Genomic DNA, 128108 nt, shown 5'->3' with positions numbered 1-128108 from the left:
GAGCTGAGCCTACCCACCTCTGAAGGGTTTTGTGGTAGCTGTCTGGTTGTCTAGTGGGTAGGGCTTGGGCTCGGGCTCGGGCTCCTGAGTAGCTGAGGGGAGAACACATTCACCTGGAGAGCACAGGGTGCCATGGGTTCAAGGCCTGGGAGCCACAGGAAGCCAAATGAAATTTGAAAAAGCTGATGTTTTAAGTTTTTCAGCATTTGTATTATTTTTGTACTTTTTACACCTAAATATTTCATCACCCTCCCAGCTACAATTAAGTTGTTTAAACAAACGTGTTGCAACAGTTTAAAAAAAAAAGTGTGCGTGAAAACTAGGTACGGGGGCTACTTATACTTTTTTTTTAAAAGGGGTATTTTATAAAAAAAAAAGTTGAGAAACATTGGCCTAGGGTATTTGCCACATGCCCAAGCCTAGAACCTGCACCCCTACCCCAGCCTGATGAAAGTGAATGAGATTTGGGGAGGAAGGGCAACAAAGTGAGCAGGGTGAGGCCTCAGAAGAGGTGGAGCAGGGCCCCAGAGAAGTGGGGAAGGAATACAGGCAAGGGCAGTTGGGTTGGAGGTAGATCTTACATTGCACTTAAATTGAAAAAGTGATGGTGTGGTTAAAAAGGTTGGAGACCCCTGCCTTAGGGATATCAGGCCCAGACTGGTCCTTAGGCATTTCTGGGGTAACATCCGAGTCCCACGCTATCCCCAGTGCATCCAGCAGCTCCCCCATCTCCATGCCCCACCCCTGACCCAGGGCCTTCAGTCCTGGGGTTGAGGAGGCCAGCCAATGGGGGCCCCAACCTGCTTCGAGCTGGGCAGAGAACCAGCAAACTTGCTGCACAGGGAGGGATCTCCGAGGAAGCCCTTGGTCAGGAATTGCATTGGCCACCTCAAGCCAAAAGGCTCCATAACCCCCTTCCAGGGGGCCTGGGCCCCCACGGGTATTGCAGCCCTGCAGTACATGACCCCACGCCCAATGCAGCCCTGCTCCCAGGGAAGCACAACCCTTCTCCACCCCCCTCCCCCAATCTCATACCACCCATCCCCCCACAGCTGAGATTCCATGCCAGAAAATCCTGCCATTTCCCCGCCCACTCTCAGCAACCTGAGAGTCCCCCGGTGCGGAGCTGTGCATGCAGCCATGGCGCCAGGGCAGGATCCATCAAGCCCCCCCAGATCAATGACCCTGGCAGCTTGAATTTGCCGTCTCTCCCCAGCCTCCCATCTTCATGCCCTAGTTGACCTGTTTGGTACCAGCTTGTCCTGAGGGGCTGCAACTGCCTGGATCTCCTGCTAACTTCCTCCTGGCAGCTGCAGTCCCAGTACAGCAGTGGGGGGGGGGGGGGTGCTGGGCCAACACAGGCATCATCTAACATTGGGGCTCTGGCCCTCCAAGCCCCCACCTCTGCTCCAGCCCATCCATCCTCTCCCTGTTGTGGCAAGGATCCTTCTTCCCTTCCTAGCCTATGCTGATGTGCAGCATGGCTGTTAAAAGGGCTGCCACGCCCCACCCCAGCAGCGACCGCATCGCAGTGCTGGAGCTAGAGATGGTCTCTGTATGCAGGGCACCATGAGAGCCCAGGGAGCTGGGGCAGAGCCAGGGACACAGGGAGGGAATAGAACAAGTTCCTGGCTGCTCCTGCTCCACGACTGGCTGAGGGAGACGTTGGCTCTGTCCTCGCTCTGCCTGTGCCCCAGAGTTCCAGCCCACCCCTCTGCTGAGCCCCTAAACCCTGCTCCCTCCCTGTGAGCCTTGGGCCAGCCTCCTCTCAACAGGGCTCCTCTGTCCTTAGCCAGAGCATGGGGCTGGTCTGCAGCATCCCCCCCCCAGCCCAGGTGACCTGCAGAGGCCACGTTCAGCCCCCTGCTGCACCTCCACTCCCACAAAGAATACATCCAGGGCCCTTCTGCTGGAGAGAGAGAAAAGGCTGGGGGCTGCCCTGCACCCCACTGACCAGTGGTCTGTTACTGCCACCTGCTGGCCCACAGGCCCCATTGCTCCCTCAATTCCACCCCCCCCCCCCAGGATCTGCTCCAGGGGGCTCACAGGATGGAGCCAGCCCCTACATCCCTGGGAGCAGACAAGCTGGGTAATACTTCATGGGGGCCCACCCTCAGCTGCACCAGCAGGGCCCAGCCCAGCCCCACCACTGAGCCCTTTCCTCCCAGCTGCTGGGGATGTTCTACAGCAGTGGTTCCCAACATCATGCCCCCTTTTCGATTTGGAAAACCCTCACGCACACGCCTCCCCCCCCCCCCCCCCGATATAGCAGGAAAACTTGAGGAAAAAAGGGAACTGACCAGGGCCAAAAAACAAAAACAGCAGCAAAACTTTGGGGGGGGGATGGTGGAGGAGCTGGGTCACCTCACCCACCCCCAGTTTGGGAACCCATGTTCTACAGGAAAACCTGCGGGTCTGAGGGGCATTCAGAAATCCAGCCCAGGCCTCTGGGGCTGGCAGAGCACAGCAGGAAAGGCAGGTGGACACAATCTGGACTAAGCCAGCCCTCACCCCATCTGCTACTTGAACAGCCACCCCTCCCCGCACCTGCAGCTCCTCCAGTAGCCAACCCTCTTTGCCCTGGGAGGGCAGCAACTCCCTCCACCTGGAGCAGGGAAGAGGCAGAGTCCTGGCCAAGCTCAGTACCTGTGGGGTTGGCTCAGCTCAGAGCCTTGCTCAAGCCACTTGCCTAAAGCCCTCCCCGTGGCTGAGCCACAGGGACCACCAGCAGCATGGCAGGGCTAGCCTATGCTCTACCCCCCACCCCCAGCATGCTGCCCCACCAAGCAGGCAGAGTACAGGCTGGGGGGTCCCCGACAGCCAGTTTGAATTCTGGCCAGGAAGAACCTCTTTCCATGTGGCTTATACAGCTGGAGGGGATGAGGAGGATGCTCCAGCAGGAGCGGTTATGGCACAAGGATGGGGAAAAGGACCTGCCCTGGGCATGTAAGGGGACTGGGGTGGGAGGGGTCACAGCCCAGAGCTGTATTCTCTCATCTCAGCCCTGGTTCCTTCCCCCCCCCCCCCCGGCAAGGGGCATTTCTTCCCTTCTGTAACATGGGGGTGACCCCAAGAGCCCCTCAAGTGCTCAGGGGGAGGCATTAACACTGGGGGGCACCTGGGTTCTCCCATCCAGCTGCACAGCCCAGCCTGGCTCCTCTGAGCAGAGCAGGCAGCTGTAAGCTAGAGCCGGCACCACAGCAGGCAGCCTGCAGGATCGCTGCCCATCCCCTGGGTGGCAAGGAGGCAGGTGGCTCCAAGGCCAGGCATGTGTCCCACCCCCACCGCAATGTCTGGCTAGCCGCAGGCCTGTGTGGCAGGCTGGGCCAGCAGGGAGCACTTTGGACCAGACTGTGGTGTCCGAGTCTCACCCACAGCCTTATGAAGCAAGCACCCTCCCCCCACCCCACAGCACACCAGGCAGTCTCACTGCAAGTGGAGGCTGCACTCAAGAGCTACAGACTCAAGCCATAGCAGAGGGCAGCTGCCTTTGTGTCTCTGGGAGGAAGCCCAGTCCCCAACCCCTCACTCAGCACGGCTCCATCAACCAAGCAGCCTCAGAGGTGCTGATCTGCCACCCTCTGGTCACTGCACCTAGCAGTGCTGGGAGAAAGGCGGCTTTATTGCAGGCCAAGGACAAGAGGGCCTAGAGCCAGGGCATTCTGCTTGGGGAGGAGCAGAGAACAGCCCCGCCCTCATTGTTCAATAGCTGGCAGCCCCCCGGCACATCCCCAAGGACTCAGCCGGAGCCCACAGTACATGGGCTCGGTTTGATCTGAATAAACGAGATGCTCTGAGTTGGAAGAGCACTTTAATGACAGCTGGGTACAGTGGAGAGTTTCACAAGAACAGCAACAACAGAACAGACATGACAGCACAGAGACAAGTTAATATTCTTCCCCTTCATCCTCACCCTCAACGCTATCGGCCCCCACCTCTTCATAATCCTTCTCCAGGGCAGCCATATCCTCCCGCGCCTCCGAGAACTCCCCCTCCTCCATCCCCTCCCCCACATACCAGTGAACAAAGGCACGCTTGGCATACATCAGGTCAAACTTGTGGTCTAGACGAGCCCAGGCCTCAGCAACAGCTGTGGTATTGCTCAGCATGCACACAGCCCGCTGCACCTTGGCCAGGTCACCACCAGGAACCACTGTGGGAGGCTGGTAGTTAATACCAACCTTGAAGCCAGTTGGGCACCAGTCCACAAACTGGATGCTACGCTTGGTCTTGATGGTGGCAATAGCAGCATTGACATCTTTGGGAACCACGTCCCCACGGTACAACAGGCAACAGGCCATGTATTTCCCGTGGCGAGGGTCACATTTCACCATCTGGTTGGCCGGCTCAAAGCAAGCATTTGTGATCTCTGCTACAGTCAGCTGCTCATGGTAAGCTTTCTCAGCAGAGATTACAGGGGCATAGGTGGCCAGAGGGAAGTGGATACGGGGGTAGGGCACCAAGTTGGTCTGGAACTCTGTCAGATCTACATTCAGGGCACCATCGAATCGCAGGGAGGCGGTGATGGAGGACACAATCTGGCTAATCAGGCGGTTCAGGTTGGTGTAGGTTGGGCGCTCGATGTCCAGGTTCCTGCGGCAGATGTCGTAGATGGCCTCGTTGTCCACCATGAAGGCGCAGTCAGAGTGTTCCAGGGTGGTGTGGGTGGTCAGGATGGAGTTGTAGGGCTCCACCACAGCGGTGGAGACCTGAGGTGCTGGGTAGATGGAGAACTCCAGCTTGGATTTCTTGCCATAGTCAACAGACAGACGCTCCATCAGCAGGGAGGTGAACCCTGAACCAGTGCCACCCCCAAAGCTGTGGAAGACCAGGAAACCCTGGAGGCCTGTGCATTGGTCTGCCTGTTAGAAGAAAAAAGTTACAAGCTGCCTCTGGAACCACAGCGTCCCAGCACAAGTGCATCTGTTCCAACTCCACGGAGAGCCTGATCTAACAAGATCCCTGAGCCAGCCCTGCTCTGATGGATCAGGGACACTTAGGTTTGGAAGCCACCCACATTGGCATGGACTGAAGTCAGGAAAGGAGCATCTGCCACCAAGGAGCCTTTTGGCCACAAGATCAGCAGTTCATCTCCCCTCCGTTCAGAGCGGTCACATGCAACGGTCTGAGCCAGCTCCGAACCTTGCCTTGTTTCAGAGACACTGTTCAGTGCTCCAGGCAGAGCCTCCATCCATACCCATTACCCACAGTTATCTGCCTGGGGAAAGGAGCAGAAATGCAGGCAGCTTTTCGGCCAGCCTCACAGGGCACATAGCCCCAGCCCCCCGCAAGGAGTTGAAGCAAAGCAAGTCCAGTCATGCCTGCCTGTTAGTCTAGCTAGCATGAAAACCAATCACTCAGGAAGATGAGACATGAAGGCTGAAACCAAATGGAATACGCCTTTGTTCCATTCCTGCCCCGCCCCAGGGGGAATTCACTGTTCCTGCATTCCAAGCCAGACAGCCAATACTTGTGACATGGGTGCAAACACACCCTGCCCCCCAAAACTTTCCCATCAAGGAGCTCAGAGATTGGCTATTCACTGTACCAAAAGGGCTCATCTAAGCCAAAAATGTTCACACCCCTAACCTCAACCTGATTCATCCCCTCCCAGGGACACTGCAAAGCCTTGGAGCCAGGGTCCAGCCATGCTGGGAAAGACAAGTATCTCCCCAATGTGGATGGTGTCAAACACAGACCTGTCCATAGCCCACTCTGCCCATATGCCAGTTACAGCACACTGGCCTAGCTGTCTGGGGTTCCAAGGCCTCACTCCCTCCCAGCTGGGCAGGAAAGGGGCTTTGTTCCTGTCCAGAATAAGTCGTTTGCCCAGGAGCCAATTCTGGCAAAATGGGCCAACACAAATGCACATCAGCACCATTCTGCGCCAGGGTTGGCGCTGCAGACAGTACTGCTGGCTGGCATGCCCCGATCAGCCTCACCGGCGAGACTCACTCACCAACTTGCGGATCCTGTCGAGAACCAGGTCGATGATCTCCTTGCCAATGGTGTAGTGCCCACGGGCATAGTTGTTGGCAGCATCTTCCTTGCCGGTAATTAGCTGCTCAGGGTGGAAGAGCTGGCGGTAGGTTCCAGTGCGCACTTCATCTGGGGAGAGGAAAGGCAGAGAGTCGGTCTCTCCCCACCGTCCATGCACAGTAGCTGTCTGCACATGGGCTTACAAGGGGAGTCCAGAAAGCAGTTAGATGATGGCTTTGCGTACTCACCTATCACGGTTGGTTCCAAGTCCACAAAGACAGCCCTGGGCACGTGCTTGCCGGCGCCTGTCTCGCTGAAGAAGGTGTTGAAGGAGTCGTCTCCTCCACCAATGGTCTTGTCACTGGGCATCTGGCCATCCGGCTGGATCCCATGTTCCAGGCAGTAGAGCTCCCAGCAGGCATTGCCAATCTGGACACCGGCCTGGCCGACGTGGATAGAGATGCACTCACGCTGTGGGGAGAAAGGGGCATTGAAAAGGTGCGCAGCTTTGCACCCAGAGTCTCCAGGGGATGCTGAGACAGGGAGGTGCCGGATTAGATTTATGAATTGTCACACGACCTGCAATGCCCACACCTCTAGGAGACAAAGTCCCTGGCTTCTCTTTGGCCTAGGAGGAAGCTGCCAGTAGGAAGGATGCAGGCTAAAAATAAAGCAAGATTGTGGCCAGCCAGGTACCACTCTCAAGGAGTAGATAGAAAGTTGCTGTCTTTTAAGGAACCACTTCTTTAGCGAAGGAATCTACTAGCACACACACAAGGCTCCTGAACCAGGCCAGAAAAGATTTCCCAGACCACAAAGAAGCCACAGTGAAGGGTGGCTGAGCCTTCAAAGCAGCTCTGAATCACTTCAGACCTGTGATGAGACAGCAAGTTCAGCTGCAGCCTAGTAACCCAACTGTTGCTTCCCACTGGGTCCCACCAGTTTCTATAGCTGCAGGCTAGCCTTCAGCGCCAGGGAACATTCCTGACCGGCCCCATGGAAACATGCAAATTCCCCCTTTCAGTCCCTGGTCGGCGGTTCCCCAGCCATTGTGCAACAAACCCCCACTGAGCTAATGGGCCTCTGCTTCTATTGTATTCTTTCAGTAGCCCCCGGCCCCACCCCCCAAGCCAGATTAAACCAGCAAGCTCCGGCCCTCTGACAGTGAAAAAAACACACCACATAAGCTGCTACAAGAGCTGTAGCTTTCAGGGCTCTGGTCAGAATTTTAACCCTGTAGGGGAGGCCATACCTTGGCCAGTCTCTGGAGAGCACAGCCAGCAGCAACTTCTGGGAACCCCCTTAAAGGATTCTTCAAGGCCCCCCCCGGACTGCGAACTTATAGGAGCCGATGGAAACGTTCCACAAGCATCTTAGAAGCTTTTCAAAGGTCTCTACACGTGTTTCCTTTGCTGATTTGGCTTCAAGTCCCTGCTGAAACGCGCCCACCCACAGAGCAGGGCTTGGCCCGGCACGAACCCAACGCCCTCCCCGCCTGCAGTAGCAGTTTTCCTCCTGTTCCAGAGGGGAAACTGAGGCACCCGGCTGGCAAAGGCCACTCGGTTCACCTGAACTGGCCCGGTAGGGCAGCCAGCTTCCGAGAAGGCAGCCGCCTTAGTCCTGCTGACTAATGCGGGCAGGGACCCGGGCGTGACCCGTCTCTAGGGCAGCCCCACTGTGATCCCCGGCAGGCCGAGGATGACTCATCCCCTTCCGACTCCTCCGAGCCCTGGGAGCGACTCGCGTGCGCCGGGCGCTCAGGAGAAGTTACAGGGACCGGCGCGGAAGTCTGGGCCTCACCACGTGGGCAAGTGCCCCGGGCGCGCTTATTTGGAGGCGAAGCGACGCGAGGCGGCCCCTCCCGAGCCCGGGTCCCCCTCGCGTCACCCCGCACCAAGCCCGACCCGAGCCACAAGTGGCTGCAGGTCTCAGCTCCCTCGGATCCGCGGCCTTTGCCGAGCTGCGGGGCCCGGCAATGTAGCCTAGTGGTTAGAGGAAGCAGCGGGGAAGTCGGGCTTCCCGGCTGCGCCCATGACTCCTGGGTCCGGCTCGGAGGAGTCACCGCCGCGGCGGATGCCCGTGGCAGCCCCCCCTCCAGCCCCGTGGGCGTCTGGAAGCCGAGCAGCTCCTGTCCCACGCGAGTTTTCTACCGCCACCCCGAAGGCCAGAGTCGCGGGGGAGGGAAAAGGGAGGACAGGCGAGCTCAGCGTCACGGGCCAGCTGCGAGGCGAGCTCGGCCGCTTCCGTCCATCCCCCCCCCCCGGAGCGAGCTCCGCATCCGGCCATCGGCCCGCCCCGCGGTGACTCGGCCTCGCGTGGCGCAGCAAGGAGCTGAGGGCGCGGCCCAGGGATGCGCCGACCGGGGCAATGGAGGCTGCCCAAGGTCACGGGGAGCTGGAGCCGGCCCTCGGCTAGACACACTGCGAGCGCCCCAGGCAGCGCCGTCGGGGCCACGCGCGGCCGGGGTACGCAGCGTGGGGACCCACGCGTGCCAAGGGGTCGCGGCGGCCAGGCTGCCGCTTCCCCCCCAGCTCGCATGCCGAACTGTGGCTACCCCAGGGCACCCCCCGCACCCGCCCGGGTACAACGTGACCCGCCCGCTCTGCCTCCTCCCATGGTTTCCGCCCGGCCCCGTCCCGCCCTTCCCCCATACAGTGGCCCCAGGTCCATGCGGGCGACTCCCTCCCCGTCTAGGTCGCCTCCCCCCCAAAGTTCACAACGTCCCGCTATAAAGTTGCCCGGAATAGGAGCAGGGCAGGAGGGGGGACTCGAACCCGGGCCCCGAACTCACCATTTCGTCGTTGGGGCAGCGAGTCTCTCACTATCCGACCCTTTAGGGAGCCTCTAGTGAGAAGAACTTTGTGCTGCCCTCATGGGCGGGGCCTTATATAGCCACGGGGGCGGGGCTACGCAAGAAGGGGCGGGGTATTGTGGCCGAGACCCAGGAGGTAGGGGTGTGTCCCGCCCCTGACCCAGCCTCTCCCCTAATTCCCGCCTCCCGAGGTGTCCTCATTGGCAGGTTTGAAAGTTTGAACTCGCACGTAGAAGGTGACGGAGGCAGAGTGGAATGTGGAGGGAGGCGGGGTGGGTGGGGGATGGGTGGGGGAGAGGGTCTGGAGAGACGGGGATGGGCTGGGGAGGCAGCAGCTTTGGGCTCGAATGGAGGGGCCGGAGACTGGGCTGGGGGAGGTAGGGAACCGGAGAGGCAGGAGGATGGGATGGGATGGGCTGGGGGAGGTAGGGAACCGGAGAGGCAGGGGGATGGGATGGGATGGGATGGGCTGGGAGAGGTAGGGAACCGGAGAGGCAGGGGGATGGGATGGGCTGGGGGAGGTAGGGAACCGGAGAGGCAGGGGGATGGGATGGGCTGGGGGAGGTAGGGAACCGGAGAGGCAGGGGGATGGGATGGGCTGGGGGAGGTAGGGAACCGGAGAGGCAGGGGGATGGGATGGGCTGGGGGAGGTAGGGAACCGGAGAGGCAGGGGGATGGGATGGGCTGGGGGAGGTAGGGAACCGGAGAGGCAGGGGGATGGGATGGGCTGGGGGAGGTAGGGAACCGGAGAGGCAGGGGGATGGGATGGGATGGGGGAGGTAGGGAACCGGAGAGGCAGGGGGATGGGATGGGCTGGGGGAGGTAGGGAACCGGAGAGGCAGGAGGATGGGATGGGATGGGGGAGGAAGGGAACCGGAGAGGCAGGGGGGATGGGATGGGCTGGGGGAGGTAGGGAACCGGAGAGGCAGGGGGATGGGATGGGCTGGGGGAGGTAGGGAACCGGAGAGGCAGGGGGATGGGATGGGCTGGGGGAGGTAGGGAACCGGAGAGGCAGGGGGATGGGATGGGCTGGGGGAGGTAGGGAACCGGAGAGGCAGGGGGATGGGATGGGCTGGGGGAGGTAGGGAACCGGAGAGGCAGGGGGATGGGATGGGCTGGGGGAGGTAGGGAACCGGAGAGGCAGGGGGATGGGATGGGCTGGGGGAGGTAGGGAACCGGAGAGGCAGGGGGATGGGATGGGCTGGGGGAGGTAGGGAACCGGAGAGGCAGGGGGATGGGATGGGATGGGGGAGGTAGGGAACCGGAGAGGCAGGGGGATGGGATGGGCTGGGGGAGGTAGGGAACCGGAGAGGCAGGAGGATGGGATGGGATGGGGGAGGAAGGGAACCGGAGAGGCAGGGGGATGGGATGGGCTGGGGGAGGTAGGGAACCGGAGAGGCAGGGGGATGGGATGGGCTGGGGGAGGTAGGGAACCGGAGAGGCAGGGGGATGGGATGGGCTGGGGGAGGTAGGGAACCGGAGAGGCAGGGGGATGGGATGGGCTGGGGGAGGTAGGGAACCGGAGAGGCAGGGGGATGGGATGGGCTGGGGGAGGTAGGGAACCGGAGAGGCAGGGGGATGGGATGGGATGGGGGAGGTAGGGAACCGGAGAGGCAGGGGGATGGGATGGGCTGGGGGAGGTAGGGAACCGGAGAGGCAGGGGGATGGGATGGGATGGGGGAGGAAGGGAACCGGAGAGGCAGGGGGGATGGGATGGGCTGGGGGAGGTAGGGAACCGGAGAGGCAGGGGGATGGGATGGGCTGGGGGAGGTAGGGAACCGGAGAGGCAGGGGGATGGGATGGGCTGGGGGAGGTAGGGAACCGGAGAGGCAGGGGGGTGGGATGGGCTGGGGGAGGTAGGGAACCGGAGAGGCAGGGGGATGGGATGGGCTGGGGGAGGTAGGGAACCGGAGAGGCAGGGGGATGGGATGGGCTGGGGGAGGTAGGGAACCGGAGAGGCAGGGGGATGGGATGGGATGGGGGAGGTAGGGAACCGGAGAAGCAGAGGGATGGGATGGGATGGGGGAGGTAGGGAACCGGAGAGGCAGGGGGATGGGATGGGCTGGGGGAGGTAGGGAACCGGAGAGGCAGGGGGATGGATTGGGCTGGGGTAGGGACGGGGACGGAAGGTGGGTGCAGAAGGAAGTGAGCTTGGGGAGAGTAGAGGACAGTGCATGAGGACAGGCAGAGTGGGAGCTGGATGGCCAGGTGGCACCTCCCTGGGGAGGGGAACGAGGGGGCCAAGCAGATCACAGGCAGAGCGTGAGGAAGGGGCAAAGGGGGTAGGGCCACAGGTGGGTGACATGAGCGGCAAAACCCGGTGGGTGTCTCCCTGGAACAAGGGGCCTCCTGCCCCCATGGGGAACATGGAGGTCTGTGGGCACAGCGCCCCAGCCACATGCTCCGTAGCTGGGTTCTGCATGCAGGGGTGGGGTGCTAGCTGTGGGCAGGTCTGTAGCGTGTGCAAGGTCTGGGAGACAGTGTGTAGCGATGGGGAAAGTTGTCTCCAGGTGCCACACTAGGGGGGGTGCCAATTTAGTCCCCTTCCACTTCTCCTGTCATCCCTCTGCTTGCCTGCTCCTCCTCCGGAGCCTCTTCTCCACCCCCAGACCGACCCTCCTCCGTCTCCGCTGGCGGGTTAGTGTATGCGGAGGCCTGGCCCCAAACTGGAGGAGGTGGGAGAAGATGTGGTACAAGTCCGTCCCTCCTGCCTTCCTCCCAGGGTCAGGGCCCCGCCGGGGGAGCTGGCACAAATTTTTCCTTTGCCCTGGGCGCATAACACCCTCGCTACGCCTCTGCTGGGAGACCAGATTTCCAGGCCAGTGGTGACCACGTTCATGTGGGCAGCCATCTGATCTGGTGCAAGGGCTCCAGATCACCAGGTGCCCCGGAGCGAAATGCCAGGCCCAGACTTGGCTTTTGAGGCGTTTCCCCAACCCTCGCCCTGTCCACCAGGTGCTCTGTCTCACACAGTGGCACGCCCCTGTGCTGTGCTTTCCCCTCCCTCGAACTCTCAGATCTTCCCCCCTTCCAAGTAGGCAGCCCTGGGGCTACCCTATTTGGAGTCTCTAGCTCTGCTCCCTAGCAGGACATGCCGGGGAACCCCTGCTGAGCAGGTGACATGTTCTGCATGGGGCAGCAGGGGTGAAGGAGTTAATTGTCCGCACAGATCCATTGCCTTGGTGGAGAAGAACAGTGCGTGGTGCTAGTGGGCCCTCGTGACTCCCTGAGGAGGCAGATGTTATCCCTGCTAACCAGACAGCCAAGTGACTGCCAAAGGCTCCTCCTGGATTTGAACTCAGCGCCGTCTCCTTGTCGCCTGTGGGGAACATGTTATCTAGGTAACACACTGTGGGGAGAAGGAGAGACTTTTCACATGCATGATGCAGGTAGGCTTCTACTGGGAGCTTGTGTTTCTTTCTGCCTTTGTCACCAATAGAAGATATGACCTGCCACCTTGTTTTTCTACCAGCCTGGCACCCACAGAGCTATGACACTGGGAACATCTATAATGTGTAGTGTGACAACTGCACTTTCCAATAGTCACTGGTCTAGCTACGGGGCCAGTAACCAGCTTGCTTTGCAGCTTAGTCAGAACCACACAGCAGGTTCTGTACGTCTCTGGCGAAGGCAAGGGGCCGCTTGCCCTGAGCAAACCCCTCTCCCAGACTCTATCAATTACAGCTACAGAGGGATCTGGGGCTAATTAGTCATAAAAAAGATTGCGGAGACATTTTGACAATCACATGGCCGGGGAGGGAGAGGGGGGTTCCTTAGGGCAACACCACTCCCCAGGATGGGGGAGGGGTGGGACAAAGGCAAATCAAATCAGGAATTATTTCCACTAAAGTAATCCCCTCTGGGTGAGTAACAGCTCTAAAGCCCGTGATGGCATCATCCAGGCACTGGATGCCTGGGTCATTGGGAACCGCGTTCCTGCCCAGGCTGCAACTTCTTAGCTGGTGGAAGCTGTTTGGTGTCCCATATTAATTGAGCAGGGGTGTCTTAGCCCACCTTCCAATGGAACAGGAAATAACGGCTGCTAGTGACCCAGCTGTCTGCCACATCAGCAGAGAGGCCAAGCACTAGGTGGACCAGGAAGGCCGACACCCAATTCTCAGTTACTTCCTTTCCAAGCATGGGGCAAGGGCCCTACCCTGTGGGGCCCAGCAGATGCTGACCCCTCCAGGTCATTCCACTTCCTATTCTGCTCGCCATGCCCCCTGCCATCCTCCCGCCCTCCCCACCCCCTTTATGAATATTGGTTTAAGAATATGAATATGCCTAATTCAAAGATGCTTTATGCAAAATGCATCATGTAACATATACATTGCACAGTTACAATCTCCTGAAACTGTGTATTAGGAATGTCCAAATGTGTGTAAGTAAGTAGCTATGTAAGGGGAGGCATGCCGAGAGCCTGCATGTAACCATGAATGTTAACTGATAACATTTAGTTTGGAAAAAAGAAGATTAAGGGGGGACATGATAGCGGTTTTCAAATATCTAAAAGGGTGTCACAAGGAGGAAGGAGAAAATTTGTTCCTCTTGGTTTCTGAGGACAGGACAAGGAGTAATGGGCTTAAAGTGCAGCAGGGGAGGTTTAGATTGGACATTAGGAAAAAATTCCTAACTGTCAGGGTGGTCAAATATTGGAATAAATTGCCAAGGGAGGTGGTGGAATCTCCCTCTCTGGAGATATTTAAGAACAGGTTAGATAGACATCTGTCAGGGATGGTATAGATGGAGCTTGGTCCTGCCTTGAGGGCGGGGGGCTGGACTCGATGACCTCTTGAGGTCCCTTCCAGTCCTATTATTCTATGATTCTATGATTCTATAAGCCAAACCTTATTGGTTAACCATTTACATGGTTAAACTTTCACATCCCTACTGTATATCCTATTTTTGTTCATATATCATTCTTGTATGTCAAGTTAGAAATATGAAGTGTGAATCTGGTTTTAATGCTGAATGTGCTAATAACAGCCATTAGGGATACTTCAGGAATATAATGGCTCAGTACTTAACAAACCACCTGTGAAGAAAAGTTTCAGAGGGGTAGCCAAGTTAGTCTGTAACAGGAAAAACTTAAGAATTTGCATGTAACAAGTTTCTTAGTACTGTATATTACAATTACCTGGTGTGTTTTTTATTTTAACTAGTGACTTTCTTTTATCTGTTTACACTTGCAATCACTTCAATCCTACTTTTCATACTTAATAAAAAACACTTGTTGATTATCAAGCCCAGCGTAAGTCATTGTTACCTGGGGGAGCAAGCACTGTGTGTCTCTCTTGCATTGATATAGGAAGCGGACATCTTTGTGTAAAACTTTTGTTCCTGGATGCTGAGCCGAGCCCCACCCAGAACCACACATCCGAATTGCTCTGCAGAGGGGTGGTGACCCCTTGGCTGGGGGAGACCAGAGGTCCTGGCCCAGCAGGGCAGGGTAGTGGGGAGCCCCAGAGTGCAGCCAGGCAGCATACTGGAGGACAACTCCATGGGGACTTCTGAGAGCCAACCTACCATCTGAGTCATCTGCTGGGTGCAGAAAGTCCCATTGCAGCTCCTTCTGGGTGATGTGTGTATCCTCTGGCTGTATAACCCCTTGCAGTTGCTGATGCCTGCCCTGCTCCAGGTGAGCATTTCTTCAGGGTGTACATGGGGCGCTCACCCTGCTGCTATGTTTGGGGATGGAGGGCTCCTGTCCCAGGGCTGTTGCTGTGATCTGGAATTCACATGAGCACATCCCAGTGTGTTCACCTCCCTGGGCTGTTCTTGAAAAGGGCTCCCTCCATTCTTGTGAGCCCCTGTCAGAAAGAGGGAAGCTGGCCATTGTGGGGTTTCCTGACTTGGCACCTTGTGACTGTGGGTCATGCAAAGCACAGCTGGCTTTGCCCTGGCTCCGGTTTCTCTCCTCCAGGGGCTGAGAGGCAGGACTGGGGTCTCCCCAACCCTGCCCCAGGCCATGAGCACAGGGGCCCGGTCGCATGGCGTGAGAACCTGCCACTGACTGATGGCCTCCCAGTTGGTCCCTGGCTGTGTGCCCCCCTGCCTTCCTACCTTCAGGGCCCCCTTTGTCTGTCCTATGCCCGAGAGGTGCCAGGTCCATGTTGCTTGGGGTGGGGGCTTGAACCCTCAACCTCTGAGGGCAAGTACCTTAGCCACTGCCACTGGGGGAGCCCCCGACTGAACTACAGTCTGGACCCCGCCCTTATCCTTAGTTCCAAGGGTTCCAGGGGCATCCATTGCCAAGCTCATGTTGGGTGACCCAATGGTGGGCAGGTTCTACACACCCTGCTCAGCAACATAGCTGGTATTAGGCAGGGGCAGCAGGCATTTTGGTGATACCGCATCACTTCCCACAGCTGCCCAAAGCTCTGGGAGGGAGGTCGAGCTCTGGGTACAGGTTCTGCGCTGGGGCAGGGGACTGGAGTACAGGAGTGGTGGGGGCGGTGAGACGAAGGGAGGCAGTCTAGGGTGCCTAGCAGTAGCTCCTAGGCAGGTGTGCTGGAGGTCTCCACGCACTGCTGCCCACAAGCACCACCCCACAGCTTCCTATTGGCTACAGGGCACTCAGGGTGCTTAGGGTGGGGGCAGTGCACAGAGACACCCCCCACCACCACCACCCAGGGGCCGCAGGGACAAGCTGGCAGCTGCATGGAGCCAGTCGGCTGGAAGCTGCTCTAGCCCTGCTCCACTGCTGGTGCTGGTGGTGGGGGCCCCAGCCCATTTTAAGTCACCAGAGGATGCACCAAGGGGGTGTGTTCAGGGGCCACAGGTGGAGCCATGGGAGAGACCCGGCCCTGAATTTTGCTGGAGCCGAGCACCACAGATCCATAGAACCCACCGCCCGTGGTAAAGGGGGTAAGGAAAACCAGCATTAAAGCAAAACAGGAATGAAAAAGGACAAACACGGGCAGGAAAAGAGGAAATCACAGGGCGAGGGGTGGGAACGTTCCGGTGGGAACTGTCCTTCTCCCAGTGGGGAACTGGCAGGGGCTCGCAGGCATGCTGGGAACACCTAAAAATAGGGAAGTTGTATTAACAAAACCCTGCTTTGCGCTGAGAATGTTAATCCTTGTTTTGCTGGCATTTGCCAGTTGAATAAAGCCAACAGCTGACTGTCCAGAGTTGGTCCCATCCTGCCCACCCAGGGGGAAGCAAGGGGCACTCCCTTGTTTCCCCCTTGGTGGGCAGGATGGGATGTGGAGTAGTCCAGTGTTTCTCAATCAGTGGTACCCTTAGGGGTACTTGAGGGAAGCCTGCGGGGGTTATGTCAACACAACTGAAATTTGGAGAAAACTGAATTTTTGTTTTAAGTTTTACAGCGCTTTATTATTTTTGTCCTTTTTACACCCAAACATTTCTTCGCCCGCCCAGCTACAATTAAATTGTTTACCCAAATGTGTTGCAATAACACACACAAAATTGTGTGTCTGAAAACTGTAGGTACTGGGGGTACTTATAATTTTTTGAAAGGGGTACTTTATAAAAAATAGGTTGAGAAACACTAGAGAGAAACACTAGAGTAGTCCATAGGGGGACACGTTAACAACTTTGAAGTACCTAAAAGGTTGTTACAAGGAAGAGGAAGAAAATCTGTTCTCCTTGATCTCTGAGGACAGGACAAGAAGCAATGGGATTAATTGCAGCAAGGGAGGTTTAGGTTGGACTTTAAGATTCATTTTTGTCAGGGTGCTTAAACACTGGGATAAATTGCCTAGGGAGGGTGTAGAATCTCCACCATTGGAGATGTTTAAGAGCGGATTAGACAGACACCTGTCAGGGATGATCTAGATTCTAGATTCAGGGTTTCTTAAACGTTTTAAGACCAAGGAACACCAAACAATACATTTTTTTATGGGGAACACTAAGGACTTTTTGCTGAGCCAAAAAAAAAAGGTCAGGGGAAAAAGGGTCAGGGGGGAGGGGGAGTTATTGAGCAAAAAGAAAAAAAAAATCTAAGGGTGGCCATTTTGAATTCTGTTGTTCTCGGCGGCACACCGGTGTGCCACAGAACACAGTTTAAGAAACACTGTTCTAGACGGTGCTTGGTCCTGCTTTGAGGGCAGAGAACTGGACTTCATGACCTCTCGAGGGCCCTTCCAGTTCTGCTTGTCCAGTGGTCACCACCCAGTAGATCGGGATCTACTGGTAGATCTTGGAGCCTCTGACAGGAGATCCTGATTGGTTTGGCCAAAAGGCTATCAAGTACAGACACTTCAATTGCCCCTCTACCCACGTGAGGTAAGCGGTGCCCAATCAGACCCCACATCCCAAAACCCTACCCCAGTCATGAACCCCTTCCTACACCCCTGCCCTAGCCCCGAGCAGCCCTGCATCCAAACACCAACCCAGAGCCTGCACCTAGAACCCCCTCTGGTACTCCAACTGACTGCCCCAAGCTCAGCTCAGAGCCCCCCTCACACTCCAAATCGCTTAATCCAAGACCAGAGCCTGCACCCCAACCTGCTGCTCCAGCCTGGTGAAAGTGAGGGAGGATGGGAGACGAAGGGAGGGAGGATGGAGTGAGCAGGGAAGGGACACAAAGGAGGCGGGGCCAGGGTATTTGGGTTTGAAGTAGATCTTGGATTGCACTTAAATTCAAAAAGGGTTCTCATGCTTAAAAAGGTTGGAGACCCCTGTGCTAGTCTATGATTTTATGGGCAGCTGAGCCATAGGAGCTCAGCAAAGACAGGAGGCTGGAGAGAGATGGGCCCCATCTCTTCAGCCTCCGGCCCTTTCTGCCTTGATTGGGTTTGGCGGGGCACCAGAAGCTCAGGGGGAGAAATCTATTTTACCCCTAGCAAAAGACATTTTTCTTTACCTTAACTCAGTGGTCTCCAACTTTTTTAAGCACAAAACAACTTTTTGAATTTAAGTGTAATCCAGGATCTACCTCAGACCCAAACACCCTGGCCCCACTTCCTTCCCATCCCTTCTCCGAGGCCCCAACCCCTGCTCACTCCGTCCTCTTTCCCTCCCCCATCCTCATTCACTTTTATCAGGCAGCAGACAGAGGACTGGGGTGAGGGGAGGGGGTGTAGGCTCTGATCTTGGGCTAAAGGATTTGGAGTGTAGGAGGGACTCTGAGCTGAGCCTGGGGCAGAGAGTTGAGGTGCAGGAAGGGGGTTCAGGGTGCTTACCACAGGTGAATTCTGGATGGTGGTACAGTAGGGTAAGGGTAAGCTAAGATAGGCTCACCCCTACCCTAGCCCTGCACCATTCCCAAAAGCAATCAGCAAACTCTCTTCATCCCTGTCCCCATTCTGCTCTGTGGAGATGGGTGACGAGGGGGAGGGTGGAGAAGGGCACCCAGATATCAGCAGCACCCCCTCCTCTTCCCCTGCCCTGCACAGCAAGCAGGAGGCTCACAGAGGGTAGGAGGCAGCTCCAAGGCAAAGAGCAGGACCAGCACGTCAGTGCTGAGAGGAGCAGGTGAAGTGCCGGCCTCCTGGCCAAACCTGACAGGATCACCTGTCAAAGGCTCCAAGATCTACCAGTAGCTCCCAATCTACTGGTTGGTGACCACTGCCTTAAGTATTCCTAAGACGTATAACATAAAGAGCTTGATACAACGTTTCTATGGAAAAGACTGAATAATACAAGGGATTCTATAAGAAGGCTTAACATAAAGATGTATCTAAAAGATTGTATCTATAAAATCTCTTCATAGGAAGTTATAGGAGAATGATACATGGTTCTATGGAAATGTTACAGAGCTTTATCCACACGTCGGCTGCAGGGACAAACTGGCAGCTGCTTGGAGCGAGTGGGTGGTTAAGCCGCCGTGCGCCGCCCGCCGTGCTACCGCCTCCTGGCGAGGTGGGTTACCTTGGCTGGTGGGCAAACCCCTCCACCAGTGCAAGTTGTGTCTGCCCGGACAGGCTGCACTAGTGCCAGCCATTCAGTGTCACCAAGCCCTCGCTTCCCTCCTGGAAAGCCCCGTGGTTTTACCCTGAGGAGCGGGGTCTTTCACTGCTGAATGACTAAGAAGCTGCCAGTGGCAGGATGCCAGTCTCACCAGGGCGGGGTGAGCCGGGGGCTGGCTACAGCTTCCCACTGGGTGGCTTTTGCTGCAGGCCTGCGCCCTTCCTTTGTGCTGTTGGTGCACACTGCTTCCGGCAGGTGGCGCCGCTAGTAAATTTTCCCTTGGCCACAGGCCTGGGATTAACCGGGGAAGTGCCAGGCAGATTAGCTCAGTCTGGGAGCGCAGACCAGCCCTTTGCTTTACCCCGCATGGGGTCAGTGGATGCATCATCCAGGCAGGCTGGGCTGCCGGTGCTAACCAAACCGAATCAGGAGCAGTAGGTGTTTCTTTGGGAACCCTTCTGCGGTTCAAAGTGCATGGGAGGAACAGTGTCCCCATAAGCTGTGCGCTTGCGTGGCCCTCAGGAGAGATTCAAATGCTGCCCAGCTGATCAGCAGAGCAGCCACAGCTAGTATTTTTTTCTCTTGGCGGTGCACATTCGCACCTGCCTTGGTATGTATCCAAAATTATTCCGCACATGGACAGAAAAAATCTGCACGTGGATGTAAAAAATGAGGGGAACATTGGGGAGGGAGATTAGTGATTTTATTTTCTCCACTTGCCAGCTGTGGACACGAAAGACGGCGAGGAAGATTTTTGAAGGCGCTTAGCCCCCACTGAGACAAACAGGTGCAGCAAGGCCCCTGTGGGAGTAAAGCGAGACCCACCGAGGCCTGGGGACAATGCCGTATGCAAGTGTCCGACTCATCGTGTTGTCCTGACACCCTCCTTCCTTTCTTGCACTGCTGGGGTTAGCCAGAGATATTATTCGTCGTGTTCTGAGGTGGAATTTGAACATGTGTTGGAAGAACCTTTGGATATTGTCAGGAATGAGCTGGTGCATGTGTGTGTGTGTGTGTGTGTGTGTGTGTGTGTTGCGCTGCCTTGACTAGATGGAATCACAGTGGCTTGACTGTGGGACATAGGCCCTGCACTGCTGAGGAATCTCCTTTGGCGCACATGGGTGGGAGCTAAGTTTTAGAGCAGGCTGATCTCCGTTCCGGCTGCCACCCGGCCAAGTTTTCCCAGGATCATCCCTTTTGTAAGGCAGCTGGCCTGGGAAATCTGCCCCGGGCCTCAGTACGTGCTGCCCAGCTTGGTAGGCTCCTGACCATCCTGAATGTCCTAGTTTCTGTCACCTCCGAGGGGGCACTCCTACTCTGAATTCCAGTGACACCCTGGAGCTCCTGGGGGACAACAGAATTGTCTGTGCTTCCAGCTCCCAGGCCAGGGAAGGGGTTAAACTTTGCCTAAGCAGCCAGACCTTTGGGAAATCAGCCCCCTCCCAGCAGGGCTCACCCCCATTCCCTTCAGCCCCCCCACATCCCACAGTGTAGGGAGAGAGGCCCTTGGCCTGGGGGGCTGGTGTCAAGAAAAGATGAGTCTGAACTGGACCTGGATTTTGAGCACCCCAAACCATTGGGGGCAGGGAGATTGGTTCTGGGGATCGGGCCCGTCTCTATTCGTAATAAGCCCTGGCCACTTGCAATGCCTTGCACAGACATTAGATGGGAGGGAGGCGGTTTCAGGGACTGACTTGTGCTGTGTCTGGCACCACGGGGTCCCACTGCAATGCACACCCCAGCGCAGCCCCCAAAGGGTGAGCTAACACCCAGCGCTGCAGCGGCACAGCCCATCCCATTCCTGCAGGAGACGCCTGGCCCCCCACATCCTGCCCGGGCGGGGTCAGGCTGGAGCAGCCGCTCTCCGGGAGGGCTCAGCAGTTTGTGCCACTGGCCCTCCCCGCCTCTCCCTCGGCCAGAGCGCATGCGGCACAACGGGGCGGGGGGCACTGGCACTGCAGCTGCCTCCCCTCCCCACCGTCCCCTCCCCGGCTCCATCCCCGGCTTTGCCGCAATGCGGTCTCCGGCTCCTCCTCTCCCCTTCCCAGGAACCAGTGTCTGCAGCCAGGGTCCCCCTCCCCCACCCTGCTCCTCGGCCACTTCGCCCACAGGCCTGAGCCAGCTGCTGCGAGCCAAAGGCGCTTCCCATGCGCCCGGCTCTGGGGCCCTGCCTTAGGTGGGTCAGTGCTGGGTCGGGCCCGGGGCATCGGCCTGTCAGCTCCCCAGGACTATGCGGGGCTCCCCCACTCTGACCCTCCTCAGACAGGCTCCTCCTGGCTGCCCTCTGCCCCCGCTGCCACTCAATCCACCTTCCAGTGCCGGGGTGCTTGGTGCTGGGCTGCTCTGCCCAGGCCGCCTCAGTCCCCGGCATCCAGATCCCCAGGGGCGAAGGGTCTTTAACCCCTACAGCGGTACGCCCTGGGTGGGTGGGTCTGGCTCTGCAGTGCGGACAGCCGAAGGATAAGGGGTCTGTCGGGGCAGGGGAGTTACCTGAACTAGAAATCCAGTCACCCCCCCCCCCATGCCCAGACAGACAGGCCCCTACAACAGAGCAGGAGTCCTACGTCTTCCTTCCCAGCATCTCGGACACAGCCCCCAGCCAGCCGGACACGCTGCCCCTGCCGGGCCTTGGGGAAGGGAGGAGCAGGGCGGCAAGTGGGAAGGGAGCCGCTGCCAACGTGTCCTCCGGGCAGCTCCTAGGAGCAGCCAGCTGGTGTGTAGATCCCTCCAAGCGCCTCCCTCCCTGCCACAGGGCCTAGGCGGGGGGGGGGGGGGCGCGCAGACAAAGGGCAAGGGGGCTGCCGCGGAGGGAGCTGGGCCCCTTTGTCCTGCCGCAGCACAGCCCCCTTGTCCAGTGCTTGTCGGGACCTGAAACCAGAGCGGCGGGGGGGGGGGGGGATCCTCACTCCGGGGTCACCCCCAGACCTCAGCGGCTCCTACAGGAGATCAGAGCGGGGCTCCTTGCACTGTCTTGTCCCTGTCTTGGGTGGGGGTGTCAGGCAAGACCCTCCCCAACTGTCTGTCCTGCAGTGCGGGGGTAGGGCTCTCTGGAGCTGGAGGAGGGGATCTGAGACCTTTCCAAAGGGCCCTCCTGGGGGGCGGGCTCGGCCCTTGGTTTAATTGGGTCCCACCAGCCCAGGCTCTAGCTGCTGTCTACCTGGAGCCCTGGTCACTGCAGTGCTAGCCCCTTGGCCCTGTTCTATGCACCAGCCTCCCAGCGCCCCAGCCAGGCAGGGAAGGGTTAGCCTTGGTCACAGACCCGGGATGGGACAGAGGCTGAGTTGGAAGCTGCGCCCACTAGGCCGCCCTTCCTCAGACTTGGCAGCCTAGTGACCTGGTTTAGGGACGTGGCTGAACCGTGGTTAGTTCCTGTGGCCAGGCCCAGAGCTGAGTTTTAACCCAAACATCCCTGCAGCGTCCAAGGGGAAGTGAGAGTGTAGCCAGGCCTTTTGAGGCTGGCACATGAAGCCTGCCTCTCTCTTGGTGCTGGGCACTTCGAGTGTCATCCTACAGCTCTGCCCCCAGACCAGATCTCACTGAGCCTCCCTCTGCAATGCCAGCCCACCCTGAGAGCTCACAGCACATGGGCAGAGCTGGCTGTGCCCTGGAATCTGCCCCCCCCCCCACTCCGTCCCCTCCTAGTGCTCCTCTCCTGAGAGTGCAAAGCATTTTACAAAGTGGTGAGTTAAGTGCCACAATTCCCTTTCAAACCCCATGGAGAAACTGAGGCACAGGGCAAACCTAATTTGCCCAGTCAGTGGAAGACATGGGACTAGAGAGTCTAAGTTAATTGATGGCCCATCTTCTGCTCCAATCCCTACACACAACTTTGCTCACAAAAGAAGACTGGTCTGGCTCTGTGTTGCCATTGTAAATGGAGGTTTTCAAGGATTTTAACTCGGCACTGAAAGTTCCTTGGGGTTAGAGAGGCAGGGGGAAAGGCTGTCTTTACCAGAGCTCCAACTGTGCGAACAGCCATTTTGGTGAATACCGATTGTCAAGCACAGAAGTGCTTCCTCCCTGTGATGCTTGTTGCTGATATGGTTGTAGTGTGGTTTCACCGTTGGCAGTGGAGCAAGATACATGATTTAACAGCCATGCTGGCGAAAAACAGGTAACCCATACATAGCTCTGTCTGGGGATAGCTAGCTACATATATAAATAGACGGGTCTGTCAGGGGATAGCTAGCTAGCTTCACACATAGACAGGTCTGTCTAGGGATGGGGATAGCTAGCTAGCTACACACATAGACAGGTCTGTCTAGGGATGGGGATAGCTAGCTAGCTACACACATAGAAGGTGTGTCTGGGGATGGGGATAGCTAGCTAACGACACACATAGACAGGTCTGTCTAGGGATGGGGATAGCTAGCTAGCTACACACATAGACAGGTCTGTCTAGGGATGGGGATAGCTAGCTAGCTACACACATAGACAGGTCTGTCTAAGGATGGGGATAGCTAGCTAGCTACACACATAGAAGGTGTGTCTGGGGATGGGGATAGCTAGCTAACGACACACATAGACAGGTCTGTCTGGAGATGGGGATAGCTAGCTAGCTACACACAGGTTAAACCTCCTAAATCCAGGACTTTCTGGTTCAGCAACATCCATGGTTTGGAAGGATCACAGATGTGGCTGGACCAGAGAGCCCCGGTGCTGGGAGTGTGAACCATCTGGGAGTCCAGCAGTGGAGAGCCCCAACATTGGGGCCAGTGGCAGCTGGGAACCCTGTCCCCAGGGAGCCCTGTCAGGGAAGGGCGGCAGCAGGGCCACCAGCAGCCAGGGAGCCCTGTCCTGGGGTACCCTAGCTGGGTGGAGCAGCAGCAGGGCCACGACAGCTGGGGAACTCCGTCCCGGCAGAGCCCCAGCCAGCCTTCTGTGCCCGAGACCAGGCCAGGCAGCAGCGGAGCTGCAGCCCAGTGGCTGTGGGGCTGGAGTGGAGCCAGCTACCAAGAGAGGCAGAGAGCTGGGAGGCCGGTGGCAGGGGACCTCCCCTGATCTGGCAAATTCCCTCATTCAGGACCAGTCGGGTTCCGAGAGTGCCACCAGACCAGGGAGGTTCTCTCTGGAGATAGCTGGTTATCTGTATAGCTAGACAGGTCTGTGGGGATAGCTAGCTTAGCTATATAGCTAGATGGGTCTGTCAGGAGATAGCTAGCTACACACATAGACAGGTCTGTCTGGGGATAGCTAGCAAGCTAGACATGCACTGGAAGGTTTTCGGGTGGAATGGGAATCCAGGAACTGGATCAGGCCAGTGGAATAATGTACCAGCTAGACACTGATTTTAAACTAAGCATAAGAATCATTAAAACACACTGGTGCCAGGATATAACAGGCGTGTCCAGTGCCGCTGTACACTGCCTGAATAGAAACCACAACGTCTTGTGTGCTGCGCTGTTTCCAAAGCGTCCATCTCCATGGACACACTCACACACCGGTTCAACGTGCTTGGGCCCCGTGCAGCCTCACCTGCAAAGCAGAGCAACCATGCACGGGGACCCATCAGCCTCAGCTGTGACACGCACACTTAAAAGGATGCAAAGGGCTTGAGCTGCTAGCCCTGCCCCCAACCCGCCGTGGCACAAAGCAGCTTCCTTCCCCGAAGCCTGCCGTCTTGCAGACACGCATTTCCATCTCCTCACCATCCTGCCCTCGCTCCGCTCCCCGCATGCACACCGGTTAGCTTGGGGAGAATGGTTCCCTTCTGCACCATTAGGTTAGCTCAGAGGCCAGGACAGCAGCCAGCAGAACTAACCCGGCCAAGCGCAATTCACAGGATTCCTGGTCCCTCTTCTTTTCTGGTCCCATCAGTCCTGACCCACACTCCCCCTTTCCTTCACTAGCCTGTGGCTTTTCCTGCTGTGGGACCTGAAAGGCTACCCGTGAGCAGGGTGAGGAACACCTTTTATTGCCTTGTTAGCCAAGGTTCCTGAAGGATCCTAAAGCACTTCACCCTTCACCAGGAGGTTAACTCCCATTTCACAGAAGGCAAAACAGAGGAGTGGTGTTACCCAGCAAGCCAGGGCTAGGACAGGGACCCAGGAGCCCCTGGCTGAGCCTCATGCTCCAGCCAAGGCAAGGCCCCTCTGTATCAGGGGACTGAAGCCTGCCCTGTCTCTGATGGGCTAACTGGTCTTTGCCATCTCTGTCTGTGAGTAGGAAGGAAGTGGCCCGGTGGGATGAACACTGGCCTGGCCTGGGAGTCTAGTGGGCTTCTCACTTAGTCACAGACCCCCATCCCACCTTGGGCAAGTCACAAGTTCTGCCTCGTGCCTCAGTTCCTCAGCCATGCACTAAGGGGGATGGTGGTGCCCTGACTCAGGACAGAAATCCAGCATGGGCCACATGCGTGGACCAAGACAGCTCAGTCCTCAGGACCCAGCCCTACTGCAGAGATCACCAGACTGAAACCTGGGCTGGGGGGGAAGGGGGGCCTGTGTTCTTTCTGACGGTTCCAGTGTACGATTAGAACATGTTTAACTTCTTTTCCCGTAGCCGCACAAGCAGAGGGAGGGGAATCCAAACAACCCCCCAGGTTTAAGCATGGTGTGGTCTGGGAGCACAGCCGTCCTGTCCATAAGATGGTTCGGGGCGGCTGCCCTAGGCCACTTTGCGGTGCCCCCGTGACGGCACGTCGGGGAGCCCCAGACCCTGCACCCTCATCCACAGCCAGGTGTGACTCTCCGCAGCCAGTAGAATAGAAGGTTTTATTGCTTCTCAGATCTACAGCATAGCACAGGCTCCATGTTGCCATAGGAGCCAGGGCAGACAGCCTAGCCCTTGTGGGGGAAAGGGTTCACAGGCCCCTGAACCCCCCTGGACAGGACTTAGTCTGCTCTCTTCATGCTTCCCCCCGCCAAGACTGCCCCAGCCCCCAGCAACCATGCCCCTTGCTTTGTTCAGGTAGCCTCCACCTAGCCCAGGTGGCAAGTGGCTGGGTCAAGGGGGCCTCCCCTCAGGGACCATCCCCCCCACGGGGCACTGCGCACAGACACACACTGTGTCTCTGCAGACCAGCTAGGGCAGTAGGGGTCACACCCAGCACAACACAGCAACCGGAGTGGATCCAGGGCCATAAGAGTGAACAGCCCCCCCACTATGTCACACCCCCATAGCAACCACCTCCAAAATCCTATAGACGGGCGGCCCGGGGCATTATCTATGGGGAGGGGGCTGGTGTGGGGTGGCAGCCCCTCCTGCTCTCACCACAGTGGCAGGAGCCTGAGCAACCAGGAAGTCTGCCCTGCCCCACCGCTGTGCTTGGCTCCACCACCGTAGCAGGAAGCGGAGCACCCAGCGGAGAAGCGGAGCGCAGTGGGCTGGGAGAGGCAGCAGGGGGGAGCGGAGAAGGCTGCCAGGCCTCTCTGGCCCCCACCGCTGGGGTGAGTGTGAGGGAGAGTGACCCCTGCTGCCCATAATCTTGCTGTTCACGTTGTTCGGGGGAGGGGTGGGAAAAGGGGGAGGGGGGCTGGAGCAAGGGAGGGGGTGGGGCCTGGGCCCAGCACCTGGGAAGGGGTTGCCCCAGGCCTCCCCAGGGACAGCCCTGTTTGTGAGTCTGTGCTGGCATCCCCAGCAAGTGCTCTGCCCTCTTAGGCCAACACTGATCAGCTGCCCCCCATCCCCTACCCTGCTCCAGCCCCACTCCCCTGCCTGTGCTGCTGTCTGCAGCAAATGCTTTCTGGTCACGAAGTCACGGGGCTGGGGCTGTCTGCACTGGAGTGCAGCCACCATCAAGGGGGCGGCTTGCATCTGGCTGTAAATATGCGTGTGACCGTGGGAGACAGGAACCTTGGCCCCTCTGGATGGTCCTGGATCCAGCATCTGGAAAATCTGATTGCTCCTGAAGCTGCACATCTGGATATGGAGGGGGTGGGGAGGGAGGGAAGAGAAAGAGGAATTGCTGAGCTGGAGTTTGTGGAAGGCCCGGCACTCCGCCAGGCTCTCCCTACCCAGGGCCGCTGTGCAGGAGGGAGCCTGGAGAATCTCTGCTTTAAGACGTGGGTGACAGATGATCCCCCTGCAGGGAATCAGGACATCTCCCCGTCTATTGTGGGGCTGGGCATGTCCCTGGTTCCTGCGTCTCTATTTTACGTCCTGCACCCTTAAGTAGGAACCTGGCTCCATCCACCGCTCCCTTCATTTCCTTGCCAAACCCACCAGTTCTGGAGGCATTACCTTCCCCATCCTTCTGCACCAGGGCTGGGGACATCCTCCACTGCTCTCTGGGGGGATTCCCCCTTGGCTTCCATGGGGCGCCTGAGTGCTGCCCCACAGCTCCCCCTTGCCACACCAAGCAGCTGGTACTCGCCAGGTAGGGCTGGGATGTGGGGGGTGTTTGTGGAGGGAGAGCAGGGAATAGCAGTGGGAGGAGCTTCATGAAACAGGAGGAAGCTGGGGGGGCTGATGAGGTGCTGGGGGGCTCCCCCAACCCTGTTGTTTGTTTATTTGTTATTTATTTGAGATGTTTTCAGTCTGTCAAACAATTGTGGCCTTTGCAGCCCAAGGACACAGGTGGCTGGGACAAAGCAGGGCAAACAGCAGGGTCCAGCGCCCTGCAGCATGCGTGCAAGATGAGGCTCATGACTAGGGCCAAGTGCTCTGGGTCTCTGTGCGGAGAGACTAGGAAGTGCTGCAAGCACCAGCCCTTCTGTGAAAGCACTAAGGGAAACAGTGGAGGGGAGGAGCAGAGCTGGATCCCAAACCCAGGAGAAGCAGCATGCAAACAGATGGACCAATGTTCCCTGTAAACTGGGTGATTGGGCAGCTGCCCAGGAAAAATCATATGCCACTCAGCTGATTAGCTGAGCACCCACAGCCAGTAGCGTGTGTTTCTACTGGTGGTGCACATTCACACATGCCTTGGTGCACAGAACAAAATTTATTCCACACATGAATTGCAAAAAAACATAGATAGAACATTGTTGGGCACCCTCAGTGCCCTTGTGGAGCTTTACTGAGGACCTCCCCCCGCTTGGAGAGAAGGGAACTGATATTTTAGTCCATGGAGGCAGCTGGATCCTTCCATTAGAGTTAGGAGCATCTCTGAGGTCCAATTTAATTGTGCCTTTTAGTCTCTTAACAGGAACAAAGGATTTTATGAGGAGCCCAAACCTCTGCCCAGGTTCCAGACATGGAAGCATCAGGGTGGATCCTCCTCGTCAATGGAACAAACAAGAACCTTAGACCCAGATCTATGTTCCCTCAAATCTTTTCCATCTGTGTGCAGAATAATTCGCACTGAGACACGTGCGAATATGCACCCCCCCGCAGAAACATAAAACCTAACTGTGGGCACGCTGCTAATCAGCTGGGCAATATTGGAATCTCTCCTGAGCAGCTGCACCAGTGCACAGCTTACAGGGACCGCTGCTCCCGATCCAAATTTGCTAGCCCTCTGGGGTCCCAGTCAGTGGATACTGCTCTGGTTTCTGGCTCAGCAGAGCCCCCAGGAATATTGTAGAAGGGAAGGTGGAGGTTGGCTGGGTTGGAGCTGCCAGGTCTGGGGATCTCTGCTCCCAGTCTCACCCCATCAGGGAGGCCATGGGGAGGGGCATTGGTACCCACAGCTGTACAAACTATGCACAGAGCAAAAGGGGGGCAAAAAGGCACTTTGCCCTACACCCCAGTGTGGGAGAGCACCCGAACCCAGCGTCATCACAACCTGGTGTACTAGGTTGCAACCCTGCATGCTGCCATTCGCCCCCATGGCTTCTGCGTCAGGGTGGGAGGGGTGACTGGGCCAAACCTGAGGGCAGTGGGGGTAAGTTCACTTGCACGTACCCCATGGAAAAGTGCTGGCATGCAAGGACTTGGGGCACATGGGAACTGGGATGATCTTAATCCGGATCCTACATGCCCTCGATCTGTCTTTCCCCGTTAAATGGAGACCCTCAGAGAGGGGAAGATCCCCCACTGGCAAGTAACCAACACAGCCACTGCTCTCTGTCCCCCCAAAGCCAGGCTCTGACTGAGCCTCCTGGGAACCCCAGGGCACAGAGCTGGTTTTCCTAGCCACTTGCCTCCTCTCTGCCTTGCGGGACCTTGAGCTCACTCTTGAGTGATTGGTGAGGCTGGTACCCACTGGGAGCTGATGGAGACACGCCCTCCCTCCCTCGTGTAGGCCAGGGGCCACCCTACAGCTACTAGTTGTTGAAACTAGCAACCTAGGGTGAAAGGCTCTGTACCCAGCCCAGCCCTGAGCCAGCTGGACCCCACTTCTCCAGTTCCGGTTAGACCAGCGCTAACTGTCCAGAGCTGCTCCCTGCACGTTGCACCAGGTCTGTAAGCAGAACTCTGGAGGAATTGCTGAGGTTTGGGGCTACCCTCCTTGGCCAGGCTTTGGTGCTCCCCTCCCTGGCTGCGGTTTGGGGCTCCCCTCCACCTGCAGCAGCCTTTCCTTTCTGTGTAACTCCCATGCATTGTCTGTCTGTTTGCCACATGGCCGTTGGGGGGTAGCCGGTTCCTAACAGCCCTGGACGCGTTCCTCAAGTGAGGTTTATCTTTGCCTTACTGGTATTGACCCCGGCTGCCTACAAACACAGCCAGAGAGGCCAGGCAACGGTTGCTAGGGAGCTGCTGGTTGCTACCAACAAAATACAAAATGCAGCCAAAAAGGAAGCTTGTTCTTTCTAGTGGAGATGTTGGGCCCATGGTAATGTCCAGAGGGCACAGCAGAGTCAGGGGGACACCTAGGGACACAGTGGGACAAGGGCTGCGTGTGCTTCTGTTCTGCAAGGCCCAAGGTGAGGAAAGTGGAGAGCCCCGGGCTGAGGGGAACAAGAGATCCCCATGAGGCACAAGAGAAGTCACTTCTCCAGGACTCCAGCTACCCTCTGGAGAGGTGCTCCAAGCACCTGGCACAGGGGCAGGCCTGGAACCTGGGGAACCACATGGGCAGCTACAGCTGAACATAAGAACATAAGAACGACCGTGCTGGGTCAGACCAAAGATCCATCTAGCCCAGTAGCCTGTCTGCTGACAGTGGCCAGCACCAGCTGCCCCAGAGAGGGTGGACTGAAGACAATGATCAGCGATTTATCTCCTGCCATCTCTCTCCAGCCTCTGACAGAGACCAGGGACACTACTTCTATACCCTGGCTTATAGCCTTTTATGGACCTAACCTCCATGAAATTATCTAGCTTCTCTTTAAACTCTGTTATAGTCCTAGCCTTCACAGCCTCCTCTGGCAAGGAGTTCCACAGGTTGACTACACACTGTGTGAATAACTTTCTTTTATTAGTTCTAAACCTGCTACCCATTAATTTCATTTGGTGTCCTCTAGTTCTTCTATTAGTTCCTACCTCATAAAGAAAAGTTATTTATTAGTTCCCTAAATAGAAGAACTAGAGGACACCAAATGAAATTAATGGGTAGCAGGTTTAAAACTAATAAAAGAAAGTTCTTCTTCACACAGTGTGTAGTCAACCTGTGGAACTCCTTGCCAGAGGAGGCTGTGAAGGCTAGGACTATAATAGAGTTTAAAGAGAAGCTAGATAATTTCATGGAGGTTAAGTCCATAAAAGGCTATTAACCAGGGGATAAAATGGTGTCCTTGGCCTCTGTTTGTCAGAGGCTGGAGAGGGATGGCAGGAGACAAATCGCTTGATCATTGTCTTCGGTCCATCCTCTCTGGGGCACCTGGTGCTGGCCACTGTCGGCAGACAGGATACTGGGCTAGAAGGACCTTTGGTCTGACCCAGTACGGCCGTTCTTATGTTCTTATGTTCTTACCTCCTGGCTGCTTCAGTCAATGGTACAAGGCAGCCTGCCCCTGCCTTGTTCAACCTGCCTTTGGTGGCCCCCACCCCCACCTCCTGGCAAGGAAAGGGAGTTCACTCCCAGGCTAATGCACTGAAACTGCCTGCAAAGGGGCCAGTCCCTGCTAATTGAGATGTGGGCACTTAACGGGAGCTGGGCTGAGATCCACCAAACTCCTTGTACACGGGCCATGGCCTGTGAGTCACTGCTGCCCTGCCATGAGGACTGAGGGGGTACGCACACACATGGGTTGGAGAGCTGTGCGCAGAACGCCGCCTGTACGCTTCTGAGCGTGGCATTGTCTGGGTGTGACGATGAGCGTCTGTCTGTCTGTGCCTACCGTTGCCTCGCTAACGTCACCACGTTCCCAGCTGGGAACAGCGTTAGCCTGTGCTGTGATAACCCTTCGAGACTTGCTCCCGGGTCTGACTGGCATTCCAGTCACATCAGTCCCACCGAGCTCTCTTGGTAGGAACGTAGGTGCATGCGGCTCCGCTCTGGATGTGCCTCCTTCTTTCTATCCCCGGCCTCTTGGCTTTTGCGCTGGAGTCCCCAGACTGCAAGAGAAAAGCAGCCTCAGCAATCCGTGATGGGGGTGGGGCTGAGAAAGGGACCAGGCCCAAGAATGTGTCTGGAGAAATAATGTGACCCCCTCTTGCCAAGAAAAGAAACCCCCTGGATCTGGCCTGTCTTATTAACATCTGAATGTCAGCCAGCCGGGGGGGACAATTGCTTTCTCATGGGGCCCCCCTCCCTGTTTCCCCAGCTGTCTCTCTGTCTTCCAGGCTTTTTCTATCCTCATCTCTCCCCAGCCTCTCTCCTCCCTCTCCCCTTCCCAGGCCAGCTTCTCCTGGGGCTCAGTCATATGACTTGCAAGGTGATAAAGGAAGACCAAATGCCACCAGGGATTCCTGTTCTGTCTCCTAGCAACTGAACAACTCGTTGCCTAGCAGCGGGTGAGCAGGGCTCTGTCTTACAAACCTAATTAGAGAGCAAGCACCTCTGAGGCGCCTGTGTCCTTGAGATGGAGCCATTGATTTTATTCCACAGCGCCCAGGGGATAGTTCATTGATCCCTCTGCTGCATTGGCAGAGCCATTGCCTCTTGCTTTAATAACAACCCTCTGCCCTGCCCTAAGACCTTCCACCCAGGATCTAAAGACTCTTCACAGACTTTCGTGAATTGCCTCACAGCTCCCCTGGAAGAGGAATGAGCGGTACAACCCTCGGCTACGTCTAGACTGGCATGATTTTCCGCAAATGCTTTTAACGGAAAAGTTTTCCGTTAAAAGCATTTGCGGAAAGAGCATCTAGATTGGCACGGACACTTGTCCACAAAAGCACTTTTGCGCAAATGCATCCGTGGCCAATCTAGACGCTTTTTTGCGCAAAACAAATCTGAGCTGTCTACACTGGCCCTTTTGCGCAAAAGCTTTGCGCAAAAGGACTTTTGCCCAAACGGGAGCTGGCAAGTTTTTCCACAAAATCAGCTGCTTTTGCAGAAAAACTTGCCAGTCTAGACACAGCCCTCATGTTACAGGTGGGGAAACTGAGGCACACGGTGATTTGGTGACTCACACAAGGTCACAGAGCAGGGCAGAGGACAGAACCCAGGAGTCCCAGTTTTTTTTTCCTCCTAGAGCCTGGAAAGGAACCAAGGAGTCCTGATTGCCCAGATCTCTGCTCTAGCTCTCTCCTGAAGGCTGGCGTTATCAGCAGCAACACAGCGCCCCCTAAGCTGCCATGGGAATGAAGCCATGCCAGCTCCTTGCATGAGGCTGGCACAGGGATTGATCTTGTGGGGAAGGCCCTGAATGTGTGGAAAGAAGAACAGTGTCCTCTCCCATCAATATAGTGGGAGGTGTCCCCATGCACCCAAAGAGATGCTTCATGCTCCACACACCCCTCAGGAGACACACAGCACAGCTGGAAAAAGCAGCAGGGCACAGCCTGGCATGCCTGAGACGGGGTGGACAGCAAGGCTTTCTGTAAAAGGATCTAAGAGCCGGCTGTCTGCAACCTGCCCAGCCAGCATGGAGCCAGGATCAACACCCTTGTTAACCCCCGCCTGACCCTCCCCGGCTTCTATATCCAGTCGCTGTGCTCTACCCTGCCCTCATCTTAAGCAGGGCTAAGCAGTGTTGTGCTGCGCAAGCTCCTGTGAAACCAGATGGGCTGGGGTGGGGGAAAGAGGGGAGGAGGAGCTGCTGCTGTGAAGGCCAAGTCTGCTTCCTTGTGCATTTCAAGGCTAGCATTCACTTAGGCAAGTTCTGCCTCTGTGCTGGGCCTGAGGATGGTCAGGGACCACAGTACTGTGCCCATATCAAACTCCTTCCACTCCAGGCTCTTAAAGCATTTTGCAAACATTAAGGAATTAAACCTCACCAGCTTTCTATTATCCACCATTGTGCAGAAAGAGAAACTGAGGTACAGTAGGGCTCATGAACTTGCCCTGGAGATCCTAAGTCTCTTGATTCTCAGTTTTGTGCCTTAACCACTGAACAATACTCCCTCCCTAAATACATCCACTGGGCACCTCTCTGGCTCCCAAAGGTAGGTTACAGTAGGTGTAGCTGTCCCAGTGCAAAATCCTAGAGGAAGCTGCTATTTTCACGGATGGAACCAGGGCAAATTCTTGAAAGGTGTGAATTGGGACCAGCTGAGAGTCTGGCCCCTGGTGTAGGTAAGGCCATAGATTAGAGTGAAAAGAAGGAAGTCAGGGAGGAAAAAAAGGCCAGCAGCATTTCCTGTGCACCAGCCCATAAACATGTAACTGATTTTGGTGAGTGTTCAAATGGATGATTGAGTTTCAGCTCGGGATCTTCCGGTCACTAATGCACTGCAAAGCCCATTTACAAACTAGAGTAAAATGACCCTGAGAACTTGACAGGTCTCCACAGGAAATTGAATTTCCTGAGCTCTCCTCCTCCCCCTCTCCCCCTCCCTGGAAGAGGTATATATATCCAGTAAGCAGCATGTTGTACTCTAAGCTGCTGTACATGTAAAGGTAAATGTAGCATTTTGCTGTGTCCTGGAGTATAACTAGATGGCTCTCTATGTAGTGCACAGGCCAGAGTCCAGGGCAGGATCACAGGCTGTTGTTTCTATTTGTTTCGCTACAATGTGGTTGGAAATTTACAGGTCTCTGTGGGTAGACAGGAACTTGACGAAAAAAACTCAGGTCTGAACATGGCCAAATTGCAATGCTAGCTATCCACCTCTTCTTTGAGCAGCATCCTCCACTGGTGTAAATCAGTGAGGTACCACTGAAGTTCATTTTCACCAGCTGAGGATTTGACCATCTGTTCTTCAGAATGCCCCAGAAGTTCCTTTGTTCAGCTGTGCCTATGGAATCCTGGAGTCTCTTTGTACCTCATCAGTTCCCTGGGGAATGTAGGTCCTTTGTCCTTTTATGATTCAGGAGCAACTCCAGATACAGTCTGTATGTGCTGTCATGCCACAGGGGGCCAATATTCACAGGGATGTTAGTGCAAAAAAATAGCCAGGGGGCTGGGGCTACTTTTCCTGCCTGTTAGAGAGAAATGTGTCAAACTAGTAGAAGCATGGGAGCAGGAACCCAGAGCAGGCTGCAGAATATGGGAAATGTGTAGAAAATCGTGATTTCTTGTGAGGGGGATTGAAAATGTTGCTCACCAGTCTGCAACAAAGCAGCCAGTCTCACAGCTCCACCTGCAGCAGCTGCTGCCTGTCCCCTCCCCACCCCCTCGCCTCAGTTGCCAGCTCTGCAGAAATGGAGCTAGAAAGGCACCTCCGGCCCTGGAAAAGAGGATCTGAGCTCGCCCTGTGGAAAAGGGGGAAATTGGGGATGAGAGACACCTCCCTGTGCTAGCCTCCCCTTTGCAATCGGGTGTAGTGGAACAATTTGTACAGTGTGTGTGGGGCGGGAGGGGAGGAGGCTGGGAGCCATTGAACAGAACTGCAAACCTTGTATATGATGGACATTATTTGGAGCCCAGCAGCTGTGCTGGCCAAGCTCTGGCAGCACACTCCTGCATGCCCTGAAGGTGAGGTCGGGGCTCTAACTCTCAGCTCACGGTTGCTGTAAGTTGGACCAGCCATGACACTCACTACACACCAGCCTAGGGACAGACACTTCCCATCACAACCCTGTGGGGTGGGAACAGCCAGCTCCATGGGGTGGGCCGTGGGCGGTTCTCTGAAGATGGGGATGCATGACTGGAAGGGTGATCTGGTACTTGCAACCCTATGCCCCCACCCGACCCTCCCCTGTATAATTCTCCCATGGCCAAGATGCCAAGTGCTCCCTACAAGCACAGCTGCCAGACCAGCTGTAGCCCAGGTCAGGAACCTCCCCAGACCTAGAGGCTGCTAAGAACCCTTGAACCAAAGTGCAAACCCTGGAACTGATAGGAAGCACTGACTCAAGTCGGTGGGGTGGCAGCCCCCCCAGTCCCAGCCAGGCTCTTCCCTGCTGCTGGGGGGCGAGGTGAGTGCGGGATCCCGTGGGTATTTCGGGGGACGACGACACAGGGAGCAGGGGCTGGAAGTCACTTGCATGGGAGCACCCCACCTGGCAGAGAGCAGGACTGACCCTAGACTATCTCCTCGGGGGTGGGAGATCCCTGACAGCCCAATTCCATGTGGTACCAGTCAGGAGCCCCGAACCTGCCTCACCCGACCCTAAACTTAGCCCTCGGGGAGGAGGGGGCTGGATGACCATGTACTTGATCCCCACACGCTCTTGGCTCATCGGGGGCCCCAACTAAAGGCTCTTCCCTTCCGGTGTCGCCCCAGCTTTCCCCACACAATGCGGCGCGAACCTGGAGGCGGGGGAGGGGGTTCACGCACGCTCCGGATCGGGGCTGACTGCAGCATCTAGCTGCTGCAAAGCCGCCCGCCCCGCCCGCTCTTTGTCTGCAAGCTGGGGGGCGGGGCCATGACCTCATCCTGAGCGCTCCGCACCAATCGCCGGGCGGAAACGGTCGAGGCGGACCAATGGCTGGCAGCCCAGGCCCGTCGCCATGGTGACCGAAGGATATAAAGGAGGCGGGCCGGCACGCACACCCTAAGTTCTCTTACAGCGACCCCCTAAGAGTCGCGCGGTAAGAAAGCGGCCAGCGCCCCGCCCGCAGCCAGCATGGTAAGGGGCGCGTGCGGGGCTGCACGCCACGGGGGGCGCGGTAGAGCAGAGAGGAAATGGGGCGCTAAGGGAGTGCGGGGGGGGGCGCGGCTGTCCCCCCCGCTGGCTGCAGGGCTCCCGGGCTCCCGGGGGGGCGCGCGGCTGTCCCCCCCGCTGGCTGCAGGGCTCCCGGGGGGGCGCGCGGCTGTCCCCCCCGCTGGCTGCAGGGCTCCCGGGGGGCGCGGCTGTCCCCCCGCTGGCTGCAGGGCTCCCGGGGGGCGCGGCTGTCCCCCCGCTGGCTGCAGGGCTCCCGGGGGGCGCGGCTGTCCCCCCGCTGGCTGCAGGGCAGGGCAAATGCAGGCGCTTTTCAAAAGCTCCCAATCTCCCCGCCTCGCTGGCCGGATCGCAGCCGGCGGCTCTGCTCCGCCTTCCCCCGTTCCCCCTTTGGGCGGAGGCACCAGCTGGACTGCGGGAGGGGGACGTGCCAAACCGCCGGGTCCCGGCTGCAAAATCCTTCCCAGCAGAGCAGCCGTGGCCGCCCGGGCTAGCGGGGGATGGAGGGCCACGCCCTGGCGTCCCAGAGGAGGGCGGGCTGCCCGGCCCCCTGCCCACAGAGCAGCTGAGCCAGGGGCTGGTTTCCCACCGAGGTCCCATTTCAGCATCGGGCTGGGCTGCACTGACCACGCCTCTGCTCCCCACTCAACCCCCGCCACTAGCTAGCGCAGGGGAGGGGGCCCTGACCCAGCAGACAAAGGGGGAGGGGGCCTCAGGCGCTTGGGTCCACACTGATGGTTCTGGGGCGCAGGAGGCAGCTGCCTGGATGGGGCTTGGGAGGGAAACGTGCCGTGTAGGCGACCTGCATACCCTAGTCCTTGTATCGCTGGGCTCGGTGCACGAGGGCTGCATTTTAGCGCCTCGGCAGCATCCCCAGGGCGATGGTCGAGTTCGCAACTCCCCGCTCTCTGCGCACTAAAGGCGGAGCGTCGGGGCTGGGGAATGGCAGCCAGCCCCTTCCCGCAGATGCTGGCTTGCTTGGCATGTGAGTTAGCTTGGACTTTTGTTCTGGCTGATCCATTGATTGTCTCCGCTCCTAGGCGGGTCTGTTCCCAGATGAGGTCAGCGGAGGGGAATTGGCAAACCAGTCTAATGAGATCATGCTGGAAATAGACCAGCCAGTGCTAAGCCAGGGCTGTCCGCACAGACTCCGGCAGGCATGGGGCAGAGGATAGTTAATGGTCTCTCAGTTGCACCAAATGAGCCTGTTCCCAGGCTGGGTGTGGTAGCTCCATTCATTATTCCCTAGGCTAGCCTCCCTGGCTGGGGAAGAGCCATTGGCATGTGGGAGGGAGGGCCAGGTACTGGGGGCACAGAAAGCAAATCAGTAGTTTGGAGGGTGAACTTACCAACTGCTGAGCACCTGCTGGGAAAGGATTCAGCATCCACAATGGGGCCAATTTCTCCATGAGGCACCAGAGTTGTGGGGGGTGGAAGTCTGGCTTGCCTTGTTTTGTAGACTGGGATTCTTATTCATGAGAAGTCCCATCCCAATCCTCTATCCAAATCAGTTTTGCCAGTTCTCTGGGAGAAGAATCAGGCCCTACAGATAAAAAAAGGGCGTGGCAGGTGGGCACATTTCAAGAAGTGTGATGCTGCAAAAGGGTTTCCAGTTACCTCCTACCTGTCTGGGTTAACAAGTATTTTCTTCTCTCTGTACTCTTCCTTTGCCCCCCTATTTTGAGAGCATATGGTGGTTAGACCATGTGGTGTTAAACAAAGAGTTAGCATCTGTGTGACTGTGCTGCTGACTCTTCAGAGCATGCCCCTCTCTAAAGCTTAACCCCTGATACTGCTGCTACAGTTATAAGCACTGAAGAGCCAAAAAAGGCAAACATGGGAGTGTCAAAGGGATCTTCTAGAGATACCTCCATTGCTACTTATTAACATGCAATTGCAGACCAGGCCAATGTGTTCACATCTCTTCCCTGCCTCCCATTCTCTTCTCCACAGCGTGAGTGCATCTCTATCCACGTCGGCCAGGCCGGTGTCCAGATTGGCAATGCCTGCTGGGAGCTCTACTGCCTGGAACATGGGATCCAGCCGGATGGCCAGATGCCCAGTGACAAGACCATCGGTGGAGGAGATGACTCCTTCAACACCTTCTTCAGCGAGACAGGGGCCGGCAAGCACGTGCCCAGGGCTGTCTTTGTGGACTTGGAACCAACCGTGATAGGTGAGTACGCAAAGCCATCATCTAACTGCTTTCTGGACTCCCCTTGTAAGCCCATGTGCAGACAGCTACTGTGCATGGACAGTGGGGAGAGACCGACTCTCTGCCTTTCCTCTCCCCAGATGAAGTGCGCACTGGAACCTACCGCCAACTCTTCCACCCTGAGCAGCTCATTACTGGCAAGGAAGATGCTGCCAACAACTATGCCCGTGGGCACTACACCATTGGCAAGGAGATCATCGACCTGGTTCTCGACAGAATCCGCAAGCTGGTAGATACCATCTCCTTTTAGCATAATCTGGGCAGGTTGTGAATAGAAAGCTGATTGAAGAATATAAATTCACTGCTGATGGATTTCCCCCATTTCCAATTCCAGATAATCATATTGTTAATGTTTTTATTGCCACCATATTTGTAGGTGGTCCCAAGGTGAAGTTAAAACTCCTTTGGAATAGAGTAGTTACTCAGAGCAATCTTGGGATAAGAATACCAGACAGTGAATACAGACAAGAAATGTTTTAAGAGATAAATTATTACATTGCTTCCAATTGCACTGGATTTACACTGATGAAACTCCTCTAAGAATGATGGAGTGGGCCCAGATTAATAGAACAGAATTTGGATTCTAAGAGGGGGAAAATGTCTAGGATGGGAAGAAAGTAAGAACTCTTCTCTCTTCCCCCCCCCCCCCCCCCCCCCCCCCCCCCCCCCCCCCCCCCCCCCCCCCCCCCCCCCCCCCCCCCCCCCCCCCCCCCCCCCCCCCCCCAAGAAATAACTAATCCAGTTCAATGATCCAATCAGTTGACAAAACTAGCAGGCAGCAGGTTTAAAACAAAAGGAAATGCTTCACACAGCACAGAGTCAAGCTGTGGCACTCTTTTCCTGGGGGACTGTTGTGAATGCCAGAATGATCACAGGGCTCAAAAGAAATCTAGATCATTAAGAATAGATCCATTGGTGACCATTGGTGACAATTAGCTAAGGTGGTCCAGGATGCAACTGGATACTTGGTGTTGCAAAGCCTCTGACTGCCAGATGCTGGGACTGGATGACAGATGGATCACTCAGGAATTGCCCTTTTCATTTCCTCTGAAGTACTTGGGAGTGGCCACTGTTGGAAGAAAAGATACTAGGCTAGATAGACCATTAGTCAAACCCAGGATGTCTGTTCTTGTGTCTTAACAATAGCTTCCTTTGTGTTTCCACCTTCTCTCAGGCTGATCAGTGCACAGGTCTCCAGGGCTTCCTGGTCTTCCACAGCTTTGGGGGTGGCACTGGTTCAGGGTTCACCTCCCTGCTGATGGAGCGTCTGTCTGTTGACTATGGCAAGAAATCCAAGCTGGAGTTCTCCATTTACCCAGCACCTCAGGTCTCCACCGCTGTGGTGGAGCCCTACAACTCCATCCTGACCACCCACACCACCCTGGAACACTCTGACTGCGCCTTCATGGTGGACAACGAGGCCATCTACGACATCTGCCGCAGGAACCTGGACATCGAGCGCCCAACCTACACCAATCTGAACCGTTTGATAGGTCAGATTGTGTCCTCCATCACTGCCTCCCTGCGATTCGATGGTGCCCTGAATGTAGATCTGACAGAGTTCCAGACCAACTTGGTGCCCTACCCCCGTATCCACTTCCCTCTGGCCACCTATGCCCCTGTCATCTCTGCTGAGAAAGCTTACCATGAGCAGCTTTCTGTAGCAGAGATCACAAATGCTTGCTTTGAGCCGGCCAACCAGATGGTGAAATGTGACCCTCGCCACGGGAAATACATGGCCTGTTGCCTGTTGTACCGTGGGGACGTGGTTCCCAAAGATGTCAATGCTGCTATTGCCACCATCAAGACCAAGCGCACTATCCAGTTTGTGGACTGGTGCCCAACTGGCTTCAAGGTTGGTATCAACTACCAGCCTCCCACAGTGGTTCCTGGCGGTGACCTGGCCAAGGTGCAGCGGGCTGTGTGCATGCTGAGCAATACCACAGCCATAGCTGAGGCCTGGGCTCGTCTGGACCACAAGTTTGACCTGATGTATGCCAAGCGTGCCTTTGTTCACTGGTACGTAGGGGAGGGGATGGAGGAGGGGGAGTTCTCGGAGGCGCGGGAGGATATGGCTGCCCTGGAGAAGGATTATGAAGAGGTTGGTGTGGATTCTGTTGAAGGGGAGGGTGAAGAGGAAGGGGAGGAATACTAAAGTACAATGTCACAACGGTGCTGCTCTTACAGGGAGCTTAAACTATTCTAAACATTCAAAATGTTTGGTCCGATCAGTTAATTTGTATGTAGCAGTGTATGCCCAATTGTGTGTGTTTGCCGTATGGTAACTGATCTGTGCTTAAAATCATGGAAGTTTTTGTTACAGACCCAAACCATCCACTTCTTGTGGGTTTGAATAAAAAAGCATTCCCTGTGTTAGAGGATCTGTCTTGTGTATTTTACTCAACGTGCTCCTTAAACAAAACAAAACGAAAAAAAATCAAGTCTTAAACCTCCACAGCACTGACAGGAACATGTAGTTGAACACAGTAGACCCAAGATAGTGAAGTTGCCCTCTGTAAAATCTAAAACTGCACACATCTTATCAAATTCAACACACAAAGCTGAATTTGAAAACTTATTCTTGTAAGTTTTTTTTCAATGGCTGAAGGCCATGCCTGTAGGAGAGATCCAGCTGCAATGGTTGTAAACCATCACTGCTTCCTTGTGTTTGAACTGTTTGCATATTAGCATAGTCCTGAATCTGCACCAACTTGTCAGGAGTACAAGGAGCCACTGGGGCAGCTTTGCTGCAGGGAAGACCAGCTCTGCCCCTGTCACATTCTGTAAGCTTGAGTCAAAATATGAACTAGGCATGGAAACTGGCCTGTATTCACTGCAGAGCTGGCTTAATGAACTTTCAATTGTAGCCATTTGGGGATGAGAAGGGTTTCAGCCTAGCCTATCATTAACACAACATCTAAAGTAACCAAATCCAAATTGTAGCATCTTATTTCAAGATGACTAAGGGACACTCAGCCCCTCACCCTCAATGAGAAGCTTATAATGAAAATCATGACTTGTTACCAAAACTACAGTGCTAACCAGGTGACACTGACATAAAATCATAATACTAGAACTGGAAGGGGGACACCAAGAAAGTCCAGTCCCCTGTGCTCATGGCAGGACCAACCACCATCTAGATCAGGGGTTCTCAACCTGGGGTATGCATTATCAAGGGGGTACAGGGAATATTTGGTAAATAACTAGATTATCCTAACTGAAATATTCCAAAAGTAGTAGTGTTAGTGAAAAAAGCTGTGGATTCTAGAGTCTAGAATTTATTTCCTTTCATATTAAATAAGGGGCATGGGACCGAAAAAGGTTGGGAACCCCTGATCTAGATCATCCCTGATATCTAACCTGCTCTTAAATATCTCCAGTGATGGAGATTCCACAACATCCCTAGGCAATTCATTCCAGTGTTTCACCACCTTGACAGGAAGTTTTTCCTAATGTCCAGCCTAAACCTCCCTTGCTGCAATTTAAGCCCATTGCTTGTTCTATCATCAGAAGCCAAGGAGAACAATTTTTCACCCTCCTCCTTGTAACACGCTTTTAGATACTTGAAAACTGCTATCATGTCCCCTCTGTCTTCTCCTTTCTAAACTAAACAAGCCCAGTTCTTTCAGTCTTCCCACATAGCTCATGTTTTCTAGGCCTTTAATCATTTTTGTTGCTCTTCTCTCCATTTTTTCCACAGCTTTCTTGACATGTGGGGTCCAGAACTGGACACACTACTCCCCAAGTGAGGCCTACTCAGCGCAGAGTAGAGCAGGAAAATGACGTGTCTCTCACAACACTCCTGTTAATGCATCCTAGAATCATGTTTGTGGGGTTTTTGTTTGTATTTTGTGTGTGTGTGTGTGGGGGGGGGGGTTGTTTTGGTTTTTTTTGCAACAGTCACACTGACTCTCATTTAGCTTGTGGTCCACTATGACCCCTAGATTCCTTTCTGCAGTACTTTCCTAGACAACCACTTTCCATTCTGTATGTGTGAAACACACTGTTCCTTCCTAAGTGGAGTACTTTGCATTTGTTCTTATTAAACTTCATCCTATTAACCTCAGACTATTTCTCTACATGTAACCTAAGACACTCATTGAAAGCACCCTGGTCAAATTTGCCCCAAAATCTAAAACTCAATGGATATTTATAAGAGAAAGATGCCTGGAAGCATTTCCATTAAACTACTTTCTTTGACTAACAAATATTCCCCCTGTAGTATCTGCAACATTGTCCTTGTGCATGAGAACCCAAGAATGAAACTGAGTAGAAACAAATGGAAACAGTCTCCATTGGCAACCACCTCAATTTGACCAAAAGCAAATTAAATCTTTCAAATACTTTGCTTTAGCCATCTAAGCTGTGGTTTGTATCATCCAGGGCAGAGAATTTGCTAAATGCAGGTTTTAGCATGGCAGTGACACTTAACAAAGGGCAGATGCTTGCAGTCATGAAATAAAAGCACCTTCTCAGCTGATTTTCTGGTAATTGTATGTTGCTGTTTGCTCTTACATTTAAGAGACTCTTTCCATTTTCATTTGCATTAACTGAACCCTGAGGGAGAAGAAATTAAGAAGGATTTAAAGTTCATGAATAAAGGATAATGCAGGTGATCTTTAAAAAGGGTTGGCTAATATCTTGAATGTTTTTTCTATAAATGGGAGTTCTCTGAACCATTTACCCTTGCACATAGCCTCTAGCTGCCACTAAAAGCCACCTCATGTCATGCACTAGGGGCAGAGGGAGAAACAGACTGAAGACAGGGTGAAATCCTGGCCCTACTAATAAAACTTCAAGGGGACCAGAGTATCCCCCAGAGGTGGGTTTGGTCATTATCAACAAATACTAAAAGTGGGCCCTGGACCTGTGCCCATTGAAGTCACTTTCCCTCTTGGTTTCATAGAGATCCCAGAGCCTTCCCTTATTCTGGGCGTACCTCTGCCTGCAGAATTAGGCACTGTGTACTATGCCCCTGCCTTAGACATTTGCCTCATGAAACATTTACTTGCCATCTATATTTCAGACTAATTACATACAGGCTAATGCCAGTGCTGCAGTGAGGGTTTTGGTAGCAAAGTAGGAGTGAAGCAGTGACTAGGGATTCTAAGTTTAATTTCTTTGTTTTGTTTCTATGTTTCACTTCCATAACACAGAAGAGTAGAATTTTTTAAAAAAATCCCTTATTGTTTTTGCAAAACCTGCCTGGTCTTTACAGCCCTTTACACTCAAGGGGAAGACAATTTCTCAGTAGCAGCACTGCAATATTTGCATCTTGTACCTTTTTGTCAAATAATACTGTGAGCCAGTCTACAGCATTGCCAGCCCCTACAGCCTTCCCTCCTTCCAAACAAACCCTACCAGTTAAAGAGAAGAATGCTGCCTAAAGCTACATTCAGTTAGAGCCACTTGCACAAAAAACCCTTTTTGGGTTGAAAAATTAAAAAAGAGGCTGCTTAAGGGACATAATGTCACACCTTTGCTATTCCATCTTTGCTCCAGAAGTCGAATAAATAATGGAAGTCAAACAAAGTGAAATTTGAGAGGAGAGAAAGAGTAGCAGGCCCTTGTCATGCCTTTGAAAAAAAGCTCATATTCGCAACAAAAATGGTCTCAGGGAAGCTACTGAATGCAATGAACACAAGGCTCTGTGTGTTCCCAGCTTGAGAAGAATTAATTCTATTCAGGCATGCCACTTTGAATACAGCATTTTGTAACTGCCTGCTGTCATTTAACTGCAGCTTATAAATGAGTTCCCAGTGTGATTGAATAGTTACTATCAGAAGAACTTTACTGTGTAGAGATGCAGCATTTTGTTTCTGTATTTAAAGCACTAAAGCACTTCTGAATGTTTAATCAATACGAGAATTACAACTGGAGGTCATCTAAAGAAGTGAGTTGTGTCCACAAAAGCTCATGATACCATCTATATGTTTTGTTAGTCTTTAAAGTGCTACTAAACTATTTGTTGTTTTTAAAGTTTTAAGTGGAGGACAGTCACTAAAAGACTTTCTCCAGTATTCTTGTCCAGCAACATAGCCACCAGAGGCGAGTCAGAGATGCCAGATGCAATGAAACATAAAGTGCCAAATTCTTTGCTGGAGCTGGAATAATTTGTCATGAGTCTAAAGTTACTAATTCATGCATGCACAGGAAGCATGCTTCAGGGAGCTGTTCAGATGCACCTATGCTGTCCTCCAGTGGCTGGGCATGGAGACAAATATACATGATCCATACAACTCTTTCTATGAGTGGTTGTAGAAAGCAATTACAGGCAGTCCCCAGGTTACATGGATCCGACTTACATCGGATCCCTACTTACAAACAGGGTGAGGCAACCCCACACTAGCTGCTTCCCCCCAGCAGACCAGGGAGACGCGAAGCTAGCGCCCCCCCCCCCCCCCCCAGCAGACCAGGCAGACGCGGAGCAGCTTTTCTCAGCAGACACTCAGCTTGAGAATAAAGGACTGAGGGAAGTGAGGTGTGGGAGAATAAAACTGAGCTCTGGAGAAATGTTTGGCTAGAGTTTCCCCTACAATATGTACCAGTTCCGACTTACATACAAATTCAACTTAAGAACAAACCTACAGTCCCTATCTTGTACGTAACCCGGGGACTGCCTGTACTCATCAGGACTGAGTGGATGTTCATTCCTGCAAACATCTAATCTTTGGCAGGTTTGCATTAACTGGCCCCCTAACAAGTTTCTTAAAAACACGTGTGAATTTCAACTTCCCTTTCTGCTGATGTGTCATGAAGGACGTCAGTTTACAGCTTGAAGCATGAGATTATTATGTACCTTGTTTTGTTAATGTTGTTGATCAGTCAGTTATCCAGGCCTTTATAAAATCTATCAGTTCCTTTGACTTGGTTTACTATGGCTGTGAGTTCCACCGGATAACTAAAGGGTGTACAAATTAGTGATTTTCATTGATTTAATCTAAAGATCTTTTCTTCCTATACCCTAGGACAACATAAGGAACTAAACCATTTTTACTATACCTACTCCATGTAGTTTGCTTTTGCTTGCAGGTAAAAAGTGCAATCCAGTCCTCCTTTTGTGTCTTGTCCACATGGGCAAAAATGGAATCTGGAATACTCCAACCAGGGGTAGTGATGTTAGAGGTAGCAGTGGAGCTTAGAGCATGGTAGCTGATGGCATAGTGATAAAAATGTACAGACTAAGCTGAGCCCTGTCTATGCATCTCAGTTCCACCAGCAGTACTGCAGTAGTAGGGTGGGGGTAAAATAGGGGGTCCCAGCTTTGCCAGTGTAGAAGCAGCCATTGTGTGAAAACAGATGGTTCTTTGCAGCTGGTGGTGAGAGAGCACTGAGGGTATTCATAAACCGCTCTGAAAAAAACAACAGGAAATAGGATCAGTTAGACTGAGCAGTGTAAGAGATTAGATCAAAACACATTTCAGTACAGAGGCGGCCTGGATGAGAGAGGAAAAAGGGTTAAAGTGTTGCCCGAGTGAAAAATGGACCATTTTGGTTTTATAAACCACTGAAAGGATGGTGGCCTCCCCCTTCTTTTATTCATTGCATAAAATGTAAGTAAAATAAGAGCACATCTAGCGGGAGCCATTTGCAGATTCCGCGAGGGAAGGGAAAGCATGTTGATGTGATCAAACCGCCAGCCAAACACATTCACATGATTCTATGGCTGTCTCTGCACTAGCCTTGTTTTTTCCCTTCAAATCCTCACAGCTGCCTGCTGTCAATGCCCTTCCACAAGTCACAGCAACAGTGGGAAATTTTAGGGAAAAAACCCCCCATTATTCAGACAAGGCTGAGCTATGGGACAGAAAAAGCCCTTCAAACTCTGCATAAAAGGGGAAGGATATGGTTTCCTTTCTGTTGTCCATTTTCCAAGCCTTTAGAAGGTAACATGACACATAGCAAACAGGGCTTCTACTGACACAATCCTCTCTGTAGCTACAAAAACAGCCTGCCCCATTTGGAATCTGAGCAGTGCACATCTCCAATAAGTTGCCTGCTGCTACTGCACCAAGCAAGTTCTCATTTCTATTAATAACCTTGGGGGAAAGCTCCACATCTTACAACAAACACTAAGTCATTGCTACCAAGGGATCCTCCTTGTCAGGGGCGGGAGAGGCAGGAGGAGAGGGGGAGCAGAGAAAGCTTTGCATAGCTCAACAGTGTCTCCTCTGGCTGACTGAAGAGTGACATTGACAAGTTTCTGGGAAGACCCACGTCAGAAGACCTGGAAGGTAGGTGGCTGGGCAGCTTGGGGGTAAGGGCAAGAGATTACAATGGGGGTGACACAGAGCCCCCAGTCCAAGTTCCAGAAACAAGCAGTGATTAAATGTCTAGAACAAGTGCGCATGCACACACACACACACACACACACGGTTTTGGGCTGTGTTTGTGGCCTCCTTTGGGAGAAAACGGTTGTGCCAATGACAGCACAGATTGGTAGCCCTTGCCCTCCCCAGAGTGTGCCCTAGGTGAGCGTGGCCCCGCTGAATGCAAGCAGGATGCTTTTTACATGTGTCAGGCCCATGATCTTCAGTGTAGAGCAAGGCCCATCCAGTGCCATTTGGCTTCCTTGTATGGAGGGGGCCTTTCCAGATGGGGGACATAGGTATTGGGTTCTAGCACCACTGCAGCTTGCAATTTTTTAAAAGGCCTGCATTGCAGCCATCACCCAATACCCAGGCCTGCCTTGCAGGGTCACTCCCCCTAAAATCTTAGGTAGATTATATGATTTTGGCACTGCAGATATCTGTCATATTTGCAACATGCCACATGTCAACATGGAAAAGACTCACGATAGTGCTCAGGCAATAAAGAAACTATACCATGTAGCCTCTTTTTTAAACCAGGTTACTATCGGTGCCTATGAAATCCCCCTCTCCTATTGAAGGGTCACAGGGAGACGAGGGACTTTATGCCTGCTCCTTGTTCCTTGGCTTCTGGGTGGACTCCGTGCAGCACAAGGAGGGGAAGTGGGTCACGCCTGCGCTTTGCCTAAGGCAGTGGTCACCAACCAGTAGATCGGGATCTACTGGTAGATAGTGGAGCCTCTGACAGGGGATCCTGATTGGTTTGGCCAAAAGGCTATCAAGTGCAGGCACTTCAACTGCCCCTCTACCTAATGCTGCTCATCTCCTGCCCTTTGCCTTGCAGTTGCCACCCCCATCCTCGGGAACCTCCTGCTTTCTGTGCAGGGCAGGAAAGGGAGAGTAGGGGTGCTGATGTCAAGGTGCACCCTCTCCCATCCTATATCCTATCTCCAGAGCACAACAGGACTTGGGATGGAGTTTGCTGGCTGCTTTAGGGAGTGATGCAGGGCCAGGGCACGAGTGAGCCTGCCTTAGTCCCTCTGCACCACCACTTAGGAGCCACTTGAGGTAAGCAGTGTCCAGTCAGACCCCAAATCCCGAAACCCTACCCCAGTCATGAACCCCCTCCTACACCCCAAGTCTCTGCCCTAGCCCCAAGCACCCCTGCACCCAAACACCCAGAGCCTGCACCTAGAACCCCCTCAGGTACCCCAACTGCCTGCCCCAAGCTCAGCTCAGAGCCCCTCTCACACTCCAAATCGCTTAATCCAAGACCAGAGCCTGCACCCCAACCTGCTGTTCCAGCCTGGTGAAAGTGAGGGAGGATGGGGGAGGAAGGGAGGGAGGATGGAGTGAGCAGGGGTGGGGCCTCGGAGAAGGGGCACAAAGGAAGCAGGGCCAGGGCCTTTGGGTCTGAGGTAGATCCTGGATTGCACTTAAATTCAAAAAGGGATCTCATGCTTAAAAACACTGGAGACCCCTGGCCTAAAGAAATGGGAATCGAGGCAACACTGGCAGGCCAGACTGCTGAAGTTGTCCTGGTGGGCACAAAGGTAAACAACAAACCCGCCATGCTGGGGCTACGGTTCCCCAAAGGAAAGAAGGGGTGAGGAAGCTAAGCTGCTCTGGGGTGCAACAGAGGAGGTGGAGGCTAGAGGGGAGCTCTGCCCAGGAGTCAGACCAGGGACAGCAGGGGAGGAAGAAACAGGAGGATGAAAAAATACTTTATATTTGAAGGGGGCCAGTGTTTGCAGGAGGATCTTTATAGGATGTACTCCTGGCTAGAGGGGCATGCTGCTTCCTGGCGTGCTCTTGCCAAAGGGCAGAGGTTATAGGGGGGTAGGGTCAGTGCCACAGCACGTGTCTAGCAGGTGGTGGGTGCATGCACCTGAACTGGCAGGGATGGCATTTGGAGAACCACTGTTTCCCCTTTCTCTCTCTACCTAGATCTTCTCCCCCTCGAGCTCCAGGAGGCCAGAGTGCTAATCCAGAGTGGTTCCCACAGAAATAACCAGGTATGAGCCCAGACTCAGCCATCCTTGCCTCCCTGCTGGCACGTTTCTTTGCGCATTTTTTTCCTCCTCCCGCCCTGCCCATGGGAACCAGGCAGAGCCACGTCTGTTCCTGCTGCCGCATTTTTTCTCTGCAGCCTGAAGCCGCAGTCCCAGTCAGGCGGCCTGGCCCAGCTCTCCCTCTGTATGCACACTGCTCTGCAGCTTGCTCCATTATTGATGGCATCCGGGAACCTAGACTGAGCTGCCCTTCCTCTTCTTCAGTCAGTCTCATCCTCTGCACATGACAATGCAGTTTTATTGGTTTGATTTTAAAGCCAAGAACAAAGGCTGGCTGAGCTGCCCCGGCTGGCATCACAAAGCACCTCCTAACTCAGCAGCTGCAATTTTGTATCTAGGAGCTTTACAGAAGCTTGCAAAGTTGCATTTTTGTCTGGTCACCCTGAATCTAAGTTGGTATCTACAGGGAGGAGGTGGTCGGAGACTGGGGGCTGGAGTTAGAGTTTCAGCTGTGGCTCAGCCTGAAACTATCTGAGTTATTTGGAGGCCAAATGTGCAGAAAAGCCCTTGGCAGCTGCCAGACATTTGTCTTCCCCCACCCACATGGAGTCAGCAGCATCCGCAGAGCTTGCAGTGATCTATTTAAAAAAACCCAACCCACTCCGTCCTGTAATGAAAGGGTCCTTTGTTATTTGTTCAAAGTAACCGTTTTCGGTCTGTGGCCTGGAATCTCTGGTCTGGGGGTCTGTGGACTAAGCTAAGGGGTCCCCCCAAGGTTGGCATGACCATAGACCGGCGGGTTTCCCCAGGGGGCCTGCAGATTAGTGCCACGATTAGGAAAGGGGGCTGCCCCCCTCATTCCAAGCGCGTCGGGGGTGCAGATGAGCACGGCGAGAAGCCCCGGGGTACGCTCCCGCAGCCACAGGGCAAACAGCCCCCCATGTTCGCACTGCGGGGGGGCGATGCAAGGGGGGGTCTGCTCTGCAATATGGGGGCACTGCCTCTGACCTGCCCTCTGGCTAGGGGGCGCCCTGAGCCCCCTCTCACCTTACCTGGTGGGTCAGGGGGTGCTGGCCTCTAGGGGACCCCCTGCCCTGCTCTGGGGAGCCCCCACCTCTGGGGCGCAGGGGGGGCCGGATGACTCGATTGGGGGGCGCCCCGAAACTCAGACTCTTTGACTAATTGTGGGGGCTCACTGGGGGAGGGGCCCGCGAGGGGTGAATGGGGGGGGTCCCTCCAATGGGTGCAGCAACGCCTAGCAAAGCGCGCCCCCCCCGATGGTGAGCTCACAGACGGACAAGCCCGCCTGCCAATGGGGGCCGGGATTAGGTCTGACGCAGGCGGCTAGGCCCCGCCCTCCGGGGGCGCAGATATAAAAGGAGCTGCCGGCGGCTGCCCACCTCACTCGGTTACTTCCAGCGACTCTTCACTTGTCGGGAGAAGTAACGGCCCCACCGCCCGCCCCGCAGCATGGTGAGGGGAGAATGGGGGGCGCTTGCGGGTTACAGGAGGGGGGAGGGGCGGTGGCGGTGAACGCATGTAGAGGGCTGAGGAGAGCGCGTTGGCGCCAAACACCCGGGGGGGGAGGGGGAGGACGCGCGCGCGCAGTTCCCATTGGCGCCTCCTTCCCGCCGGCCGTTACGTTTTTTCCCGCGCGCGGGGAGGTACGCGGGCGCGTGGCGGCTGCAGCAGCTGGGTGCGCGCGCACTCTCCATCCCTGCAAAGGGCGGGGCCTTGTAAAAGGCCACGTGTCGTGCCCGGTCGGTGCGTGCTTGGCCACGCGCTCCCCGCTACTGCGGATAGTTGCGCAACACGTTGCATAACCCTCTACCGCCCCCCCCCCCCCAATGCAGTCCAGTCTGCCCAGCCTTAGGAATGCTTCATAGCCTCTGGTGCCACCTCTGCTCGCTGCAGATTTCCCCCCCCCCCCCCCCCCCCCCCCCCGTTGGTGCTGCCTTCATTCCTGCAATATCTCCCACTGCGCTGCCTGTTTCAAGCCGCGTGCCGTTCCGTGGGTTGGGAGGAAACAAAATGCTGGGAAAACGTAACGAAACATAAGATCTGGCTCGAGTGTGACGTTGAGGCACGGGGGACACAGAAAGCAGGCTCGCTTCCCCTTGCGTGCTTCGCTAAGATCCCTCTTCCTCTCCGCGAAAGAGAAATAGTCATTGGGCAAGTGGTGCAGCGGAAACTTAAGTGCTGCATTGGGGAGGCTTATTGGATGCTGTGAAAGCAATAATTCCCTTGTATTAGATTGGCTAGTGTCCCAAAAGGCAGTAGCATCTGACACAAGTGCCATCTGTCCATGCTGATTCTTTGCAAGACAGGCATGCATTAGAGCAGGTGATGGAGGGGTGTGTGTGTTTGGAATGTAAGTGGATTGTACTAGGGAATGATGTAGGCTAAATCTAGGCCCAGGATAATCCTATGAAAGGGCTACTGGTGGCAGATGTTCCTCTCCCTACACATAGATTTACTCTCTGTAGGAATAATTTGTTTAGACCTTTCTGCTTCGCAGATCAGGAAGCTGACTGTATCCGTTCTCTCTTTCTGGGAGGGGGTCAGCTGATGGCTTGCAAGTGGTGTGATTGCGGTAAGCCACTCAGGCTGGCTGCAGACAGTGCAGTTGTCGCTGTATGCTGAAATGCTTCTTCATTTTTCACTAGATCACAGAATGGAAAAATCCATTGCCTATTTCCTCCTTCTCTGACTAAGACTTTCTGTGCTATGAGAACTGTGATCATGCCATGAAATGCCACATTCTTTATTGAGCTACATAGAGAAATCCCCTCCCTTGGGAAAGGGGACACATAGTATCTTGATAAAAAATGATGATCCTCTCCCAATGGGTGTCATGGAAATCCTTTCTAAAGTTCAGGAAATATGGCCAGAGGCTAGTTGACTAACAACTGCAGATCCAAAACTTACTACTTCAGGATCCCAGAAATTCAAAGGCCATGTTGGGACTCAAAAGATCTCTTGCTGAAGCATTGACCACAGACTACTTAGATTGGGACAGGGCCCTGATAACATGAGCACCGTAACTTGACAAGGGACAATCTTCTATAGACATTGAAGGTGAATATACCTAGAGGAAATGACAATGCTTGCAACTGGGGAAACTGAACGGAATGTGGTTCCCCTCATTCCCACTGCAGTACTTGCCAATTGGACCATGTTACTCTGTTACCCTTGTCACTGGTGTCTTTAGACACAGCCGGAGATCATTTGTGCCTTAGACCATGCTCTTTGCGTCGCAGTAAGCTTTCAGGGACTCTGTAAAGACAAGACATGTCATAAACTGGTTCCTTCACTTCCTCCCACAGCGTGAGTGCATCTCTATCCACGTTGGCCAGGCCGGTGTCCAGATTGGCAATGCCTGCTGGGAGCTCTACTGCCTGGAACATGGGATCCAGCCTGATGGCCAGATGCCCAGTGACAAGACCATCGGTGGAGGAGACGATTCCTTCAACACCTTCTTCAGCGAGACAGGTGCTGGCAAGCACGTGCCCAGGGCTGTCTTTGTGGACTTGGAGCCAACGGTGATAGGTAGGTATGCGAAGCCATCATCTAACTGCTTTCAGGGCTCCCCTGTAAACTCATATGCAGATAGCAGATGCTACTATGTATGGATGATGGGAAGAGACAGACTCTCTGCATTTCCTCTCCCCAGATGAAGTGCGCACTGGAACCTACCGCCAGCTCTTCCACCCTGAGCAGCTCATTACTGGCAAGGAAGATGCTGCCAACAACTATGCCCGTGGGCACTACACCATTGGCAAGGAGATCATCGACCTGGTTCTTGACAGAATCCGCAAGCTGGTAAATAATGCTCATAAGGGGTTTAATTCTGTATCTATTGATGTGTGGTAGGGAAGGGAAAAATCTGTAACACCCCTACCTCTGGTTACATTTTTCAGGGACAGCTGCCATGCCAGAGGAGTCTAAGGGCCTGCTCCTAGCTCCCCTTTTTTTGGAGGGTTAGTCTTGTAGTAGTCAGAACCTGGGGGTGGCTCTGAAGGAATGTCAAATATTGGTTATGTGGTGTTTACATTTGGTGGAGGTCTCTGCATGTTCTAGTACTGACGTGTCTGATGCTTAGGTCACTCAGTATTTTCGTGGCTTGTGACTTATTCTAATAAAGGCTTAGATTCGACAAATCATAACTTCCTGTAACCCCTGGCTGTAAACCAATGCAGTGTAGACAAGGTAGAAGAGCAGCTCTGAAGTGAGGAACTCCCCCAATGCACACATTTCTAACTACCCCTCTCACTGGGCAGTAACTAAAAATCTTAACAGTAACATCTTACCTGTGAAATAGTCTCATTCCTGAGCACTCTGATATTAGAGCAGCATGGGAGTGACAGGCTGAAAGTGGTGCAGTCAAGAAGATGGCAGAGGAGAGGCAATGTAAAGGCAGGGAAACGGGGAGATACACCGTAAGTGGTGCACATCGTCCCAACTGAGTTCAGTGAATACTGAGCAGATAATTACTGCATTCAAGAATCCTACTACCCTTGGTTTCTGTGCAGATCTCCCATTGACCTTCTTTACCTACACAATGGAAATTTGACCCCCCTCAAAATGTCTGCTTGCCATTCATGCATCAAATGTTCCTGGAAGAATGAGACCTGATATTTAATGGGAGGGAGAACTGGTGATTCTGGGTGATCTTGCTAATGATTCATCCCCCTTCCTATGGCATCTGATGTTCTGTTTGAATGACTTGGCTTTCCTAAACAAGAACTGGGTGCCACAACTAAACTATCTGCTGAGGCCCTACTAGGACTGCTGCCATAGAAGGGACTTTGAACAGATGTGAGGCTGAGGGTGTCTTCTGTGTTCAGGCTTCTGCAACCTGTAGTTTTTGAAGTAGAGTTACTGTGCACTTCTGTCTCATTCCCTTCTGGGAATGGAATTTGCTGGCTACCCTCTAGCAGCATTGCTCTGGTAAATCTTCCACAGTATGCAAGTGGAGGGATTTAGAATTAGGAGGAGTCTTCCATGCCTTAGGGTGAACGTTAAGGATGTTAAGGACTGGTTGACTATCCAATAAACAAATGCTTATCGGATAGGATAGGAGTCGACTAGTCCATTCTCCTCCTTGCTGCCTCTTATCAGAGGCAACAAAGCGGGGAGGGGCAGATGGGAGAGAGGGGACTTCAAAGTGGCAGCACTGTACAGAGCCCATACCCGGGTGCCATGTGGTGCTGCCACTTTGAAACACCACCTCAGTGTTTCAAAGCAGCAGTGCTGCACAGAGCCTGGGTTCAGCTGGGGACTCCCTAGCTGATCCTGGGTTCCCATGAACACTACCTAGAGCCTGGGGTCAGCGGGGGACTCTGAGGGTGTTTCCATTTTGAAATGCACAAGAGCCCCTGCTGGAGACTCTTGTACATTTCAAAACTGGCACGCTGCATGCAGCCTGGGGCCAGTGGCAAGTCCTGCTGACTCCAGGCTCCACGAGTGCACTTACTCTTTGAAATGCACAAGAACCCCAAGGACCCTGTGGATTCCAGAGTCAGTAGGACTTCCTGCTGGCCTCAGGCTGCAGGCAGAGTTCCTCAGTCCTCCTTTGAAATATACAAGAGCCCTGGCTGGGGCTCTTGTACACTTCCTGGGAGGAATGCGGCAGTGCCTATTGAGTAGTTGATGGAAATTCCATCAACTACTCGACTAGTAAATTACTCATTAGTTAACATCCTTAGAACTTTCTACAGGGTGTGAATTTCCACCTGATGTCATCTAAGAGGGGCAGTATGGCCTCTAACTCTACACTCAAGTGTTTGAACAGAGTCATGATATCCCTGATACTTGCCTGCACCCCTTGTCCTGGAGTAATAGTGAAGTACCAAGCTCACTGGGAGTGCATGGCTTTTGGCTGCAGGCAGGGCTGTGAGAGGCTATCCGAAGCCATCTGGGAAGCCGAGCCTCGCTGAGAGTGAAGCCATGTCTAGACTTACCTGGAAGGTCAAATTAAGATACGCAACTCTAGCTATCTTAGTTTTATAGCTGGAGGTGGTCATGTATCTTAATTTGACCTTTGGCGCCATCTCCACAGTGGGAGCAAACATTCCTGTTGACTTCCCTTACTCCTCCTAAATCGAGGTGTATGGGCATCAGCGAGGGTGGGGGCCTCAGCATTCAATGTAGCTGCTCTTTACTAGGGATGTAAGAATGTAGCTGTGTGTAACTGGTTACCCAAACTCCCAAGGAGTGCTTGCCACAACCACTGCCTGTGTATCCATGGCAACAGCATGGGCAGGTCAGAGGAACTGGCTTAAAAGCTGGTTCCTGGGGAGTTGGCTGCCGCCCCATGTGTAACTGCTGGAATTTTCAGCAGTCGTAATTAATTATCCACACTTTAACATCTCTAGTATTTACTAGCTGAAACAAAAGACAGGACTATGCAGCACTTTAGAGACTAACAAGATGGTTTATTAGGTGACGAGCTTTTGTGGGCCAGACCCACTTTTGTATATATGGTCGTGACAATTTTCTTCCACATATTGATCTGAGGAAGTGCGTCTGGCCCACAAAAGCTCATCACCTAATAAACCATCTTGTTAGTCTTTAAAGTGCTGCATAGTCCTGTCTTTTGTTTCAGCTAGACCAGACGAACACGGCTGCATCTCTATCGGTATGCAAGTATTTACTGCTGGGAGAATTGATGCTGTAGCATTCAATCTTCCAGGGTTCGATTTAATGGGTCTAGTAAAGACATGCCCTTGGAGCCCAAATCCAAATGGAATATGCTAACAATCATAACTATATGCTGCTGCACTTAAAGGGAGACAGTTACCAATCCATGAGAAGACCTTCCCTCTACCCCAAAGGATCATAAGCGAAGTTATCTGTCATGCGATAAGAGGGAAAGTCCTCCCATGGCTTGGTAACTGGCTAAAAGGTAAGAAACAAGATAGGTATAAATTGTCTGTTCTCAGAATGCAGAGAGGTAAATGGTGGTGTCCTCAGTTTATACAGGGACAATCCTAGTCTACATATTAATCTAGTCTTGAAAAAGGGGTAAATGGTAAGGTGGCAAAATGTGCCAAATATACAAAACTACTCAGATACAGTAGTTAAGTCCCAGGCAGATTGCAAAGAATGGTGGCAGATGAAATTTCATGTTGATAAATGCAAAGTAATGCACACTGGAAAAACTATATGTATAAAACGATGGGGTCATCGTTGTGCAGTGGCAGTCAAAGCAAACAGAATGTTGGAATGGAATAGAAGAGAAGAAAACCTAATGCCTCTAAAATCTATGGTATGTCCACATCTTGAATACTAATGCAGATGTGGTCACCCCTTCAAGAAAGATATAGTGGATTTGGGAAAGGTTCTGAAAAGAGTAACCAGTATGATTGGGGTAAGGAGCAGCTTCTGTGTGAGATTGGAAAAGCTATTTTATTAAGCTGAATAGTCTTAAGTGGATATGATTGAAGTCTATAAAATGAGTAAGGAATTACTAGTTACTCTGTACATAACACACAAACTACGGATTACCAAATACAATTAATATGCTGATAGTTTAAGAGAAGGAAGTTTTTCTTTACATAATACAGTTAACCTGTGGAACTCTTTGCCAGAGGATGTAGTGAGGGCCAAGACTACAACAGGGTTCAAAAAAGCTAGATGGCCATTGATGGACTTAATGTCCATGAAGTTATTAGCCAGGATGAACAGAGATGGCGTCCTTAGCCTCTGTTAGAAGCTGGGAATGGATCACTGTTCTGTTTGTTCATTCGGGGGTAACTGTCCAAAGACTGGATACTGGGCTATATGGACCTTTGATCTGGCTCCAGCATGGCTGTTCTTATGACTAGCAGTTAGCACAAATGTCATCTAAAGGACGTGCCATCCTCCCTACCTGTAGAAATGGGAGATGTGCATTACTTAGATGGTGAGGTCTTTGGACAGGTCACTTTTGGTGCTTTTTACAGTACCTAGCACAATGGAGGACTTGTCCAGGACTGGGGCTTTGATCTACTCTGGAGTATGCGATAACATCTTGTGTAGATGGCAGCATGGCTCTCGCGCTCTCCCTGTGGTGGTGCATTCCAGAGTTGTAATGGCCTCAAGGCTTCACAGGCTCATGTTTATGGGAAATACACGAGTGAAGTCTGACAGTGCCACTGTATACTAGTAGCTTAAGGATCCATGTTGGATAGATCTCAGGGATAAAAGGCAGATGGGCAGTGCATTTAACTGACTGGGGACTGACGAGAACCTGTCCACAGCACTAACAGATTTACACTCTGCTGAGGGAATAGTAGATACTTTGTCAAGTCCTAAATGTAAGAATTTTCTTCCAAATGTAAGGCATCTCATCAGTAAATGATCAGTGACAGATGGGAGACCACTTTTTTCCTCATTCCATGTAGCCTTTATGTGCAGCATGACCTCTACTATATCCCTCTTTTTTTTTTATTTTTTTAATCTCATTTCTAATAGGCTGATCAGTGCACAGGTCTCCAGGGCTTCCTGGTCTTCCACAGCTTTGGGGGTGGCACTGGTTCAGGGTTCACCTCCCTGCTGATGGAGCGTCTGTCTGTTGACTATGGCAAGAAATCCAAGCTGGAGTTCTCCATCTACCCAGCACCTCAGGTCTCCACTGCTGTGGTGGAGCCCTACAACTCCATCCTGACCACCCACACCACCCTGGAACACTCTGACTGCGCCTTCATGGTGGACAACGAGGCCATCTACGACATCTGCCGCAGGAACCTGGACATCGAGCGCCCAACCTACACCAACCTGAACCGCCTGATTAGCCAGATTGTGTCCTCCATCACCGCCTCCCTGCGATTCGATGGTGCCCTGAATGTAGATCTGACAGAGTTCCAGACCAACTTGGTGCCCTACCCCCGTATCCACTTCCCTCTGGCTACCTATGCCCCTGTCATCTCTGCTGAGAAAGCTTACCATGAGCAGCTTTCTGTAGCAGAGATCACAAATGCTTGCTTTGAGCCAGCCAACCAGATGGTGAAATGTGACCCTCGCCACGGGAAATACATGGCCTGTTGCCTGTTGTACCGTGGGGACGTGGTTCCCAAAGATGTCAATGCTGCTATTGCCACCATCAAGACCAAGCGTAGCATCCAGTTTGTGGACTGGTGCCCAACTGGCTTCAAGGTTGGTATCAACTACCAGCCTCCCACAGTGGTTCCTGGTGGTGACCTGGCCAAGGTGCAGCGGGCTGTGTGCATGCTGAGCAATACCACAGCCATAGCTGAGGCCTGGGCTCGTCTGGACCACAAGTTTGACCTGATGTATGCCAAGCGTGCCTTTGTTCACTGGTACGTAGGGGAGGGGATGGAGGAGGGGGAGTTCTCGGAGGCGCGGGAGGATATGGCTGCTCTGGAGAAGGATTATGAAGAGGTTGGTGTGGATTCTGTTGAAGGGGAGGGTGAAGAGGAAGGGGAGGAATAGATTAACCCTCTTAAATCCCTGCAGCATGTTCAGTGTCCACAAAACTTCATCTTAAAACACTTAGCTTGCTTGTGAAGTAGGGATGGCACCACATTGGTATGAACAAGCCTTTAAGGAGTACAGCAACCTGACTAGCTTGTCCCACAGTTTCACAACGTGATCATGTCAATTTTTCATTTGTCTTTGTAAACAATCATGTCTGTGAAATAAAAGCTTTAAAATACTGTAGTGTGTGTGCATTTAGAGTTTAAACTGTAGCTCATAGATCAGTTGGTAGAATCTGCAGAGAGCACCTTGGCCAATTAGTTTATAATGCCTCTGTCAGGTTAGCTTCCTTCAAAAACTAAACACAAACATGAGCCTCCTGCTCCTCATTGCACTAAGAGCCACTGCGTGTGAATGAGAATCTTTACTATAAACACATCCCTCAGGGATAGTCACACAGGTCCAGTTAGTCAGAAAATAGCCTCAACTGTTCTGCTTCGCAGGTAGTGTTCCTGGCAAGGTAAAACATGGACACAAGGCACTGCATTGTGACAAGGGCCTTACATGCTCAGTGACATAAAGGACAGGGTGGAATGTTCCTGTTTGAAAGCTAGGCTTTACCAGGCATCAATCCATCCACTGGATCAGGGTGTAGGCATAAGAGGCCTGATCAGGTGCCTAATGAACCTGCTTATGGCTGATTTTTTTTTTTTTTTTTTTTTGAGTGACACAGCTTGTTACAAAGTTCTGGAGATCAGCTTATTGAAAGCTAGGATTTAACATGCTCTTAAAGCAAGCTTGTGTTCAGCACCTGCAATAGCCCAGCAGGACAGAGCTGTGGCTGCATTTTGAATAAACCCAGTCAAGGCAACTACACAAATTTTTGAAGGACAACTACAGTTTCTGCCTCTTCAGGCAGGGGGAGGTAGACTGGCTTACAGCAAAGGCTACTACTGCACAACTCCAAAGTGAGGCTCAGTTTCACAGCTGACGTGATCAGGCCTAGAGATTCATTGCAGGTTGCATTTTTACAATGTGCGGTCTGACCAGTCTGCAGTGATTGGTGTTGGCAGAAGAAAGAGATGGGTCTGGCAATTCCTGACCTGAAGGGTTATGCAGTTGCTCAGTGGCCCCACACTGTTGCCTCTTTCTGCCAAGATGGCCTGGTGGGCTGGAATTACTGTTACGAACAGATTAGAACAGCATCTGAAAGGTTAATGGGTCTCTAGCAACAATACAAAGCTTGTAATTCCTTGTTGCAGCTCTTCCTTCTCTGGCCATCTGAATCATCACCTGATTTGTGTTCCTCTTGTGTGGTGCACCAGCTCTTGCTGCAGCTCCAAATACCTCCCATTTACATGGAGACTTAACGAAAGCCCTAGGGTCTTTCTGCTTTAGGAAGCTCTAAACCCATGTATTTCTGTTGCTACAGCTGCAAGTGAAGTTTGTTTTAAGTGGGATCTGCTCTGGTAAGCTAGAGGAGCAAGCCCCTTATAGAATGCTTGCTCATGTCCATTCCAAGTTGGGTATGTGCCATGTGCACCAGTACTAGAAGCTTATCCCTTAGCAGTACCTGTGGGGAAGGGACTCTTGTGACCCCTGGAGTGGCACCCTTATGATGGGATGTAAGGGATGCCATATACTCCCCTCACCCTCAGTTTCTTCCTACTGCCAGTGATGGTGCATTGATTATTCTCTCCTGCTTCAGCAGTTCCTTTTCCTAGTTACTGCTGTGAACAGTGTTGTAAATAGTTTTCTTCTCAGAGCTGGAGTTCAGTAGACCTGCCCTGAGTCCTGGGGTTTAAGAACTGATCCGTATAAGAAGCCAATGCTGGTCAGTGACATCCCACCCTGATACTCCTGGCTTACGTTGCCTGGGGGATACCTACATTACAATAGGTGTCAAATTTGTAAGAGCTTTAAGCCACCTACGGAAAAAGTGAGATGTTAGACTGGAGGAGCTTCTTATGGGATCGGTGCTGGCACTGGAGTTGGACTCTGCAGGGTGCTGTGGCCACATTGCCCAGCTGTTCCCACTTTTGGAACCCTGATGATCCACGTCCCCAGCACCATCTGTCAGAAGACCTGGCGAGGCTGGCTTCCTCCTTGTGAGGGTAAGGAGAGGGCAGGAGGTGAGCTTAGACCCTTGCCTACAAGGCATTGCGTCTCAGCATTGGTCAAGCAGGATGGTGGCACTGGAGTCGAGCACCTGGAAATGCTATTGAGCCTGGAGGCCCTTGAGTGATGCAGGTTGTATAGTCCCTACCACCCACTTGCTTGCAGTTTTCAGCAGTGAATGAGCAAGAGGGGCAGGGACAAGCCACTCCCCAGGAGGCAGGCCTCTTGAAGACTTCATTCATCAGTGAGCCTACAGCTTGGGTGGCAAGCCATCATGCTCTATTGGGCTGCTGTGATTTCAATTTCTGGCACTCCGTGGCCAAATGTTTCCTCCCTCCCCAGGTCCCAGGAAAGCATTCCAAGTCCTGGAAGAGGGCCAAGGAGTGGCTATGGTGGCTTTACAGACAGCTTTGGATGCTGCTGACTCATGGCAGAGGCCATGGACCGTGCCACTCACTATGGGGAGGGTGACGTGGCTCCAGTCCTTAGGAGTGGTGGTAAGGCACAACTCTGTGGGGCCTCCCCTCTGATGGCCTGGCCCACGTTTGCAGAGCAGGAGCTGCACAGGTTTGGACTCGTGTACCAAACTTAGGGTCCTAAGCATTTATATCCCAGGGCAGGAGAGAAAGTGGTAAAGCTGCACCCAGCAGCATAGTCAGCCCAGGCAGGACCCCTTCCACAGAAAGGGAAAACCCTACAAGTGCCATCAGGGTCAGCAGCCCTCCTCTCAGCACAGGTGCCTTACTGCCTTCCGCATAGCTCCAAGGAGGCATTTTCAACTTCAGGGACAAGGGGTTCTCATGTTACTTTCTAATCCCAAAGGCCAAGGGAGATCTACTCATCCTGGATGGAGACAATCTCCACAAAAAGCTCAAGAAGTTGAAACTTTGTATGGTCTCCCTGGATCCAGGAGACTGGTATGCTGCCCTCAACTTGAAGGCCACTTACTTCCACATAGCGCTCTTCCAAGGCACCAGCACATCCTCCATTTCATGGTGGGTCAAGTGCCTTACCAGCTTGCTGTGTTGCCATTCAGCCTAGCTATGGCACTGGGTTTTTACAAAACGCAAGGCAGTGATTGTGGCCTACTTCAGACATTGGAACATCCTTATCTATCCATTCCACAATGACTTGTTGACGGGCCACTCTGGGTCTCAAGTCGTGGACACAGTTGAGATGTTGCAGTCCACATGCAAATGGATAGGCTTGTTGATAAATGAAGAAAAATCAACATTCGTCCCTGTTCAATGGTCTGAACCTAGATTTTATACCAGGGTGTGGGCTTTCGTGCTGCTAAGCAGGTTCTAGGCATGGATCTCATTGTGGGAGTTTCCACCTACACAATCAGGGTCTCAGACGGCTGGGCCATGTTGCAGCGTGCAAGGGTGTGACTGTTCTGGCAGTGGCTAGTGGGGGTCTATGTCTCATTCAGGGATCACATGGTGGACAAAGGGATCACTATTCCACTGGCTGTGCACAAATGGTGGACAGACCCAAAAATGGTCTTCCAAGTGATACCATTTGACCGCCCCCATCCTTCAGTATCCCAGAGCTCGGATGCCTTCGATATGAGGTGCACCTTGGAGAGATGCAAATGCAACGTATGTGGTACCCAGAGGAGCTGACATTGCACATAAACAATGAGCTCAGGGCAGTTTGCAGAGCCTGCACAGAATTCTGCCCACAGCTGGAGGACTGTGGGGGCTGAGAGTGTTGACAGACAACGTGGCCTCCATGTTCTACATCAGACAAGCAGGCGTGTGCTCTTCAGCCCTCTGCAGGGGTGGGGAGCCACATTTGAGAATCCTCTATGCAACACACGATACACCTGGAGATGTTTCACCTTCCTGAACCCATTGGTGGATTTCCTCAACAGCTCCTTCTTGCCTCCCTATGCGTGGTCCCTCCACTCAAAGATGGTTGAATGCTCTTCCAGAGGTGGGGGGACTCCCCAAGTGCACCTGCTCCTCATGCAGCAAAATGCAGTGTTGTCAGTTAGCTCTGCCACTGGGACTCCACAGGGAGCAAATCTCAGATGCCTTTCTCCTGTCTTGGTTGGAGACCTGATGTCCACGTTCATGCCTGTTCCTCTGATCAGCAGAGTCCGGGCAAAGATTAAACCCAAGGCCCAAGTCATCTTGATCATGTGGGTGTAACCATGCCAGCATTGGTTGGCAATGGCATGCTCTTGGACTTGGCTATAGCCCTGCAGAGGTGATTACCTGGACTGCCTGTTGCAGGACCATGGTCATCTCCTGCACTCCAGCTGCGCCTTCCTCCACCTCATGGCATGGCTGACCCTGGAGGAGCAGGCATGCTCTAGGGAAGGACAGGAGATAGTTAGGCAGCAGGAAGCCCTTCCCTAGGGCACTGACATGGCTAAATGGGCAAGGTTCTCCCTTGGGGTGATGGAGCCGAGTATCTCCCCCATAGACTCATCCTTGTAGGCCTTACTGGAATACCTGCTTCTCCTGGCAGGGACAGGCCCTGATTCTTCCTTTCAGGTTTGTTTAGAGGCCATCTTGGCACTCCACCCTCTGATTCAGGGCAGGTTGTTTTTTTTGCATAAGATGTTGGCTTGGCTCTTGAAAGGCTCTTCCCTCCGGTCAAGAACTCCATTCCCCAATGGGACCTCAATCTGATCCTCTTTAGGTTGCTGGCTGTGGAGACTCCTGGAATCGCGCCTCTTGGGTGCTGCGTAAGGGGCCCTTTTAGCCACTGAGCTCACGTTCCCTGGCTCACTTACCATGGAAGGTTGCATTCCTCATGGCAGTGATGTCAGAGCTTAAAGTGTTGACTTCAGAGCCACTGTTTTAGTGTTTCATAAAGACATGGTCCAGCTCTGACTCTACCTGGCCTTTTTATGAAAGGTGGTATCATCCTTCCATTGTATTTTACCCTAAGCCACACAGCAAGGAGAGGAGGCTGCACATGCCAGGCATCAGATATGCCCTGTCCCCCTCTTTTTAAAAACCTGCAGCATACCAGGCCTTTGGGGAAATCGTCCAAACTCTTCAAGGCGGGTTAAAGGGCCTTCTAGTGTCTACACAGAGGGTCTCCAGTTGGATCACCTCCTGCATTATGGCATGCTACAGCCGGCAGTGCGTCCTGTCGCTGCCGGTCTCACTTGACAAGGGCGCTGACTTTGTTGGCGGCATGCTGTGCTTTTGTTCTGAAGAGTCACAGCATGGCCTTCTGCGCACACATTCGTGACCAGCAGGGGGCCCTGCGGTGGCTGTTCTCAACCATCTTGTGGACAGGGCCTAGGGTGGCCCGAGTGATTACAATCTGGCACAGGGTGGCAGCAAGGACCCCCGCCCCTACTCAGTGTGGTGCCTGTTCTGCCCCAACCCCTCCCTATGCCCTCTTTTAGCATGATCAGGGTCTCAGACCCTGATGACAGGAAGCCGAGCACGGTGGGCCAGGAGAGGGTGGTAGAGCAGGCTGCTGGATCACTCCAGCTCTTTGTTACGGTGGGGAGGCAGACCCCTGCTACTGCCCCAGGCCTCCCCTCACCCTCACAGTCCCTTAATATGTGTGGCTTGGCAAGAGGGCTTTGGGCAAGGAGATGGAGCAGGTATGGGAAGGGGTAGGACTTGGGGGAAGGAGTAGCGGAGGATGGGCTGTTGTCCCCCTAGGAATGGCTCTGTTTACGACTCACTACACGTCACCCAGCAGACCAGGGAGGATGCTGTCTTTTGACCCGTACTGTGCTACAAGCAACGCATCCCTGAACTCCTACCCGCCTCTGCTTGGAAGTCACCCAATTTGGAATGGACACAACCAGGCACTCGAAGGAGGAAGGGCAGTTACCTTTTCTGTAACCTGTGTTCTTTGAGATGTTCATGTCCATTCCGCAATCTGTCGTCCTTCCCCGGGAGTCTCTGACCAGAAGGAACAGGGGATGGGAGGAGAGCATGGTGCCCTTATGCTGCGATAGAGAGATGCTATTCCAGGGGTCACGAGAGCTGGTCCCCTACAGCTACTGGTAAGCAAAAAGCTTCTGGCACCTGTGCAGGGGATGAAACCCTTCCCACACGCACCCCTACCTAGCTACCTACCTACCTCTAACTGGAAATGGACATGAGGAACACATCTCGATGCACACCTGTTACAGAGCAGGTACCTGTCAGGGGATTAAACCCTTCCCAGACGCACCCCTACCTACCTACCTCTAACTGGAAATGGACATGAGGAACACATCTCGATGCACACCTTAGTTACAGAGCAGGTACCTGTCTTTTCCACCATCTAAGCACCTCTGTAGCTAGATGTAAATAGACTCCAAAGACTTGCTGTTGTCCACAGTCACCTCTAGCTCCATCCAGCCAGAATAAAAAACAGAGGGAGTGCTTCCGCTCCCCCACATGCAGTGTTTTAGAAATGCTGGGGTAGGCCCTGGGCCCCAAGCATAAACTGGAGCAGAGGAGGTTAGCGAGTCATTTTTCCATCCACTAGTCCTAAATATTCAAACAAAATGTACAATCTTTCCTGTTAAGGGGATTGTTAACTTAAAAAAATGCCCTAGGAGCTAACTTTCTGGTGTAAATACATTTTAAAATGGGTCTTTAATATGCAGAATACTATAAAATGTTTTCTAATCTATAAAGCTCATGACAGCATCCACCCATGCTCTTGTGGGCTGGAGGCAATATGCTTTACTAGCTGTACAACTGATGTTTGTTGAGGGTTAGCACGTGGTCTAAGGGGCTCAGATATTTTCACTCCTGCCACCTCTTACCTTGCAGGGAACTTCAGCAAGCACAGTCAGCATGTGATTGGGTGTATAAGTACAATCACACGCTCCCTGCCTGAAAACATTAATCGGCTTCAGAATAGTCTGGCTTTGACATCATGGTGTATAACGCTCCTGGAAGAAATGCTTCTCCCACAAAGCAAGAGAATGGGAAGGACGGAGGTATGTTTTTGGGGTATCAGGAGTAAGAGCAACCTTATGGGTGGTGGTGTAGCAAGAACACAATATGAGAAGCTTGAAAACAAAGATGAAGGTGGAGAGAGCAAACTGGTCCTGGAATTTGAAGTTGAGAGAAATCTGGAGAGGCACAAAACTGGCCAGTTTGCATATGAAAGTGTTCTCAGTTCTTACGTAGTAGGTGAGCGTTCTGGGGAGGCGCTGCCTGTGGTGTGTGCGTGCACTGCCCCTAACCAGACACTGGGTCAAGAGAGGGACTCCAAGGCATGGTACAATACGCATACATAAAGTTGTGTGTGTAATCCCTATTCAGTAACAAAGATGGCATCAAATCCACTTGTCCTGCACGCTGTAGGTGGGGGAGGTCATTCCTATTTATGCGACCAACATCTGCTGCGGGAGTGTGGGGGTCAGCGTATTCCCCCCCCCCCCCGTACCTTGTTGTCCGTCGTAGGTCTTTCACTAATCACGCTACTTCAGTCCCGCCACAAAGCATAGGATGTACCAGAGACCTGGCTTGTGGGAGCAGGGGGGTCCGGGCCCACCCTCGCTCCCCAACCCCAGCCCAGGGCCCTGAGGACAGGTTCGCGGGGACCTGTCCAACCGGTGGGGCAAGCGCCCGAAACTCACCAGTTCACTGGCTCCACACCCCGCCCTGGGCTACTTCCTACCCCCTTTACCTTCCTTCCATACTCCGGTCTCCCTGTGACCACTGACCCTAGCTCAGCCTTCCCAGGCGTGCCCTCTCCCCATCCCTGCGGCCACACTTGCGGGCTCTCACAGTCTCTCTCCTCCCTTCTCTGTCTCCGCTGCCACTCCGATGCCTCCCAGCCTCCGATGCCTCTCCTCCCTGCTCCAGGTTTAAATGTCCTATGCCGGCGTCCGGAGCACATGACGTCAGTCGCGCGCATGCCACGTGCTCCGTCGCCCCTGTCTGCTGCCCGCGTGCCAGCTGATGCCCTGCACCCGCCGCTTAGCTGAGCGGCGGCGGCAGTGCAAGGACCGCACGCCAATTGTGCCCCGGGCTGCCCCCATGAGCGAGAGGGCAACCGTGGGATCAGTGTGGGGCGGGTCCGCTTCTGTAGGGTGAAAGCGGCTCGCCCCATCACATGGGGAGAGACAAGCTTTTGAACCACAGAAAATCTAAAGACAAGCTCCGTGTAAGCTTGAACATTTTTGTCTTTCACCACCAGCAGCTGGTCCAATCCCTCACCTCCCTTTTCTCTCTTAGCCAAGTCCACCCCAGCTGCTCCAGTATTTACTGTTCTTCTACCTCTTCCTTGGCCTGCAGATGGTGCTATTTGCACATGGCTCTTTCCAATGGAAAGTCAGATTTGGATCAGGGCCTGACACGGGTGAGGGTGTGCTCTGATCTGGGCATTGCATCAACTCTGACTGGTCATCGGAAGAGAATGAAAACAGGATATTCTGGCAGCTGGTCCTATGTTGTTACCCTGCATTAGATAAGTGCGATCTGCATTTCTGCTGGGCTTGATACCTCCCCTCATTAGGTGACATTACATATTGTAGAACAGGGGTGGGGAACCTTTTTTAGGGCGGGAGCCACTGCCCCACAGAAAAATCAGTCAAGGGCCACACACAAAACCCCCTCTCTGATGTGGCGCCCAACTGAGAAGGAGAAAGACAGTCTTGTCCGCACAGTCTTGTCGCACACCTAGGGGATCTCCGCCTGGTAGATTTTGTGCTCTCCAGCCCTGTGGTGGGGCAGCGGGAGGGCTGGAGCATCAGCAAAGACTCCCTAATGCTGGCGGGAAGCGAGCCTCAGGGGCGTCCAGCCCTCGGGCCTGCGGTTCCCCACCCCCGTTGTAGAACATGGATCTTTACCAATATGGTAGCAGTATTGCCTAGTTTGAAGTTTCTGGGGAGTTTTTTCTTCCCCAAGTTTGTTTTTTAAGAAGTAATAGGCAAGTGCTACACCTTTGTATTAAAAAAAATCAATTGTGTGTTCCAAAAAAATCAAGAGCCCTGTTTACACGTCATGAAGATTGTAATAACAGCTGTGGTCTTTTGATTTGCATTTTTGCTGCTGTAGCTTTTGGAGTTTATTTTTCCAACGTTTTCTGCCCTACCATGCAGGCTAGTAGCTGTCAGTGAACGAAGGCTCTCCTCACAATGATGTGCGCAGGGGTACCGGGGCTTTATGAAAAGCACCGAATATTGTGCTCGAGCTAGCAATAAAAGCATGAGGCTTGTTTGGGTTTTCATGGGTGCATCTGGTCCTGGGATGAGCACCTAGTAAGATGGGGGCAGGAGTGGGCAGATTCTGTGGGCCTGATGACATTGTTTGTGGCCAGATTTTCCCACTGAGGCAGGGAGTAAATGTCAGGCACTGGCCTAATTGTAAGAACTATAAAGGATTCTTAGAGGCTGCCTTAGGGAAGGGGGGTTGTCACTTTGAACCTCCAGCCGTCGTCTCCAAACCTTCGAAGCACATGATCACTTTTTGACTTTAAGTGCAATCCAAAATCTACCTCAAACCCAAACACTCTGGCTCCGCCTCCTTTGTGCCCCTTCTCTGAGGCCCCACCCCTGCTCACTCCATTCTCCATTCCTCCCCCACTCTCCCTCACTTTCACCAGGCTGGGGCAGAGGATTGGGGTGCAGGCTCTGGTCTTGGATTAAGGGATTTGGAGTGCGAGAGGGGCTCTGCGCTAAGCTTGGGGCAGGTTGTTGGGATGCCAGAGGGGGTTCTAGATACAGGTTCTGGGAGGGCATTTGGATGCAGGGCTGCTCGGGGCTAGGGAAGGGGCTGGATTGCAGGAGGGGGTTCATGACTGCAGTAGGGTTTTAGGATGTGGGCTCTGCTTATCTCAGGTGGCTCTTGGGTGGTGGTGCAGTGGGGCTAAGGCAGCTTCAGCCCTGCTCTGCCCCTGCACCACTCCCAAAAGCAGCCAGCAAACTCCATCCCAAGCCCTGTTGTGCCCCTTCTCTGCTCTGTGGAGACAGGATACAATGTGGGAGAGGGGGTATCTTAACATCAGCACCCTCCTCTCCCTCCCCTGCACAGAAAGCAGAGGCTCTTGAGGGACCAGCTCCAAGGTGAAGGGCAGGGGAGATGTGCAGCAGTCTGTGGGGGGCAGCTGAAGTGCTGGGCTTTATAACCTCTTGGCCAAATCAGTTACGATCCCCTGTCAGGGGCTCCAAGATCTACCAGTGGATCCAAATCTGCTGATTGGTGACCACTGCCCTACAGGCTGGTAAGGTGCCAATGAATACAGCAGGACACTAAACTGTATCAGAAAGATGTAGGAGCTACGACCTGGGCTCTGCCCCTTGACTTGGGTTTGGTTCTGCACCAGATTGCTACCTCTAGTGCTAATCTGGGCCCATTCAGTGTTTTCCACAGGAGCTAAATGTATGGGGGTATTTAAATTTAGAAGGGGGGGGGGTTGAAAAATGACTAAATGGGCAACATTTAACTAGTTGACAGCGGCGAGGGGGTTGGGGATGCGGGGACATCTGCTCTCCGAAGCACGGCCAGGCACTTGCCTTCACCCCGTGGTAAAATGGGAAACTGAGGCACGCAGGGGCCAGGTGATTACATGAGAACATAAGAACGGCCGTACTGGATCAGACCCCTTGGTCAGTCACGCCGGAAATATGGGGCAGCGCCCTGGGTTAGTGGGCAAAGACGGGACCATCCCCGGGCTCCGAGATCGGCCCCCCCAAGTCTACCTCTAGTAGCAGCCGGCAGGGGTCCTATCCCGGCTCCGGGCGGAGCTGCGAGCTCGGCCTATCGAGTACCCCTCCCGTCTCGGCCAATGAGAAGCGGGCCCATTGAACCTGCAGCCAATGAGCCCTTAGCACGGTCGATTGAAGGCGTGGCCCCGCCCCCGGCCCGGCCCCCTTGCCCGCGGGCGGGGGGGGGGGGATTTAAGAGCAGAACGCGGCGCTCCCTGCGTGGATACAGTGTAGCGAGCGTAGGCGGCGCGTTAAAGGGGCCGCGGGGACCGAGCCGAGGGGCGCCCCGCAAGTCCTGCCCCAGCCATGCGGGGCGGGGAATGGAGCCGGCGGAGGTGGACGTGCTGGGGCTGCAGGAGCAGCTGTTCCACGAGCGGGTGCGGGAGTGCCTGGTGAGTGGCGGGGGCTTAGCTGCGGAGGGGGAGTTGAGGGGGCGGGGCGGTGTCACGGTGATGGGCGCAGGATAGGCAGGGCCACCCTCCGGGGGTCCGCCTCTGCTCCCGACAGGGCACGGTCCGGCTCGGCGGTTGGGGGAGCTGGGCAGAGAGAGGGAAGGCCTGAGGGATCTCAGCGCACCTCTCCCCCCTTGACTGAGCCCTGGGGCAGCAGGAGTGGGGGTGCTGGCGTTTGCCCTCGAATTCTGCTCAGGGGTTCAGTTGCTGGGCCCAGGTCTATGTGGGGGCAGCGCTGACAGAGGGGCTGGGTTGAGCTGGTGATCAGCACTTGAGCAAGAAGAACAAAACTCCCCCCACCCCTCTTCAGCCCTCCAGCTGGGGCGCTGTGCGGAAAAGATCCTTGTTTGGGCATTCCTAGCAGCGTGTGCATGTGTAACGCATTTCACCCCCACCCACTGCACAGGCCTGCTTGTGAGCTGCTTTGACCCTGCTGCTGAAATGCAGCCACTTCTGGTGCGTGGCAGGGCAAGACCCTCCTTGAGAGCTACATACACTTCCTGTCCCACTCTGCCATGTTTCTGCTCTCACCCCGCTGTGCCCCAAGAAACCCGTTAGGGAGCTTTGGAGCAGGGAAGCAGCCTGGTCTGAGTAGCTGGGCCCACTATGGGCCTTGCCTTTGGCACCCACCCTGTGTGATATCTGTCTTTGGGTGCCTTGCTCTTCCATTGCTCATATCCATTCTCCCCGCACTGGATACCCATCCCTCTCCTGGTGCCCTGCTTATCTCTTCTGGAGCTGTGTTCAGCTACAGCTAGCTGCCTTTAGAGATTGTGGCCTTTTGGTGGCTGCAAAGCCATTTCCCCACCCAAGAAGGGCTGTCATCGGGATGCAGCCAACACCTGTGTCGGACTATCATGCCTGGCCACATGTCAATGACGGCCAGGCTGTGCTTGGGCGGAGTGGGTCTGAGTGCAGAGCAGGCTGCATCCAGACTGCATCAGCTGTGGACTGTGTTTTGACACCCGATGCCTGCAGTGGCTCGGTTTCCCAGTGTCAGCTAGAAACGGGGGCATCTGGCGAGCAACTTGTTTTCGGCCTGTGCCTGTGCCCAAAGACAGCTGTCCGGCTCGTCTCTGTGCCACGGTGCTCGGAAGGTTTGGCAGCGGGAGAGAGGTTCGTCCATTGGAGCCGTTTGCTGTGCTCTCTCGCCCTCTGACCCTTCCATATGCCAGCCACAGGGTGGCTGGGCGGGGGCAAGGAGCATCTGGGAATTCTGGGGCACTCTGCAGGATGCCTGCCTCAAACTCCCCTCTCTTTGCTGGGATGGGAGCTGGCCACCGAGTCTAGGAACAGGCCCTGTTTGCTGTCAGGGAAGGGAACAGGCTAGAACCTTTTGACACCTGCATCCTTGCCAACCCACCGTGACTCCAGCATCAGCTGGACTGTGGGTTCGAACCCTTCCTCCACCAGCATTGGCAGCTCTGTGCCATGGGGCCTGGCTGTGCTGTGAAACAAGCTATGCTGGGGCAGGTATTTGGGTGCACACGGCAGCCCGCTGGTGCTGTCACCCCTGGCTCAGGCTTGAGGTGTGCGTGGGACTGAACCCAAGATGGGCCTGGCACAGCTCAGGGATGCAGTTCGCTTGCTTGTTCCCAGGGTCGTGCTCAAGCTGAGCCGGGGTTTTCTCCATGCTGCCAGGGCCGTATCCTGCTTGGCAGGCTGAGGGGGCCAGTGAGAGAAGCTGCTGAGCTTGTTTTTCCTGCTGAAGTGACATCACTTAAAGGGTTCAGGAATTTCCCCACCCCCCTGTTCGGGCTGATCTGTTTGCACGCAGCTGTGCCTGAGCCCATCTTGGTTGGCCTGGGAATCCGCATGGCTGATGCTCCATGGGGGAGGGGTGCTGTTTAGCTGGTTCCTTCTCCTCCTCCCAGGCTGGTTAAATGATGTCACTTAAGACTGAAGCACCCCCCAGCAAAAGTGGGCTGGAGTCAGCCTGATTGGTGGGGGGCACAGAGCCACGGACACAGTAGGGGGTTGATAACCCAGGAGTCCTGGTCCCCTGTCTTGTGCTGTAGCTGGGTAGTCACACTGGTGCCTGTCAATCAGGGGTCCTCCAAAGAGGAGAGTTGGCCGCAGGCTCTTGGAGGTAAAACTAATGGTAGGAGCCAGATTTTGTGTGTGGGGGGGAGAGGGGGCAAATGTAGGGCCCCACCCCATAAGTCCCTATACTTATGTGTGTGTGTGTGTGTACCCTGGCATGGCTTCTCTCTGACCAGCCAGCTCACACTGGTTGTAGGGGGCCTGGCCGTGATGGGTGGTTGTGCTGGTTATGCCACCCTCTGCTGCAGGCAGTGGCCTTGCTGTGGGTTTGCCCAGCTGGAACTGAGGTCAGAGTTTGACCTATGGGTGGATGATCAGTGACTCCACCCATCTGACAGGGGGTTGGCATAGGTGGATGTGACCGCTAACGCAAGGCAGTGGCCTCAAGACACTGTTTCCCAGCTCTGCCACTCACTCACCGTGTTACCTTGGTTGGGTCACTCATCTCTGCAGGAAGGGGCTGAGAACCGGGGATGGGGTGAGACCAGGCTGGGGTTGCGGAGAGACCCTGGGAGGAAGGAGCGATGCTGCTGTTCCTCCTGGCCTGGGGCCTGTGTCAGAGAGGAAGGGGGAAGCCAAAGTCCACGACCTGCCCAGCCCTGTCTGGCTGTGCTGCTGGGGCGGCAGAAACGCCTTTGCTTGGCGCAAGCCGCGAGGAGGTAACTTGAGCATCCAGCATACGCACGCTCTGGCTTGCGTAAGGCTTTACACAGCAGTGTCGGGAGCTCTCCCTGCTGGGGATGCAGGGGCCTTGCGGAGGGGCACAGGAGAGGACCTTGTGGCTGCAGGTAGTTTACCTGGGGCTGGGGGAAGACTGGAAGCCCCTTTATTTCCCTGCTGAATCCCATTAATTTCTTTCCTGCCTGGCCTTCCTGGAATTCCCAACTGGGCAAGTTTTAACTGGGTCCCTCCCCCTCTGTCATAAGGGCTAAGGCTGCAGGATAAGGTGGGCTACAGGCTGATGCCAGCTGGGCCGTGTGGTCCAGCAGCAGGCCTGGCCTTTGGGGCTGGGGCGGGGGGGAGGGATGACACGTTTGTAGGTCTGGGAAGGGGGTATAAAGAGCCACTCAGAGCATTAGCTTCTGCGGGTGTCGGGGAGGGGAGGTGCTGCTCAAGAATGAGGTCACGGCCATTCAGTGCCTGCGCCCGCCTCCGAGAGCAGTGTGCTCTGCGCCGGTCCCATCCTGTGTTCCCTGCTGGATGTATCTTCTCCAGGGATGCCTGTTGGGGGTTGGAGATTGCTGGGGTGGCAGTGGGCTGCGGAGCTGGGCAAAGAGATGAGGGATCCTCCCCATCTGGGTTGCTCCAGTGTATAGCAGAGAGGAGGGGCCAGATGTGGGTCAGAAGGGGGAGCCCGGGCAGCCTTCCTTTCAGGGAAGAGAGCCTCACAAATGGGCCCGGTGTAGGGGCCAGGCCAGGAAGCTGAGGCCCAGCTGGCTCTGTCTAGCCCTCTGGGAAGCCCCCGTGTGACCACCCCTGTGCAGGATCCTAACCTCTAGAGTCTTGGGCACAGCCTGGTGAGAAGGCTCTAAGCTTCAGTCGTGCTGGAAGAGCATAACAAGTGGAGTTCCACAGGGGTCTGTTATTGAACAGAACCGGTCCCAAATCCTCATCAAAGATTTAGATATGGGCATAGAGGTACACTGATTAAGTTTGCAGATGGTCCCAAGCTGGGAGGGGTTGCAACTGCCTTGAAGGATAAGGTCATAATTAAAATGATCTGGAGAAATGGTCCGAGGTAAAGAGGATGAAGTTTAATAAGGACAAATGCAAAATACTCCACTTAGGAAGGAACAATCAGTTTCACGCATACAGGATGGGAAGTGATTGTCTAGGAAGGACAAAAGGGATCTAGGGGTCACAGTGGACCCCAAGCTAAATGAGTCACCAGTGGGACACTGTTGCAAAAAAAGCAAACATGATCCTGGGATGCATTAGCAGGAGTGTTGTGAGCAAGACATGAAAAGTCGTTCTTCTGCTCTACTCTGCACTGATTAGGCCTCGGAGTATTGTCCTGTTCTGGGTACCACATTTCAGTAAAGATGTGGAGAAATTGGAGATGGTCCAAAGAAGAGCAACAAAAATGATTAAAGGTCTAGAAAACATGAGCTATGAGGGTAGAACTGTGCTTCTTTAGTTTAGAAAAGAGAAGGCCAATAGGGGACGTGGTAGTAGTTTTCAGGTATCTAAAAGGGTGTCACAGAGAGGAGAGGGGAAATTGTTCTCTTTGGCCTCTGAGGATAGGACAAGAAGCAATGGGCTTAAACTGCAGCATGGGAGGTTTAGGCTGGACATTAGGAAAAACTTCCCAACTGTCAGGGTGGTTAAACACTGGAATAAATTGCCTAGAGAGGTTGTGGAATCTCCATCATTGGAGAAACGTAAGAGCCGGTTAGACTGTCAAAGATCATCTGGTGCTTGGTCCTGCTGTGAGGGGACTGGACTTGGTGATCTCTTGTGGTTTCTTTCAGTTCTAGTATTCTGTGATTCTACGATCCTGTGGCAGTGAGTTCCGCAGGCTAAGTATTGTGTGATTAACAGATTTCCTTTGTATGTGTTGAGCTGCCCCTGCCCTTTAATTGCTGAATCCCTCTGTAAAAGGGAATCTGTGTAGGTCTAGGCAGCAGGGCCCACTGGGCCTCCCCCCTGCCTGCTAGTGGTGCTGGTTGGCTCCTTCCCAGCGACAAGAGAGGTCCAATGGTTCTCGGCTGGCTTCTAATGCAGACCTACTAGGAGGACTGTCCGAGTGGGTGTGACATCAGAGCCTTGAGCTAGGTGTGGCCTTTGAGGGGTTAACCCTGGGCCAGCGCCTAGAGAACCCTACATTTAAACCACCCAGACCTGCCGAATTGCCCATCCCCAGCCTGACACCAGCTCATGTCACGGCTGCCTGTCCCCAGAGGCATTTTCTTTGCCCAGGGATGCAGCACAGCGGTGGGGAGACCCGACCTGGGCTTGCTCCAGCAGCTGAGCTCTTAGCTGCCATTGGCCTCCATTTAATTGAGATTTAAACTCCTTTGCCCGTGTGCCAGGCTGTAGGAGGGACTGGGCTGCCAGTGGGACGTGCCGCTTCTGGAGCAGTTCTGGCTGTGCTGATGTGTAAGGAGCCTCCTCAACCACAAGGGCAGGGTCCAGAGCCCAGTGGGAGGCTGCCGGTGCTCTCCTGGACAGTCTGCGCCCCTACAGGGGGACAGGAGCGAGCAGGGTGGGAAGGGCAGTGAATGGTGCTGATGCAATGAAGCCAGTGGGTTCAGATTAACCTTTGCGCCCCGCCTGTCTGACACGCGCCGCAAGGGAGCAAAGGTCCGTGCGTTCTTAAAACGTAGCCGGCTTTGCTTGGACCTCGGAGTGCGGCTCAGCGCGGGTGAGCCATGTCCCACTTCTCTGGAGCTGCCTGCAGCTCTGTAAGGGGCTTGGCCGGCTTCCTTCCAGTCACTGCTATGGGCTTAGCGCTGGTGGTAGGCTGGATTGTCAGCCCTGGGCCCTCGCGTACATCAGAAGGTCCTGGGCAAGGCCCCTTCTCAGCCCCCCACAAGAGGCGGATGACTGAGTGGGGGTGTTCTGTGTGGCTGTCGCTCACCCTCCGGGCTGGGACCTGCTGAACTTATCTTGCGTCTGCTGCCAGGTGGTGGCTGCTTTCTGTCCTGCTTGGCATGGCCTGGCTTGGACCCGGCAAAGAGAAAGCGAGCAGCCAGCCTGGCTGCAGTGTCACCGTAACCCAGACCCCAGCAACACAAATACCTTTGTGGGCCGGGGCCAAATCCGCTCTATTTGTTCAGAGACTGATTCCTCCCGCTTGCCCTGAGAGTGACACCCCTCCCCCCGCTATGCCCTGCTCCAATTGCACCTGCAAAATGCAGCACCCCCCCCCCACACACACACAATCCCTTCCTTCCCTGCCCCTGCCCCATGGCTGTCTGCAGCGATTGGTGGGGCGGGTGGCTTGGTAGCTCCCCTGTTGACAGCCCTGCCCCAATCAGCCTAATGTGTGTTGCTGGGTGTTCCTGCCCTTCAGCTGCTCCCATCCTGGCTGGGGGGCTAATACAACAGCTCCCCACAGAGCCACGCTGGCTAGAACAGGAACCCAGCAGATGGGTCTGTGCCCACTGCAAGCTCTGCCCTGTCCCACACGGGCATCATGGCATCCCTGTGCCCCAGGCTGGCAGCTCTGGGTTGATCCTAGGGGAGGGTGTCTTTAAACTGGAGCCGCATGCATCCCACCCTTCTGCGCTGGGCAACATCTGCAGGGGCATCTCCTCCTCCATGGGGATGCTGGGCACATCTGGTTGGGAGCTTGGCAGGGTGCTGAGTCCCTCCCTTGGATTTCTGGACATCGATCTGGAGGGCACTGATTGTGGGTCCCCTGGTTTTCTCCAGCTGGGGTTGGCAGTGTTAGGAGCAGAGAATTCCTGCCTGAGACATTAACCCCTCACCATCCATGGGCATGGCAAAGTGACTGGTTTGCCCCAGGACAGTGCCCACTGCTAAACCTGTAAAGGCCTGCAGGCCTCAGGGCTTCCTGTTTCCAGCTGGGATGGGGTCAGGCAGAAATGGGCATAGAAACTGCCCCCTCCCCCAGAGCAAGGCTGGGTATCGTGTGGTGGGCAGGCCAGGGGCTTGGAGAGCAGAAAGTGTGCGTGTGTGTGAGAGAGAGAACTGGGGGGTGAGGAGAATCCATCTGCCTGGGTGGCCTCTGACCCATGTGTCTCCCTACAGATCTGCACACTGCTCTTCGCCAGCCTCTACATCCTCTGCCACTTCATCATAACCTGCTTCAAGAAGCACACGGACTTTGCCACAGGTAACGGACTGGGCCCTGCTTCAGGGCGAGGGCGTGGTCCGGAGCCCAGCCGGAGTCTGCCAGTGCCCTCCCAGCCCTGCCCACCCCCACACCTGAACCCCTGGGAGCTGGCAGGCCCCATGAACTCTGGCTTCCTTGTTCAGGTCTCTGCATTCAGCCACAAGAGCTTCCCTCCCCCAAACTCCTAGCCTTCCAGCAGCCCCCGCCACGTCACTCCCCTCACTCCCGACTACCCGAGCCAGGAGCTGAAGCTCCTGCGGCAGCTTTGCTGTGTGTCTATTTGGCCCACCCCAGGGGAGACCCCATCCTGCTTGGGAGGGCCCCTCTTGGTTTGTTTACATGGCTGCTGTGTTGCAGTTGCCATGGGCAACCCCCCCCCCCCCCATCCCTGGGAGCTGGGCTGGGAGACCAGCCTCTCCGAAGTGTTGCCTGGTTCTGTCGCTAGGCACGGTGTCATCACCACGGTTTCCTCCCGGGGCTCTGCAGCGAGCCCAGAGCCGGGTGTCAATGGGGCTGGTGGGAGATGTGGGGAGATGAGAACTGAAACCCCAGGCAGGGCCTATGGCAGGAGAGGCATCCTTGTAGTCCAGGAGGAGGTGTCTCACCCCTCCTGTCCTGTCCCTGGCGTTCCCCTCACGGTGCTGGGGGCTGCATGGGATGTAGCTGGTCTACCCAGCATCCTGTGAACTAAGGTGGGCAAGAGCCAAGAGGGGGTCTGGGCACAGAACAGGGTGTGGCCAGAAATGAGGAGAGGGATACTGGTGAGAGCCCAGGAAGGGAAAACCCTCTGCCCCATAGCACCCTGCATCTGCACCATAGCACCCTCCTCTCCACAGGGGGCATCAGCAGTGAGGCTGGCACCAGCGTCTTCTGGTCTGTGGCTGCATCAGTAGCCTTGGCCATTCCTGGTGCGTTGGGGCGGGGGCCGTGTTCCCTGCCAATGGGCCCCTTGCATGCAATTCCCCTGGGGGTTCTGTGGATCGGTGGATCTGCCCCCACCCCCCGCTTTCCCATTGTCTCCTGTGCTGAGGCCAGGTCTTGGCTCCTGCTGTGCCCTACTGGCTTGGGGACCTGTCTCTCCCAGGGATTCACCAAGGGCCTGCTGGCATGGCCATATCTATGCCCTACCAGATTCACAGCCCTGCAGAACATGTGAAATCTGGCCTTCAGCACAGGGTAAAAGCAGATGTACAGAGTTCCCAGGGGAGACCAGGGTTTCTCAAATCGGGGACCCAAAAGAGTTGCAGGGGTCACAAGGTTATTTTAGAAGGGCCACGGTGTTGCCACCCTTATTGCTGTGCTGCCTTCAGAACTGGAGAGCGGTGGTGACAATAGAGCCGGGTGCCCAGGTCTGAAGGCAGCACCCTGCCAGCAGCAGCGCAGAAGTAAGGGTGGCAGAACCATACCCATGTCTCCCTTACTCCTGTACTGCTGCCTTCAGAGCTGGGCCACCAGAGTGGTGACTAAGGACCAGCTCTGCAGGCAGCAGCACAGGAGTAAGAGGGCGACACCGTACCAGGTGATCCTTACTGCTTTGTTGCTGCTGGTGGTAGCTCTGGCTTCAGAGCTGGGCTCCCAGCCAGCAGCTGCTGCTCTCCAGCTGCCCAGCTCTGAAGGCAGCACCATGGCCAGCAGCAGTGCAGGAGGAAGGGTAGCTGTACCGCAACACCCCCCCCTCCCCAACTCCTTTTTGGGCCAGGATCCTACAATTACAGGACCATGACATTTCAGATTTAAATATCTGAAATCATGAGATTTTAACATTTTAAAATCCTGTGGCCATGAAATTAACCAAAATGGACCATGAATTTGGTAGGGCCCTACCTATCAATAAATGACTTAGCTCAGAGTCCCTCCTGCCCCATGCACATGTTGACAACCTGGTTCTTCTGGCTACCTGCTGACCTACCCTTCCCAACTCTTCTCCTTTCCCCGCCCATAAGCCAAGGTGAGTGACTCAGGGCCCAAGCATCTGGTCTGCAATCCAGAGACACCCCCACCACTGGGTTCCTATCCCAGCTGGGCTGGTGCAGCAGCTCGGGCTGGTGAGAAGAGGTTCAGAGAGTCCTGTCCCCTTCCCCCCCAGCCAGTGCCAGACCGAGCCATATTTGCGCTGCGAGCGCGTGGCGCATGCGCAGCCCGCCCCCAGGTGCATGGCGCCTGATTGACATGGTAAGGGGCGCTGCGACCCCTCCCCCAGGCGCCAACCTATGGAGGGGCACCTGATTGAAGTGGTAAGGGGTGTCATGTGCCTGGGTGCAAGGCGTATGTGTAGCCCTGCCCCCAGGCATGCCTCACCCCTCTACCACTTCAATCAGGCCCCCCCCCATAGGTTGGCATCCTGGGCAGCTAGCCACTCCCACCACCCTTAATCCGGCCCTGCCCCCAGCCCTGTCTACACCTTTCCAACTGGTCCCTTTCCCAATTGAGTGAAAGTCCTGTCTGGCAGCCCCCTGCATCTGAATGGGAGTGGGGCCTAGCTGGGGGAGGGGGAAGTCCCCTGGGTGGGAGGTCTGCTCTGGGGGTCCTTGCCCTTGCAGTGACCCAGCTGAGAGCTCGACTCCCAGCCCGTTCTCCGCAGCCTAGGTGCGGTATGGATGGGGGTCAGCGTGGAAGAGGTTCAGTTGCGCTTCCCTCTGAGCAGATCCTGCCGCTGGGGAAGGGCAGGACCCAAGCTCCTGGCCGGGGGGCGAAGATGCCAGGACCCATAAGTCCGTGTCTTGAGCCCGACTTGCTGACCAAATGTGAATCCTGGCGGTGTGAGTGGGCTGGGAGACGGGGGGGCACAGTGCTGTGGGTTGTTCATCAGAGGCCGTGTCCTGCCCCAGAGGTGGCTGCTTTTCAGGGTGGGGGCAGCAATCCCTTACCTGCAGTGTACTGGAGATGTGGGGCTTAACTGGTATCTCTAAGGGGCTTTGGCACCTTTGAATGAGAGGCGGGGGACTGGCAGTGATTGGGGGTGGGTGGCTGAGACTGCCTGTGTGTCCCTAGAGCCCTCCTTCCCCACCACATCGTCCTCAATGCCCTTCCCCCTCCTCTGCGCTCACTGGCTTTTTCCACTGGCGTTGCTACCCCTGAATCGCTTTCCATCCTCAGCCGGGGTCTCTGGGTGCCGTGTGGGACTGGCTGGCCCGGGGACTCCTGTGCTGATATAAACAGCTGGCGGGGGTGTGCTGCTGCAGGGAGGGGGTGACGGTGCCCGGCTTTTGCCCTGATGTGCTGAGATCTGCCCGCATGGACACGCCCTTGGAAATGCAGAGCGGGGCCCAGGGCTGGAGCAGGCTGGAGACACGCCGAGGGTGGCGAACGGAGGGGACAGTCAGACAAGGAAATGCAGCCTCCCGGTTCCCTGCCCTGCGCTCTGGCCGTGCCCCAGGCTGCCTTTGTGGGGTTCTTTGTGCAGCATTTCCTTAGGTCTCCTTGCTGCCCGGTGAGCGGTGCTGGGGTGGAAACATCCTTCCAGGCTCCGAGTTGCCTGCAGCAGGGAGGGCTCCCAGGGTGGAAGGAACAGCTGGGGATGGGGGGGGGGGCGCTTGGTGAGCATGGTGGGGGGATGGGAACCAGGCTGTGAGCATTCATGCTGGCAGGGAGCCGGGTGGGTCGGGCTGAGGGAGCAAGGGAAGAGGAGCCATGTGTGACCTGAATACAGATGGGAGGCTCTGGCGGCTTGGTAGAGCAGGGAGGGGGGGGGGGCGGCTGAGCCCTGTTGAGTGGTGCTGTCTTCTGGGGAGCCTCTTCCTATCGCTCAGCCTCTCGGAAGCAGTTTGATTCAGTGAGATCCAAGCTGCACAGGACAGAGCTGTCCCCTGCCCCCGCAGCCCAGCCCATGTAGCTGCCCAGGCGATCAGCTGTTAGCAGGAGGTCTCTGCACACAGGCCTTGGAGGTGTCCACCAGCTTGCTCATGGTCCCTTTCCCGCTGTTTCTCCTCTGTGCTGAATCCGCGGGGGGTGCCACTGACAAAAATGTCACGCGGTCCCAGGTAGCCGGATGCCCTGGCTGTCAGATTCGTTGGCCCAAACACGAGGGGCTAACTGCTGCCCAGCACCATGGAGCCAGGGGTCCAGCCAGCAGTGTAATGCTGCCGGTGTGTCTGTCTGCCTGTCTACACACACGTGCATGTTACCATGGGCCCAAACTCCCCCAATTACTGTGCCCTCTGACCCCAGTGCTCCCGCACACTCAGCACTGACTGTCCCAGCCTGCCGGAAACCCCTGCCAAGTGAGCAGTGGCAACAATCCTGCCTGTTCGCATGGGCACACACCTCAGATGTTCTCCGTGTGCCCCGAGGACACAGGCGGCCTGGGTGGAATGTGGTTTCGGACAGAGGCAGGGGATGGAAGCCTGGTTTCCCTTAACGACACGTAACTTGGCTGAGTAATGCTGGTCCCAGCAATCTGCGGCCCTGTCCCCTCCAGCCTGTCCAGGAGCAGCGCAGCGAGGGAGGATCGGACTGGGACAAGCTGCTGGCCTGGGAATTCCAGCAGCCCCCAGGACAAGCTGAGACCCTGCCCCAAGCGGTGTGTTTCCAACGGGCGAGGCAGACAGAGGCGCCTTCTCCCCATCATACAGCTGGGGGGCGGAGGGGCTGCGCTGGGAGTAGCTAGCAGAGCTGGATGCCTGAATCCTGGCAGCCCTTGAGCAGCAAATCCCTGCTCTCCCCGCCCCAAACCTTGCTGCAGCTCCTAGCCGGAGCTGCCCCGACTCTGTCCCATGAGAGGTAATGAGCATGAGTCTCAGCTGAGCTAATGGGGTTTCTCCCCCTCTCTCTGCAGTGGAGGATGACGAAGATGCTGCTGTCAACAGAATTGCGTAAGTGCCTGGCTGTCTCTTTTTTCCCCCTTCCTGGTGTGCTGGGCCAGGTCAGGTTGTGCAGTGGTTAGAGCAGCCGGGGGACTCAGGACTCCTGGGTTCTCTCCCTAGCTCTGGGCAGGGAGTCCAGTGCTGAGAGCATCTCCCCCAACGTGCTGGGGGTCTCGGTGTGAGGTGTCTCCTGCCCCACCGGCTCGGGGGAGGGGGGCCCTAGGGAGGCTGGCAGGGGGGGGGGACAGAGGGTCTGGGTGGGGGCAGCGTGAGACTCATGCCTGTCTGCCCCATCCCCCAGGCTGTGGCTGTGCACCTTCACGCTGGCCGTCTCGCTGGGGGCCGTGCTGCTGCTGCCCTTCTCCATCATCAGCAACGAGGTGCTGCTGCTCTTCCCGCAGAACTACTACATCCAGTGGCTGAACGGCTCGCTGATCCACGGTGAGCGCCGCCCACCCCTCAGCCCTACCCAGCCGAGGGGCTGGGCCTGCGCAGGCCTGTGGAGAGACCGGGCTGAGCCCATGCCAACCTGCCTGTCTTCCCCCAGGCCTCTGGAATCTGGTCTTCCTCTTCTCCAACCTCTCCCTGGTCTTCCTCATGCCCTTCGCCTATTTCTTCACCGAGGCCGAGGGCTTTGCGGGATCCAAGAAGGTACCAGCTGCCCAGCCTCTGTCTCCCCCCCCCCGCCCTTCCCCTCTGGTGCCGCCAGTACCATGTTAAACTCTCCCCTCTCCCTACAGGGCATTATGGCCCGAGTCTACGAGACCTTCGTGGTGCTGCTGCTGCTGACGCTGCTGGTGCTGGGGATGGTCTGGGTGGCATTGGCCATTTTGGACAACGACACGGCCAGTCGGGAATCCCTGTATGGTGGGTGCCTGGGGCAGCATGAGCCGGCTCTGTGGGGCCTCGCGGGGGGCGTGGTGGTGCAGGCTCTCAGACAGAGGGGTCTGGACTCCTGGGTTCTTTCCCCAGCTCTGGGAAAGGGGAGTGTGTTCCGAGGGCTAGGGCTCAGACTCCTGAGTTGGATTTTCATCTCTGCGCTGCTCTGTGCCTCAGTTTCCCTGTGTGCAAAGTGGGGTGCTTGGTTCCCACCCATCCCCTTGCTGTGATGCTCTGGGATCAAAAGATGACACACCCTGTCAGAACTGCCAGTCCCTGTCCTCCCCCACCCTGCTCCACTGGCAGGGGATGTCACCTGCTGCGCCCCAGGGAATCCAGGCTAGGCACCAGGGCTCTCTCAGGCCCCATGGCTAACCCCATCGTGGGTGTAACATTAACCCTCTCCTCTCCACAGACCTGTGGGAATACTACCTCCCCTACCTCTACTCCTGCATCTCACTGTTTGGGGTGCTGCTGCTGCTGGGTGAGTCACAGGTTTGATTTCTTTGGACCAGGGGGTCCAGGCTGAATTACCAACCAACGCAGGGGGGCAGGCTGGCCATAGGGTTGGGGTGCTGGGCTTCTGTTCCCATCTCCAACAGCTGCCTGGCAGACCTAAGGAGAGTGTCTCTTGCTCTGCCTTCTTTATGAAATTGTCTTGCGCAGTTAGATGGGGAGATTTTGGGGGCAGGGCTGTCTGCCCCCTCACCCGAACAGAGGCCCGGGCAGGCTGTTGTGGCCAGACGCAGCCTCTAGCTCTGGCCCAACCCGGGGAGGGGCTGCATGGGCTCGGTTGGTGGATGTTTTCCAGGAGCTTCTGAGCTGGCTCTGGTCCAGACTAGCCCTGCTGTGAAGGTGGAGGCTGGAATTCAGGATTTCCTCTTCCTGCCTCACCACCCTGCCGACCTAGAGAAACTCTGGGTGGATTTTCCCTGCCCGTCCCTTTTTGATTTTAGGGTGGGGGCTTATTGTCCTAGCCCAGGGCTGTCTTTCCAGTTCTGGGTGCCTGTCCATCCCTCCCGTGTGCCCACACCGGCTAGATCCTGGCCCTGCCAGCTCCTCTCTGGAGATGCGCTGCCAGGGGGGCCACCCCCCTTTGCATGAGGAGGTCTAGGGCAGAGTCTCTTATGTCCCAGCCCCAGGCTCGGACCCGTCCTGCTGGGAGGCAGAAGGGCCCGATCCCTGTGGGCCCTTTTGCTGATGGCACGGCGCCACCTGCTGGCAGAAGGGGGCAGGGCTGCCTGTTCTCACCCTGCTCCTTTGCTCTGTTGGCCCCGCAGTGTGCACGCCTGTCGGCCTCTCGCGCATGTTCACAGTCACCGGGACGCTGCTGGTCAAGCCCAGGGTAAGGCTCCCACATCCTGCCGCTGCCCCATCTCCCACACCCCCCACCCTTGCTAGGGGGCTCTGAGCGGAGACTAACTCCTGGGGTCAAGCCCCTGCTGCAGCGCCTGATGGGAAAGAGGGGACGGTGGTGCATGCGGCTGGTCTAGTCTCTTCCTATGCTACAGGGGAATCAGTGGGGGTTGGGGTGTCTGTGGGTGCAACCCTCAGCCAGGGAGGGGTAGGGTGTTGCTTTCCCAACTGCAGGTGACTAACAGGCGGTGTGCTCTCCCTCTGCCCCCCAGCTGCTGGAGGATCTGGACGAGCAGCTGAACTGCACAGTGTTTGAGGAAGCCGCCCTCTCCCGCAAGATCTGTTCCAGTGAGTGTCTCCATCCCCCACCCCGGGGGGGAGGAGAGTAGGCAGCAGGCTGGCAAGATCCCGGCTTGCTCCAAGGGTTCCTTCCCCCTCCCCGGAACGTCATCCCTCCCGGCCTTTCTCCTTCCCCAGGTACAACCTCCTGCTGGCTGAACTTGAGTGTGGCTGTGCTGCGGGAGCGGTTCCTGGCCATCCAGAGCCGGAGACTCGCGCTGGGTAAGGAGTGGGGGGAAGAGGGGATGGAGCTGGACTCCCGGGTTCTATTCCCGGCCATGCCGTTAGCTCGCTAGGCGGTGAGATTGGTTTGATGCTTTGATCCAGGTGGGGGAGGGGCAGTGTTCATTCCCAAAGGGGAAGTTCCGGAGGAGCAGGAGGCTGGTGTTGGCTGGGGCAGGGGTGGAGCCTCGGGCACTTGCTCATCCGGGGCCTGTCCTGTGCTTCTTGGCAGAGCTGCGGCGCCGGGCCTCACCTTGGCAGCGGAACCTGGGCTACCCCCTGGCCATGCTGTGCCTCCTGGTGCTGACGGTAGGTGCTGGGTGGGGAGGGAGCCATGCCTGACACCCATGCCTCAGTTTCCCTGCTGGTCTGGAGTGGGAGGGGTGGTCCCTGATGGTGCTTCCTGACCTACCTCTGCTCCTTCGCAGGGCATCTCTGTGCTAGTTGTCTGCTTCCACACACTGGAGCTGCTGCTGGATGATGCTGCAATGCCACGGGGTATTCAGGTACCACTTGAGGGGGGGGGGCTCTGAGTGGAATCTGGCCCTTCCTCTCCCCCCCCCCCCCCCCCCCCCCGCCCCTTCCCCATTTCTGCTAAGGCTGCTCGGGCCCATGCATGGAACAAGTTTGCTGGGTCTCAGACCAGCTCCCATCAGCACCAGGGTGACCCAGCTTTTTAGCCCCAGGTTGTGGGAAGGAAGGGGGAGAGTCACCATGCACTGTGTAGGCAGTGCTTGCCCCATGGATCCATGGGGGAGGGGTGCCGGGATGTCCCATGACACAAACCCAGAGCTGGCTGGTTCCTGCTCCTGACTGCCCCCCACCAACTGCCTTCTCTCTCTCTCTCTCTCTCTCTCTCTCTCTCTCCTCACAGGACGCACCCCTGGGGCAGGTCTCCTTCTCCATCTTTGGGTCCTTTGGTGCTGCCATGCAGGTGGTCCTCATCTTGTATCCTTGTGGGGTGCAGTCCCACCCCCTGTGTCTGAGCCCTGCCAGGGGCTGCTCTTTCTAGGTCCTCTGCCAGCTGGTAACTGCCCGGCCAGTCCCGCCCCTCCTTCCCTGTGCCCGCGTCCCCATCCCTGCACCAGCTCCCTGGGTCCAGCACTTTCCTGGGCTTCCTCCTTAACCCTGGGCTCAGCTACCTGATGGTCTCCTCCGTTGTGGGCTTTTACAGCTCCCCCATGTTCATGAGGCTGCTCCCTGCAAGGCAGGATACCCCTATGACCAAGGTGAGTGGTACCTGCCCCTTGGTTGCCTGAAGCCCCCTGCTGGGGACACAGCATCAGAGCTGCTGACACTGCTGGCCACTAGGGACCATGATGGGGTGGGGGACCGCACCCAGGATTCCTGGGTTCTATTCCCCAGCTGGGCCACTGCCAGAGGCTGCATTGCATTGTCTCACCACACGAGGGCGCCATGCACCTGGTACCAGGCTGAACGGGGGGAAAAGCCCATCTAAGTGGGGGACCCCATCCTGCTGGGGTTCCCTAATTCTAGGGGTGCAGCTGCTGACCCTGGCCAGAGGGGGGGTTGTGCGTGGCTTGTGGGAGGGAGGAATTGCTGTGGTGTTTGGGGGGGACCAGGTCCGGTGCCTATACCAGTGTGCACCACGGATTTGGGCAGGGGTGGATTCCAAGTTTCAAGGCCTTTCTCTCCCACCCAGATCATTGGGAATTGTGTGTCCTTACTGGTGCTTAGCTCTGCGCTTCCCGTCTTCTCCAGGACGCTGGGTGAGTTTCCTGGGGCTGTGCTGCACACCCGGCACCCCCAGGGTGGAACTGATGGGTCCCAATACACTCGGGATGGGCAGCAGAACTGGGCCACTGGGGATGTCCTGCCCCATCCTCTTGGAGCACTGCACAGGGACTAAAGGGACAGTGTCAGAGCGTCTGTGTGGGGGTGCCCGGGGCTGGGATGACCAGGGGTGGGGGGCCAGGAAGGAGGGGCATTGGCGGGGCTGGGAGCAGTGGAGCCCAGCCCATGGAGAGGAGCACTCAGCCTGTTTCTCTCACAGGGATCACACGGTTTGACCTCCTGGGCGACTTTGGCAGGTTTAACTGGCTGGGAAACTTCTACATCGTCTTCCTCTACAACATGCTCTTTGCGGCCCTTGCCACCCTGTGCCTGGTGAAGAAGTTTACATGGGCCGTGCAGGCCGAGCTCATCCGAGCCTTGGGTGAGTGGCCACCTGTGCCCACCGGGAGCCAGCCCTGGCAGCTGTCCCACCGGCCTGCAGGGGGGTGATTGGGTGGGGAGCTGGGGCTGTGGGTGAAGGGGCTCTTGGCTGCCGGCAGGCTGATGGGCACGGAGGGGAAATGTAAGGGCAGCCCCTAATCCGTGTCTCTCCCCCAGGTTTGCACAAGCTGCCCCTGCCTGTGACACGTGCCCACCAGCCCAGCAAGCTTGGCTAGGATGCTGTGGGGCCACCCGATGGAGGGGAGCTGGGGGATACTGCAGCCCCACCAGACCAAGGAGGGCAGCTCTAGCTCCCATGCGCTGGATTTATTTGTCTCCTGCATTTTGAGCCGAAGAACCGGGGAATCAGGGACTCCCTGCCTGGTGGAAGGGATGGGGGACCTGCCTGACTCCACCCTCCTCTGTTTTGGACCAGTGGCCTGCTGGCGAGGAAGGGGCCAGTGTCTTCCTGGGGTGTTGATGCTGCCCAGGGATGGGGGGGGGAATCAGCCCCCCCCCCTGCTGGAACTGCTGCTGAGCAGGGCTCCCTGTCCCCGTTCTCCTCCTTCCCCTAGCTGGAGGCCTCAGGCACGCTGCAGGATGATCATGGGAGCCGATGGCCAGCTGGGGCCGCTGCAGGGCACAGAGGGGGCGCTGTGCAAGGCAGGGGTTTAGCAGGACCAGAAGCTGCCTCACTACAGTAGTTGCTGAAGCTCTCTGCTCGCCCCTGGGCTGGCCCATGCAAGCAGGCTGGAGGCCTGGTTCCATACCTCACTCAAGTGCACCAGGTGGCCACAGGTTGTGCCTCCTGGCTGCTTTGCCAGCTGTTTTCCGGCTGGGTCTTTTTTCAGTTGTCTTTTGTGTTTGGTTTTTTTTTTAATAGCTGCTACCCTAGTATTTACTTGTGAAATACTGTCCCCCTTCTTCCCCCCCCCCTGCCCTGGGCTACTCCTCTCTCTAGTGACTTAACTTGGGTTAAAAGGAGTGGGGCTCCAGGCAGGGCATGGAGCCAGGGAGGTGTCTGTGTGGTGTGGGAGGAAGGGGGGCTCCTTAGTCTAACACTTTAAAGATCCTCTGCTGTCCCGCCTCTCCCGGGCAGGGCCTGGGCATCTTCTTTCTTGCACCCAGGGTGCTGGGGGAGGTTGGGGAAAGGAAGGAGTGCTGCCTACACACCCTCCTCCAGCTGCTGGCCAGGCTGCTGTCTGACCTTGCGGTGTGTGTGGTGTCTATACTGCAGCTGCCTTCTGCAAAAGCTGATGCAAATGAAGCACAGAGTAGAAGATCTGTGCTTCATTTGCATAATTAACTAGCTCTTTTTACAAGAGGCTCTTGTGCCAAAAGGAGGGGTGTAGACAGCTCATTTTTTCAGGAAGCCCAGCTCTGGCACAAGAGGAGGTTTTTTGCACACACAGGAGCCGCCTATGCTGCTCCTTCTTGTGCCAAAAGCCTCTTGTGTAAAAATGGAAAATTATGCAAATATTTTACTCTGCTTCATTTGAATAAGCTTTTGTAGAAGAAGACTGCAGTATAGATGTAGCCTGGGGGGGATTATAGGCCTTGGGGAACACCTGGGAGCTGGGGTGGGATCCTCTGTCTTTCCTGCAGGAGCTCCTAGAGCAAGCCTGTGCTCAGCCCTGCCCTCTAGCACACCTGGGCTCCTTTGCTGATCTAGTGCGTGTGTCAGGTCTCAGCTCATCCCTGTTGTCACGGGCAGCAGCCCAGGGCAATCAATTGCTGTGTTGTTTTGTTTTTATTTAAATAAAAAGTGTCTTTCTTTTTTTAAAATAGCTGGTGGGTAGCCAGCAGCCTGCAAGTTAGGTGTTCCTTCTGTTCAAATCCCTGATGGATGTGTGGTTCCCAGCCTCTGGGCCACTGAATTCCCCCCTCATCTACCCTCCCCCACCCATCTCTGTACCAAGCTACCCCCAGCCTCACCTGCTGCCCCTGAGCCCCCTGCCTGCCCTTGGTTCCCTGCTTCTCCACCTGGGTACAACTTCCTCTCCTAGGTGCTAGGACACATGCTAAGCTACAGGCAGACAAACACCCCCTCCCAGCTCTGGCCCTGCTCTGGTTGCTGGGGGGCCTGCTGGGTGCTGTTTGTAGCAGCAGCCTAGCTGCTCTTTGGCACATGCATCTTCCCACACCCATTTGCATACACAATCTCTCCTCCTTCCCCCCCCCCCCTGCTTTTGCCTGTAATTACTCTTTTTCCTGACTGTAGCTAATGAGCCTTTTCCGGTCCCTACACCCCCAAATGAGCCAGGGCAAAGGTGAGGGTTGGGCAGCTGGGTAGGTTCCTGGCTTTGAGGGGCCTATTTTCCTCCCTTCCCACCTCCCCGCTGCCCACAAGCAGCATCATGGCAGACTTCTCAGGCAGCAAGGGCTGGGGCTAGCTGTGCTGGGGCAGGGGAGCAGGTAACCTGTGAGCTGGGTTGTGCTGCAATGGAGGGAGGGCGTTGGGCTGAGTCAGTGGCAGAGCAGAGTGGGGAGAGGGACCCAAGGCTGGGAGAGCAGCCAAGGTGACTTGTTTGCTTTTTCAGCCCAGCTCTATGGGCCACCTGGGTTGCTGGTTCTTCCCTGCACCAATGAATACAAGAATAGTCAAACATCCATCTACCCAGGGTCCTGGCTGCCCAGCATGGCCCATGCCAGGTGCCCCAGAGGGAACAAACAGAAAGACCCTCCCCCTCTGCTCCTTCCCCCCTCACCCATTCCCAGCCTGGGGCAAGCAGGTGACAGCTGCCACCCCTGCCCATCCGGACTAGTATCCATTGATGGATCTACCCTCCATGAGCCCTGTGGTAGGCTGGGCCTTCCCACCAAGCTATAGCATGGGGGGCAGTGACACGTCCAGCCTAATCCCCTGTTTCATGGGGTGTTTGTCACTCTGAGCGGGGAGGAAACTGGCCTAGTGCCAAACATTCCCACCCATCCTGCCCTGGCTCTCCGGATGGGGAGTGGCCAGAGGGGGCTGGGAAGTGGCCCGCCCTGGCTGTCACAGCTGGGAGTCAGCGGCCCCCCGCTGCCCAACCTCCTGTTTTCACAGGGGCTGATCAGGAAGCTGGGTGGGTAGGGCAGGAAATGTGGCCAGAGCTGTCTGGTTTCCCTGGAACAGGCTCTGCTCCCAGCTGCCCCAGCCTGGCAGTGGGACACCCCCCCCCCTCCCAGCAGCAGGCACTGCCGGAGCCTGCATCTCTCCTGCCTAGGGGCTGGTGGCAGGTGGGGGGAGCCCAGGGCATGGGCCCTGGACCCACCCACTGCTGCATGGGGCCCCAGAGTAGCCCGGGGGAGCAGCTGGGGTGCGGGTGCCCTGGGTGCAGGTCCTACTGGCCCTGGGCTTGGCAGTTCGGGAACCGGGGGCAGAGGATGCTCTGCGCTGCTTTAGGGTGAATTTATTTCACTGTGGGCCCCTTTAACAGCACCTAGAGCCAAGGAGATTGCGCGGAGCCTGCCCTCTGCTGGCCAGAGCCGGAACTGCTGCAGGGCACGCACCGACATCGTCCCCCCCCCCCCCGTTGGGTGGTGAATTTTGGGGAGCCTCACCTCCCCGGAAACTGCAGCTGCGCCGCGCGCCGGGCCTCTCAGCAGCCGCTAGGACTGGAGGGGACCCCTGGGGACGGCCAGGCTGGCTCAGCGCAGGATCCAGCCGTGCTCGCAGCCAGCGGCTCCCGCGCAAGGCGCACCCTACCCCCCCATGCAGTCTGGCCCCCAGGCCGGGGAGGGGGTGTTATGGCCCCGTGGGGGAGGGAACCCCCGCTCAGCTGGAGTGCCCGGCCCCCCCGGTTGAGGTTTGGGGGGGCTAGATCTGCAATGGGCCCCCGGGGGGGGCAGGCAGCCCCAGGGGGGCGGGGGTTACGAAGGAGCGGCCGCGGGTTGGGGTGTTGGGAAGGGGAGGCGGGTGCAGGGGGAAGCCGTTGGGTGGAAGCCGGAGGGGGGGGGCAGGGAGTGGGGTGCGAGGAATCGGGGGGCAGGGAGTGGGGTGCGCGGGGCTGAGCCTGGCTGTGACAGGAGTAAGGACACCTGTTGGGAGCGCGCGCTCCCGACAAGGGCAAAGGCGCGTTCCCGCTGGAAGCAGGTGAGAGCGCGCGCCTGGTTGGAATCCCGCGCGGGAGCGCGTCGCCAGAGCGCGCTCAGGTGCCCCGGGGTTGGCAGTCGCGCATGCAGGGTCCCCAGGAGTCACGCGCGGGGGGGCACACAGGGTGCACGGGGACACGCGCTCGGGGCTCGGTGCGCGGCGCGCCAGTGACCGCTGGCCGGGGCTCCGCGGGGGCGGCACCGTGACCGGGGGGATGTGGCCGGCGCTCCTGGGGGCCGGACACTTAAAGGCGGAGCCGGTTGCCTGGCCCGGGCAAAGCAGCGGAGCTGGGGGCTGCCCAGTGCCTGGGAACAGCAGGGGAACGCTGCCCGGGGCGCAGCCTGGCACCCAGCGTCCCTGCGCATGGCGGTGCCAGGAGGGGTCCCCAGACCATAGGGGCGGCGGTGCCAGGAGGGGCCCCGGGAGTGCCGAGGGGACTTGGCTGCGAGCCGATGCGGGGCCGCTGAGACCGAGGCAGGAGCAGGACAGAATTCCGCGATGCCCGCGCCGGCTGCCCGCGCCCCCGGCCCCTGAGCGCCGGGGTCTGGCCCCACGATGCCCTGGCACCGGCCGCTGGCGCTCTGCCTGCTGTGCCTGGCCTGCTGCCTGCTGCTGCCGGGCCGGGGCTGCGGGCCGGGCCGGGGCCCGCCGGGGCGCAGGCGGCCGGGCCGGAGAGCCCTGGTGCCGCTGCGCTACAAGCAGAGCGTGCCCGGCGTGCCCGAACAGACCCTGGCGGCCAGCGGGCGCGCCGAGGGCAGGCTGGGCCGCGGCTCCGAGCGGTTCCGCGACTTGGTGCCCAACTACAACCCCGACATCATCTTCAAGGACGAGGAGAACACGGGGGCCGACCGGCTCATGAGCGAGGTACGGGGCGGGGCGGGGCCCCTCTGCCCCATTAGCCCGGCCGGGGCCCGGGGCTTCACAGGGCGAGTCCAGCCCGATCCCTTCTGGGAGACCGGGGCGGGACTTCGCGATAGAGACCTTTGGACCCGGGCGGCTGGGAATGGGGAGGGGGATCGGCTGGGAATGAGGGGGACCTGCTGAGAACTGGGGGGGGGGGGGATCGGCTGGGAATGAGGGGGACCTGCTGAGAACTGGGGGGGGGGGGGGGGACCTGTTCCCAGACGGGAGCTGCTCTAGGACTGGTCTCCTCCCCCTCCCTCCCTGTCGATTTTCTGCCCCTTAGCTCGGAGGTTTGGCTGGGTTTAAAACACCAGGAGGCTGCCCCCCCTCCCAGACCCGCACCACCAGCCCCAAACCAGTGGCCTGAGACACTCCCCCTCCCCCCAGCAACAATGGGCACGGAAGGCTCCCGGGAGGGGTCCAGCTGGGGGGCGCTCAGGCCACCCCCCCCCCTTTGCTCTCTGAGCCATAGAGGATCAGGAACCAGCCACAGGCCCTGGGAGCCCCGGGGAGGGGAGGGGGGCTGGTTCTAGTGATCCTTTGATCCTTGGTGCCTTGGAGCACCCGGGGCTGGGGAAGCACTTAGCAGGTTCCAGTTCCCAGTTTCCAGACTCACTAGGGCGTCCTCCATGTCACTGACAGGGAAACTGAGTCCCGGGTAGGGCTGCTAGGCCCAGGCACACCGCTTCCCAGCCCTGCGCTGTGGCTTGGCACCTCTGTGCTAAGGGAAGTGCTCAGTGTCTGGGGGGAGGATGCCTGCCACAGGGCTGGGCAAACCAGGGTGGACCCCTCTGTCTGTGCAGGGTGCAGAGCTCTGATTCCCGCCCCTCCCCAGCCCAGGGACCCATTGGAGCCAGTGGGGCAGAACTGGGATGAGAAACACTTATTGGAAGCAGTTCATGCCCCTTTTGGGGCGACTGGCTTGGTGCTGGGGGGTGGAGCTGGTGAGAAGGGGAGGTTACAGCAGAGAAGCTGGAGTCTGGTTCCAACTCTGGGAGAGGAGCAGGGATGCGGGGGGACAGGTTGGGTGTGAATCTGACTCTTGAGACCAGCCTGGTTTTACACCAGAAGAAACCTGGTCCTTGGCTTAAGCATTTGACATGGACCCTGCGATGTTTGGCCCTTTGGCCACTTTCTCTTTGGCAGCGTATGTGTGTCTGTGCGCGTGCGTGTCCTGCTGTCACCCCTGGGTGTGTGCTGTCTTGCTGTCAGAGCCCGGTGGAGACAGGGCCCAGGCAGCTTTCCCCATGATGCAGCCAGGACAAGATACACATGGCCAAAGAGGCAGCTCCTTGGACAGGGTGGGAGTAGCAGGGGGAGCAGCGGAGACCCAGCCGCAGAGCAGGCAAGGAGAGCGAGGGGGGACAGGGATGTCCCATCCCACCTCATCTTCCTGCTGAGGCTTGGCCTGGCTGAAATGTGCCAGGAGCCTGGCTTACAATGAAGCCACTGTTGGCCCCTGCTAACTGGGCTCAGGCTTGCACACTAGGGCTATGTCTACACTGGCGGGTTCTTGTGCAAGAACGGCCATTCTTCCGCAGAGCATCCACACGGCCCACCTGCTCTTGCACAAGATTTACAGTAAAGCGTGGTAAGAGGGGGTTTCTTGTGCAAGAGCTATGCTCTATTCTAACAAGTGTAAGCTCTCTTGGACGCGCAGCAGAGCTTTCTTGCGCAAGAGAGCGTCCACACTGCCATGGATGCTCTTGCGCAAAAGCACATGGCAGTGTGGACGTGTTCTTGGGCAAGGGTTCTTGTGCAAGAACTCTTGCACAAGATGTTCTTGTGCAAGAACCCACTAGTGTAGACATAGCCTAAGATAGCACCCAGGAAACCTTTGCCTGGGCCCATTTCCACCCCTCCCTGGATGTGTTCTCTAGGCTTTTGAGACTCGGGCAACCCTGGAGACATTCACGGAGGACTGCTGTGTTGCTTTGGTTTGTTGCAAAGGTTAAGAGGATGCAACTAGGCCAGTGGCTTAGCCCCAGGAGACTTGGGCTCCAGTCCCAGCTGTCACGCGGCTTCTTCGTGCCTCACTTTCCCCATTGCACGAATGGGGATAACAGCCCTGCTCTGCCTGCCCAGGAGGGAGGGGAGGATAAACATGTGAATAGTGAGATGCTCGGACATTAGGGCAAAGGGGGGAAGAAAAGTCCCCTGGACAGCTGAATCAGTGCCCCCAGCAGGGCTGTTTGGGGGGGAATGGCTGCTTGGTGGCTGAAGGCAGTAGGATTGAAACATGCACAAAGCAGAGTTCCAGGTCCCAGCACAGCTGCCTGCGCTTTCTGTGTCCAAAAAATCTGCCTGCCAGAATCCTGGGGCGGTGAGTTCCACAGGTTAACACAGTGTTAACAGCAAGTAGTTGAGTTGGCTTGATTGTGCCCCTTTGCGCTGACGGTTGGTGTAACCGCCCCCAGGGTGCCCTATGCCAGGCCCAAGCTGTGCCAGGGGAATTCTGGCTCTCCGGCTGTGCAAGCCAGTGACATTTCTGCCTCTTGTGTGCCTGTGGGTGGGCATATGGACTGCATCACAGATTCATTTCCTCCTGCTGAGTCACCCGATGCCCGTCGCCTGGGCGAGGGGGTGGCTGGCAGCCAAACTGGGTCTGGATGGCACGGGATGGTGGGCGTGGCGGGTCTGGAAAGAGAATGAGCTGGCTGTGTTAAAGAAGAGACAAAGAGGTGGGGGGGCATGGAGAGCAATGGGAACCAGTCGCACCAGGGTAAGTTTCTTGCCACTCATGCCTTGTTGCTGGGGCGAGGAAAGTCTGTGCTTTGGCCGTTCTGCTCTCTAGGGTGAGGGGGCTGTTCTGGGGTGGGACTGTCCCTCACAGGGACGAACTGGACACTATGATATTCAAGCCTTAGCTTGATGGGATATGTCTGGTGCTGGTTGGCATGGAAGCCAGGACACCCAGGTTGTGTTTGCAGCACTGGGAGGGGAGTGGGGCCTAGTGGGTGGAGAATGCTAAACCCCGGAATTGGACAAACCCAAGTCCTTCTTCCTGGGCTAAATGCCAGCTCACTTCCTGGGCACGTTCGTGTGTTACAGCCACTCCTCGTCTGGCCAGTTCTGCTTCATCCTTGGGGTTGGCACCCAAAGGCCCTGCGCTGTATCACCATGGTGCCAGAGGCTTCTGTGGGAGTAAACTAAGCAGGGCAGGTCGTGAGCGATCCCTCCCTGTAGGCTGGGCCTTTGGTGTCCTCCCTCCGGCGCTGTCCAGCCCCTCCTCCAGCGTGTTAATAATGGCTGGCTTCTGTCCCTGCCAGCAGCCTGGGTTCACTGGCTAGCTCCTGCCCTGCTCTGTGCCTCAGTTTCCCCAGCTCTGAAATGGGGATAAGCTGGTACCCATATCCCAGGGCTGCTCTGAGGCGTTGGGACTGTGCTAAGAACCTCAGATGAGGGGGAGCTGGCAGGTTACTGGATACCTCTGGCATGTGAGCTGCACGGGGCGGGGTCTGCGCAGTGCCCAGGCTCCCCGCGCCAAGGGTTTTGCAGTTAGGGGGGTCACTCCCCCCTCCTCTGCCCTGACAGCACTTTCTGCTTCTCTTGGTTTCCCCACTTCAGAGGTGCCTGAAAATGCCCCTATTCAGCTGCTCCGGGACCAGGCGCCTGGCAGCCCTGGCCTGGCTCCACAGCTGTGACCGGCAGCTGCCTCCGCAGGTCAGGGCTCCCGTGGGCGCAGCTGGGGTCAGCTGGCTGCCACGGGGGATGCAGGGACTCGGAATAGAAAGTGAAGGTCACGGGCTCCTGCTGGGGCAACAGGGGGCGGGGGGCCTGTCTGGGGCTCCCCATCCGGGGCTATGGGGCAGCCGGGGGCGTGCTCTTGGCTGCATAGAGACATGGTAAGAGAGGAGGCTGCCCCGGGTTCCCTGGTCCAGGCTGCTTGGCTCTGTCTCCATCCTCTGCCCATCAGCCCTGCTCCCTGCCTCTCCTTCCTTCAGCCATTCTCCTCTGCCCCCTTCCCTTGTTCCCCCGCTCCAGTGCTCACTGCACTGCCTGTCCCTCTCTCGCGCCTTCCCATGCTCCCGCCGCACCAGCCTCGCCCTCCTGGTATGAGAATGTCAAGGCTGTTGGGAAGTGGTTACTTGTTTCTTTATTTGATTATTCCTTTAGTGATAAACCTCCTCTCCCAGCCTGGGCTTGCTGGGTGTGTGTGTGTGGGTGGGGGGGGGGTGCAGCTGGCATGATTTCCCCTCCCTCCTGTGTTGCCCTCTTCTGGGCTGTTTCCCCCTAAGGCTGCCATGCTGGGGCAGGGAATAAGGGTGTCTTGGGGAGGGTGGAAGGAAGCCAGGTTTCAACAGCCCTTAACTGCAGCCTGGGGGTCTGTGGGAGGACTTGGAGGGCAGCCCTCTCCCCTGCTACTCCAATGCAGCCACCTCTGGGGCAGAGCACAGAAGCTGCCCAAGAATCATGCAGCAAAGGGGCTCCCTTGCCCAGCACTGAGATGCAGCCTCCTCTGGGATGGAGCGTGGCAGCTGGCTAACAGCAATGGCTGTTTAGGACACATTTTATCCTGCTGGAAGTGTGCGGGCAGGTGGTGCTGAAGGCTACCGAATGGAATTAGCTACCTTGAAATATGGCTGCTGCACCCTGACTTTTATGGGATGTTTGGCCATGAGGGTTCAGGGTCTGGGGGTGCATCCATTCTTTGGCTGGCCTGGGTATCCCAGAAAGTGCACCCCCATAGAGGGTGCAGGCTATGGGGTGGGGGAGGATCCCCAGCCTGGCTGTGAGGAGGGAGGGGGAGTCCGGCTAAATGGATCCCCCAGATCCTCAAGCACTTCTCCCCCCATGGGATACTCGACTCTTTCTCCAGCCTGATACCCCCAAGCAGGTGGCTAGCTCAGCAACCACCTCGTCCCCTGCTCCAGCCCCCCCACCCTTGCAGAGCCCAGATCCTGGTCAGTAGCTGCTCTCCATGAAGGGGGGGAGACTGGCCGGAGAGTGGGGTCCCATGGCTGCCCATCCCATAGAGCACTTTCCCCCTCGCTGACACCAGCCAGGGGGTGCAGAGCCGCTGAATGGGCCTTTTGTGGCAAAGCTGATGACTTTGCTGTTATTTCCCTGTTGAACCGGAGGGTTTGAAATTCTCGCCGAGTTAAGTAATTCTTGGGCTGGAAAACAGCTATTGTGCTGTGAGGCGCGAGGCGCTGGGATGCGCGGCACATTCCTCCTCCGGTCCTTTCCTGCCGCCCCTGCATGCCATAAATCTGACTTTGTTCCCTTGGCTTAAATGCCACCCGTGCCCACCAATGTTCCCTCTAATCTTTTCCATTCGTGTGCAGATTTTTTTCCCCCAGCCATGTGTGGAATAAGTTTTATGTCCACTGAGGCGCGTGTGGATGTGCACCACCAGTAGAAACAAAGCCTAGCTGTGGGCACTCTGCTAATCAGCGGGGCGGCGCTGGAATCTCTCCTAAGTGGCCAAACACTGGCTGCCCACCCCATCTCTCCGTTTGCTCCTCTTTTGTTCCTTCCCCTCACTCCTCCCTGCCCACCCCATCTGTCCCCCAGAACCTAGCTCTGCAATCTGGCTGTAGGACTTGGCCCTACTGCTGGGTGCTGAAGGGGTCAGTGAAAGGAACCCGGGAGCAGGGAGCGGATCGAGTGGGATTCTGATTCCAATCCGCTGTTTTTCAAAAAAGTGGTTGTGCCCTCTCGGTGTTATACTGAGCTGCTCTGCCTCACCCCAGAGGTGGCTGCAGTTCTCGGAGGGAGGAATGACATTCTAGCGGAATAACCTGGACATTGGTTGAAGACAAAGTGTCCATGGCCTGTAGCAGGATGGATGTCTGTCCAATCCAGAGATTCATGGCTTTGTCTAGGCGGGGAAGCTTGGTTACCCTATTCCTACACTGCCCCTGAGTGAGTGGGGATGGGGCTAGATCCCCAGAGTCTTGGCTCCCAGCCCCCTGCTCTAGAGGGAGCCGCTTCAAACAAGTATCCTCCCATGCTCCTGGAAGGCGGATTAGCCATTCCCTCTGGGCCTGACCCGAGTTAATTAATCACCAATTAAGGAGCGGTCTGGGGGGAGCTGGTGAGCGCTGGTTTAGACTGTTTCCATGTGGCTGCCCAGGTGGGGGAAGGCAGGCCCAGTTTATTCCTCTTCCCCCCCTCCCCTCCTCTCTGCTTTGGTTCTGCAGCCAGGCCAGCCACGTCCCCTCCCCGTGCGGCTCTGTGTGCCCACAGTGTCCCTGCCCAGGGGATTTCAAAACCGCCAGCCTCTGACCACAAGCCAGGACTTGGAGAAACGGCCTCCCGCCCCGGGTCTCACTGGAGAGCTCAGAACCTGACCCAGTTCAGCCCTGGGGGCCTGGCCCATTCTGTACCAAGGCCCATGGCATCTCCTCGCCGGGCTGGGGGAGGGGACCCTTGGGGTGGGCGGGAGGGGTCTGCTGAGAAGGTGAAAGGAGGGGGAGCAGAGGAGGGGGAGGGGAGGGTGCTGGTCCCCACTAGCCAGCAGAGAGTGAGTGCAGCCATGTGTGGCTTGGGGGGGGGGTGAAGCGTGGAGTGGGGCTGCAGGTGTCACACCCCTGGGGCCCGGGTTTCTGCTGGCAAAGGGCCAATGGAAGCACCGGGCAGGCACGGGAAAAATCGCCCCTCCAGGCTTGCGCTGCAGACTCAGCTCCCAAGCTTGTGGCCTGTGGGGAGGGTCACCACAGCCCCCGGACTTTTGTGCCATGCAGGCATTAGGGGAGCCAGTCGGATGCAGAGGCCAGGACTCCTGGGCCCTGTCCCTGGCAGTGCTATGCCCTGTGGCAAAGTCCCTTCCCCTTGTGGGCCTTTACCTGCCCCCCAAGTTTGCCTGGCCCATGGGCCAGGGCTCCACTGCAGAGACAGGTGTGGCCTTGGCCCAGGCTGGCTCCAGGAGACTCGCCTGCCATGCTGGGTGGAAGCTACCCACTGCCCCACCTGGGCAGCCCCCTCTGGGTGTGGAGGGCACTTTTCATTTCCACAAGGCATTCACCACTGGGGTGCCAGTGTCTATGCAGGGCCCAGCACGGCCGAGGCTCCATCTCTGCTGAAACGCCCCTGGCCTGCCAGCCCCTGTGAGTCCCCACGCTCGGGGGCACCAGCTGACGTTCCCGTGCGTATTGCTCTTGGAACGCCAACAGGCGGAACCGAACCTGGGCCCTCTGGAGCGCAGCGCATGAGCCTCTACCGCATGGGCTGAAAGCCAGCCGGCGCTCAGCTCAGGCTGTGGACCAGACTCATTCTCTTTCTCTGTAAATGGTGTAAGTGCTACTCCATGAGACAGTGAACTACTCCCAGTAGGTGTGTGGCTGGCACGCGCCCGTTAACCAGCAAGCCTGAGAGATCAAGGGGGCGCAGCTCCCTGTGCCCTCCCGTCTCCCCCGCTCATTGTGGCGGTGAAAATGGCCAGCCCCAAGGAGTTAAAAATTCACCAGTGGCCTTTGCGCCTTGCCGCAGCATCCCCACCATCCTCCATCTGGACCTCCCTCAGTGCACCCAAATCTGCTAGCACATCCTTGGACCGTTCCTCCTCTGGTGTCAGTCTCCTGCCCTTGCAGTCCCCGGTGATCTGGGAATTTCCCTCCGCTAATGCCAGCTCCCTTCCATCTACCCCCTGCCTCTCCCGTCCCTCCGGAGCAGCAAGGGTTAACAGCCCCCTCTCCCTCGCCAGCGCTGCAGGGACCGTGTGAATGTGCTGGCTGTTGCCGTGATGAACATGTGGCCTGGCGTGAAGCTGCGGGTGACGGAAGGCTGGGATGAAGACGGGCACCACCTGCCTGACTCGCTGCACTATGAGGGGCGGGCGCTGGACATCACCACATCTGACCGTGACCGGGAGAAGTATGGCATGCTGGCACGCCTGGCCGTGGAGGCCGGCTTCGACTGGGTCTACTATGAGTCCAAGTCCCACATCCATGTGTCGGTGAAAGCAGGTACCTGGAAGTGGGGTGATGACGTGGGGGGGCAGGCAGCCCCCGTGCCGGATACCATGGACCCATTGCCTTGGTTGGTGGGTGTCTTTAGGCTGACGACCCTTTGTGCAAATTCAGAAATTTGCTTCTGCTCACATGTAAGAGTGAAAACTGTGCAGCTGCTGCCACCGCCCAGCTGTATGATTGCGCAGAGGCTGTGTCCTGAGTGGGGCACAGCGCATGGCAGAGAGTGTGGGGGGCAGGAGAGGATGGATTTGCTATGTCTTCATTTGAAATCCCTCACAACCCCCTCGATTGCCTTTCATGCCCAGTGGGCAGAGGACTAGGTGTGGACTGTGGGTCCTGGGTTCTAGTCCTATCTCTGCCAATGACCTACTTTGTGACCTTGGGTAAGTCTCGTCCCAGCTCCATGCCTCAGTTTCCCTTTCTACCATTTGTCTATACAGACTGTCAGCACCCTCTCTTTGTAGGGCCCAGGGTCCTGATCTTGCGTGGTGCTTCTAGACACTACAATAATAATTGCAGCTGAATTCCTTACACCTCCCTCTACGGTTAAGGACTTCACAAAATTCTAACATGAATAGAATCATTCTTACAACTTCTGTTAAAAAAATTCCATGCAATGGCTCTTAGTAATTGTTAAAAAAAAAAATCCTAATAATGTATTTTTTTAAATCCCCCCTTCCCTTCCAGCAGCCCCCAGAAACCCAGCTAGACCCTGTGCCCGAACCAGCCCGGGATGAGAACTAAAACAAACCCATCAGCACTGGAAAGTCCTCAGGGCTATTACTTGATTTCAGCGTGAACCATTTCCGGTGTGGTTAGCGACAGGAGTAGAGCTGCTCCGTGTGGTGTGTTTGCCGCTGTGGTGTGTTTTAAGCGCGGGCTTTGTCACTTAAGAGCTAGTTTGCATTTGTGTCATTTTGTGGCCCATTTCAAACCACCCTTCTCTATGGCAGATTGGCTGGATCCTCCTGCACACACTGTTCAGTTCCTTGTGAACAGCAGGCAGGATCCTGCACGGCCTACATACACGGGGGCTGTGGTTTGGGTCCTGATGCGCCAGTGCGCGGCACCTTGCCTTGTAGTTTCTGCTGGCGCAAGTGGAGGTAGTGGCTTACAGGGGAGTGTTGTGGACTGGTGTGGTCAACACCCAGGCTGCCACCCAATCATGCCTCTTGGTTTTAACCTCCCAGGGGCAGAGCTGGGGGTGTTGTTACATCTCAAAATTTCCCCACTGAGCAGCCGCACTCCAAGGCAGGAGGGGAGAGAAAACTCTCGGATCCCTTTGGAAGTACCCTGTTAAGCGGTGGGGGGGGGGGGGGGGGGGTTTCCCAAGCACGGGGCCCCACTAGCCTCTTTCTGGATTGATCCTGGCAGCTGTGAGCTTGACCAAACCCGGACCACAGAAAGCTGCAGGCACTGCTCTGCCCCCAACGTGAGTGCACCACATGGAGCCTGACTGGGCCGGGTATTGGGCTCTCTGCTCCAGAGCAAACCCCCATACAGTGTGTGTCAGGCCTTGTGCTGGATTAAACTGCCCCCGGGCGAGCCCTGTTATAACCTGGTGCAGCACTTCTGCACGGGGGAGGTCGTGCAACATCCGAGCGAGGCAGCGGCAAGTTCCCCATGTGGACAGGTGGCGAGCAGGGTGCCGACACCCACCTGTGCCTCCCCGCGCTAACGGCAGCCTCCGTCTTTCTGCAGATAACTCCCTGGCCATCCGGGCCGGCGGCTGCTTCCCGGGCCACGCCACAGTGACCCTGCAGAGCGGCGAGCGGAAGGGGCTGTCGGCGCTGCGCCGAGGTGACTGGGTGCTGGCTGTGGACCGGAGCGGCCAGGTGGTCCCCACCGAGGTGCTGCTTTTCTTGGACCGCGACCTGCGCCGGCGCGTGTCCTTCGTGGCCATCGAGACGGAGAGCCCCGCCCACCGGCTGCTGCTCACTCCCTCCCACCTGGTGTTCGCGGCCCAGGCCAACGGCACAGCCGGCTTCATGCCCGTCTTTGCCAGCCGGGTGCAGGCGGGGGACTCGGTGCTGGCCCACCGCTCTGGCAGAGGCGGGCTGCAGCCAGTCAGGGTGCTGCGGGTGTCACGGGAAGAAGGCGTGGGGGTGTACGCCCCGCTGACCTCCCACGGGACCCTGCTGGTCAACGGGGTGCTGGCCTCCTGCTACGCCATCCTGGAGAGTCACCGCTGGGCCCACCACGCCTTCGCCCCCCTCCGGCTCTTGCATGGCCTCCTCTCGCTGCTGCCCTCCGGTGGCGAGGCCAAGAACTGCAGTGCGCCGGAGACAGGCATGCACTGGTACTCACGCCTGCTCTACCGGCTGGCATGGGGGGTGCTGGGCCAGGACTCCCTCCGCGCCTAGCGGCCCCTCCCCCCCACATCCCTGACTCAGACAAAGTTCATGTAACAAACTGGACAAAAGCAGCTGCCAGGCTTTATTCCAAGTGCCTTGTGATCCCTGAAGGGGAACCCCTGGCCCATGCCGCCAGCAGGGCAGCGAGGGGGAACTGGCGTCCCTGCTACAGCCTCACAGGAAGTCTCAGCAGAGAGGTGTGCTGACCGGAGATGGGCGGGGCGGGGGGGGGCTCTTTGCAGTCCCCCCAGCTGCGACTCCACCGAATGCAGCAGGTTGGGCCCGGACCAGCCCCTCCATTTGCTAAAACCTCCTTGCACCCCCCTCCCCATGTCCTGGCACAACCCTTCCCTCTGCTGCTCTGTGAGTGTGGCACCTACCTACCCACCCTCCTCACGTCTCCCCCATCAGCAGATTCTGTCCCTGCCGGCTCCCTGCTGCCCTCCCCCCCCCCCGCCCAGTGCGTGGGAGATCCTGGCAATGGGTACAGCCAGCTGGCACTGCTGCCCCCTGTGAAGCCTCAGGAGGGGGGGCACTGGGACCAGTTTGTGCCCTACCAAGGAGCGTGGGCAAGGCAAGGGTTGCACAGTGCCTGGAAGGTGGAAAGGGGAGGGGGTCCCTGAAGCCAGCTCCTACCGGGGAAGGCAGCCACCCTCCCCACGACCCTCTGCCCAGCTGCCGTTCTGGGCCACTCTGGCAGCCGCTGTGGGCTGTGCGTGCCTCCCCCACATCCCCCCAAAGGGGACTCAGAACGAGCTCCCGGGGCGGGGGGCGAGGGAGGGCTCTGGCGAGGGCTTCTGGCCCAGCAGCCCCACAACTGGGGCAGGAACTGGGCATCTGAGGGTTCCCCTGAGCTTTGAACTCCGAGGGGCCCCATTGGGTGGCGGGGGGAGGGGGAGTGTCATTGAATTGAAAAGCCAGACCCTGGCCAGGCTGCCTTGGGAACTGTGGGAGCCAACTACTGTGGGGCAGTGTGGACTAGTGGCTAGAGGCCCCTGGGTTCCAGGAGGAGAGTACAGGCTTGTGGTCAGATCAGTGTGGGGTGACCGGGAGTCAGGGGTGGGGGTGTGTGTGTGTGTGTGTGTGTGTGTGTTAGCGTTAGCACTGGCACAGCAACGCTCATGTCTTAGCATCCTACCCGACAAGGGTGAGCTCCCTGGCAGCCTGTGCTAGGCTGAATTGGGCTGTTCCGTGTGGGCAGCGCCAGGCAGGGGATGGGTCTCTCCCAGCAGGGGGCGCCAAACGGAGGCAAGTTGTTCCCCAGAATGGGTGGGGCAGAGGGGGGAAGAGCTATTGCTCCAGATGGTCTCATGTGGGGGGGGGGGGTGCATGTATCTTGGTAACAGGTTCATTCTGCCCTGCTGGGCCCTGTGGCTCTAACCCCGTAACTCCCCCCGCCCCGCTCCAGAGTTTTATTTTTCTATTTATAAATGGTAATATAATGTTGCACACGGTTCGCCAGGCCCTGGGCTGCCAGGGCCGTGCGCCCGGCCGGGGGTTAAAGATGCTTTAACTCTCTGGAGGGTTTTTCAAATCATATTTAATTTTTTTAATAAAGAGATTGTGTAGCCTGGAGAGAGGCCGCAGCAGCTGCATCCTTCCCCCCCATTTCCCCCCCAGACATGGCTAGTTCCTCTCTGGCCCGGGGAGGTGGGGGAGCAGACTGGAAGTTGCCCAGATCCCCCGTGCCATGGGTGGCAACAGGCACAGGGGCACTCAGGCCTGGGTTTTCCATGTCTCCCCTACTGACCCCCATGGCACTGACACCAGGCACAGCTTGTGTCTCCCACCCCCCCAGGTCACACCCAGCACTGCTTAGCCTAGGGGAAAGCAGCCAGGTGCCCTGGACGCGCCCCTCACCTAGTCCTAGCTCCTGCCTCTCTGCCGCCCATGGGGCCCCAGATCCTGCCCCCAGCCCCTCCCCCACCAGCATCCCACTGCACATTCCTCGCTTCGCATTTGCATAGTGAAGGTCAAGTGGGTGCGGGCCTGTGAGAGCAGCCAGTGTTTGCGCCCAGGGAGGCTGGCTGGGCCTCTCCCTCAGGCCCTGCTCCCTTCTGGCTCCTCTCCTGGGGGCGAGCACACGGCCAAGTGCCAGCAGGGGTGGGGCTGGCGTCACTGGAGGAACAGCAGCACCCTACGCCCTCCCCAGCCTGGCTGGCATCTGTTCCGCCCCAGGTGCCTTTTCCCCCCTTACACTGAACCTCCCCCACCCCCGGCACCGGCACGAGACCAGCCCCTTCCGGAGCACCAGCACCATCCTCCCGCCGGGGGAAGGGGCGACTCGTGTGGCCACCCTGGAGGGACCAAGCCCGGAGCTCTTTGTCGTCTGGGCCGTCCTGAAGTGTGGAGATTCTTGGGGAGCCAGAGGGGCGTTCTAGGCCTGGAGGCAGGGGGCTGGATTTGGAAGGCCAGGGGCTGCGTGCAGAAGGGAAATGCGCCCTGCCCCCCCTCCCGCTCCGCAGCACCTGAGCCATTTCCACGTCTGAGCCCCTTTGAGGAAATGATGCAGGAGAATGGGGGTGGGTTAGGGTTAGGGTTAGGGTTGACCAGGTGGCTGGACTTAGTAGAAACTCCCCCCCCATTATCACTGTGAGCATCTTTAGGCAATGGAATAATCCCCCCCCCCCCCATTTGCTGTCTCACCCCAGCCTCAGCCCAAAGCAAGCAAGGCCTCACCCCTGAAAGGAACAGCTCCTCTAGCCCCTCCCCCTGCACCTGTCCCCACGACCCAGTGCCACCCCGGGCAGATGGACAGGGTGGGGGAGGAGTGAGCTGTTTCATTGCCCCTTCTGTCCACCAGGCGGCTAGCGATGGGCCCTAGGCGAGCGGGGGTAAGGGGAGGAGGCTAAGCTGTGCCGGAATTGGGATAAAATGATGGGCAGACGGGTTCAAATGCACCAGGACAGGCAGAATCTCCCCTGCCCACACAGCCACTCAGCTCAGACAATGCCCCGCCTTCCCCTTCTCCGGGTGCCCCCCATTCACCGTGCCCCCTGCAATCTCTTCTCTCCCTGGTCACCCACCTCCCAGCCTGCCCATTACAGTGGTCCGCTTGGCACAGCCCAGAGCACATCTGGGGGCAAGGCCCCTGCCACCTCTGTCCGGGCTGCCCAGCATGTGCCATGTAGGAGCCAGTCTGAGAACTTTCCAAACTCACCGCACGTGTGAACATACACAAAATACGTGGCCGTGTAGGGCTGTGAAAATTTGGGGCACCAAATTTTCAGGTGCTCCTACTCAGTTGTATGTGTTTGCCTGCCTATGTATGGCCCTATCACCTCGGCTGCAGCCTGCCTGGTTCCTCTCTGCCCACCATCTGCAGCTGCTCTCTCCTAGGATCATAGAATCCTAGATCTGGAAGAGACCTCAGAAGGTCATCAAGTCCAGCCCCCTGCCCAAGGCAGGACCAACCCCAACTAAATCAACCCAGCCAGGGCTTCGTCAAGCCGAGACTTAAAAACCTCTAGGGATGGAGATTCCACCACCTCCCTAGGGAACCCATTCCAGTGCTTCACCACCCTCCTAGGGAAATAGCTTTTCCTAATATCCAACCTACACCTCCCCCACTGTAACTGGAGACCATTGCTCCTTGTTCTGCCATCCGCCACCACTGTGAACAGCCTCTCTCCATCCTCTTTGGAACCTCCCTTCAGGAAGTTGAAGGCGGCTCTCAAATCCCCCCTCACTCTTCTCGTCTGCAGACTAAACAGACCCAAGTCCCTCAGCCTCTCCTCGTAGGTCATGTGCTCCAGCCCCATTATCATTTTGGTCGCCCTCTGCTGGACCCTCTCCAATGCGCCCACATCCTTTCGATAGTGGGGGACCCAGAACTGGACACAATATTTCAGATGTGGCCTCACCAGTGCCAAATAAAGGGGAATAATCACTTCTCTGGATCCGCTGGCAATGCTCTTCCTAATGCACCCCAATATGCCATTTGCCTTCTTGGCTACAAGGGCGCACTGTTGACTCATATCCAGCTTCTCATCCACTGTCACCCCCAGGTCCTTTTCTGCTGAACTGCTGCTTGGCCAGTTGGTCCCCAGCCTGTAACAATGCTTGGGATTCTTCCGTCCCAAGTGCAGGACTGATGCTCCCTGCCCCTCTTCCCTCCCCCAGCTACCTAGCTGGCTGTTAGTGAGGCTCCCTCCAGCCGGGCATGGAGTAAAGAGGAACTCACAACCTCCACAGCTCCACTCCGGCCCCAGGGAACCCCCCAAGCTCAGGTAGAAGCCATGGGGGGGGACCCCCAAGCCCCAGGCGGAAGCCATTCAGGAGGGGAGTTGAGTGGAAAGGGAAGCCCTGAGCCTCAGCAGAAGTCACACATGGGGGGGCTCATTTGTATGGGGGCCCATACAATGTAAGGACGGCTCTGGTCTCTGGGGCCTGCCATGCCCGTCATACTAGCATGGAGACCGAGACCTACAGAAAGAGAGGGAGGGGAGTGCTTGAAAGTGGTTGAAACGGTGATAAAGAACGTACCTACCAGCCACACGGAGGACCAGGGTTTGTTGGGGAAGAGTCAACACGGCTTTTGTAAAGCGAAGTCACCTCCCCAGTCTACTAGAATTCTCCAGGATGAGGGGGGGTGTCAGCAAATGTGTGGACAGGAGATACAGTGTGCTTGGCCTGTCAGAAACTTTGATACGACCCCTCATCAGAGGTTGTAAAGCCAAGTGAGCAGTCATGGGATAAGGTCCTCTCCTGGATCGGTGGTTAAGAGCTAGGAAACAAAGGATAGGAATAAATGGTCAGTTTTCACAGCAAAGGGAGCTCGATAGCGGGGTCCCCCAATGAGCTTCACTGGGATCAGTGCTGTGTGACAGATTCGTAAGTGTGCTGGAAAAATGGGTGCGCAGTGAAAAGGCAAAGTTTGCAGATGATGCCAAATTAGTGATTAGCACAGCAGACGGCCAAGGGATCTCAGAAAACCGGGTGGGTGACTGGGCGAGGAAACACCAGATAAAATTTAATGTAGATCAGTGCAAAGTAGTGCACATTGGAAAGCACGATCGCAATCATGCATACAAAGTCATGGGGTCTAAATTGGCTGTTAGCAGTCAGGAAAGAGATCTTGGACTCATGGAGAGTTCTCTGAAAGCATCTACTCTGCATGCAGCGACAGTCAAAATGGCTAATAGGCTGTTGGGAACCATTAAGAAAGAGATAGATAAGAAGACAGAAAATATCATATTGCCACTATGTAAATCCATGGGATGCTCAGACCTTGAACACTCTGTCGTTTTGTTCACACGGTCTGAACAAGCTATATTAGAATTGACAGGAAACCTGAGAAGGGCAACAAAAATGCTTAGGGGATTGGACAGCTTCCATCTGAAGTGAGATTAAAGACTGGGACCATCAGCCTGGAAAAGTGATGACTGATGGGGGATACGATAGAGGGCTATAAATATATGACTGGTTTGGAAAAGATGAATAAGGATACATTGCTTACCCCTCCATGTCACACATGAATCATGGGCCACCCAATGAAATTAACATGCAGCAGGTTTAAAACAAACCAAAGGAATTACTTCTTCCCACAACACACAGCCAATCTGTGGAACTCCTTGCCAGGGGATGTTGTGAAGCCAAAAGTATAACTGGGTTGAGTCAGATAAGTACCCAGAAGTCAGCTACTGCAAAGACAGGCCCAACAAGGAAAATAACAGACTACCACTGGTTATCACCTGCAGCCCCCAGGTCAAAACCCTCCAATGCAGCATTGACAATCTACAACCTATCCTGGAAAATGATCCCTCACTCTCACAGGCCTTAGGAGACAGGCCAGTCCTTGCCTACAGACAACCCCCAACCTGAAGCAAATCCTTTCCAGCAACCACACATCACACCTCAAATACACTCACCCAGGAACCTACCCCTGCAACAAACCCTGATGCCAATTCTGTACACACATTTAGACAAGCGACACCATCACAGGACCTAATCACATAAGCCACATCAAGGACTCATACAACTGCACATCCTCTAATGTGATATATGCCATCAAGTGCCAGCAATGCCCCTCTGCCATGGATATTGGCCAAACTGGACAGTCTCCATGACAAAGGATAAATGGACATAAATCCGACACATTCATCTGGTCAACTTCGGTCATCTGAAAAAGCGGGCTGTGCCCATGAAAGCTCATGATACCATCTACATGTTTTGTTAGTCTATAAAGTGCTACCAGACCATTTGTTGGTTTTTACACATAAACCTGTAAGAGAACATTTTAACCCACTCAATCATTGATTTAAAAGTAACCGTTCTTCTACAAAGGAATTTAACTAAATAACTACAGAGAGTCTGCAGAACTGGAATTTATCCACAGATTTGACACTGTTACCCTGGGCTTAAACAAAGACATTCACTGATTGGTGCGTTACAAAGCCAATTTGTCCTGCCATTAATATCTGCATTTCTACATCAAAAGCTATGTATGGGACACATCCAACTCACTTAATTAGCTTCGTTAACATGGGTCCTACAATTGACAGGTACTTCTTCTGCTGTTTTATATTAGTTTCTGTTATTTCCACTCCAACTCGTCCGATGAAACTTAAAAAACAACAAATAGTCTTGCAGCACCTTAGAAACTAACAAGACAGGTAGACTAGATGAAGTGGGTTGTGCCTATGAAAGATCATGATTAGGCAGGTCAACATTGCAAATGAGACAGGGATTTAAATATCGCGTGCCTAATTTGCATAAAAATGGCCACCACGTTTTGCCGATTCAGCACCTCCTTGCAGGAGGCATAAGGGATCTGTCGAAAAAGGTACACACATCCCCTCTTTCTAGGAGCTATGAAGGCACTGGAAAACTCTTAAGTTTTTTTAGCAGATAATTTAGCAGTTGGCTGACAGGAGCACTGTATCTAATTCCTATATAAAAGAAAGAAAATTAAATAAATATCAGACCCACTTAGCTCTAATACTAACATTGTCTAATACAGCAATTCCTCATTTAACACTATAGATATGTTTCAGAAAATGATCGTGTTAAGTGAAAATGTGTTCAATTTTCCCATTAAAAATAGTTGCGTTTCAAGCGGTGGTGTCTGTTGGGACCGGGACATAAGGTTGGGGGAGAAAGAAGACTGGGTTATAGCAGGGAGGGGAGGTGTCTGGCTCTGGGGAAGGAAAGGGGAGGAGAGAGGAAGGGGATTGGGTTGGGGGAATGCCTCTATGACGGGTCTGCCGGGACCCGCATTGTGTCCGGCGAGGGGGAGTCGCCGGGGAACAGCGCCGCAAGTGGCGAACCCTCCGTTGCTTTGCAGGGAGGCAATGGGCCGGCTGGGGAAGTTGTGTTATTCTGGGGACGGTCGTGTAATTCAAAAAACGTTCCCCCAAAAAATCGTGCTATTGCGAAATCGTGTTAAGCAGGCACGTGTTAAATGAGGAATTACTGTACTAACATGGTCTGTGCTCTTTATTTGAAAACTGGACTCCCTAAACTCCATTCATCTGAAGAAGTGGGCTGTGCCCACGAAAGCTCATGAGACCATCTGCATGTTTTGTGAGTCTCTAAGGTGCTGCAGGGCTATTTGTTGTTTTTTAAGTTTTTCCAGTTACAGACTAACAGGGCTACCCCGCCACCCCCCGAAACTAACATGGTCTGACATCTTCTCACAAGTCACTTAAGGGACACTTGCCAGCCTTAACATTTTAATATCTGTTCTTATTTTGTTACTAGATCTGTAGACAGAGAGATTGTCAGGACTCCTTGGCACTCAACTCTGGAAACAGAGTGGGGTTCAGTGCGTTATGGCAGGGGCCAGATACAGCTGGGTTCTATATAAGAACGTTAGAACGGCCATACTGGATCAGACCAATGGTCCATCTAGCCCACTATCCCGTCTTCCAGCAGTGGCCAGAGCCAGGTGATTCAGAAGGCATGAATAGAAGAGGCAGTCACCATATGATCCATCCCCTGTCCCTCATTCCCAGCCTCTGGCAAACAGAAGCGAGAGATACCATCCCTGCCCATTCTGGCTAGTAGCTATTGATGGACCTATTAACTTATTTTGTTCTTACTGGAATCCTCTTATCGTTTGGGCCTTTTTACCATCTTCTGGTGAAGAGTTCCACAGGTTGACCAGGAAGAAATAATGTCTTTTGTTTGTTTTAAATCAAAACATATAAATGTCTTTGGGGCAGCTTCTTGTGTTATGTTAGTGAAGGAATAAATAACATCTCCTTATTCTATTTTCCCACACTATTCATGATTCTTTAATCCTATAACATATCCCCCCGCCCTTTAGTCATTTATTTTCCAAGCTGGAAAGTCCCAGTCTTTTAAATCACTCCTCACGTGGAAGATATTTCTTACCCCTAATCATTTCTGTTGCCCTTTCTGTACCTTTTCCAAATCCAATAGATTTTTTTTTAAAGATAGGGCAACCAGAAATGCATGCAATATTCAAGATGTGGGCAAATCATGACTTTATGTAGAGGCAATATATTTTCTCTCTCATTACCTATTTCCTTCCTGATGATTTCCAATATTTGGTTAGCTTTTTAGATTGCTACTGCACACTGAGCAGATATTTTCAGGAAACTATCCACAATGATTCCAAGATCTCTTTCTTGAGTGGTAACAGTTATTTTAGACCCCCCATCATTTTTGTAGGCATAGTTGATACTATATTTTTCCATGTGCATTCACCTCACTGATTACCCCTTTTTCAAGATCATCTATTACATATTTGAGTGAGTTTGTCTGTCTATCCATCTGTCTGTTTGTTCAAGAGCTTCTCCTAAATAGTCAGAGCTATGACCACCAAATTTGATATTCAACTTCCTTTGATCATAACTCAGAGCAGGGCTACTCAACTTTGGAAGACACAGGGGCCACAATGATACTCACAGCACATGCCGAGGGCCACAACTTAAATGTGGTTGCAAATACATGCAAATATATATGCAAATATATGCAAATAGCATCTCACACTGATGGTTATGAATAGAAAGATTAAGGCAAAACGTAGGGCCCATCTAAGTCAGCTCTGCTGATATTAATTAAGTTCCACCCATCTGACAGCACTTTTAATGAGCAATGACAGTCCAGGAATTTAACTACTAAAACACATATCAACAGAAGACCATTATATTGACTACTTTTTTGTTTTGGCTCCCACCCATGGGCTGCAAACAAACAGGCCACAGGCCACATGCGGCCCATAGGCCGTGTGTTGAGTAGCCCTGACTTAAAGCAAGGTCAGGGTTTGGTTGTGTCAGGAAAATGGGATGTGCATGGAATGGGATGAATTGCGTCTCAGAAAACCATCCAGAAAAGAAAAAGAATCATAAGGCAGGTAAAAGGGTCTGGCTGGGGGTGCTTCTCCCTCCCCCGAGATTGCCCAAGCCTCTGCACCCTTTAAGGAGAGCAGTGGGCTGCTACAGGAACATTACTGGCTGTTCCTCTTTGTCAGGGAGCAAGGGGGAAAGTGCACAGCTTGCTGCATTCCTCACTCTGGCTGGGGAGTGCAGGGGGCAGATGAACCAGGACTCACACTCCTCCCCAAACAGCATGTGCCTGGAACAGGATTCTCATGAAACCAAACTGAAAAGAGACAGAATCACCAAATCAAGTACAGGCCTCAAAACTGACATAACAGAGCAAATGTAGGAAATGAGCTCAGGGCAGGCCAAGGGAGGGTAGGGGCTCAGGGCAGGTATGTAGGAGCCACCTCTGTTTGCTGTCCCCAGCACAGGCTGGGTCTAGAGAGGGCTGTGCCTCCGCCCTAACTGTGGAGCTCTGTGCTGGAGCCAGGGGATGGGGGATGCCCCCCCCAACCCCAACTTCATCTGCTCCATGCTGGAACCAGAGGAGGGGGCACCTCTCCCCCAGCATGAGGGATAGCTCAGTGGTTTGAGCATTGGCCTGCTAAACCCAGGGTTGAGTTCAATCCTTGTGGAGGCCATTTGGGGCAAAAATTTGTCAGGGATGGTACTTGGTTCTGCTGTGAAGGCAGGGGACTGGACTCGATGACCTTTCAAGGTCCCTTCCAGTTCTAGGAGATAGGCAATCTCCATTATAAAAAATATATATATATATAAAAAAAAAGCCATGGCATCCAACTGAGAGCTGCTACTGCCAGGGGACAGGTGGTTCTGTCCTTACATGGCCTCTCCCCAGATTAACTTGGACCTGCCCCAGCCAGGGGATTTGCACCCCTCTCCAGCTGTGCCCACTGAGCAGCCAGGGAGAGGCACTTCTCACCTGGCTCCAAGCTGCTGAGGTGAGAGAGGGCTGGGGTTGTCCTCAGGGCAGCCTGCAAATTGTCTCCCACAGCCCAGAGAAATGATTTAAGTGAAGTGGGTACATTTTCAATTTACTTAAACAAAAAATTAACCTGAGCAAGGCCGGGTAAATCTTCTAGTTTATGAATAAGTTGAACAGCAGTGCTCCAGGAACACACCACTATTTATAACTACTCTGTCCCCCCCCCTTCTTTCAAGTGGACTGCTTGGCAATGTTTTCATGATCATCTAAGGATCCCTCAGTTACCTGAAGGACAAGCCCTTTTCTCTTACTCAGCCTGCCTCCCTCTGCTTATAAACAAACTCCCTGCCCCCAAATACCAAGCTGGGAGCAGCACCAACTCTGGTGCGCTTAAGAGCTGCCTCTGGAGCTAGGGCAGGTGCCAGACCTCAAGTATGAAATCCAGGAGTCCAAACTTTAGGTGGGGCTACAGTCTCCCCCCTCCCCTGCTCCCCTCTTAAATGGCACCCTTGACGGAAGGGGGCAGATACACAGTAGGGCAGGGGGTAAACCATCGAGGCAGTCAGTGTGGAAGCAGCTCTGGAAGCGGTGGGGGTCCATGCGGAGTGGTGGTGGAAGAGTCAGGGAGTGGAGACCTCCCACGTGCTCTGTGCTTGTATGTGTGTAGAACCACGTGGTCCTGTTTCCTTCCCTTCGGTTTAATGAATGGAGCCTGGCGCTCCCTGAGCGCATGCGCCGTCCCCGCTCTCCTCCCTCCTCGGAGTCGTCCCCGCCCCTCCGGCAGGGACGTCGGCCAATAGCAGCGGCGGCTTCGCAATGTTGTGGTCACGTGGGAGGCCGGGTGTTGTGGCTGCGACGACGGCCCCGCCCGGGCGGGCTCTTTATCGCTCTGGTTGTGGTGCCCGCCCTGCTCTGCCCCCTCCCGCCCCACGCGGCGTGGGCGCTGTCCGCACGGGCCATGCCACTGGTGCGCTACCGGAAGGTGGTGATCCTGGGCTACCGCTCCGTGGGTGAGTGGGGGGGGGGGGCTGGGTCTCCCTGCAGGACCGGGGGGGGGTGCATGGAGCCGGCGGGGGGAGGGGGGCGATGCACGGGTCGCTTGCGGGGCCCGTGGGCGGGAGGGGCTCTGCAGGGAAGGGGGAAGCCGCGGGGGCTGGCGTGGGGTGGGGAGGGGCTGTGGCTCCTATGTGAGGTGGGGACGAGCCGCCTGCGCTGTGGGTTTCCGGCTTCCTGGCCCAGCTCTCGCACGCTTGGAGCTGATGAGCAGCATCTGTGGCAGGCGGGGGGGGGGGCAGTAGGGTGGGAGCGGGGGTCTTGCTCAGCTGCCCCCAGGCGCGCCCCGGAGCTGGGGAAGTTATGGCCACTTTCCGGGGTGTGCTGCCCTCTGAGTCTTTGCTGTCTTCCCCCCCCCCCCCCCCCGAGCTGATCCTCCCTCGGGAGGAGCTGGGGGGGGGAAGGGGAGGCTAGGGGTCATGTGGGGTCAGTTTGCCATTCAACCACATGGCCTGCGAGGAGAGGGAGGAAATGACCGGGGTCAGAGGTCGGCCTTGGGAAGTGGCTCATTTCCTTAGATCTAGTTTCTAACATTCAGCTTTTAAAAAAAAAGTCTCAGAGGGATAGTCCTGTTAGTCTGTAACTTGTGTGCCTGGGTGCCCAGTCCTAAGGGCCTGCCCTGGGCAGGCAAAGGGGGGGGCGGCTAGTCTGCTAAAGTCAGAAGCCCCCATCTCCAACAGTGGGTTGGCAGCATGGGGTTTGGGCGAGAGGGTTTAAATCCTGCTTCTGATCAAACTATTGCCTCTAAACCCCTCACCCCTGACATGGCCAAGCAGAAGGGATGCCCTTAGTGCTGGTGTGAATTTGGAAGCTGAGTTTGGAAGTTCCCAGCACACCTTTATGGGGGTGTACACATGGGTGGCCTTGCCATGTTGGTCTCTGTGAAAGGGCAAGGAGGGGGCTCCTAGCAGCAGCAAAAGTTAAGGGCCTGTCCATTAGGCTCAGGCGGGGGCCCCGGTTTCAAGGACCCTGGTGTACGTTGTAATTGACTAGCTTCTTAGCTGGCGCGGGCCAGCTGCAGGGGTCTGACTGCCGTGTGCGCTGTGCCTGCCGCATTCACAGCAACACGGTTTCAAATCTCTTCCCTCCAGGTAAAACCTCCCTGGCTCATCAGTTCATCGACGGGGAATTCCTGGAGTGCTATGACCCTACAGTGGAAAGCAGTGAGTCCAGGGCCCTTTTCAGGCTGAGTGAGCCTGTAGTGGGCATTGCATTGCGCTTATTTATCCCCATAGTGCTTAGGGCCCCCACCAAAACTGGCCTCCAGGGGAGGTGTTGTGGAGATTCTCCCCCCCCCCCTTGTTTAAAGATTTGGGGGAATAGAAACACTGAAGTGGTGGGGGAGGGGACTTGGCAAAGTGATGCAGCTGAGTCAACAGAGCCTTGTCCAGCACCCATCCACTCGACCAGCCTGCCGGATGCACACGCTGTGGTTCTTGGATAGGTCTAGGAACACGCGGTGTCTAGGGTAGAACTCACAAGTGCTCAGATGCCCATTAAAGTGCCAGCTGTTGGGGATGGGATATGGGAGAAAGTGACTTCCTTGCCTGGAATCCAGAGCCTTCTGCAGGAGGCAGGGCGGGTGGCAGGGTTACCTCCATCAGGGCTCCATCTCTAGCTTCAGGGATCAGCAACCGAGGGCGAGAATCTGGTTCAAGGGGGCCTTTAAGCTGAAAGGCCACGTGCTGCATGTGGGTTGGGGTGGCGGGGGGTGTTTCCTTTTGCGTTTGCTGCAAACCCCTCCCTCCTTCCTGCCCTTGGCTGTTTCTAGCCCCTTCCTGCTTTTCATGAGCCCTCCACCCCCAATAGAGCGAGGCGGTTGGGTGGGCGTTACTGAGGCTTGCCTGTTGTCCGGAAACGCAGCCGTTCCTCTGGCTGCACTTAGTGTCTGTGGAGCAGCAGGTCCTGTGTGTGAAATCGCAGGAGAGCTGCTGGGTCCCAGCTAGGCGTAGAGGGTACCACAGGCCAGAGCTTCCCCTTAGCGCATTGTGGAGTCTCTGTGGCTGCCTCATGCTTGTCAACCAAGAGTGGATTTGCATCCGCAGAGGAAGCTGCATCCCTTCTGGGGGGAGGAGGGAGGGCAGGATCCGCTGGGACTCCTCCAGCTCAAATGTTTCCAAGTTGGGCTTTGGTTCTGTGCGAAGCCAGCTGGGCAGGACAAACCCAACCGACAGGAGAGCTGATCTAAGCCTGGGGGGACTGGTACAGCCCCCTGGTACCAGCCCAGCAGGACCCACACCAGTGGGGGGAGCTGCATCCAACAGGCTGTGCGCAGAAGCCATGGGGCTGGTCTCCTAGTCACTGCTCCTTCAGCAACCGGAACCCGGGGCGGGAGCGGATGCCCTTCAGGGATTGATCCTGGGACCTCTGGGTCCAAAGGGCCAGGCTGTTGGCTATGGGGAGGAGTGGACTTGTAAGCCTGTGCCTGGCCTGGCCACCAGAGGGCAGCAGGGAGCGGTCGGGCTGGGTGTGGGGACTGTTCCCTGTAACAGGTCTGTGCGATTGATTCCCCCAGCCTACAACAAAATGCTGATGGTGGGAAAGGATGAATTTCACCTCCAGCTGGTGGATACTGCAGGGCAGGTAAGACCTGGGGGGGAAAACGGGTGTAGCTTTCCACATGGTGCCTCCTCCTGACGGGTCTCCCTCTCCACCCCCAAAAGGGATATATGATGCAGCCATCTCTGGCATGGAACCTTTCCCTTATCATGGCAGCCGTTTAGATCAGGAAGGGTGAAATCCTGTCTCAAGACCAGAAGGACAGTTAGGGAGGGGGGTAGAATTTGGTCAGGTCCCTCCCCCCTCCCAAAAATAACAGTTTCAGTGGTTCTGTGTTTCCAAAGGAATTAACCTCCAGCAGCAGTAGTGTCCTGTAGCATCATGCTGGGGCACTAGCCACCTAGAGGGAAAAGTACCCCCCCCCCCCCCAAAAAAAAACCCACCACCTGGGCTTTCTGTGGTCTGCGGGAGGGTCTCCTACCCATGTGCTAACCTGGCTCGATTCTGTTTAGCGTGGGCTGGGCTCCCGTGTCTCGGCAGGGTGGGATGCTGTAATAAAGTGGGGGGGGGGGGGGGAGAAGCTGTCTTGTCTATTTCTCACCCGCCGCTGTTCATGCGACTCTCTCCTGCCCACGGCGCCCCAGGACGAGTACACCATCCTGCCCCATTCCTTCAGCATCGGCATCCACGGCTACGTGCTGGTCTATTCCGTCACCTCGCTCCGAAGGTGAGGGCTCCCCTGGGGGGTGGGATTGGTGCTTGACTGTAGGGGCCGTGAGCTCCGTGTCCTAGGGGCCAGATCTCCAGATCGGAGCAGAGTCGGCTCCAATGGGTGCTGTTCCTGGAGTAGAGGATCCGGAGGGGCCCTTGGCTCCCATGTGTGACTCCAGACAGGTCTCGGGAAGACTGGCCCACCCTGAGCCTACAGGAGGGGAGCAGGGATGGGCTGAGTCCGGAGCGGCCCAGCCCGGGGGCGGAGCAATGCGGCTGCAGCTCTGTGGCTTCTCCTTAGAGTCTGCTCCCTCTCCTCTCTCTGCAGCTTCCAGGTGGTTAAGACCCTTCACAACAGGCTGTACGAAAGCAGAGGGAAAACCAGGTAAGAGTCGCCCTCCCCTGTGCGGGCCCCACCTGTGCTGAAAAGTGGGGAGAGGCTGGCTCCATGGGTGACCCTGCTCCATCCCTGACTGCTGGACTCCAAACAGGGCATGTGCCTGCACCACAAATCCCTCCTCTCCCCCCCCCCCCCCCACCTCCCGGTCCGTGGCTGACTGGGCTGTTGCCTCGGGGCTCCTCCCAGGCGGGGCTGGGCCCCTGGTGCTCTGGGTGCGTGGGCTCTAGTCCACCTGAGCTGGGGAGGCGCAGGCCAGAGGCGGCAGGATCCCAGATCACTCTGCTCTCCTGGCTCTTGTGACCCTCTCTTCCCCTGCAGGATGCCGGTGGTGCTGGTTGGGAACAAGGCTGATCTCTCCATGGAGAGGTAAGAAGCGGCTCTGCCGTGAGCTCTGTGACCCTGCACCCCCTGCACCCCATCTCCCCAGAGCTTCCCACCAAGCTCTGGCTCCACCTGCTCGCGCTGCCACGTTCCTGGCGGGAGGGCAGCTCTGGCCTAACGGGGGAGGGGGGGTCCCTCCTCAGCCGGCTCCTGTTCAACCCCCTGTTGTGTCTCTAGCCGCGAGGTGAACACAGACGAGGGCAAGAAGCTGGCAGATTCCTGGGGGGCCATCTTCCTGGAGTCGTCGGCCAAAGAGAACCAGGTCTGGTCTAGTTCACCTCTCAGCCCAGGCGCTTGGTTGGGGCGGGGAGCACGGCGGAGAGAGGTGCTGAATTGCCCCGGGTGCTAATGGCCCGTCTTTGCAGGATCTCCTGGTACCTGCAGGGGGAGGGGGATATAATCTGCCCATCCCCACAAAGCCGAGGGGTTGGGGGAGGGCAGGGGGCAGCCCCCAGGGGTAAAGTGACTGAATTCCACCAAGCTCTGCAGCCCCTGCCCAAATGCAGGCATCCTTGGGGCGGGGACATGGGGCAGGAGGCTGGCAGATGCTGGACCCTCATGCTTGAGGCGCAGGGCGGGTGGATCTCCTTGGGACTTCCCCTAAGGGGGCTCCCCCCCCCCCGTTATCCCACCCCGCAGGGGGGCCCTCCCTGCTCTCACTCAAACACCCCTCCCCCACCCCATCCCTGCAGATGACCCGGGGAATCTTTACCAAGATCATTGAGGAGATCGACCGGGTGGATAACTCCTACGGGGCCGAGCGCAGCTGCTGCCTCATGTGAGCCTCTCGCTGCGTCGTCCGAGGGGGCACCAGGAGCGAGGACCGTGGCCGCTCCCCTCCTCTGCCTGGAAGTTTCCTTGCCAGTGGAATCCAGCGCTAGACAGGGTCAGAGCTGCCTGGCCCGGCGATGTTACGGGTAACCCGCAAACACACTGTACCTCACTGCCTGGCCTATGCTGTCGGGGGGCAGGGCCTGCGTTTGCACATCCCCGGCTCGAAAGCAATCTGTTTCTGGTGCAGCACGTGTATAGAGGGGGGGCGTCCGGTGGAATGTATTTATGTTTTTTGGGCAGGGGGCGGGGGAGGGGGCTTTGGATATTTATAGCCGATATCTAAGCCTGCACGCACATGTTTACAGTAGTCTCTGCCCCGGCCCCCACCATGGGCTCAGTTCCCCTTGGCTGGGTCTCCTGGGCAGAACGGGACTCCGTTTATTTCTAATGCTGCTAGAACCGGAATCAGTTTTCCAGTCATCCTTCCAAGACCTGGTCCAGTCTCAATTCGGGCACGGCCAGCACAGCTGACCGCAGATCTGGCCAGGGATCTGCCCACCTGCCTCACCATCTATTGCCTTAGTTCTCCCTAAAACCAAGAAACTGTTGAGGCTTTCAGTCCGTAAGGGGGATCAGAATGTGGCGTCTTTCCTGATGTCAGAGTCTCTTCACCAAGCCCTGTTGAAAGGGCAGCACTGGTGGGAGCTGGGGGTGGTGTGACTGGAGGGATTAAAGTTTGTTTTTTGTATGCAAAAAAGAATGTTCTGGAATCATTGTGCTCAGGCTCTGAGAGAAATTGGGGGACGGGGGAGGATAGTGGGGCATGGCGAGCGTCCGCCAAAGCTGGGTAGCGATCTGATACCACAGTACTGGGTGCTATATGTGAAACTTGAGACTATCCAGGGGTGGGGAGGGAAAGAGGAATAATTGGCGGTATGCTTCGTCCACCATCTCAGCTTGGCAATAAAACAATGTATCATTAGGCTTCAGAGTTAACACCCACTGGGCTCTGCCTGGGATTAGTCCTGTCAAGGCTCTTAAAGTGCTTTGGGAGGGGTGCATCAGAATTATTTCTAGGTTAGGGAAAACTGAGTTAGGAGTGAGTAACTTGCTTGACAACACGCTGCCTGGGTTGGAACCCAGGTGTCCTGCTCTACCCTAGCGTGGGTGAAGAGCAAAGGGAAGGCCTGGTCCTCCCCTGTTCAGGCTGTTTAGTGGGAGGCCCATCACTCAATGGGCTGAGATACCACTGAGCCTGCTTTCCTGGGTGCCCCTTAACTGAGGCCTGCTGAGCAAGCCCCTTCCAGCTCTACCACAGAGAGGGGGTCGCAGCACTTTGCTGGGATCCTGCACTTCAGCTCAGCTCTGGGCGGCTCAGCCAGCTGGACTTGCCTCAGCACCCAGATGTACAGACTCTGTGGGGCTGGGCTGGGCCCCCAGATGAATCTGTCTTGCTGTACACAAGGTAAGCTCCTGTTGGCCTCTTTCTGAGGGCAGAGAGAGAGAGAGAGAGATGTACTGTAACATAACATGCATAAGAACGGCCGTACTGGTCAGACCAAAGATCCATCTAGCCCGGTAGCCTGTCTGCCGACAGTGGCCAGCACTGGGTACCCCAAAGAGAGTGGACCGAAGACAATGATCAAGCGATTTGTCTCCTGCCATCCTTCTCCAGCCTCTGACAAACAGAGGCCAGGGACACCATTTCTATCCCCTGGCTAATAGCCTTTTATGGACCTAACCTCCATGAAATTATCTAGCTTCTCTTTAAACTGTTAGGCTACGTCTACACTGGCCCCTTTTCCGGAAGGGGCATGTTAATTTCAGAAGCCGTAACAGGGAAATCCACGGGGGATTTAAATATCCCCTGCGGCATTTAAATAAAAATGTCCGCCGCTTTTTTCCGGCTTTAAAAAAGGCGGAAAAGAGCATCTACACTGGCCCCGATCCTCCGGAAAAAAAGCCCTTTTCCGGAGGATCTTATTCCTACTTCAAAGGGCTTTTTTTCCGGAGCATCGGGGCCAGTGTAGATGCTCTTTTCTGGCTTTTTTAAAAGCCGGAAAAAAGCGGCGGACATTTTTATTTAAATGCCGCGGGGGATATTTAAATCCCCCGCGGATTTCCCTGTTACGGCTTCTGAAATTAACATGCCCCTTCCGGAAAAGGGGCCAGTGTAGATGTAGCCTTATAGTCCTAGCCTTCACAGCCTCCTCTGGCAAGGAGTTCCACAGGTTGACTACACGCTGTGTGAAGAACTTTCTTTTATTAGTTTTAAAATTTCATGTGGTGTCCTCTAGTTCCTCTATTATGAGAACTAATAAATAACTTTTCTTTATCCACCCTCTCCACACCACTCATGCTTTTATATCCCTCTATCATATCCCCCCTCAGTCTCCTCTTTTCTAAACTGAAAAGTCCCAGTCGCTTTAACCTCTCTTCATATGGGACCCGTTCCAAACCCCTGATCATTTTAGTTGCCCTTTTCTGAATCCTTTCCAAGGCCAAAATATCTTTTTTGATATTTGATTACAACGATTGCTGTAACACAAGTGATTTTATTAAGCAGCAAAGGGGTAGGGTTTAAGAGGTGATAAGAGACAGCTGACAGAACAAAACCAAATAAACAATGCCCAAGTAAATAAAACAATGCACTAAGACCACACCAACCCGGGCACTTTACAAGACTTGTAACTTTCTGGCTCAAGGGTGTGAAAACCCCACCCCACCCCACCCTCCCAACTCAGCAAGTTGCAGCCCCATAAAGCCCCGGTGTGAACCAGGCTATGATGCTGGGAGTCCTGTTCCCAGTGCTGTGAGCTACTCCCCTCTTGGAAGTGGGTGTCACAGAGCACTGGGCTTTATGCTTTTTAAGTGTAGACAAAATCTTGGATGTTTCCAGCAGCCCTCTTCCTTGGTCAGCAGGGGAGTCCTGCTTCCTGCCTTTATATAGATTTTTGCCCAAGGCAGGAATCCTTTGTGTCCAAGATGGGCCCCAGCATCAGGTGACAGGGCCACTTGGTAGGAGCCCCCCTACCTCCTCCCAGGCTTACAGGACAAACAAGTCCATTGACCGGTGGGGGGGGGTCCTTGGTTGCTTGCCAATGGGCCATCAAGATCCTGAAGTACCATTAATGGCCCCACTTAGCAGGAGAACTTTTAACACAAGTTTGCTGTCCATGTTTCTAACTTGGAATGATGCTCCCACCCCCAGAGGGGATCCTAGATGACCTGCTCTCCACTGACCCCTTGCATGAGGCCTTTTGCATCAAACCTATTCCAATTAGGCCCCATTCAGAAGCATGTTTCAGGAAGTCCATGGAATGATCCATGATTGGGGGGGGGGGGGGGAGGCAGAAGCCCATAGAATGGCCCATGGGGGGGGGGGGGGGAAGAAGTCCATGGAATGGCCCATGATTGGGGGAGGGCAGCACCTTGTCTCTGCACCACTGAGAGCAGGCCAGGCAGTGACACCCCTGCATGAATCCCCTTGGGTCTGGCTGCTTTTTGCTGGGATGCCTTGTGAATGGAGCTAGGGGGAGAGGGGCTCTTGCTCTGTGGGTCTCAGGCTCCAGTGTAGACCCTCTCCCTGGGTGGTACGCTGGGGGTCTGGCCAGGGCTGCAGGGAGTAGCGTGGGAAGGGGAACAGGGCCCTCGTCAATAAGCAATTGCCTGGACTATTTCTAGGTGAGCTAGCCCCATACATGTGTGGGGAGGGGCAGGCCCCAGTGCTTAGAGGGCCGGGCGCTGTGCAGGGTGAATGCAGGGCAGGGCCGGCCTTACCATGAGGCGAACTGAGGCGGCCGCCTCAGGTGCCAGACTGTGGGGGATGCCACTAGGACCCAGAGAATTGAGACCTTTCAAAGTTTTGGCCCAAGTGAGGGGACATGGGGGTGTCATTTGAGCTCCCTGCCTTGGGTGCCAAAACGCTGTGGTCCAACCCTGGGTGAATGGAGGACAGGTGGGCTGGCTGGTGCACTAGACACCTGCAGCTGGCCAGTGCTGGGCCCCCTCTGAGCTGGGGTCAGAGCCAGCCCCCTGGCTCTGCAGGGTGTGTGTGGCCGGTAGCCTGTCCCTAAGGGGCAGAGAAGAGGGGGAGCGTATGGCAAATGGCGCTTGATCAGAGGAGCAGGGAGAGGGCAGCCGGGTGGGGTGGGGTGGTCCAAGCTCTGCACATCCTCACTAATTACCCCGACCCTGCTGTGAGCAAAGGGGCAGCATCAGTTGCCCCTGGTGGGAGATTATTAGCAGCAAAAGGTGCCCCCTTGCAGGGCAGTCCTATGGGGAGAGGGACTGGTCTGGGGCAATAGGAGCAGATGGATGTTGGAGGGTGGGAGGCCTCTCCTGCCTTGCAGAGCTACTGTCCCTGCTCTGTCTGGAACTCAACTGCTGCTTTGTGGTTGATGCCTGGGGTAGGTTTTGGGCACTATGAGCAAGGGGCCCCCTTGCCTGCTGGGAATTGGCATGGCCTGGCTACCCAGGTGAGTGCCCGAGGGCACAGGGAGCAGACGGCAGCAGCAGGAACCCATGCTTGGTCCTGTGTGGGTGTGTCTGTGCCTCAGTTTCCTTTCTTATCAGGGGTAACTCCTTCCTGCCCAGGAAGAGCCCTGTCCCTTTGAGCTGGGGCTTGCCTGTGGCTTGGCCAAACTCCTGCTGGAGCAGCCGCTGTCCTGTTTTCTGTAACGTTTTTCAGAAGAGGGATCTTCCTTGCTGTGGAGTGTTAAACAGCTGCTGTGAACTTTTCTTCAGCCCCCCCCCCCCCCCCCCCCCGTTTTCCAAGGTCCCTGGCCAGGGTGTTTATGCTCTAGGGGGCTGGAGAAGGGAGAGATGGCCCCAATGGCTCCTGCCACCCCCGTCATTGTCTGTCAACCCTAAACAGGGGGCCCAGCCAAGTGCCCCAGACTGCCTGTGCCACTGCCCACAGACACGTGGCAGTGTCGGCATTTGGAGCTGTCTTCCAGTCCCCACTGCATCTTGGCCAGGGGCCTCATTGGACGGAACTCCCCCCCTTGCTTCAGGGGAGGGGGCTGGGACCCTGACCCCCCTCCTCGCCCCCCCCCCCCCCCCCCCGAGCCAGGAGTGGGGGGCAGACCTCTGAAACTGCAGGGAAGCATGAAAACTCTGCCCTCTCGTGGCTGAACTGGGGTGGTTCAGTTTCTTGCCTGGCTTGTGTTAGGGGCTGATCCCGTTGGGGCTGCGCTGGCTGCTTCACAGACATGGTGAGGGGGGAGCCCGGCCCCAAGGAGCCCCCAGAGGGGCAAAGCTCTGGGTCGCCTCCGAGAGGCACGGAGGCGTTAAACCAGACAGCCTTGATGGGTGAGGCTTATGGGTTCTGGTTAACCGGTGGGGGCTGAAGCCGCCCCCTGGGGCCCACCACTGGCAGGGGTGTTCCAGCTGGGCCCCAGTCTGGGTGGGGACTCCAGCCTGCCCCCTCACCTGCCCCATGTAATTGGTTAACTGGTTACATATAACCAGTAAACCAATTAAATGGGATTTCACATCCTTAGTGTGGGGTGAAGTCTGTGGGGTGGGGGCAGCAGGGGCTCACTGGAGGGTGGCAGGTGTGACCCACCTACCTGCTGGGTGTGCTGCACTGTCCCAACTAGTGAACCTGAGACCACTTACGAGAGAATGAGTCTGTTTTGCAGCCCTAGCTACCAGCCAGCTGGCTTCTAGCTCATGCAGTAGGGGCTCATGCACCAAGTGCCGCAGGTTCCAGGCAGTGTTCCCTCTAATTCTTTTCCCATTTGTGTGCAGAATAAATTTGTTGTGCACCAAGGCATGTGTGGATGTGCACCACCCCATAAACACCTGTAGCTGGCTTTGGATGCTCTGCTAATCAGCTGAGCGGTATTTGAATCCCTCTACGTCTCAGCCTAGAGGGAGCTCTGGTCCTAGGTTCGGTTCCACCTGTTGGCATTAGACAGGGCTGTGTTCGAAGTGCTGTTAAGGCAGCAGAAGCTGGTACTGTCCAGGGGAGGGGCACGAGGCAACATAGCTCAGCCGGGGATCAGGGTGGTACAGGAGCATCCTCTGCACAGCTGGGGTTGTCACTGACCCTTGTGCCTGTGCAACTCGCCCTGCTGGGCAGGAGCAGCGGACCTGAGCCTCGGGGCTGTGTGGATGCTGCTGGGAATGTAGCACAAGGACTTTGCACGAGTGTGGCTCACCTGGTGCAAGCTCCTCTTTGTGCCAGTCTAGACAAGGCCTTGGAAGCAGCTGCCAGTGTGGGGTGAATCAGGGCTGCAGGGGGCGAGGCAGGGCTGGATTCCATCCCTGACTCAGCCACTGCCCTGCTGGGATACGTTGGGCAGAGACCCGCTCTGGGTCTGCAGACAGTTGGCTGTGGGGGGCAGGTGCTTCTCACCATGGCTCTGGGCAGTGCCTGGTGGGAGGGGGCCCTGATCCTGGCCAGGGTCTTTGGGTGCTGCAGCAATGCAAGTGAAGACAACACAGCCTATTGCACTATGCACTGCTCCCTTTGGCAATGGGAACAACTCCTTGTGCTGCAGCTAGTCACTTCAGAAAGAGCTGAGGAACGGCCCCTCTCTGTGCGCTGCAGCATGGCAGGGCTGCAAAATGTGGAACAGGCTGGGGCAGAGTCTGGGGCAGAGTCTGGTCATAAAGTGTTGTGAGTTCAGTGCAAGGAAAGAGCCTGGTATGAAAAACACGGGACAGGGAATGTGCTTACAAGCTTTTTGTTATCTAGGCTGCAAATAACCTGTGGAACTCCTTGCTACAGGATTCCAAGGCCAGGAGTGTTGCAGGATTCCAAACGAGGCTTGGGCGTTTAGAGGAATAACAGGCTAGCTGGGAAGGGCTTTTCTGTACCCCATGGAGGTTTTGTGGTGTTAACTGATACAGCAGGCGGGTTCCTCCTCTGAGCTAGGAGCCCTGGGGCAACTCACCCCACAGCCTCGCAGCAACAGAGCCACTTGCTTTCTTGGCCTTGCAAACCTGTCATGGAAACGAACCAGCCCATGTTTGGTCACCTCAGACTGCGCCTGCCCGAGAGGAGAGGTCCTAGTGGGCAGGGGGTTGTTTTACTGCCTCAGCTGGGGGCAGCACTTTGGGGGCGGAGGTGGCATTGCCTAAGGCAGGCACTCAGCACTCGTTTGAGGTGGGGGTGGGCGTCACCCTTGCTTTGGTGAAACTGAGGCCCAGAGCAGGAAGAGGCTCATGCAGTGGAGTCAGGACTGGAACCCAGGAGTCTTGGGCTGCTCTAACCCCTCCCCCCGCTGGGAACAGAACCAGGTGTCCTGGCTTCCTCTGGCCCCCTGGATCAGGAAGGGGGGAGCCACGTATTAGCAGCCTCCCCCCCAGCAGAAGTCGTCCCAATAGGGTTTGGGGAGGGGGGGGGGAAGAGCCACAGAGCTGGTGAGGGAGAGGTGATGGCCCGGGAGTCTGCCTGCAGTGGAATAGGGGAAGCTCTGCCAGGGGTGGGTGGGTGCATCAGACACTCCAATGGGGCAGCCAGGGCCTCATCCCCAGCAGGAGCTGGCTCCCAGCCCACTGGGATCCACTCGTGGGGCTGGAAATCCCAGTGCAGCAGCGTCGGCAGATGGAGCCTGGGCTAATCCGGCAGGCTGGCAGAGAGAGCGCAGCTGGCTGTAGGCACTAATCTGGGCTCTAGCCGGCTCCCTGCTCAGCTCCAGCCCTGTGCTTTTCCCCTAGCCCCAGTGCTCTGCTTTTCCCTCAGCCTCTCCGCAAGCCACCCTGGGCCCATGTGTCCCTGCAGCCAAGTGGAAAGTGCCAGGTTGAGTCCTTACGCTGGGTTTCTGCTCCGGGGAGCGATTCCTGCTGCAGCTTATTGTCGTTAACTCAGGCCGGTTGGAGAGGGGAGAGGGGCTTTGGACAGCCCCCAACACTTAGGTGTTTTCTCCAGTCAGGCAGGAGCCCAGCCCCAGGGGCCCTGGGCTCCCTTGGTGCGACGCACAAGGAGCCAGCACTGGTGCAATCGTACTTTGAACACCTGCACAATCTACTCGGGCCCTCATTTGGCATTTTAAGTGGGCGGGGTTGTATAGTGGGCGGGGCTTTGGAAAGTATTTACCATTGTCTCCCTAATTCAACCCCTTTATCAGCCCTATCTGCTCTATGGATCCCGTACACGCTAATCTAATCTCTGCTGGCACCCATCCCCTGGTCTCTGACCTCCCTCTGCAGTTTCGGTTGGATACAGGCTGATACTTCACATCCTGTTTTACACTGCTGTCAAACAGCTGCCCATTCCACCCCAGAGGTGGCTGCATTTCAGTGGTGGGCGGAGCAATTCCTACGTACATCACTGGGTTTTAGGCATTTCATGTCTATTGGCTTTTCCTTGTCTTCCCTACTCTCTGGTAAAGGACAGGTGCTGATAATGGTGCCCCGATCTAGCATCAAGCAAAGCCCCAGGGCATGAGGTGGAAACTGGTTGTAAAAGAAAGTTTGTAGAGCACACTGTAATGTAGGTCAGTGGCTGGCTGTAGGGACTAGTGCCCCAGTTTTTGGCGTCAGGACTTCTGAGCTCTATTCCAGTCTCTAGAAGGGAGTGCGATCTAGTGGTTATAGCAGGTGGCTGGGTGCTAGGACCAGTGTTCCCTATTAGTTGGGCGCTTGTGCAGGAGATTCAAATGCAACCCAGCTGAGTAGCAGAGTGCCCACAATCAGGTTTTGATTCCACTGGTGGTGCACATTCACGCAAGTCTCGGAGCACATCAATATTATTCTGCACAAACAAGGAAAAAAATCTGTACATGGATGGAAAAGATTAGAGGAAGCATCGGCCAGGACTCTAGTTTCTATTCTCAATTCTTTCCGCGAGCTTAAGCAAATTAATGCTCCGTGCCTCAGTTTCCCTCTCTGTAAAATGAGGGCCATGGGTGTTCATTCCTTGTGCCATACTCGCTCTCTGACTGAGAAGCTGCTTGAGGATGGCACAAAGCCTACGGTGCCACAACACCCATTCTTGTAAAACTATCTGAGCCATCACCACCTTCTGGGCGGGAGGGCTGGGTTTTTATTTTCCCCTGACTGCAGGTCTCCAAGGGGTATTAGCCTGGCATGAGCGAGCTGGGGCAGTCTTCATCCTTCCATCCTCTCCCCCCCCCATCCTGCCATCCTCCCCCCCCCCATCCTGGATCAGTGTCCGGCTCAAGGCTCACCTCGCTCAGAGATGTCCCTTCAGTGGGTGGGTTTGATCCTAGGGGGGGGATCCTAGGCTAGGGGGGACACTGGGGGAAGCAGTCTCAACCCCGTTCCAGCTCCACCCCAAGCCTCCTGCTTGCTCTCTATGACTGCTGGGCTCTGAGCTGGGACCCAAGTATCCAGGGGGCCACTAGCTGGAGTGGGGTGGGGAACTGAACCGGCTGGGGGGAATCAGCTGATGAGATCTACATCCACCCAGCAGCAGGAGAGAGCCAAAGCGACCACATCCTGTCAGTCACAAAGGGAAGGAGGCTTGGCTGGGAGTGGGGGAGGGGGGATCTGGCCAAAGGATTCACAGGGGACTCTTCCCCTCTCGTGAAGCCGCAGCTGCTAAAGGCTGCTCCCGGCTGAGGGCTGCTTAGTGAAATGCACTCGCTGCCTCCGACATGTGCCACTTCCTGAACCCTTGTCTGAGAGGCCCAGCACTAAGCGGGTCTCGGCCCTGCCTCCCTCTCGAACAGGGCTGCCCTTCTGCAAAGCGGGGGCCCGGCCTCCCAGCCATTGTATGTGTACAGAACTATCTGCCACGACCCCACCCCCATGCTACTTGAGACAGCTGAGGGCTTGGAGGGACCCCAATATCTCGCTATCGGCTGGGTACCACCGCCCTCTCCTGGAGGGAATCAGCACTGGCCAACTGCATGCGCTGCTCTATACCGGTAACAGCGGAAGGTCCGTGAGCTGGAAGGTCGTGGCGTGGGAGCTGGCAGATCACTGTCCCTGCCCCACTCTTGCTGGGACAGACGATGATGAAGCTGGATCCATTTTTTCCAAAGCCCTGTGGGAGCAAAGGGAACAAGCCCAGGTCCTTGCACAGCCGGCCCTGCCCTGGCAACCAAGGTGTCTTCCCAGGGATTTGCATTATAACAACAAAATCCTACGCCAACCCAAACCTGCCCTGGCATTATTGTACCTTCTGAGGCTGCGTTTTAGAAAGCAAGGCCCCGATCTTCCAAAAGCACCATGCAGCCTGCTGGGGCTGGGCCCACTGCAGGATCAGGGCCAAAGGCTGAGACTGCCAAGCCGTGTCGGGGATTTACACGCGGTTCCCTTCCATTTCAATGGGGGATGTGCACTGAAATCCCGCTAGGTGGCTTTGAAAAATCTCTGCCCGTGAGTGTCCTGGACTCTCCAGCTTCACTGCTCCTTAGTCCAAAAGGTGCTGAGCAACTGACTGGGGGGGACACATTTCTGGCCCTGCTATAACCTGCATGTGTAGCCTAATTTATCCTTGTATGCAAAGAGAGAGAAAGCTATAAATATGGGGAAGATTAACCCTATTCTCCAAGAGGGGGTGACTCCTTGCTTTCAGGGCAGGACAGTCTGAAGTGTGATGCGCCCCCCATGTTCCTCTTTACAACTTTATGTTGGCAAAGCTCTGAGCAGCAGCTCCTGCCTTTCAGTGACGTCACTGTGCCCCGTTGGCACCACCTGCACACCTGCAGCTAGCTTGCTGCAGTTCCAAAGGGTTTCTTTCCTGCCATCAGCTCAGCCATGTGTTTAGAAGCAGGTATTTCTGGGTACCCTGTAACATGCTGCTTCCTGTGCAGCCCTGCCCTCTACTGGATGGAACCAGAACTGCTCAACCATGCATCCTAGATCCTATGCTGTTAACCTTTGGTGGAGATTCTCCTTCAGCTGGCATGGACGGGGCTGGGGCTTTTGGCAAAGGGAAAACTTATCTTCCTGTGCCAAAGGGGGACTCCATGCAGCTGGAAGGCTTGTCCCTTTCACCATCATAAGCTGGTCCAACAAAAGATATTACCTCGCGGCCTGGTCTCTGCGGTACATTCATCAATGAAGCTGCGGCACCCTTGTGCATGAGCACTGCCCTCTGTTTTACAGGTGGGGAAACTGAGGCACGGGCAGACGCAGCGGCTTCCCTTGCGCTCACGCACCCAGCTGGGAACAGAAGCCAGCTTCCAAACACACCGCGAGGGACAGATCTCCGCCACCCCCGCACCTGGGCTTTGCCCGAGTCTCCGGTCCAAAGGGCTCCCTGCTTGCAGCCGTGCAAACCCGGCTCCTGCACAGGCCTGCTGAAGGGGGGAAGCGGCAGCAGGTTCCCCGTCAAGCGGCGGGCTCCCACCGCGGGGGGCGCTGTGGGACGGGGTCCGCCCCAGCGCTCGCTGGGTCTACAGCGTCCAGAGCCATGTGCCTGGGGGAGGGCGCCCCCCTGGGCTTTGCACGGGAATTACACCCAGCCCAGCGTGGCTGGAGGGGGCCGCGAACCGGTGTCCACCCGGTGACCCGGCTTCGG

At 55.8% G+C, this 128108-nt stretch overlaps 6 protein-coding genes across 7 annotated transcripts; 5 read left to right on the top strand and 1 right to left on the bottom strand.

Moving 5' to 3' along the window:
• Positions 1-3794: 3794 nt before the first annotated feature.
• TUBA1C (tubulin alpha 1c) lies at positions 3795-8929 on the bottom strand. The gene is made up of 4 exons (XM_006131171.5): positions 8771-8929; positions 6228-6450; positions 5960-6108; positions 3795-4862 (listed from the first exon to the last, which is right to left on the bottom strand). Exons 1-4 carry the CDS (start codon positions 8771-8773, stop codon positions 3888-3890), a joined length of 1350 nt encoding a protein of 449 aa, XP_006131233.1. The 5' UTR covers positions 8774-8929; the 3' UTR covers positions 3795-3887.
• Positions 8930-35394: 26465 nt separating this feature from the next.
• On the top strand, positions 35395-40176 carry TUBA1A (tubulin alpha 1a). Its single transcript, XM_006131169.5, has 4 exons — positions 35395-35552; positions 37539-37761; positions 37881-38029; positions 38975-40176. The coding sequence occupies exons 1-4, from the start codon at positions 35550-35552 to the stop codon at positions 39953-39955; spliced, it is 1356 nt and encodes a 451-aa protein (XP_006131231.2). The 5' UTR covers positions 35395-35549; the 3' UTR covers positions 39956-40176.
• Positions 40177-49455: 9279 nt separating this feature from the next.
• On the top strand, positions 49456-57780 carry TUBA1B (tubulin alpha 1b). Its single transcript, XM_075901971.2, has 4 exons — positions 49456-49594; positions 51448-51670; positions 51795-51943; positions 56579-57780. Exons 1-4 carry the CDS (start codon positions 49592-49594, stop codon positions 57554-57556), a joined length of 1353 nt encoding a protein of 450 aa, XP_075758086.1. The 5' UTR covers positions 49456-49591; the 3' UTR covers positions 57557-57780.
• Positions 57781-68501: 10721 nt separating this feature from the next.
• On the top strand, positions 68502-87148 carry LMBR1L (limb development membrane protein 1 like). 2 transcript variants are annotated; one of them, XM_089774853.1, is made up of 17 exons: positions 68502-68686; positions 75506-75590; positions 80365-80401; positions 80694-80833; positions 80940-81043; positions 81133-81259; positions 81687-81755; positions 82552-82616; positions 82900-82975; positions 83105-83188; positions 83421-83497; positions 83617-83694; positions 84063-84136; positions 84327-84417; positions 84852-84918; positions 85240-85364; positions 85541-87148. In XM_089774853.1, exons 1-16 carry the CDS (start codon positions 68615-68617, stop codon positions 85317-85319), a joined length of 1326 nt encoding a protein of 441 aa, XP_089630979.1. In that variant the 5' UTR covers positions 68502-68614; the 3' UTR covers positions 85320-85364; positions 85541-87148. The 2 variants fall into 2 exon arrangements, with proteins under 2 accessions (XP_089630979.1, XP_075758088.2); XM_075901973.2 differs by having other exon boundaries at positions 85203-85364.
• A 2227-nt stretch (positions 87149-89375) lies between these two features.
• Positions 89376-102188, top strand: DHH (desert hedgehog signaling molecule). The gene is made up of 3 exons (XM_075901974.2): positions 89376-90302; positions 97990-98251; positions 99959-102188. Exons 1-3 carry the CDS (start codon positions 89994-89996, stop codon positions 100618-100620), a joined length of 1233 nt encoding a protein of 410 aa, XP_075758089.2. The 5' UTR covers positions 89376-89993; the 3' UTR covers positions 100621-102188.
• A 9490-nt stretch (positions 102189-111678) lies between these two features.
• On the top strand, positions 111679-117422 carry RHEBL1 (RHEB like 1). Its single transcript, XM_075901975.2, has 8 exons — positions 111679-111854; positions 112989-113060; positions 114413-114480; positions 115041-115123; positions 115436-115492; positions 115826-115873; positions 116066-116150; positions 116581-117422. Exons 1-8 carry the CDS (start codon positions 111803-111805, stop codon positions 116668-116670), a joined length of 555 nt encoding a protein of 184 aa, XP_075758090.1. The 5' UTR covers positions 111679-111802; the 3' UTR covers positions 116671-117422.
• The last annotated feature ends 10686 nt before the right edge of the window (positions 117423-128108 follow it).

The sequence above is a fragment of the Pelodiscus sinensis genome, chromosome 31, assembly GCF_052426305.1.
Source record: "Pelodiscus sinensis isolate ZL-2025 chromosome 31, ASM5242630v1, whole genome shotgun sequence".
Taxonomy (NCBI): domain Eukaryota; kingdom Metazoa; phylum Chordata; order Testudines; family Trionychidae; genus Pelodiscus; species Pelodiscus sinensis.
Note: the sequence above shows the minus strand (reverse complement) of the source record. Positions and strands in the feature narration are given on the sequence as shown.

What these genes read in the sequence shown, in the direction of transcription:
- RHEBL1 (XM_075901975.2), top strand. Translation starts at nt 111,803, where the DNA reads ATGCCACTGGTGCGCTACCGGAAGGTGGTGATCCTGGGCTACCGCTCC. An exon ending in TGACCCTACAGTGGAAAGCA is followed by an intron (nt 113,061 to 114,412) that starts GTGAGTCCAGGG and finishes TGATTCCCCCAG; the next exon opens with CCTACAACAAAATGCTGATG. An exon ending in TCCGTCACCTCGCTCCGAAG is followed by an intron (nt 115,124 to 115,435) that starts GTGAGGGCTCCC and finishes CTCTCTCTGCAG; the next exon opens with CTTCCAGGTGGTTAAGACCC.
- TUBA1A (XM_006131169.5), top strand. An exon ending in CTTGGAACCAACCGTGATAG is followed by an intron (nt 37,762 to 37,880) that starts GTGAGTACGCAA and finishes TCCTCTCCCCAG; the next exon opens with ATGAAGTGCGCACTGGAACC. An exon ending in TCGACAGAATCCGCAAGCTG is followed by an intron (nt 38,030 to 38,974) that starts GTAGATACCATC and finishes ACCTTCTCTCAG; the next exon opens with GCTGATCAGTGCACAGGTCT.
- TUBA1C (XM_006131171.5), bottom strand. An exon ending in CTTGGAACCAACCGTGATAG is followed by an intron (nt 6,109 to 6,227) that starts GTGAGTACGCAA and finishes TCCTCTCCCCAG; the next exon opens with ATGAAGTGCGCACTGGAACC. An exon ending in TCGACAGGATCCGCAAGTTG is followed by an intron (nt 4,863 to 5,959) that starts GTGAGTGAGTCT and finishes TTCTTCTAACAG; the next exon opens with GCAGACCAATGCACAGGCCT.
- TUBA1B (XM_075901971.2), top strand. An exon ending in CTTGGAGCCAACGGTGATAG is followed by an intron (nt 51,671 to 51,794) that starts GTAGGTATGCGA and finishes TCCTCTCCCCAG; the next exon opens with ATGAAGTGCGCACTGGAACC. An exon ending in TTGACAGAATCCGCAAGCTG is followed by an intron (nt 51,944 to 56,578) that starts GTAAATAATGCT and finishes CATTTCTAATAG; the next exon opens with GCTGATCAGTGCACAGGTCT.
- DHH (XM_075901974.2), top strand. Translation starts at nt 89,994, where the DNA reads ATGCCCTGGCACCGGCCGCTGGCGCTCTGCCTGCTGTGCCTGGCCTGC. An exon ending in CCGACCGGCTCATGAGCGAG is followed by an intron (nt 90,303 to 97,989) that starts GTACGGGGCGGG and finishes CTCCCTCGCCAG; the next exon opens with CGCTGCAGGGACCGTGTGAA. An exon ending in CCATGTGTCGGTGAAAGCAG is followed by an intron (nt 98,252 to 99,958) that starts GTACCTGGAAGT and finishes GTCTTTCTGCAG; the next exon opens with ATAACTCCCTGGCCATCCGG.
- LMBR1L (XM_075901973.2), top strand. Translation starts at nt 68,615, where the DNA reads ATGGAGCCGGCGGAGGTGGACGTGCTGGGGCTGCAGGAGCAGCTGTTC. An exon ending in GAACGGCTCGCTGATCCACG is followed by an intron (nt 80,834 to 80,939) that starts GTGAGCGCCGCC and finishes GTCTTCCCCCAG; the next exon opens with GCCTCTGGAATCTGGTCTTC. An exon ending in CGAGCTCATCCGAGCCTTGG is followed by an intron (nt 85,365 to 85,540) that starts GTGAGTGGCCAC and finishes TCTCTCCCCCAG; the next exon opens with GTTTGCACAAGCTGCCCCTG.